General features: G+C 43.5%; 10 protein-coding genes and 1 non-coding gene across 19 annotated transcripts in view; 5 read left to right on the top strand and 6 right to left on the bottom strand.

Annotated features, from left to right (window-relative positions):
- Positions 1-41910, bottom strand: part of pola1 (polymerase (DNA directed), alpha 1) — a 48863-nt gene extending 6953 nt beyond the window's left edge. For all 3 annotated transcript variants that reach the window (XM_035619537.2, XM_035619538.2, XM_035619539.2), the window contains exons 1-36: positions 41766-41910; positions 41099-41226; positions 40748-40844; positions 40593-40670; positions 40401-40516; positions 39667-39729; positions 39282-39383; positions 39005-39158; positions 38732-38891; positions 38445-38617; positions 38203-38315; positions 37911-38030; positions 37735-37809; positions 37504-37642; positions 37228-37382; positions 36992-37076; positions 36663-36724; positions 36437-36526; positions 36196-36312; positions 35901-36076; positions 35668-35797; positions 34942-35061; positions 34728-34818; positions 34504-34625; positions 34274-34423; positions 33029-33151; positions 21767-21799; positions 21176-21268; positions 20851-21056; positions 20517-20649; positions 20246-20377; positions 19838-20012; positions 19051-19232; positions 15160-15291; positions 8733-8849; positions 2247-2343 (exon numbers count right to left, since the gene is read on the bottom strand). In XM_035619537.2, coding sequence (XP_035475430.1) covers positions 2247-2343; positions 8733-8849; positions 15160-15291; positions 19051-19232; positions 19838-20012; positions 20246-20377; positions 20517-20649; positions 20851-21056; positions 21176-21268; positions 21767-21799; positions 33029-33151; positions 34274-34423; positions 34504-34625; positions 34728-34818; positions 34942-35061; positions 35668-35797; positions 35901-36076; positions 36196-36312; positions 36437-36526; positions 36663-36724; positions 36992-37076; positions 37228-37382; positions 37504-37642; positions 37735-37809; positions 37911-38030; positions 38203-38315; positions 38445-38617; positions 38732-38891; positions 39005-39158; positions 39282-39383; positions 39667-39729; positions 40401-40516; positions 40593-40670; positions 40748-40844; positions 41099-41226; positions 41766-41814 — 4288 coding nt within the window. In that variant the 5' untranslated portion in view covers positions 41815-41910. The remainder of the gene's footprint in view (positions 1-2246; positions 2344-8732; positions 8850-15159; positions 15292-19050; positions 19233-19837; positions 20013-20245; positions 20378-20516; positions 20650-20850; positions 21057-21175; positions 21269-21766; positions 21800-33028; positions 33152-34273; positions 34424-34503; positions 34626-34727; positions 34819-34941; positions 35062-35667; positions 35798-35900; positions 36077-36195; positions 36313-36436; positions 36527-36662; positions 36725-36991; positions 37077-37227; positions 37383-37503; positions 37643-37734; positions 37810-37910; positions 38031-38202; positions 38316-38444; positions 38618-38731; positions 38892-39004; positions 39159-39281; positions 39384-39666; positions 39730-40400; positions 40517-40592; positions 40671-40747; positions 40845-41098; positions 41227-41765) is intronic.
- A 2190-nt stretch (positions 41911-44100) lies between these two features.
- On the top strand, positions 44101-51615 carry LOC118291129 (choline-phosphate cytidylyltransferase B-like). The gene is given in 9 exon segments (XM_035619088.2): positions 44101-44434; positions 46964-47063; positions 48422-48538; positions 48645-48796; positions 49249-49327; positions 49432-49574; positions 49723-49911; positions 50017-50131; positions 50134-51615. Coding segments are annotated over 9 exon segments (999 nt in total). The 5' UTR covers positions 44101-44395; the 3' UTR covers positions 50199-51615.
- A 41-nt stretch (positions 51616-51656) lies between these two features.
- Positions 51657-60069, bottom strand: pdk3a (pyruvate dehydrogenase kinase, isozyme 3a). Of its 2 annotated transcripts, XM_035619081.2 has the most exons (12): positions 59689-60068; positions 58160-58301; positions 58009-58080; positions 56823-57007; positions 56641-56730; positions 56058-56135; positions 55701-55777; positions 55465-55566; positions 55249-55356; positions 55018-55131; positions 54221-54341; positions 51657-52241 (listed from the first exon to the last, which is right to left on the bottom strand). In XM_035619081.2, exons 1-12 carry the CDS (start codon positions 59789-59791, stop codon positions 52210-52212), a joined length of 1224 nt encoding a protein of 407 aa, XP_035474974.1. In that variant the 5' UTR covers positions 59792-60068; the 3' UTR covers positions 51657-52209. The 2 variants fall into 2 exon arrangements, with proteins under 2 accessions (XP_035474974.1, XP_035474975.1); XM_035619082.2 differs by lacking the exon at positions 56058-56135 and having other exon boundaries at positions 59689-60069.
- A 3691-nt stretch (positions 60070-63760) lies between these two features.
- Positions 63761-71184, bottom strand: slc51a (solute carrier family 51 subunit alpha). The gene is made up of 8 exons (XM_035619089.2): positions 70930-71184; positions 66897-67048; positions 66719-66792; positions 66258-66416; positions 65069-65180; positions 64573-64719; positions 64188-64293; positions 63761-64107 (listed from the first exon to the last, which is right to left on the bottom strand). Exons 1-8 carry the CDS (start codon positions 71003-71005, stop codon positions 63947-63949), a joined length of 987 nt encoding a protein of 328 aa, XP_035474982.1. The 5' UTR covers positions 71006-71184; the 3' UTR covers positions 63761-63946.
- A 3140-nt stretch (positions 71185-74324) lies between these two features.
- On the bottom strand, positions 74325-82597 carry LOC118291128 (palmitoyltransferase ZDHHC20-B). Of its 3 annotated transcripts, none has more exons than XM_035619083.2 (14): positions 82403-82597; positions 81147-81173; positions 80713-80807; positions 80469-80589; positions 80097-80166; positions 79915-79947; positions 79566-79686; positions 78992-79027; positions 78693-78825; positions 78452-78578; positions 78120-78209; positions 77869-77981; positions 77714-77761; positions 74325-77581 (listed from the first exon to the last, which is right to left on the bottom strand). In XM_035619083.2, the coding sequence occupies exons 1-13, from the start codon at positions 82518-82520 to the stop codon at positions 77718-77720; spliced, it is 1128 nt and encodes a 375-aa protein (XP_035474976.1). In that variant the 5' UTR covers positions 82521-82597; the 3' UTR covers positions 74325-77581; positions 77714-77717. The 3 variants fall into 3 exon arrangements, with proteins under 3 accessions (XP_035474976.1, XP_035474978.1, XP_035474977.1); XM_035619085.2 differs by lacking the exon at positions 82403-82597 and adding an exon at positions 81582-81753; XM_035619084.2 differs by lacking the exon at positions 78992-79027 and having other exon boundaries at positions 82403-82593.
- LOC118291132 (arylamine N-acetyltransferase, pineal gland isozyme NAT-3-like) lies at positions 81997-85094 on the top strand. Of its 4 annotated transcripts, none has more exons than XM_035619092.2 (3): positions 81997-82148; positions 82988-83068; positions 83851-85094. In XM_035619092.2, exon 3 carries the CDS (start codon positions 83966-83968, stop codon positions 84818-84820), a length of 855 nt encoding a protein of 284 aa, XP_035474985.1. In that variant the 5' UTR covers positions 81997-82148; positions 82988-83068; positions 83851-83965; the 3' UTR covers positions 84821-85094. The 4 variants fall into 4 exon arrangements, with proteins under 4 accessions (XP_035474985.1, XP_035474986.1, XP_035474984.1 ...); XM_035619093.2 differs by having other exon boundaries at positions 82988-83092; XM_035619091.2 differs by having other exon boundaries at positions 82932-83068.
- On the bottom strand, positions 85054-99119 carry LOC118291124 (E3 ubiquitin-protein ligase MARCHF6). Its single transcript, XM_035619077.2, has 25 exons — positions 98244-99119; positions 97673-97772; positions 96281-96354; positions 96016-96159; positions 95335-95407; positions 94998-95166; positions 94459-94648; positions 93654-93715; positions 93484-93516; positions 93319-93370; positions 93134-93192; positions 92953-93033; positions 92746-92814; positions 92435-92509; positions 91544-91678; positions 91213-91433; positions 90681-90818; positions 90366-90585; positions 89076-89145; positions 88020-88201; positions 87525-87659; positions 87269-87358; positions 86368-86500; positions 85905-86040; positions 85054-85619 (listed from the first exon to the last, which is right to left on the bottom strand). The coding sequence occupies exons 1-25, from the start codon at positions 98260-98262 to the stop codon at positions 85529-85531; spliced, it is 2751 nt and encodes a 916-aa protein (XP_035474970.1). The 5' UTR covers positions 98263-99119; the 3' UTR covers positions 85054-85528.
- Positions 99120-100117: 998 nt separating this feature from the next.
- On the top strand, positions 100118-100191 carry trnat-agu. The gene has a single exon. It is a non-coding gene; the product is annotated as a tRNA-Thr (tRNA).
- Positions 100192-101361: 1170 nt separating this feature from the next.
- cmbl (carboxymethylenebutenolidase homolog (Pseudomonas)) lies at positions 101362-103919 on the top strand. Its single transcript, XM_035619095.2, has 6 exons — positions 101362-101435; positions 101633-101847; positions 102035-102142; positions 102329-102471; positions 102563-102654; positions 102863-103919. The coding sequence occupies exons 2-6, from the start codon at positions 101633-101635 to the stop codon at positions 103040-103042; spliced, it is 738 nt and encodes a 245-aa protein (XP_035474988.1). The 5' UTR covers positions 101362-101435; the 3' UTR covers positions 103043-103919.
- On the bottom strand, positions 103460-107575 carry cct5 (chaperonin containing TCP1, subunit 5 (epsilon)). Its single transcript, XM_035619079.2, has 11 exons — positions 107286-107575; positions 106804-106864; positions 106441-106605; positions 105852-106050; positions 105514-105706; positions 105040-105189; positions 104815-104934; positions 104457-104642; positions 104231-104368; positions 103938-104118; positions 103460-103777 (listed from the first exon to the last, which is right to left on the bottom strand). The coding sequence occupies exons 1-11, from the start codon at positions 107388-107390 to the stop codon at positions 103650-103652; spliced, it is 1626 nt and encodes a 541-aa protein (XP_035474972.1). The 5' UTR covers positions 107391-107575; the 3' UTR covers positions 103460-103649.
- A 35-nt stretch (positions 107576-107610) lies between these two features.
- On the top strand, positions 107611-133894 carry mtrr (5-methyltetrahydrofolate-homocysteine methyltransferase reductase). The gene is made up of 15 exons (XM_035619078.2): positions 107611-107846; positions 108985-109129; positions 109296-109449; positions 109599-109716; positions 109837-110344; positions 110425-110538; positions 110633-110789; positions 110924-111012; positions 113108-113288; positions 117821-117863; positions 121557-121737; positions 122340-122458; positions 127623-127715; positions 131772-131966; positions 132784-133894. The coding sequence occupies exons 2-15, from the start codon at positions 108986-108988 to the stop codon at positions 132926-132928; spliced, it is 2241 nt and encodes a 746-aa protein (XP_035474971.1). The 5' UTR covers positions 107611-107846; position 108985; the 3' UTR covers positions 132929-133894.
- Positions 133895-136704: the final 2810 nt, after the last annotated feature.

Genomic DNA, 136704 nt, shown 5'->3' with positions numbered 1-136704 from the left:
TAATATGGGGTATTACTGCCCCAGGACGGAGGGATAACACCGTAAACCTATATTTTTATAGCAGCATGAGTATGTGTGTATACATGCATTCCCCTCTATCCGATGATAAACAGTGGTTTGGTGTGTGTTGGATTAATCTTTTGGATGTAGAAACTAGGTTTTTTTCAGCGTAGCAAGACACATAAAACAATGAGTAAATCAGTGACCTTTACATGCTATGTTCAAGTCCTCACAGATTGTCTGTAAATATGTCCTCTCCACCGGGTGACAGCCTCCTCGTACTATAATGACTAGAACACGATGCATTAGTTGTTCAAGGCTAAAATGTCTCCCTCTTTGTTTTTGCAAATTGGGAAATCATTAGCCCATACCAGTGTCAGCCATATTTATCTAAACATAATCATCAAAGCAAGAGTTATGCAATGTTTCAGTTCTCTCTGATGAGTTTTTCCCCGATTTACAGAACTTCTAAAACCAAATTGAAATGTTTGATGAATAATTACAGTAATCTGAAAGGACTCAAGTCAGATAGTTGTTTTTACCAAGCTGGGGTTCAGGGAACATCAGGAAACTTTTGTCTGATCTTTACTTTTACAGTGTGAAATAATAGTTTCACCTCTTTAAGCCAATTTAACTCAATCACAAATCTGGGTAGCTAAAATCCCTCTGCACCACTCCAAGCTCCAAGATGCTTGGAAACTGTAACATGTACTTAGTAACCTGTACATGGACGTTGCTTCATTCTGAGGGTTCTCAAACTCAAAATGATGGGAACCTCCACTGTGAATATGACGCGTCTGATTTTGCAGAAGGAAGTGGACACACGGCACATGTGGGATGTCTTTTGTTTCAGCCTATCACTGTCTTATCGAATGATGACTGGTGACAGACCGATCTGGTGCGATCAGAAAATGTTGCAGCTGTCGCGAGACAAGGAGCTGAACTGCAGTCCAGATGAAAAAAAAAAATAACTGCAAAGCAAAGGAGCATTAAGAAAGGAGGAGAGTCGAGAATTGATTGGCGATGATTTCTCACATCTTGGCAAAGACAGAAATAAAAAGAAAGCAAAAAATGGAGGCTATAATCATGTTAGTACCCCTTCCCTTCCCTCCCTCCTCCACAAACGGTCCAATCCCTCTATTTCAGCTCCCTCCATCTTCTGAGTGGTCATCTGTTGATTACACGCTATATTTACCTCTGCTGTCTCACTCTTTTTCGCCGCCTCCCCTCAGGGCCGGCCCGGCGCACACACTTACGGCATTCGGGCATACATACATAAATAACATGCATACGTAAATATTTAATCAAATAAATAAATCACTCGGCCCGGCGGCCCTTTCTAATCAAGTGACATCAATCAGGGAGAACTATGGATAAAGAGGCCCTGTCGCGGACGCCTACTGAGCGCGACCAGCGCGCTGAAGTAGCGTCTATTTGAGTCCAAGGGGGGAAATATACGCTCCATGTCCCATTACAGCAGAAGGGCTATCCTTTCGTCAGCGCGCCCATTACTCCCCCTATCATTTCCCCAAATCTAAAACCTGTTTTCAATCAACACAGCCAAACGAGTGCCTGTCCAGGAGAGGGAGAGGGAGAGAGAGAGCTAAGGGGAGAAAGCGGCAGAGATGGACAGTGAGGGTTGGGGTAGAGGCAGAGCGATGGAGGGCTCTTTCCTTCTTTCTTCCAGTGATTGGAGCGTTTTGCATTCTGTATGTGTGTGTGATTGAATCCGTCTCCTGAATTAGGGCTGTCGACTTGAGGAGCTGAATGTCCTTAACCCCCCCTCCCCATATCCAATGCCCATACTCTGTTACGTGTGTGCGCGCGCGTCACATCATTGGTGAGTATTGTAAGTGCAGCCCCGATAAAGGGTTTTGCTTAGAGCCATTGATTGCTAATGCCATGTTGTACGTGTATTTGTGAGGAAGCATTGTTAGGAAATCAAAATTCGAACTTGGAAAGTGACTCCGGTAACTTGATTTCAATTCCAAACGCGGCGTTGCAGAATAATGGCCAAAAAAGAAAAAACTATGATATCATTTTAAAATGTAGACCTAGTTTTACACCTACTACAGTGCAAAATGTAGAAACAAAGCCTGTGAGAGGGAGTAAAAGACTGGGAAGTTGGGAACAAGACAAAACAGAACAGTACAGTTGACATGTACGATGTGTGTGTGTGTGTGTGTGTGTGTGTGTTTGTGTGTGCGTGTGTGTGTGTGTGTTTGTGTGTGCGTGTGCGGTCTTACTTTTCTCTTCACCCTGTAGTACTTTGGTGGCGGCGTAGTCCCAGTCAAAGATGAATCTGTAGAAGCAGAGCTGGTTGTAGAGGGCCTTCTCCGAGTACTGTGTACAGAACACACACGCAAACAGTGTCACTTCAACGGAAAACACGCCACAAACATTTCATTCATGCCATCATGAGTGTAATTCACCGACAGCAGAAAGACGTTAACAAAGAAACTGTATTTACTGTGGATTGGTCACGTCATGGGCCAGACCTGAATCTCCTTAATCAGTGGTGGCAAAATATCAAAGCCACCATGGCAGACAGTTACACCTCAATAAAATATGTTTATTGAGAGCCTTGTAGAAATAGCTAGACAGTGTTTGTCTGTTTCTGTTTTCTCAAGAAAAACACCCTTATTAATCACAAATTTCATTCATCTGATGCGACAACAAGGCAATTAGAGGTAATATAACAGAATAACAGAATAATAATCTAAAATTGCCAAATCTGTGATGGGGCCAGCTTCTCAAATCTTATAAATCTTATCCAATAGCAGCCTGAAAATCTTTGTGCTTAGGATGATCGATGGAAAACAACAGATTCTGCCGACATGGTGTAAAATGCAGCATTGGTATCGCCTAAGTTAACACATCAACATTGCGGCCATCCCTTGTTCCTCCTTTTTTATTAGGTCATTAGTTCCTATTATGTTAATCCGTTAAGAGCAGAGTCAAGAAGATCGTGGCAGGGAGTAGAGGCGTCCAAAACAGATTAATAAACCCGGTTTACCAATTTGAAGAAAAACATGCTGATTGAATGCTACTCCACGAGCGTGCGCCTCACTCGAGAGACTATACCTCCCTGAAAACATCTCCCTTCCCCTTGTGTGACACGGTAAAGCAAGAAAACAAATTTGCCTGCTTTGTTAATCTCCACTGCAATTAACTGGAGCCACACGACAGCCTGCCAGAGGGAGGGGGGGAGACGAAGAGGATGAGCGAGACAGAGGTGGCGGGGAAAAAAGAGAGCAAAAGAGAGAAAATGGTAAAGACGCAGAAAGAAGAAGTGAGAGATGGAGCGAGTCAGACAGCGAAGGAGGGAGAGCGAGAGAGAGAGAGAGAGAGAGAGAGAGAGAGAGAGAGAAAGAAAGAAAAGGGGGGATCGGGCCTGAAACACCCTCCCTCATAATAGTTTGTTGTGATAAGCCATTGTGAGAGAGGCATGCGAACAGCCGAGGCTGTCAATTTGATTAGCCATTATACTGCATGTTTAATTGCAGTTATTGGCTCGTCATTTCCCTGCTACGCTGGAGAGGGCACGCTAAGCCCCGACCCCACACTGCCATCAGGTGTGCGCCGAGTGCTTTATTATTACCGCCAGGAAGAATCCCCCCAATCCGTGTGTGTGTGAGTGAAGTGAGTTTGTGTGTGTGCCCATTATACCTGCCAATCGGCAATGTGCGTAATTTTAATTTCAGTTTTTACTGCTGTGGCATAATCAAGTGGCAAGAGCATCTAATGCAAGTAACATGGAAACTATGTGATGAGTGAATATCGGAGAGTGAGTTAATGCGCGTGTGCGTGTGTGTGTGTGTGTGTGTGTGTGTGTGTGTGAGCGCGCGCGCGCGCGTTTAATGGCCTGCTATGGCTGCCCACATGGCACGCACAGCTGTTGACCATTGAGGCACTGCCTAGACAATAACCAAACCATGCACATCCCATAATGGAGCCTCGGTTACGGTTGCCAAGGTTGAACAAGCTCGGTCGGCACAAACACAGCGCACCACTTCTTCCTCTTGGAAAATAAAATACACAGAGAGCGTGTGAACACGCGCGCATGTGAGTGCACACATGTGCGTTCAAACAATGTAATGCTGATTGTGGGCGGGCCAATGGCTGAATGCTGATTGACAGGTGTCAGAAAGGCGTGGCTAAAATTTTTACTGGGTTGTTATTGAATTTGGAGCCCCTCAACCCCACCTTGCTCTTGCTCTCTCTCACACACACACACACACACACACACACACACACACACACACACACACACACACACACACACACACACACACACACACACACACACACACACACACACACACACACACACACACACACACACACACACGCACACACACACACACACGCACACGCACACGCACACGCACGCCTACCTCGTCATTCAGCTCGGTGCTTTGTTCCTGCACTGACACCATTTCAATTTGCTCCACAAATCTGCAGCATTTTCAGCCTGACTGCCTGAGGAGCAAACCAGCTGTGAAATTGCCTCTCTCCCGGGAGCGTAGGACCCCCCACCCCCCACCTTGTACCCCCGTGCTCCTTTGCCACCCTGCTCCCCGACTGACTCCCCCTCTGGGCACACGCGCAGGAACACAGTTGAGGCAGATTTGTGCACAAGTGTTGATGGAAGAAAGACCTTGTTGGAGACGGGATGTATGGAATAAAAGAAAAGTAAGGTGTAAGAAAAGGAGGCTAAATCCGACAAATTGATCCAAATCACAGAGCAACAGGGTCTGAATCAGCTCACACAATAAGAGGAGCACTCAACTCGTCCTCGGAAGTCTTAAAAACACCTGTTTCTATCTTTTCATGGAACGTTTGCGGGCTATACTGCCACTCGGGTGTATCGCCGAAGCAGTTAAAGAAAAGGGAGTCATCCCGACAATGTGTCTCTTAGAACGTCATAGAAGCACAGGAGGCCAAACAAGAGTTTACAGTGGAAGGAAAGTGTGCGACTGCTGACAGACTGCAACGCCTCAACGCCTTGACATAGATACGACTTAGAGGGAAAATACGGCAGCACCGGGGACACAAACAAGGCATCGGGCGTCGCGCACTTTCCTCAACGCTGTTCTCCAGCTCGTGAGGCAAACGCGTTGTAAATGGCGACGCCACAATATCCTACGCACAACTGCAGCTGCAGAAAGAGAGGCTGTGAGGAAAGAGAGGGGGAGACGGAGAAACAAACATACATTTTCCCTCAGCTGTGAGCTTTACAACTCTTGAGCTTTTTTAGATGCGATGAGCATTTTCTTTTTTTTGTGCCGGTTGTGGTAGTCACGCCGATCAGCTTCACAAGACACCATAATGAGTCAATATATGTAAATCTTTACTAGGCAAACACGGCAGGAAACAAAGGCATTTAACTGGTGCTCTCGCCCGCGAACCTCCAGCGATTCAGCACCGGTAATTTCTCCCCATTGAAAGGCATAATTGCCTGCTATTTGAAGATATTCATGCTCAATTTTTGAAATTAATTTCAATTGGGGGGAAATGTAGAAATGTCAGCTCCAGTGAAAGGGATTTGATTTCAATTATCCTCACTCAAAGGACTGTGATTTCCAAATACACTTAAGCAAAATTATGACAAGAATTTTTGTTCGGCAAAATTCAGTGTTTAAAGAGCGATTAGGCGATAATGGGGCAGCTTTGAGCTGGCAGTGAATGCAGCCGTCTCCCTCTGAAAGGCACTCAATTATCTCTGATTGCTCCCGCTATAATGTATCAAATAGAGATACCTGCTATTGCCGTAATTTGTGTGAAAATTAACATGCTGCAATTTCCACTAGAGGGAAAAAGGGAGCTCTAATGGGCGCCTGAGCTTACATCAATAAAACGAGGAGAGAGAGAAAGAGGGAGACAGAGAGGGAGGGTGAGAGGAGGAGAGTGAGAGTGAGCCAGGAGAGGAGAGAATGAGTGTAGGGGAGAGAAAATGAACAGAAAGGAGCATTGAATAAAAGAGGAAAGAAAGGGAAAGTTAGGACAAAGATTTGAGACAGGGTGAGGGGGGAAAAAATAGCCCAATTGAGTTAAGTGCTGAGGAGGGAGGGAGGGAGGGAGAGAGGAAGATAAAGAAATTTAATTTACTGAAAATATTACAAATTGCACCTGTGCATAACTCCCCAAAATTACCAACCAATCAAGGCAGAGTGCCTATTACTCTCCCATTACATGGAGATCAGATCACGCTCTGAATCTGTGTCCAGAGAGAAAGGGAGGGAGGAAAAGAAAGAGGCAGCGCGAGAGAGAGACTGATGGAAGGGGGGAGAGGAGAGGAGAGTTAGAAGCCACGGCGATGGCAAATGTGCCATGATGCAAGAGAGGAAAGGGAGAGCGGAGTTTTAAACAAGAAGCGCCTTCGCAGAAGCTCTGGCACAAACAAGTGGATTTAGTATAGCATGCACACAGATACAAAACGCTGATTGCCTTGCTGGCCGGTGCCGATATTAGCTTGGTGATCTGACGATATAGGCAGATTAAAAAAAATAATCATAAAGGTAAAGTAGCCAGAGCGAACCAGCAGGCAGAGAGTCCGGCTGGATGCACAGAAATACGAATTTAATATATCTAGAAAAAAGAAAGAAAGAAAAAAAGACGAGCTCTCCGTGGAGACTGGTGGATGCCTCATCATCTTCTCCACTTGTTTGAGCGCAGTCTGTCTGCAACCGGCTCAAAAAGCCATGAATGGCCTCTTGAGTACTTTGCATAATTGGCAGCAATTTAATATGTAAGCTGCTGGGCTATTAATCTCTATTCAATAGCTTGATTCAGACAACAGTGTTACCTAACACTGAAAAAAAAGGAAAGTTATGTTAATGCAGAATTCATTAAATACTCAAAAGACATTTCAATTAACCCCCCCCCCTCCATTAGTGTGCTGCCATCTATTTCGCATTTTATTTGTTTACTGCTTTTATTAAAATGTATACTTTTATAATTAATCAGTTAATGTTGACCACATGTAGCTTCTGCACCAGGTTGTGGAAGCTTCAGTCTGTGACTGTACAGTACGACACAAGCAAAAATCAGGAGAAAGAATGTTCCGCATTCTTTCAAATTTTTGCCAAAATGATCAATTTCAAAAGCACGTTCTCTGTATAAAGTTGAATTCATGACACAAGCGTCACAGAAACGCCGGACGAACACAATGCTACCTTATTTTCGCTGACTAACCTTGACGCGTGATGTCGACAAAATCCTGCTGAAACGTGCCACTCTCCAGGCGTTTTAATTTAAAGCTGGGTATAATGTAGTCACGGGTTAAAATGAACACTGCACAAATTTCATGAATCGGCTTAAATTCGTGTCCATCCATCAATTAGCAGGAGACATAAAATGCTCCACAGCAAATATTACCTAGAATGTACATTCCCCCTTTTTTTTGTTAACCAGTTTAGCTTGTTCCCTGTCTCTCTGAACATTTTTAATCTACAGTATGAACGCTGAAGACAGGTCACTGCTCACTCTCTGTTGGTCAACTTTGACATTGATTTTTGATATTAACACCTCTCATATGAGGGAGGAAGTGCTTATATTTGTTTTGAATTTTGACAGTTTATATTTCCTTTTTTTCTCATTGAATCTAGCTTATTATATTTATGTTATTTTCTACCTAGAAATGTCTCACCCCCTATCCTCAATATGTGTACAATAAAAAGACAATTTAATGAGCATGCAGGGAATCGAAAAGTGTGGTGGTGACCAGGTGAAATAAGGACAGGCTACAGGTTTTCGGGTGGAGAGTAGAAGGGGCATGAGTGAGCAGCGCGAGTTAAATGTTTTATTCAGCCTGCGGTTGAAAAGTGCCACGGCACCTTCAGACACAGCAATGGCCGCGTAAGTGGCTACAGAGACAGCAGAAATTGGCCTTGTGGTTTACAACCTGTCGCCACAGAGGCAGACGCAGCAAAGCAGCAGCCAGTGGGGACAGACAGGAGCAGGAGCACATGAGATTAAAAAAAAGAAGAAAAGAATTGACTATAGAGAGTTAAGGGTTGAGACAGGAATGGTAAGAAAGGGACAGGGTAAGAGAGGACAATAAAAATAAAAATAAAAAAACAGATTGAACCGTCACGCCCAAACTGAAATGGAGAGTGTCTTTGTTTAAATCCAGTGGTCAAGCTAACAAAGTGTTCATCAGGCAGCCACAAGTGCTGGACAGACACATGCTTTTAATGGTTAAACTACCATCCAGCTCTTAGTGCCTTCACACGTGAGGGAAGCTGTGCGGTGTGTGTACACGGACGCACCATCGCGCATACACACAGAGGCGGGAAGACAAAGAAAAGATGGATTTGATCAGGTGTGCATTTGTGTAATCTGATCCTAATGAGCAGAGATGTACAGCACATATCAGAGGGGAGACTTCAGCTCCATAGCACCATCACCTGGACGAAACATACAGAATGCATGTTGCTCTGTGTATTGCGGAGACCCTCATTCTGGTGTGTGCTTCTTCAAGCCCACTACGAGAATGCGTAGCTCCGTGTGTGTGTGTGTGTGTGTGTGTGAGACAGAGAGAGAGAGAGAGAGAGAGAGTGAGTGAGTGAGTGAGTGAGTGAATGAGTGAGTGAGTGAGTGAGTGAGTGAGTGAGTGAGTGAGTGAGTGAGTGAGACAGAGAGAGAGAGAGAGAGAGAGTGAGTGAGTGAGTGAGTGAGAGTGTGAGTGTGTGTGTGTGTGTGTGTGTGTGTGTGTGTGTGTGTGTTACCTCAGGTCGGAGCGTCGCCCGGGTGCAGGCAGGGCAGATTGGTCCGTGGCGGGAGAAGGCGATGGGCAAACGTCTGGTCCTGTTCTGGCAGGCCGGGTCCTCACACACGAACCAGCCCTGTCAGAGACACATCGGACAGATTACTTCCATCAGCTGTGACACTTCCAACCTTTACGTTTCAGAATTTTCTCACATTCTATAGAGCAAACGATAAATAGGCAATGGGACTTTTTTTTAAGTTGAAACACAACCACAACAAGAAATGCTCCGTTCTGAGTCGTTAATCTGTGAGCATTCTGGTTTCTGTCAAGGTTTCGGCTGCTCTGAAGAAGTAGTAAACCACTGACGTAAAAAAAATATATATATTTTAAAATATTCTCTGACCCATTTGTTCATTTCCTCTATGATTTTCACAGCATTTATCGAACTCCAATAACTACAATACTCTAAATTCTTGCTTTTTCGTGTTCTGATGTAAATATATCACAACACACGTCATTGCATCAGGAAAAAGAAAAAAAAAACATTCACAGCAACTTTTAAAACCCTACGTGATTGCTTTATTTATGAAAGAAAAAAGTGCTCATGTGGGCATTTATTTTGTCGATAAAGGTGTTCTTAAAAATTGACCAAAAGAGAAAAAAACAAACAACTATTGTTGGCTCAGAGACACTATAAAAACTGTTTCTGGTAATGAGAAAATTCTGCTGAAAATTGTTGCTTCCATTTAGCTGCTATAATTCCACACAACACTGTGACAAGAAAAATACTTGTAGAAAGAAAAACAGGAGCTGCAAAATAAAAACAAGTGCAAGCGACAGTCGGAGAGAGAGGTAAGGGGAATTGAGAACAGAGGTTAACATCTGACTTCACATTGCAGCCTCTTCACTCACTCTTAACATTCAAATGCGTCTTCAGCTGCCGCGTGTCGCGCCGCTGATCTCCGAGCACTTGTCAGGCAGGCAGAGCAGCGGACAGCCAAAACGGCAGTAGTTAGGACCCCCTGGGGTGAGGCAGTGACCCTGGGCAGGTGCTGCGGGATAACCCTCTCAATCTCCCCATATTCTTCCAGACCCCACCCCCTCCCGCTTCTTATGCCCTGTCATTACTAAGGGGGGTGTAAAGGGGAGGGGGTTAATGCCCAACTAATGACAGAGGATAAGACCCACCACTATCAAAGCCGTTGCTTCTATCCTCCATCCATCCTTCCTCCTTTCCTTCCTTCCATCCTCTCAAAATAACCCCTTCAGAACCACTGCACCTGTCCGTCTATGCACGTCCCTAATGCACCGTTTCTCCGATTGATTTTTAGATTTGCCTTTGTCTAGTTTGCAGATTAGTTTTGAGCTGCATATATATGTTGGCCGATATGAGCTTTCACATACAAATCCGTATGTTGACCTGATGTGAAAACTTGTTTTAATACAGTATAAAATGTAAATGGTTTGCATTTATATTGCAATTTTTAGTCTTATTGGCCACTCAAAGCGCTGTACAGTACGTCAAATTCACTTATTTATAGACACATTCATACACTGCCGGTGCAGCAGTTAGAGGTGATTTTAGGGTTAAAGGGGCAGTAAACTACTAGTCCGAAACCGTGGTGGTTTGCAGCGTCAACTGCCAGCACGTCTCTTAGGGTGTTCACATGTGATGTTTACAAACTGCACTCGCAATGTTGTTGGTGCAGCATGCACCATTTGTTTATTTTTAATTTTTTACGGTGCGTTGCGATAAAGAAACAGGTCAAATTCTTCAAACCGAATTCTCTTCACCTCTTTTGAACTTTTGGATGAATGTTTTGTCTTTTCCTGGGTTTTTAACCAACTAAAACATGAGGTGTAGGAGTGGGCAGGAAGAGGACTGACACACACACAGACAGACAGACCAACACACAGACACACAGACACACACGGTCAATCTCCTCCAAATGAAAACCAAACACGCACACGTCGGCGCACATACACGCATAAATCCCAAATCAATTAGAAAGTCCAACAGCTCTAGTTCTAGTTTTACCCACAAATCCGAGTGCCGGGACTAATTATCTAAACACCTCCACCGAGCTTGTGCAAAGAGCCAAGGACCATGGGAAATGAGGCGGCTTTGCCGCCTCTGATAAAGACATTCGGGACAATGGTTCAGGGAGGTGCGAGATAAGGAGTGTGACAGTGGACCTGCTGCTGTTTGATCTCCAATCTTTTTTGTGTGTATTTCTTATGACACGAGCCTTGGCAGACACTGCTGTTCCCATGACACACACTCACACACACACACACACGCGAACACGCAGGCACACACACTTCACTCAGTGTGAGCACAAACATATTAATGGCTTCCTGTTCACATGCATTAAGCAGAATTAATAGAACACAAATCAAAGACTCAAGTGCCAAAGACACGCAGAACTGAGAGGGCTCAGAGGAGGAAAAACTACCCACAATGCCCTTCTGCTCTGCTACAGTAAACCAAAACCAACACAAACAAACCACACACACGCAAAAAAATAAAAGGTAAGTTACGATTACCGCACAGAAAGGATTAAAAACAAGGAGCATGAGAAGTCAGGCAGAGAGAACCCCCCCCTCCGAAAAAAAAGAAAAGAAACCTAATTGAGGCATTTTGCTGGAGCGAGGGTGGGGGTGGTGGTGTACAGTCGGATTGCGAGAGAATAAAGGCTCATAATTACATAATTACAGCAGTGGATATCTGACACATTGAATGAAGACGTCAAATGAGTTCCACATAATTTAACCAAACAGAGGCGAGACCAGGCCACGACAGGGCCGACCACGAAATACACCTCTCTCTCTCTCTCTCTCTCTCTCTCTCTCTCCGCTTTTCCTTCTTGGTCTGTTCTTCTTCTTTGTAAACACTCTTATTTCCCATCTTCTCTCTCTGCCGTGTTACATTCTAACAGTCTGGGCGCTGATATTTTCACATCCTCTTATTTCTGCATTTTTATATGGAAACATAGACTGTTAATTCTTCGGACTCGGTGCTGCTGTGTTTGACCATTGAATACCTTATTGTTATGGTTCATTAGAACTCAAACACTAGCTCGATGAGTGAATAAGTCCAAATTTGATCATCTTTAGATCATTTATGTCATTTGTCGAGCAGAGTTTGGATTATTGTTCAAATACAATAAGCAAAAGATATCACCTCGGATTGGGGGAATTTAGTATTCTTATGATATTTTAGAGACTTAACGATCAATAACCAACAAATTAATTGATCATGATAAAATCATATTGCAGCTCAAGTCAAAGGTTAGGTTTTGTTGACAAAGGGTGCAACTCGCCATTATTTTTATATTTTTGATTCATCGACAGGACATTTATTCAAAGAAGCGATTCATTATTTGGTCTTTAAGATGTCTAGAAAATCAGAAAACGCCCAAAGTGACATCATCAAATGACTTGTTTTGTGTGACAAATGATCCAAAAATTATAAATATTCATTTTACCTTCATTGACTAATCAAAAAAACTGGGGCTTATTTTTTTGCCTAAAAATGGCTCAAACACTTGGAATCAATAATTTGATTAATCAACTAATCATTTCAGATGGATTGTTAACACAGGGGAGAAGGTTCTCTGACATGACTCCTGTTCCAGACGAATCCACCTGCACCACACACACACACACAAGAAAGCTTTCTAACTGGTTTCAGCAGTCAACACCAGCTCTAATGTGAATGGATCTAAAATCGGTCTACATCACTAACACTAACACTCTAACACTCTAAAACACAGACACACACACACACACACACACACACACACACACACACACACACACACACACACACACACACACACACACACACACACACACACACACACACACACACACACACACACACACACACACACACACACACACACTTTTACAGAGTGAATAAAGCTCAAACGGTTCCACTTTGTACCTCCTCCGCTTAATCAAAGCTTCTCTATTCAACAATTTGACCTTTTGTTCAAAACAGGATTATCACCTTCTCTGGTCTTCATTCACCCTTTCTCTCTCTCCCTCCCCCTTTCTTCTCTTGCCCCTCAGACCGTTTCCAGGGACGACCCACATGACGAGGGTAATTGCAATAATTTGTTAAATGCCATGGCAACGGTGGTTAGGTGGGAGGGTTTTTTGGGGGGGAAAAAGGAATTGGGTGGTTCAGGAAACAAGCAAATCTCTCATTTTGCCAAAGACAGTGGGATGAGAGGATGAAAGGATGACACCAGTGTGTGTTCATGAGAGAGAGAGGGAGAAGTGAACAAGTGTTTGCCCATTCTCAGGGAGCTGGTTTATTGATAATGGTGGGGATGGGGGGGGACATTACTAATGATTAATGTCCCTGTGGTTCGAGCTTAGGACGCCAACACACATGTACATATATTCACGCACACGCACACACACACACACACACACACACACACACACACACACACACACACACACACACACAGAGGTGCAGAGCTTTCACTCTATCTGGCCAGACAAACAGCTCTATTTGAACTCTCCCTCGGCCTGAAAGGAATCCTTAATTACACAATATTACCCCTCTTCATTGCCCCGCTGTGTGTGCTATGTCCACTGCTGTTCGGCCTCCAGTGGTGTATGTGTGTATGTGTGTGTGTGTGTGTGCGTGTGTATGTGTTGCTGTGTGAGGTGTAAGTATTCAGTGGTAGCAGCTGTTTCACACATCGTGACAAAGGGGTTGAGGGGGACTCGCTCCCCATACATTCACCACACTAATTGATTTCTGTTCAGCACTGTGGGAGAGTAACACACACACACACACACACACACACACACACACACACACACACACACACACACACACACACACACACACACACACACACACACACACACACACACACACACACACACACACACACACACACACACACACACACACACACACACACACACACACACACACACACACACACACACACTTTTACAGACAGTGCATTCCACTCATAAGACCAAGGTGTTAGAAGCCGAGAGGGAGAGAGCGCTCTACAAAGACAACACAGGAATCCAGTTTAATTCAAGCTGCTCGTCAGGCGCAGGAGCGAAGTCACCTCTCGTCTTTAACATCACATCCTCCGTTTCTTTCTCTACTACATGTAACAAGTTCAGTCAGTAGATATCACACACTGCACCAACTTAAACTTATTTTTGAATATTAAAGACAGACTTTCAATCCAAACGTAACTGTTGATCTTTAAAGTCAAAAATGTTAAATTTGTGGTATTTCTAGTATTGGCTGATTCTCCACTAACCCAGTATTCCCAGATGGGTCATTTAATAATTTCAACTTATCAACAAAAAAATTAAAACTAACAGAGCACACGTGAAACCTGGTATTCAAAGTTAAAATGGCCATTTAAGTATTTTCATGGATCATGCCGCTAAAAATCTGTCTGGTGTTTTTTTTTAATAAGCAAAATGTGCTCTTTGGTTGAAAATGTCAGTGCAGTTTCCTGCTGAGGTTTCTTTTCCTGCTGAGGTTTCTTTTCTTTTCTTTTCTCCAACATCTTTCTGATAGCTCCTTTTACCACAACTGCATCTGTTGCATCCCCCGTTGTGTTAAATACAGCCTTACACTTTCATAAACACTTTGTGGAAGGTCAATTTTCACAAGTTGTAGCTATTTCATTATTTGCGACTCAGTTCCTCTGAAGAAAAAAAACAAACCTATTAATTTAATTTATTTAAGAATGTGTTCATAGACAGTGATGTGCAAACAAACCTGATGTGTAATGGTGCATTAAGCCAGCCTGGCATAGCCAGACTAATATTTAAAAGTGTTTTAGTCTGGAACTTCTTGGTTCATTTTAGATTTCGAAGAGGAAATGCCAGTGAGAGCAACGATTCAGGTGACAGTCAGTTGAGAGACGTGAAAATGTCAACATACTAGATAAGAGAGGAGATGCCTGTGATGATGATTCCACAATGTCTGTGAACGAGTGTGGCCGTTTTGTGGGAGAAATTTGAAAAATTTGTCAAATGCTCGTTCATCAGTGGCAGCGTTGGTTGTTTACAACAGTTGCTTCTCCGTGTTGTGGTATAAAACCGCCAATTATCAGATTGAGATTGGACCAGCAAGATTTCTGCCTGAGGGAAATCACTTTTGGGCCGAATATATTATCCTTCTTACAATACGTGCATGTTACTGATGTAATGAAAATGTTGGTGACTAAAATTTATCTTGAAGAAAAGGATATTAAAAAAGCGGAAAAATATAAAGAGAGCGGCTCGTCAGCTGGCCCCTTCTAGTGTAACAAGTTGCAGCAGTTGACACTGAATGGAAACTGAATGTCCACTTGTGGCTCTGCAGGTGGCGAAGAAGTCAATGTGTCAGGGCTTGAGTGGAACCCAACTCGCGCATGCAAACCGCCAAACACAGAAATACTCACAGTGTAGTATTTTTTGATGTGACGGCGGATGTCAAGTAGCAGTTTGTTGCTGATGTTGACAGTGTGGTCGATGGGGCGGCTCCCACAGGGGACGTGACAACAGCGCATTAAGCTGGGCTCCAACTTCAAACCCTGAAAAAAGAGAGAATACTGTATGTGTCAGATCTGGGAGAAAAACAACAAGTCAATCCACATAAACATACAATATATGATCAGAACCAGAAACAGGCAGCAATAATGTACACAGTCCATTTGGACAGATCATTTATTTTAATGGTATTCAGACTCCTTCACTTTATTCCAATTTTGTCATGTTGCAGCTTAATGCTAAAATTCTTTTAAGTAATCTTTCCCTTAGCAAGCTAAAACCAATGTCCCAAAATACTACAGTGAATTTTAGAAATGTTTGAAAATGTATTTTAAAAAAGGAAAATTTGGAATATCATTAGTATTCAGACACTTTGCTATGAGACTTCAAAATTTAGCTCAGGTGCCTCCCACATGTTTCTGTGAGGTTTTGTTACAGTGATGTCAACATGTTGTAAATTCAAATGACTGGACAGCTTTTGGAAAGGCACACACCTGTCTATATAAGGTCGCAACGCTCACAATGCATAAACCAAGTCATGAGGTCAAAGTAACTGTCTGCAGAGCTCAGAAACAGGATTGTGTCGAGACACTGATCTGGGGAGAGTTACGGAAGAAAATCTGCTACATGGAAGGTTCCCAAGAGTCACAGTGGCCTTCATAATTCTTAAAGGAAGAAGAGTGAAACAACCAGGACTCTTCCAAGAGCTGGCCACACTGAGCAGTCAGGGGAAAAAAAGGTCCTCATTACAGAGGTGATCAAAAACCTGATGGTCACTCCAGCGCCAGTGACCCTGTATGAAAATGGGAAAAACGCCACTGATCTGGGCTGTACAGCAGAGTGGCCAGACCTAAAGGACTCTCAGACAGTGAGGAAAAAAGATCCTCTGGTCTGATCAAACAGAATACAGAATCATACAGAAATATCCTTTTCCATAGGGCTCAGGACCTCAGTTTGGGCCAAAGGTTAAACTTCCTGAGCACACTGCGGAGACCACACAGGAGGGGCTTAGGGCCCTGCCTTGAATCTAACTGAACATCTCTGGAGAGACCTGAAAATGTCAGTCCACCTATGGCATCCTCAACCAACCTTGACAGAGTTTGAGAGGATCTGCAATTAAAAAGAATTGCAGAAAAACCTCAAAATCCAGGTGTACAAAATTCATCGCTTGATACCCAAGGAGACTTGAGTAAAGTGTCTCCTTGGGGGTCTGAAAGGGGGGGGGGTCTGAATACTGTCTGAATGCACTCTTTCAAAAAGCTTGCAAACAATACACTGATGTTTTTGAGCTTTTACAACAGTCCTCGTATCATGATTTAAATCTCTCTCCCACAGGACTTCATCATTGCTGCATCCTTTGCATTAATATTGCTGTATCCGCTTCACAGCTGCATTTTTAACCCCCGCGATGAGAAAAGGGCAGTTATGTAACATAGTATTGTGGCCGTTACCTTTAAAGCTCCACAAAGAACATGTCAAGTGGAAGGTGTAAAGGCTTCAAGCACCCCTGGGCCCAGTAAATTTTAACATCATTGTAGCCCGAAGAAAGCAGGTCAACGTGACCTCAATGCTCCTGAATTTTCCACTTGACAGCAAGGCTTATAGTTAATGCAACTTCAAAAATTTAGCCTCAGTTCATAACAATTACACTACATATAACAGCTTTAAACACTTGCTCCTTTCAACCCTAAACTCCATTTAACTGTCGCATTGATGGCGACAAAAATAAAATGGGGAAAAAAGCATGTGACACCCCCCCGCTCAGCCTCACAGATTTTTATAGTTTGCTTAAATCCTTCATTTTTGAAAGGAAAAAAAAGCCCCCACAGATTTTAAGTAAATCAACTGATTGAGTTGGTTCACAAATTAACCTTCTCCATCTCTTCCCCTCCTCTTCATGTTTTTTTTTCTTCCTTCCAGTCTGGGCAAAAGCAGCCTCCCTTCTTCTCTCTCCATGATACCCCCCCCCCACTCCTTTATCTCACTTGTTTCATTCCAAACTTGATATGTTAAATGAACTCTGCCTCCCCCAAACAACACTTACTTGCCAAGTTGTCATTATGTTATTTTAACTTATTTTGATGGAATGAAAAATTGAAACTGCCAAAGTATTTTTTGTCCTATGAAAATAGCTCAAATATAACAACCCACGGAAGGATCCTTTAAAACTCTTCACTTCTCTAACATGTCGTCCAAATCCCAACCAGCTGTCATCTTTAAATACCCTCCTGCAAAACTGTAAAAACAATTTGAAAAGGTTTACAGTGTCAGCTGTCTACCTGGACTGTTTTCATCCCCGTCTCAGTTTTGATAAAGTGCAGCTTTCATGTGGGATGCCCGACGCTCTATTAAAACTGGAAATCCCTGCCGTTCCATCCAGATTTTTTTTCTTCCTCCTCCACCTCCTCACTTAATCTTTTCGTCCCCCTCTCCCACTACACCCCCCATCAAACAACTTTCCTCCTCTGTCTGTCCTCCATCATCCATCACCACCTCCTCCTACCATCTCTGGCTCGGTTTCAGCGGTGGAGTCAAGGCCCATCTGTCCTCCCCTCTCATTGAGCTGTTAGACCATGTTCACCACCCTAATTAACTTAGTGTCTTATCAGTTTCTCTCTCTCTCTGTGTGTGTGTGTGTGTGTGTGTGTGTGTGTGTGTGTGTGTGTGTGTGTGTGTGTGTGTGTGTGTGTGTGTGTGTGTGTGTGTGTGTGTGTGTGTGTGTGTACACCAGTAATCAGACAAAACCTGGTAAGTTTAGTCTAAAATTTGAAAGTATGTACAAACGTCACTGACTTATCTTTTAAGTCAGTTGATTATTTGCCGACAAAGTTTTTCATTTGCACATGAACAAGAACTTGATTCACTTAAACTGAATTTAATACCGTTTATTTTTTTTCAGTGTGGTTCCTGTGTGATTATCTGCTGAAGTGCATACTGATATCATCCTTTTATGGTGCGTGTGTGTAATACTCCTTTTTTTAATTTAACGCAAGTTCTCGTGCCAGCGGAGGACAGCGGGTTGTCAGTTTTATTAGTGTCTTCCAGACAAGAAGAAGCTGCACAGCCCTGCTGCTCATTAGAAATGATAACACACACACGACCTTGGCCTGACAAATAGTAGGAGATCTGTGTGTGTGTGTGTGTGTGTGTGTGTGTGTGTGTGTGTGTGTGTGTGTGTGGGGGGGGGGGGGGGGGGGGGGGGGGGGTCCAGAGAGCAGCAGGCGCTAAAGGAAAGGCTTTTCAAGTTGTGGAGTCCAAACAATGCCAATGAAAACAGAGTCGGTATTGGAGCCAGGCAGCTGTCTAAAAATACAGACAGAGACACAATATAGATGATGACTACAGCATGAATCCTTCACGGGAAGTTTGACTGAAACGCCTTCGGAAAACATTATTCTCCCACTCTCCTACTCCGTCTGTCTCTCTCCCAATTAATCCATTGTACCAGTGAAGTACAGGATCAGTAATACTGAGCGCAATATATATATTTTTTATTTCAGTCTTTCTTAGTTTCATCTGGCTCCACAACACATTCCTCTGTTCTAACAGTTCTGTACATTTAGTGTCATTTGAATGTGGTCGCAACTTCGATACAGGATTTTATCAGCGTGAATCCACTGGAGTGTTTTTTCATTTGGGATTGTGTAAACTCTGGTAATAAATCACATTTTTCATTCCGCTTGGAGAAATTGAGTGTAGTAAAGACGAGTCTGGGCTTTTGTTCGTAAGAGACAAATGAATAACTTCATCTGCTTTCAGACTTGCACTGAAGTCCGGACATTTTCCTGAACTACCATACTCACAGCTCCTTCAAAGACGCTGTCGTAGATGTTGTTGGTGCCACACTGAGGGCAGCTGAACGTGAACCTCTCACAGTCTTTGTAGCGCTCCTCATCGGTCAGTTGGACCGGAGCTCCCAGCATGCCGTCGGCCTCCTCTTCTCTCTGGTGCTGCTGCTGAGCCCGGAACTGGCTGGGGTCCAGACCTGACATGGACAGGAGATCTCATTACAGACCGCTTTAACCTCTTACCAGTCTTTATTTTCACATTGATCTACAGCCATTTTAACGAAAGCTTATGCACAACCAGGGCTGATGAGGACAATACTGTGGGGAATTGGATCCAAACTACTCACTTTTATGACTGTTAAACAACAATGAAACATCTATTTTGTACTTTTATGAGACCGATGTGATATTTAGCGCGACAACGTCTGACTATGTTTGGCCGTCTCAGCTGTCAATGGACTATAAAACATGGGAATTAAAATTCTAATGCTAACATATAAAGAGATTAGTAGCGACACTCAAACGGTATCTGTACCCCACAAATACTTCAAGGTCAGAGTTTATTTATAAAATTGCATGAGAACTGTATTGCGCTTAAACTGCAAATGAGAATTCTGTCATTTAATCCCAAGCATTATGCAAGTTGAGGTCAACGGAAATTAAAACTTTTCTCTAATTTTGTACATTTGATTTAATGACCTGATTGACCTCAAGACATAATCTAACACCTGAATGATGTTGGCCTGCCCACTCAATAAAATAAAAGCCTTTTACAGTTTCCCATAACCCGTAATCAACCTACCCAGCCACGTGGCTATGAGCACGCTGTCGATCCCCTCAATGGGGTCACAGATACGAGACACCACGGGGTGGACCTGCTGGGCCAGGTAGTACTGAGTGTCCAGACTGAGACCCTCCTGCTTCTGGAGCTGCTCTAAAGCATAGGCTCTCTGACTGGCTGTGAGTGTAGAGCCATCCTGGGGGATAGAAAAAAAGAGAGAGATGTGCTGTGGTTTCAGTGGTGGATTGTAGCTCATACTGTAGGTCCCTACAATTAAAATCAGTAGTATCCATGGATATTCTTATATGGTGTTCTTCAGCAATTTGTGATGTTCCGTGCACGTCTGAATCTTTTCATGTGTGAAAAGGAACTTAAAAAAAAAAACTCTTTAACAAATACTGTACCAGTATTCATTTCATATGCTCACACCTTACAGATGATGTAAGAGACTGTATCTCCAGCTTTGACCCGGCGACCGCCCTGAGAGTTGATCCACAGAGCCACATGGACATGAGGGAGGCTCTTCTTGTCTGGATAGTCCTGGGGATCCTTGGTCAGCGCCTGGATGAGTAAGAGAAAAGACAAAAATGTCCATTGAGAGAGAGAGAGAGAGAGAGATAAGAAGTATTGCCTCAAGTGGGGTCACAGAGCTTTCTACAGAAAGTTTTTACGTTTGATGCAGACACAACAATGTCCTTACCTTGTTTATCTCATACTGGTTGAGCGGTATGTCTCCACTCGCTACCTTTTCTCCCACTTCCACCAGGTGTTTCTGGATGTTCTCAACGATGACATCACGACTCTGGTCCGACAGGATCTGACCAATCACATAGCTGGGAGAGAGGAGAAAAGACAAGAGGTGGACATTTTATCGAGCAAAGAAGGTACTGTTTTTCAAAGGACATTAAGGTATTTAACATTCCCTGGAAAAGAGACTGTCTGTGCTAATGTGCTAGCACAAGCAAAAAGGGGAGAAACATCCAAATATAGTTTTGAGCCACATTTCTGTTTAATATATATAGATCTACACGTACTTGCCACATTCCTTGGCGAGGTCACACCAATCTCTGCGGACGATGTCCAAGCCTTTGAGCTCCTGCTTGACGCTGTACTGTCCTTCGCCATGATGCTCCACAACCAAGGCTGCATATTTCTTCTTCTTCAGCAGCAAGAGTGACTTGAACACGCCATCAATATCAATCTCCAGCAGTTTGTACAGTTTGTTCACCTCTGCCTTTACCTGGGAGCAATGAAAACAACATATACGGGACATTTGGTGATGAAAAATCAAATTTTTTACATTTTGCCGGGTAAACATGTGACGGAAACACCCAGACGCAGCCAAAGAAATCCACGGACCTTATTGCCAAGTTTGAAGACCTCCTCCAGAGACCTGCTGTTGGTGTTGATCATAATTGAGTCTGTATCTCCGTAGATGACTTCAAGATTCATCTAAGTCATGAATGGAGGGAATAAGATGAAACAAAAGGATTCAAAGTTAGAAAAAGGAATGAAGGCATCCGTTTCAAATAAGGATTGGACAATAAACTAAATTTACTGACAATAAATCTATTCATCTAAATGTACTCATGTCACAATTTCTAAAAGATAAATTGCCTCCATATCATAGAATGTAATACAGAGAATAGCGACAACAACAACAACAGCAACCAATGAAATCCAACGTAAATTTAATCATTTGCCTACAGAGGCGTGCTAGTATCTAACAGGCAACGTTGAAATTAATCAGAAGAAAAAAAAAACTGTCAGGGAGCCAGTGAAAGAAAAATGTGCACAGATGAATCAGAGAAATGGTTATTGTGACATTTTTATTTCTAAGCTTGTGATTTTAGGTGCCATTGTTCAGCCCTACTCCAAATGTATTTGTCTCTATTTTTACATTTCCTGATCATGAGTGTACAGATGCAGAACAGCGTGTTGACGGCCCACCTTCTGAACCATGTCTTTAGTGTGCATCAGAATCTGCAGGAGAAAAGCAAACACGACAGCATGAATGGGCACAGACATCAAAGACGAAAAGCATCGCAGCACATACACGAGCACAGTAAAACAAACAAATAAACAACGATTAAGTATTAAGTTTCTGTCATTTGTTCGGTGAGTGTTTGTGTGTGTGTGTGTGTGTGTGTGTGTGTGTGTGTGCCAATGAATTTGTGTGGACATGAGAGCAGAGCAGGTGACTTGCTTTTAAATGGGGGATAATTGGCGAAGAGGGCAATTATGAGAGTGTGCTGTGACAGGAGTCTTTTCAACCCACACACCCACCCACAATCACACACACGCGCACATACACACACCTCTTAATGACCTGTAATGGCCTTTATCACCCGCAGAGAGAGTGACAGACAAATAAGAGAATTCTGTTAACGCAGGTTGTCCAGTGTGTGTGTGTGTGTGTGTGTGTGTGGGAGGGAGAGATCTGAGCAGAGGGATCCTAACAGGTGGGGGCCCATAGGAGCTGAGGGCCGGGTGGGGGCTCTGCATCTCTAATCTGGGGGGTCGGAGGGACAGAACGCAGTGTGACCTGTCACCAGCAATCGGCTCCTCAATCAACCACAGCCGCATATATACACACCCCGCATCACTCTCCACTCCGTGTGGGGACAAGGACGTGGCTATTTCAGAGTGTCAGGAAGGGGGCGGGGTTAGGCAGCAATGGAATTGTGGGGAGGGGGGCGTTCCACTCCCTGAAACCAGAGAGGGACTTAAGCATGCTTTATGGGCTGCTAGATACCAATGTACGGCAGGGGGAGTTTCACTCATTCACAGAACTGCCACCTCCGTTCGGAACTGCAGTCAAGGTCAAAGTCTTGCAACGCAAGGTCAAAGTCTCCCCCCCCACACAAACATTTGGGCCTAAGCACATACGTCCTGAATTGTGCTGCTAAGCTTTGATGCAGAGACAAATCGACCAAACTGTTTCCGAGCTGGGGAAGGGGAGGAAGTTTAGGAGAGGAAGAACGGGAGGCGAACAGGGAAATGAAATAAGTCACAGGACATCATCAGATTGTGTGTACATGTAGATTAATCTTCAAACCAAAACTAACTCTACCGCCATCAAATTTTGACTTGCAACATAAAACCTTTCTAGACATTTATTCATAAGCCTTCAACTGAAAATACTTTGTCCTTCCAAGTTAAAATGTAGCTCACGGCTGCTTTCAGTGAATGTAGAATAGGTCATTTAACCATACAAGAGAGGCTGATTGACAGCTGGTCCCGTCCAATGGGTGCAGGTCACAGGTGTATTGTGACGTGCATTGGACGTCTGGACGAATCTTCAGTCAGGCCCTCCTCCAAAAATAGTTACTTCTGGTTTCGAAAAACCAAGATAGCGCCGGCCAAAATGGCTTAAAGCCGGAACTTCACAAACACAGGATTGAAACTTAGCAGTACATTCATTTCAGCCCCTCCCTTTTGAAACAGACACAAACACATTGACGACGGACCTTACTGTCATAGTGGGGCTGGCAAAAAGACAAAAATAAACATCTGATCTTTGCAAACAGCAATGCCGTACTTTTTGATTTGCATATAGAGTGAGGAAGTGATATCAGATCGGTGTCACCGGAGGCGCATGGGAAACGCACTCTAATAACAAGCGTTAACTGATGTACTTAGAACCCGTCCACTTGCTATCAGATCACTGGAGACATCTGGATGTTAATGCCAGGTCTGACGGAGCCTTTAAGATGTTTCTACACCTTCACCGGCACATAGTGAATATCAGAGCAAAGTGGGCCACGACGGCGAAGGAACCCCAGCAGAGCTCAGAGACGGGATAGTGTCGAGCTGCAAAAGTTTCTTCTGCATCAAAAGGTGCAAAAGGTGCCACAGTGGCCTCCATAATTCTCCAAAATGGAAGAAGTTTGGAACAACCAGGAGTCTACCTCAAGCAGGCCACCCAGCCAAACATGGGCCTTTGGAACAGAGGTGACCAACAATCCAGTGGTCACTATGACTAAGATACAAAGAAACTTCCAGCCTGGAGCAGCCCCATTCGAATCAAACTGCAAGGGGCATCTAAGCAAAAAAAAAGTTAAACCTGACTTAACTTTTTTCACAATGCAACATCATTCAGAAAGGCTTTTTTTTGGCCAGGTAAATACATGCCAGCACACATCCCGGTTGTAATGTCTTGGCTGTATTCTTAAAATGTATCCCGAGATCCCGAAATCAAAATATAATTTTTTTTTTTATTACGTCTCAGAATTAGAAGTTGGAAAGCCTCAAATGTTCCTGTACAAGAGAAAAACAGTACAATGAAATGAAGAGGGGCTACTTCTGAAAAAAAGTGCCAGGCCAGACATCCCGGACTGAGACAATACAGACACACAAAATGTGCCCCTTGTATTGTTTTAAAGCAGGGTCATTTTCTAACTTTGTCCCAGTGATAAATGTACTACGTCATTGCAGATATTGAATTTCTATGTAGCCCTTCATCACTCTTCAGTAATATTTTCACCGTGATAAGCAGTTGAGTGTTTTAAGGGGAGCGAGACAGAGGAGGAGAATGTGAGGATCAGATCAGAGACAAACGGACAAAAGGAAAGGAAAGAGAAGTGATGGATAAAGAGAGATGTGTGATTAGACAAGAGCGAGAGCAAAGTGAGGTGAGGGGGGGCGAGCGAGGTGAGAAGGTGTTGATATAATTGATGTGTGGACTCATTTAGACAGGTTTTCCATATGCTGTCACTTCCAACAGGACAGACCGCATTAAGGAATGAACCATGTGAAAGACAAGTCATTTGACCATGACGCTGGAATGTGTGCAACTGGCGGTGTGTGCTCATCTTTAAACACATACCAACACACATATTATATGGACCAATGCAAACACAAATCCCCAGGGGGTAGAAAGAGAGTGTGTGTGTGTGTGTGTGTGTGTGTGTGTGTGTGTGTGTTCCCTCTGATGACTACACTAGTCGCCACGGTAAATGGTACTCATACAAAACAAAACTGACAGACGACTTGTGTTACTTAATGTCGTACACTAATTTGTGTTATTATCTTCAGTAAACAACAAACACATTTCACATTCACGACAATCCAATGATCAAAAAGTGTGAGCAATGTAGAGCTGCAACAATGAGTTGATTAGCTGATTAGCTGCCTGACAAAGAATTGATCTGCAACAGTTTTACTAGTTTTAGTCTAGTCTAGTTTTTTTTTACTATATGCTCACATTTGAAAGACAAACTAATGAACCAAATACCGATATGAATTACCTCATTCCCATGAGGTATGGTATGATTTCAGTCCAAACGTTGATTTTAACAGTTTCATACCAACAAAAAGTTTATTTCAATCCCTCCTTAAGATTTGCTCTATTTTTCATTCAGTAAAATTATAAAAATCTGTAAAAAAAAATCATGCATTTACCACTTCCCTCTTTTCCCTCAATTGTCTTGTGTTGCTGCCTTTCACTGCCTTGCCCATCCCTCATCATCCATCCTTTACGTGCCACACTACACACTCGGTTGGCAGTTCTTTAGGGTAAACATAGAACCGATGCAGTCTAATGCAACAGTCCTGCAAAAAAAAATCTGAACAATAAAGAGGAGTAAGGCAAGAAAGGAGAGCAGAGGATGTCTATTCCCTACCACACACAACTATACTAATGCAAAACCAGCCTGCCAACAACTCAGGCTGAGGTTTATTTAGGTCTGATTTGTTATCTGACTACATAAGAACTGACTGCATCATGATCGGTTTGATGGTAGTTTACATCATAAAATCTAGGTCAGTTTTGCTTTCACACCACAAAGAGCCATACATAAGGTACGTTCTGATGCTCTGTGGTCTGCACTGGTTTGTCTCACACCAGCCAGGATCAGAGCATCCGTAGATGCACAATGCAATTATTAAGCCTGGAACTGACCACAGATGAAAGCTTTAAGAAGCTACAGTTTGCAGACGCACTGTTTTTCCAGACACCCGAGTTCACTAAACACTTGAGTTCTAATTTACAAAAACAAAAATCTGCACTTTCCAACTGGTTCTGACTGGGCTTTTCCCAGTTTGCACATTTGTGCTTTTTAACAATGCCTCATGTCTTTGCATGTGCACATGTGCACCCTTTAGCCGGGAGTTGTTGCACCCTGTCATTCTAATTGATATGCTTTTTGTCGGCCTTGTTGCAATCGCCGCCTCTCCCCAGCTGTTGTTCAGCTTTTTGTTTGCCTTATCCATTAGACATCTACGTGTTTTGTTTCTTCACATAGCTCTCCTATATCCTTGATTTCAATCCGCTTCCCACGCCTCTTCAACAGAATCTCTTGTTGACATTTTAAATAATGAAATTAGTCTTAATTGACCCGTTTGGTTGAGTGACACAATTTTTTCTAGAATAGGAAAAGGAAGCAATTAAGATGAGAGTGAAAGTCAGTGAGAGAGAATGCGAAGCAGAGAAAAGGGCATCATGTCCAACCTCAATCTGATCTCCTTCACACACACACACACACACACACACACACACACACACACACACACACACACACACACACACACACACACACACACACACACACACACACACACACACACACACACACACACACACACACACACACACACACACACACACACACACACACACACACACGTCTGCTGATCAGCAGATCAGAGGCGGCATGTTAAACCTCAGCGTGGCAGAGGGCCCTTGTAAAAAGAGCCTGGGGCACCAGCGACGATTGTTTTGAAAAGCAATGCCGACTGAAATAGCACCTGTAGAGGAACACACCACTGCCAGAGCTGGGGAGGCGTTGTGCGCACAATTCGTGTACAAGAGGCACAAACTGCGCTTTCGCTAACACAATGTCACAAACACAGATGCGCAAGTTTTAAAGCTTTTTCTACGTTAGTGTGAGCTGTCATGTGCACACTCCTCCAAACACACACAGTGAATGGAAATCCTTCTTTCGCTAAAATGAATTATTTGCATGTAAAGACACACACTCACAAGCGCACACACACCTGTTCGCAGATGCCATAGCTGTGTCCTCATGGCTGCGGCTGCTGGGAGGGTCAATCTGTTTTAAAGCCGCGTCTGATTTAATACAACCGGCTCAGATCCCGAACGCCGGCGTTCATCGAAAATGCCACGACAATGACAACAATCCCATTGTTGTCTGGACAATTGAAAGCTTGAAACTTGCTGGATCTTACAGTTTTAAATGTCCATGAACGCTTTTATTTTTTTGGAGGGGCCACTGACTAAATATGCAAACTAATGCCACATGCCCAAAATCTTGTTTTGAAAACTAACTTATGACGTAAAGGGACTTCCTTCTCAAGCTCTTGTGTTTTTCCACATCATACATTCTTGTTTGTCCTGTCATTAAGTCATTTTCACCTGCTGTGTAACAATGTGATGTCGAGTATGATGAAAATGCAGACAAGGTTGACAAAAGAGTTAAGTTGATTTCAATGATTTGTTATTTTTGTTATTTTTGTCTTAGGTTTATAAATAATTTTAATACCAATACACATGTACAATTAAACCTGGGATTAAAAAGGCATGTTGCCCTTTAAAAGAAACAAACATGCCTTTATGTTTCTAGTCAAACAAGATATTAACCATCATTGTAATATTTAAGGTCCAATGATTCTTAATAATTATAGAAGATCTGATCAGTCAGGATTATAGACGTGGTTTGAATTTTAATTTACAGATAACGCTGTGCAATATGACAAGCACATTAATGTTGTGTCATATCATATTTCAGATTAAGATTCATATCTTTAATAGTGACGCCTGCCTTTTCCCGACCGTGTAAAATTGGGGCCATGTCTTTGCGGGTGTAAGTTGTAACAGCTGCCGTTATCTCCGTCCGCCTTTGAAATTCTTTATATATCAAGAGCGTTGAGACTCTTCGCACTGATTGTCGGTGGTGAAATGGGTCAGTGGTGTTCTGAGTCTATTGTGGGGACCAGTCAGAGGCTTAATTTGTCCATGAAAGACTTTTCATAATCAAATTACATCCATGCAGCTTCTTTTTTTTTAAGGTACAAGTTTCATCTTGACTGCTCGGAGTTCTTCTCCTGTTCAGAATGACCACAGTCTGTGTCACGTTCACTCTCCTACACAATATCCATCATCATATGACACAGCCCTGTTAACAGACTGTGTGGCCTAATTTTCCTCTGCAATCATTTTTAACATGTTTACAATCAGATGAGCAAACTTAATTAAAAAATCCAATAATTACCATCAGTGTATATGATGGAAAAGTGGCTTTAGATTATTGCATATTTGGGCCTTTAAGTCCAACAGTGTTGCATTTTCTGTCAACGGACAAACATTACAGCACCAAAGCAAAATGATTCAATAAACTGGAATCCATATGCTGCGTCATTCCCCTGATGCCTTTACCAACCATGTAATGCAGCGCAGAGGATTAGAGGATCAAGACTGTTAGGTCAGAAATCAAAGAAATTAGAGGGTTTCCATAGAACTGAACACATGTACCACCTCGCTGCCAGGTCAGTCAAAACCATTTCCTAATTATCCTCTTGTTTCCAACCCCACCAGTAGCCCTGATGAAGACAGCAGATGTCAGATCAATCCATTATCAATTGTAATCCCTGTCATTAGCCCAGTCTCACATGGCCTCATTAGTAGGTGTTAGTAAAGTCGCTGTTTGGATTCTGAAACCCTGTCCCGTCATCCGTCGGCCCTCACCGACGAGCTAATGCGGCCAAAATAGCAGCGCCGCTCCCATGTGACTATTTGTTAAGCCCACTCCTATCAAGAGTAAAGCCAGCTCTTTAAGAGAACTACAGGACCATGGAAACACACGGCCCTCATTTCCCCCAGGCACACGCTCGTGTATGTATTCTTACATCTAATTAAGGAAACTGTAAAAATAACCCCGATTGAGAACCTGCATGAGAGAAATGCAAGCACCGATATTTCCTCGCACACCATCGCAGTCTGTTGTCAAGCAGACGGACGCACAGACGGGACATTATAGGATGGTTTAGGTATTCCTGTGTCTGATGGGGGGGAAAATGATTTGTGATTCTTGGGACGAGGGGAATGGGACGGTTCCCAAACGCGCAACAATATTTACTCAGACCTCATTACGACCGCATGCACCCTTAGTACACATGGACAAATAGAGGTTTAACCTGAACCAAACTTTGACCTCTCCGCACCCTCGGCTCTGTCACCCAAGCCCACTTCTATTCTTCACTCCGCATGCCACCCAATAATGTCAACTACGAGCTCCTGTCAGGCTGTTTTTAAACACAAGGACAGAGACTCAATTACAGCAGAATGGCTTTCTGGAGTCACCATCCATCCTCAGACACGCACGCACGCACGCACGCACGCACGCGTACACACACCTGCTAATGGTTGTCAGATTTGCTGGCAAAAGGGTCAAAGGTCCAACCAATCTGCGTTCCGCAACAATCAGCGGCTTCCACCAGCCTGTTGTTAACATCACTCGTTTTAGAGGACATAAACACGAACACACACACACACTTTTTTTTCCGGTGACAAGCAAAGGTTCATGCTTTTTAAAATAAAATCAAGTGGTGTGGAACCTTGTTTGGTAACAGACACCTCTGTTTGCTATGACTGGCAATATTATCAACAGAAGAGGAAATTAAAACCAATAAGCAGTTAAATGCAGCAGAGTTTTTTCCTGCAACTGATTAATTATCCAGCAGCATATTTACAAAAAAATCCTAATTTTCCCCTTTAGTGTTTATATGTTAAAACTGTTTATATGTTAAAACTGTCAGATGATGTCAGGGATCCACCAGCCAGTCGTCAGTGGACACTAAACAGTCTCACCAGTGTGACAAATGCATTTATCAGCCTATTAAAACACGTGCATGCTTGCGTGTGTGTGTGTGTGTGTGTGTGTGTGTGTGTGTGTGTGTGTGTGTGTGTGCACGTGTACGTTGTCTGTGTTTCGTATGTCCGTTCCTCTGCACCCAGCCGTTCCCTGGCAAACATACAAAAGAACCCAAAATAACGCCACGGGGTTGAGGGGGACATCAATCTGTGGTGAACCCTCGCCTGTGTAACCCTAAACCTTCACCTTCCTCTTAATACCCATCATCCCCCCCTTAATACCCACACATACCAGGACAGAGGAGGGCCACAACAAATGGTCCCCCGACAAAGGGCAGAGTTCGGCCAGTGGCACTTGTGCACATTCACGGATGGGCATTAACAAGCGCACACATGCACACGCACACAGATATGAGACTCGTACTCAAGAAACACACATAGAAGTTGGTGGGGAAGGTGGGGAAGTTCTCTGTTCAACTTGGCAAATCTGATCAGAAGAGCCACAGCCAAGGGTCTGTCCTCCCCCGTCTAAACCCTCCCCAGGCCAAGAAGCGACTGTGGCCCCCGGGCCTGACCTGTCCTGCCACAGGGGGGGGGTTAGGGCCTTAATTTAAAATGAGAGTGAGAGAAAGGTGAGAACTAAGCCAAGAACACACACTAATTTAACTGCACACTCCCGAACAGATGAAGGGGCCGCGTCGGGGGGAGCAGCTTTGCACTGCCGACGAGTAGTGGTAAGTGCACGTGTCACAATTACAAAAATAAAAAAGCCTCTTAAATCACGATATGAAAGTTGAGTGCAAATGTGACGGTTAAAATGGGGGCGGGGGTGCAAATGGCAATACCCACAAATACACTTAGAAACCCCACCATAAATGCCAGCTGGCCCCTCTGGCTCGCTGCAGTCGGAAACTACCAAGAACCACTTGGCTCGGGTTCGTTTCACTTCAGGGGCCGAAACGGAGTCAATAAAACTTCTTGGTTCAGTTCAAACTGTGGCCTGGAGCCCACCGCTCATCACTGCTCTGCCCGAGCAAGCCCCCTGTACGTACGGTCAGCACGGGGCCCTTTTTTTAAACAAAGACAATTATCCAAACATAGATTTTTAAGAGTGCTAAATATCCTCAACAACATGTGTTATTAGGAGAGGGACTCCCTGGTTGTGTCGAGGCTCTGCACACCAGCAGTAAAAATATATGCATCTTTGGTCATAGATACAAAGTAAACAAAACACAAAGTGGGATCTCCATCTGCCTCAGCACGTTGAGGGTCTTTGCTGCGTTCTCACCACATGGAGGCTTCAGAACGGACTTAAGATATACGTCACCCGCCACTGTACTGCAATGTACTGACGCATTGAAGTCCTAATAAAATCCAGTTTGTTTACCGAGCCTTCGGCACACTGGGTGACTAAAGGGCAGGGCAGCTTTAAATTATCTAACAAAACCTTTATGGGTAAAGACCTTCGATGTTTTACATCACACAAAACAATGCCAAGCAGTTTTAGGAAAATTATTCATTTTTTCTAAAATTCAAGTTTAGAGAATTACAGTGAGACGACAGTGCTCTCAGACTGTCAAGATTTCTGTAGAAGAAAAAAACACGAGCTAAGTGTGGAGAGCCAAAGGCAAGCTGCACGGACACCGTTAGTTTTGTTCTTCTCATGGGATTTGTTGACGATGATAAAAAAATCAAAAATATAGCAAACTTTATCGTTCAACATGTAACATTTCATTTTAGTATTTACACACTTTTTCATATAAATTATAGAATTTGTTTCTATTTCAGTTTTAATGATTTGCCTTATTTCATTTAGTGTATTTTGTTTTACAAAGTTTAATTCAGCAAGTCATTGTTTTGGCGGGAAGCGGAAAAACTTGCTATATATTTGTTGAGTCCTTAGTATTTACTCACACAAGAATAAGTGAGAATTTAATTACATTTTATTTTGCGTTGTTTAAAAAGAAGCAATGCAGAACACAAAAATTACAATCACAAAATTTACAAAAATGTCATCACTTTGGACAATGAAAGTGAAGCCTACTCCTCGTCTGAGGCTGCTGATGCTTCATGGATAAAATAAAGCAATGAGGAAGTAAGAATGTTATTAATCCATCAACCTCTGGCTGTTGACAATGAAACAAGCAGCAAGTCTGGAGGGAGAGAAACTCCCACCTGTACCATGTAGCTCCGTCAGCCGTACAACGAGCATGAGTGGAGGACCAAACCGACTGACAAAACAACAACAACACACACACACACACACACACACACACACACACACACACACACACACACACACACACACACACACACACACACACACACACACACACACACACACACACACACACACACACACACACACACACACACACACACACACACACACACACACACACACACACACACACACACTTGCTGCCCTGCCCTTTATTAGGGAACACAATGAGTGTGTAAGGGGATCTTAATGAAGGAGTCCCCTGAGGCAAAGCCTGACGCCTCTGCTGAGGATGTGTACTGTTAGACCTCATTAAATGAACATGAGTGCAACCACTGACGAGGTGTGAGAGAGAGGAGAGAGAGACAGAGAGAGAGAGAGAGAGAGAGAGAGAGAGAGTGTTTGTGTGTGTGTGTGTGTGTGAGAATGTGTGTATGTGTTTGAGTGAGCGTGGTGTTCAGTTACAATACCAGATTTAGCCATTTGTGTCAGGCAGTACACATGCTGCTTTGCACCAATTTATTGAGCGTGCACGCGCATGTTGTTCCATTCGTGTGTGTTGATCGGAGTCATTATACAATCAGACTTTACATGGGGGAAGAGTTGTGTGTGCATGTGTGTGTGTGTGCGTGCGCATGCGAAGCATTATGTTACTGGAAAATACTCACACAGGACTATTGATATCACAGACACCACAGCAGGTCTCTTATTCTGACAAAATTAACTTGAAGGAATAATGATATTTAGAACAGGGTGAGAGACAGAGAAATAAATTATTTTTTGTGGAGAGAACAGATGACAAATTGAAGATGGGAGAAAAAAGAAAAGAGAAATAAGATGAGTCTGGAACAAAATGTTATAGAGGAAGAAGAGATCCACGTGTGGATTCTGATGTTGCAGTGCCCTCTTGTGGCGGAAATTGGAACCATTTTAATTTATCCATCACTCTCCTGTTTAACTTTGAAGACCAGAAGTGAAATGACGGAAAGTCAGCTGGACGTCCTCAGTATTCAGTGAGTCAGTGTGTCCCTACCCCGTTTAATGTGTAGGATTGTTTGGCCTTGGCAGAGGGTATATAATCCATTTATTCCCTAGTATAAATTGTTTAAGCTAGTCACCAATGTGTATTAAGTATATGTATATATACAAGTGCTGGACTCACCTCTCTTCCCTTGTGTGTGACCAGGGCAGCAAGTGGCTTGGCATAGAACCGGCTGAAGCTGAATCCCAGGCAGCCATACATACTGTTGGCAGTCAGCTTCAGAGCCTTCTGACGGATGTCGTACTGAGGAACAGCCAAACAAGCATTGGCACATCTCAGAGTCATGATCAAAATAATAGGTGATGACAGTTTTATAGGGTTCGAAGTTGCTTTTACAGTAAATGAAAATGTTTGACCTTCTTAACACTTAGTTAACAGTTCACTGTGGGCAGGAAGTATAATTGACAACCTATTTCAGCATTTTTTATCATCTTTTAGTCCATCTAAAAAGAATGTTGCCATCCACGCTCAGTTAACTAGTAAACATTTTACCCTCGCTCTGCACTAGGGCTGAACGATTAATTGCATTTGCGATAATATCGCGATATGCTAAAACACGATTTTCTAACGGCAAGGGACGCGATTACACGGGTTACATGATACGCGAGCGAGTTGAGCACTCGGTTCCAAAACAAGCATTAGTCACGCTGCCCTAACCTGCTGCGCAATGTCCTCAAGCTCGACAGAACAGTCGGAAACTGATACAGCGGAGACTTTAGTCTCGAAGAGGAACAGCACGTCGGTTTGAAAAAGGAAGATGCTGCGCAGCTTCAGGTGTTGTGCAGAACATGCCGTACTACCGTTGCTACTTCACGGGGCACCACCGCCAACCTGTATCAGCGCTTGGCAGAGCGCCACAGCAGCTACATGACAAGTGTACGGCCAACTATCAGTGAAAGAAGTGACGAACACAGATGCACATGAGAGTTGTTTGAGGCTGTTACTCCGTATGAAAATGTCTTACGTGGCACCGTAGGTGACGAACACCACGACTATTCCCTGGTTAAAGAGACAGACTGCAAACAGAGAGAGAGCTCTCTCCCCTTCTCCTCTTAAACACATCTCGCTCTCTGTCAGTGTGCGTGTGCGCACACGTGCGCGCTAATTATAATTGCAAATCAAATCGCAATATCTGTTAAAAAAATCACGATTCGATATTTTCCCTAAATCGTTCAGCCCTACTCTGCACCTCACATTTGTTTTGCTATCGTAGAAATTGCACATGCTCTGAAGAGACATGAGAGAGTCACGTTCTCTGTTAACATGGATGTGCCGTTAATGTGTTGCCATTAAAAAAAAAATCACCGTACAACGTCACACACGAGTGTGTTTGTAGTTAAACTTTATGAATGAGTGCGTGTGTACCTGCATGTAAAGGTCCGGGTTGATGTCTTGCTGCTTCATCAGCTGTTTGACCTGTCGACGCCGCTCAACTAGCTTCCTGATTTCCTTCGGCAGGATTCCCATTTCCAGGTTGGAATCCGGAATCTCGGGAATATCCTCTGGCTCGTCCTCCTGTCACAAAGAAACCAAGAATTAAAAGAGAGGAGGAACTTTTTCTTTATGGAAAACTAAAAGAAGCATGTCACACAAACCTCCTTCTTCTTGGTGTTGTGAGCCTCCCTCTGTACAGTGGTGAAGCAGATGTTGAACTCCTGGATGATCGATGGATACAGGCTGTTGAAGTCGAGAAGCAGCACAAACTTATCATAGAAACCTATGGAAAAGAAACAGAGGTCAGTTATAGAAATATTAAAAACATTCCAGAGTCAGAAAAAGAAGATGCAAAAAAAAAAAAAGACTTCAAACACATTCTTACCAACTTTAGGATCCAGCACCAGACCTCCAGCGTAGGCGGCCTTCTTCTTCCGCTTGCCTTTCCCTGCATCCACGTCTTCTTCTCCGTCAGCCTGGGACGCAGGAGCAATAAGGGGGGAAAAAATCAGGAAACATTACTCACATGACGGTACATTAGAAAAAAAGAGGAATCCCTGTCTATACGTGTGTTTGCATTTGTTCGTGTGCGTCTTTACCGTCTCCAGCTGGGCCTTTCTGAAGGAGGGTTTGTCCGGCACAATGTAATTTTTGTCATGGAAGGCATGAAGCAGCAGGAACTCGTTTCTCTCAGCGCGACCGCCCATCAGAGTGCGAGACTGCAGAGAAGAAGCAGATAGAAACCAGGCGATTGGAAAAGGAAGGAAAAACAGTAACAAACCAGAGATGCATAAGTCTTTGCAGCCTGAAATAAGTTATCCTTTTGTCCCATCCAAAACCAACATCAAAAATGTCATCTTACTCCACTGAATTGTGTTTTTTTTGTAGTTCTCTTTGAAACAAACTATTTGATCAAAACAAACGGGCACTAAACCACGATGAAGACTTTAAACACCATCTTTTCTCTTCAATCGTGAGAACAAATATTCACATTTCTTTTCTGTGCAAACTTTTCTTCTTCTGACTTTAATTTTCAGTGAGCTGCTGCCTGAAATCTAAATCCCTCTACAATTATCCATCCTTGTTTCTTTTGTCATTAGTGTTTGAATTTTGTTTCTTCAAATAATGATGATGGCACAGACATTTTTCACATTTTGGGCCCGATATTCAGGTAGATGTATTTTAAGCATGTCTGATGTATGGATGTTAATATCATGATCGTGTGACTGCAATGTTGACTGTCTTCTGATCGAGCTGATCATTTAGTTGATAATAGTGTGGTTTGATGAACACAGAAAAAGAAAACAAGTGTTGTTGCACATTACCATGACGTTGCCGGCAATGTTGGTGATCTGCAGGGCCAGCGGCAGCACATTGAGCTCACACATGATCTGTAGGATCAGCTTGGCGTCTGTCCACGTCAACTCCAACAGGTAGAGCAGGTGAGGAGAGTCGCTGACCAGCAAAAAAAAAAGGTAATATTTTAGGATACACACCAAAACCAAATATTTAAACATTTTGGGAACATTTATGTAAGGCCCTTTAAACTTGTTTTCACCTATAGAGATTTTTGATTTCTTCCTGAGGGACAGTGACTCTCTCCATCTTCAGCACCTGTGCGGTCAGCTCCGTCAGGTGATAACTTTTACAGCGAATCAGCTCCTTGGCTGAGATCTCCACGTCGCACACCAGGCGGCCACAGGTCGCACTCTTCTCTGCAAAGGAACCACGACCCTGCGAGGAGCCACAAGCACACACAAAACACAGGCGCATATGAAGTATGATATCTTTGGTGAAGTATGGTGAAGAAACAGCAGAAGCCTCTATTACAAGTGATTTTGTTCTTCTCTTACCCCTAATTTGGGCATATTGGCCCTCCTGAGGCGTCCGATCTTGGACCAATGTGGAACCTTGCACACGTTGATCCTCTGCAGAAGCACTTCCAGGTCGAAGCCAAAGATGTCGTGGCCCTACAGGAAATACACATAAAAAGGTCACCACACAGTTTTTTTATCTGATGAAATATTTCACCTGTATCTGTGCGTTCTTTGTCAAATCGCATAGGATCACTCAATCCCAGCGTCTTCGACGTACCACCAGCACATCTGGGTCAATTTTGTGCATCTTGGCCAAGAAGAATCCGAGCAGAGTCCGCTCCGTGGCAGCGATCTCCACCTTCCCATTCTGACAGAGGGAGGGAGACACATCATCAACGCTTTGCATTCACATAGACCGCAAAGAGGCATGAGATATTCTCTACATCGAGTCAAATGAAATCTGGAAACAATAATATCTGACGAAAACAACCTGAGCAACTCACCTTCTTCCTGACAGCGTCTTTGAAGTCGTACGGGAAAATACAGTCGGCAGGTTTACTGACCACTGAAAGAAATCAAGAAGAATACAGTTATCAACCCTGCACCTTTCGGACTTTACCAATTTTCTGACTTTCACTTGTCAACCGGGCTTCTGACTTCATACGAAGTCTGACCATATTGAATTTTGACTGGAGGTTAGTGTAAAACTGAGGTCTATCACATATGTGACTGATATGACAATAATATCATACATTTCCATTTCAATCATGTTTCTATGCAATTCTATAACATTTCATTTCAAATTTTAAAAAAGCAAATCTAAACATCTCACCACAGAAGTGGGTCTGGTACGGAGGTTGAGGTGGAGCTTTGTCCATATGGAACTGATAGTGGACAAGTGCAGCCAGAGACACAATCTGCAGAAGAACAGTTACATTGTCAGGTCCTTGCTCACTTTATATACGAAGTCTGTTTAAACCCAACGGAAACTAACACAGCTAAATCATAATCCACAATAAATATAATAATACATTTCCGGCTACAAGTGAAAAAAGACAACTCCCTGACCTCGTTGTGGTGCGTCTTGGGGTTCTGGATGGTCTTGAGGCTGATGCTCATGACAGTGAGGGGTGGAGGTGACAGGTCTTTAACCACAGTGACCAGGTCACTCCTCAGGGCCAGAGCCTCCACCTTACACCAGCTCACAGGCTGGTTCATCAGCTCTAAAACACACACACGCAGGAGACGATACGTCAACAATTCTTCAGGTCCAGAGTTTCAAAAAAAAAAATCTTTTGTTTCATCCAGAGAGAGATGGGCCAAATTTCAAGTCGTCGTTCTTACGCGGTGTCTTGATGTCGAGCCAGCAAGGCCCTCTGATCTTCCTGCTGAGGAGGAAGTTCTCCAGACTGGAAGTGTTGGTACCGAAAATGTGGGAAAAGGTTTTGCCCTTAAGGTCAGAGGGCAGCGCAGGATACTCAGCCTAAAAAAAAAACACATGGATAAATGTGTTATGAGCAAACTTGAGCTTGGACAATTTAAGAACGGTAAATGTGCGTCTTTGCGTCTACTCACAGAATATCGGACTTCCAGATACTCGCACTGACTGGGCACATCGGGAATTTCAAAAGAGTAGTTCTTCTCCACTTTCTGCAGAGAGAAAAACACAGAAGCCATTGTCAGATGTGCAACATAGCAGAAAAATACAATTATGCTATACTGTACAGGACATAACCAGGGCTGGCACCGACCTTGGACTTGAACTTCATGATCTTGAACTTCTCAGAGAGCTCGTTGATCTCTTGGTAAACCTCCATCATCTCCACCGGAGTATCTGACACCTCCCCAGTCTTGGGATTAGCTTTCTGTGACTAAAATTACAAATAAACATAAGATTCATTGAAAAAACAGTGTCAAAGTCATCTATTGTAGATAAAACATGAAGAAATGCATAATAAATACATTTTATACGGCATCTTGTAACAGACAAATTGTCCAATGAGAGCGAGATTAGCCGTCATGTGACAGAACAAGGAGACCTACATATTCACGAGGTAGTAGGTACATGGTCCGCTCGATGTTCTTGACGGAGACACAGCAACTGACGTGAGACTTTGCAGATTCAATCCACACTTTTCCAAACAGGTACACCACACCTGGACCAAAGTGGAATCAAAATAAAAGGATGTGCTTTGCAAATCGGAACGGGATCACAGGATTGTGGCGTCACAGGGATAGTTTCATCATTGTCTTCATTTTCACTCCCAAGTTTAAGTATGACTCACCTGGCTGGCTGTACTGGTCTTCAAAGGCATCCAACCAGTAGAAGCGGAAAACCTGCTCCCCGTCGGACCCCTCCACTAGCGGGAGTTTGCTGGAGTCAACCTGTACCTCTGCTGGAGCCTCGCTGACTCCGCCCTCCTCCTCTTGTCCCCAGGAGCCTCCAACCCTGCTGGACCTGGAGGGGACAAAGTAACAAAGATGACAAAACTCAAGCTCATTTGTGAAGCAAAGAAAGACTGAGGCATAAAATTCTGGTATTATAAATCCTAAGAAAATAGTAAAAACTCACAGGAGGACGGGATCCTGAGGCTCTTCTTTGGGCTCCACTTTAACTGCTGCCATTTTAGATTCAGGCTCTGCCTCCTCTGTAACCGCCGGCTTCTCCTCCTCGCCACCGACCTCCATCGGCTCGTCAAAGTCCACACCATCAAATGCCAGAGCGTCATTCACTAAGAAAGACACAGAGGTAAAAGATAAGTGTGCGTTCTATTTTGTAGAACAGACTAATATGGAGTGAACCCTTCTTTACTTTATCGCACAATTGAGGATCTCTCTTCCTCACCTTCCTCTTCATCCTGCTCCTCCACTTTTGGCCTCTGCTTCTCCAAAGGACGAGCAGCTGTGGAGGGAGCAGGACGAGCTGGTGGCCTTGGGGTTAGGTCAGAAGATGGTGGGCGGATCACTTTGGCCTTTAGGCCCGTAGCCGAGGTTGACTCCTGGTTACACAAAATTATTTAACAATTTTTTTAAGAGGCTTATAAAAAGAGAGGCTTACCATCAAACGTTTAAATTTACATTTCTATTATTACGACAGAAAATATTGACAGGTTAAAGAATACCTTTGGCATTTGAGGTTTGATGGAAAACGGATTCATGGGGGATCCAAGAGTCTTCTTTTTCTTCAGCGTGACCACAGGCGGAGCAGCCAGGTGAGCTGGTTTCTAGATATCACAAGCAAGAAATAAGGTAAAACTATATTAATTGATATTTATAGCGGAACATTGTCTGCTTCAATTGTTCATTTACACAGCATGGCCTGCTTATTATAAATCAGTCAAATGTAAATGTCAATTTACAGCAACCCCTTGGCAAATTGTGGGAAACAGTCAAGTCAATACTGCTATCACACGTCTCTAAATAAAAAGAGACATTATTTATTTGATGATGTATTGTTTTCATTATTATTTTTTTGGGGGGGGTGGTTCTAGATGTTATGATACTAACCTCAGAGTGCAGGTCCTGTAAGATGTCTCCTAACAAGTCATCTTTGGACAGGTCCACATCTTTCTGCAAGAGGCAAAATTATAATTCCGATCAGTGCAAGGGGCAAAAAAGGAGCAAGGACTGGTGTGCAGTGTCTTCTCTCATTCCATGTTCATGCTTTCCCTCCCCTGAAATATAAAACTAGAAATTATCGCCTTGCGGCATGGACCGACCAAGAGAAGTTGCAGGAAATATACTCAAAATGTCCCCTTCTGTTCCTGAGTTAATGTGTTGGGGAAAAAATGTGGGAAAAGAACACAGATTGAGTAAAAAACATTTTTGATGGCTGCTGGAAGAACAAATGATCAGAGAAAGTTTGAAAAGAGATGATCCGCGAGACAAGAGCCTTGTACCTTGTTCTCTTTTAAAACTCTGTTACATAATGGCCAGAAAGGTTTTTGCTGAACATTATGATGTGACGGTGACGTTGACTTTAAACCTTTTGGATGTAAAATGTCAATACCTCACAATTTTATACAATAAGACATTTGTCTGAAAATTTGTTAACATCAATTCTGGAATTGTGGCCCAAAAATGTTGTTGTTGAGGGGTCAGACTGACCTTTGACAAATGAAACCTAATCAGCTCAGCTTTGAGTCAAATGAATGTTTGTGTCAAATTGAAATGCTTCAGAATATCAACATGTAGACTTGCACAGGACAAACTTGGGGAATGCTAACAAAAAAAACACACACCTCAGCAGGCCTCTTGACATTACTGTTCATGAAAAGGCTCTTGATGGTGTTGGGCTTGGTTACGGCAGATTTCTTCGCAGTTTTCTTAGAGTCTGCTCCTTTAGCCCCGGCTTTTCCTGCAAACAGAATGCATTCACACACACCTTCCAAACTCTATATAAAACTATTGTGTAATGGATTCGCAGTGTTTACCTCTATTGTTTTCGACCACATCGTCATCCAAATCATCATCAAAGATTTCTCGCCCATCCTCCACATAGCCGGTCCCATCTGAGCGAAGAAGAGAACAATCATTACACCTCTCTCCGCACATGTTCCTGCAGTGGACACAGGAGGCCGCGACTCACCGTCGTCAATGATCCAGTCATCCTCTTGTCGGTCTCGTACCATCTTTGAGTACTGCTCCTCGTCCACCTCTTCGTACACACTGCTGAACTCCTCCACCTGGAAGACACGATCACTGGTTGAATATCATCTACGAAACTAGTAAAGCTGAAAGAATTTATGCCCTGGTGTCACCTTAGCTCCAGCTCCCCACGACCCATAAAGAATAAGTGCTAAAGTAGATAATGGATGGATGGTGAAGTCTGGTGATGATGCTCTGAGAGATACGATGAGGTATTGTGAAGTACGGCGACACACACGCAATAACACACAGATTGTTGGATTAGCTGTCATGCACAACACAGGGTCCTTACTTCATATTTGACCTTCTCCCCCATCTTTGCTTTCTTGAGCTGCTCCAGTGCAGACTTCCTCCCCACCTTCTCCCTCTTCTCCCGTCTGGAGCGAGACTTGGCCAGACCGCAGGCCTCCCCTCCGTCCTCTGAGGACAGGTGCACAACATCACCATGACGACACAGCAGGTACAGTAGTCTGTTAGATTTCTCCACTAATGTCACATTGGCAGTGAGATTTCTTCTGAGGAGCACGGGCTACTACACTACATGGTTTCTCGTCAACTTTCTGCTGCCTTGACAAGAAACACCCGTGGGTAGTTTTGTGGTATTTCATGGTGGTTTTTTGAGTGTTTGGTAAAGGGTATGAGAACTGGCTCATTAATATATTTATCACTGGGCCGAGGATGTTGGAGGAGTCAAACCAGGAGATTGATAACGATAGAATTGCACTGGTGTTAGCAAACATGTATTATATTGTTTTTGTTCTCCTCTACTGAGCCTAATGAACACCTAACTTCTATGGTTTGTTGTGGGCAAGTTGACAGCGTCATGAACACAAACAGTGCTAACAGCCGGAGCCTGCTCCCTGTTATAGTATGACGGTGGAAGCTAGCTAGTGTTAGCTAACTTCCTCGCTAAAGCTAGCTCAAAAATTAAAGCGAAACAACCTATAAAAATAACTCACCGGCACTCGGAGCTTCCATGTCTTTGTCTGGGTTTGACACCGGAGCCATGGGTTTGATTTTTGTTGTCTGACAGCGGCTGTACGCGGCGGCGGAGGCAGGTCAACACAACAACGGCACAGTCCGCGCCAAATTGTCTTCCCGGGGAAAGTCATATGCAGGAAATGACATCAGGGCGCCGCCAGCCAATCAGAACGAATCCGTGTCTCCTTCTCTGTCCGCGCGGGGGCAGTGTTGCAAAGTGTAACAATTCTTGTTTATCCCACAGGCTCCAGAATTCAGCATGTTTACAGTATGTTTTACAGTATGTTGTTACTGGAAGGGACAGTTTATTTATCTGATAGGTATGGATGTGGTAACACTATATGACAAAAAAAAACATTTTAGTCATAGGTTGTAACTTAAATAGTGTATAGAATTTCTCCTAATGTAATAGTCCTGTGGAGAAGTATCCCAAATAGTCAATGTGCTATCATGGTATGTGAATCTCCATCTTTTCAGTGTGTGTGTGTGTGTGTGTGTGTGTGTGTGTGTCGGTGTGTGTGTGTATCCCCATGAAGCTCGTTTCCATAGTGACCAGGCGGGACTATGGATGGCACAATAGATTCCGTGTCCCAGATTGGGGCCATAGACACACCACAGTGTGTCCAACAAAGAAAACACAAAGGTTGTTTTGTCCTTCGTCCCCACAACCTATTTTGGCTTTTTATACAATTATACCACAGTCATTTATATTTGAAAAACCTGTAGCAGCCAATACTGGGGTTATTGATCACATTTGTGGGTTTAATAGCAAATATTGTGAGCATGTCAGCTGGAAAACGGTATATGTGTATCCTGCAGTATGAATATTTTTGGTTTATGTTTACACGTTGGCTTTGAATGGTTGGTAACGTTGTTTTCATGACTTTTAATATATTTTTGTTTTTTTGCAGAAGCGGTGTTCCACTTTGCAGAATCAGGCCACAAGTTGGGGATTACATGAGTCGGGTCCTCCCCCTGTGGTACAATAGGTTGGAGGGGACGTGAATGTGCAGCCTAATGACCGTGTGGTCCGCTCCTCCGTCAGTGTTGGCGAGCAGCTGACTGGACAGGCGGACCCGCAGTCGCCCCGCTGCACTTGCCCGCTGTGCAGGGTCAAACCCAGAGAGGCTCCAGCCTCGGACACCAGACAGAGAAGCAAACGGGACGAACAGGTCGACATTTGTATTGTATACATTGTTCGGTGTTTTCGACACCATGGTGAAACAGCAGCGGCGCGTCAGAGCGCATTCCTGCGCAGCTGTTGCGCCTATTTGTTGCAGAAGAGGAGCAAGAAAGGTAAGAACACCTCCTCCGCAAAGCATTCTAAACAGTTTTTAGTAAACTCTATCCAGCTCTGTGTGTCTGAATGTCCCTCCTGTGAAACGTTTGCCAGGAAGCGTGTGGTATGCTAGAGGGAAATTTAGTTTGAAGCCATGCTCATACTTTTTTTTTTAATTGCTGTGCCAAATCGCCAACACATTTTCTGAAGATGGATCTGTGTAATAATCGGAGTCTCCTCACAACTTGGTCTGTGGTCTTAAATAACAGTTATAACTCGATACAGAACGATATATTGAACATGTCAATATCAACAGTTTAACACTGACATTTTAGGTTGAGATCTGTCTCCTTTAGAGAACACACCCAGTCGTAAATCAAATACATCCACCAACATTCACTTTAATACTCGTTTCACGTTGTATTAAAAACGAACAACAACAACAAAACAAACAGTTGCTTTGTCAGTGGACACTTGGTAATACTGAGTAAAGTCTTTCTCTGATGGTGCCATGGACCACTCCCCCGGTCCTCGCCGCCTGAACTGCTGGTCTGCTCGAGCTCTCCCCGGATTGGTCCGTTCTCGCAGCTCTCTCCTCTTTTCCGTCGCCATGGCGAGATGCTCATCAGCTCTGCCGAGAGGCTGAGAGCGAGCAGAGATCGTCTATTGACACAGCGACTCGCTCGCTAAACTGGGTTTTACAGTGCACACGTAAGCAAACCACAATGCTGTTGTTTATCTCAGGTGGCTCATTTTATGGACTGCTACTGACATGATCTATTTGTGACGGATAGATCTGATCGACCACTCCAAAATCAACCTAACGGCCCTATGATCACTTCCTCTCATATCGCATGAGTCATAACATATATAGCACAATACACAACACGAGCCATAATCTGTTATTGGTGTTTTTGGGGTTTTTTTACACAAACATTTATCCAGTAAACATCTGTTACTTTGATGGCAGATGTGGAAATTTGTGACATAATTGGACAAGATCCTAGGGTCGAAAGTGTCCCAACGAACCAGACTTTTCTGGCTCAAATGAACCTTAGATGTTTTTTTGTAAATGAATGCACCTGCAACATTAACAACATCAAATCGGAGGCTGGCTTCAGGCTACAGAGTGAGACCTCCTCGCTGCATCCTCTTCTTTGCAGCAGGGGGATCAGAGGGGAGCAGGAGGAGGAGGACAGAGCAAAGAGTGGGCGGGGGGAACGGATGAAGGAGAAAGAGACGGAGTGGTGAGGAGGGAGGCATCGTCTCACTGATGCTGAGTCACATTTCTGGGGGACCGCAGCCGCATCCCATGAGTCTTTGGCAATAATGGAGGAGCTCGAACACACCTGCCCCCATCCTCGGACGGTAGGGGCGTTTGGGTGTCGTGTGTGGACGTCTGGGGGGTCTTTGGCAAGGGCTGAGGGAGCGGGGAGACAAAGAAATGGGTGCTGCCTCCTCCCCTGTTATGAAACAGATCCCCTGTAGCATGTGGCTGAGGGAGATGCTCAGAATGCTGTGTTTGTTTGAGTGTGTGTGTGTGTGTGTGTGTGTGTGTGTGCTGTCATAGGATGAGGGGGTTTACAGTGGTCAACAAATCATAGATATCCTTCAGATAGCTGATGGGACTGCAGCGATAAGGGCAGAAAGCCTCCTATGATTGGATCCTCTCTTCTCTGTTGTTCTTTGCCGTGATTCCTCATGTTTGTCTCCATCTTTGCTTTTTCCTCCTTTCTGTCTTCACTCCATCCTCCCCCTCTTTCTCTCTCTCTATCTGTGCTTGTGCTGCTGTCTTCCTTTCACATGCCCTGTGCTCCCACGTCTCTCATTATTTGTAATTTTTTTTTTGTTGCTTTAATCCTTAATCTTATGCCAGATGTTCTTTGCTTGTGCCAGAGTTGGTTTAACTGAGCATGCTCTGGCCAGCCGTCCTAATAGGCCCGTGTCGCTCCTGGTCAGATAGTTTAAGCTCCACCATCTGCTCTTTGCTAAATGTTTGTAAGCCAGCCTTATTGTGTTTCTCACCTTGTCCGAGGAATCAGGGGATGATGAGGACGCTCCCTTTGTGGCTGCACCTCTGGTGGCTCCAGCTTAATTTTGATACTTCTCTCATGTAAACGGACCGGGAGTGGTTTGTGGGAAGTCAAATTGTTAGAGAACAAAATGTCTGGTTGAAAGGATAAGGGAAGGAGTGTGCAAGTCAATAGGAGGCAGGCACCATAAAAGGAGCCTCACATCTGTGGCAGTGTTTAAAATGAATGCCTCCTCTCTATTCCTCTATAGAAGCTGTAAGTCTTTACTTGCCCACCGTAATATATGCGGTTGCTTGTGACAGATATCTACATGCATATTCATCAAAATCCACTGGTTGTGACATACAGTAAAGCATCTTTATACCTGGCTGTGCTTTGTGTGGTTTCATTGCGGATAAGTACAAATGCCGACTACAAAGCTGTAAAAATCTAACTAAGATCTAATGAATCTATAGCTTGACAAAAATATCAAACAACCTTTGACAGTACAAAAAAGTATTTTGTTCCATAATAAGTGATAAGTTCCAGCGATAGGGCTTATTTTCCCCCTAACCCTATTTATCATTTTGTCCGACTTTATCAAAAGCCAGCGAAGACGAGGAAGGTGTGGAAATGATTGTAAAGCATAGTTAGTATACCGAATGAAAAATATACTATACTCCCATTCAGAGAAATGCACAGTGCTGTGTTATCCCACATAGTGCAGGTTTCTTTCTCCATCAAAAGGTTTGAGGACGATTAAGTGTCGGAGCAAAAAGTTCTGTAAAACCTGTGCAGTGTATGAATAATGTGTAGTAGAAACAGAGCTATATACAGAAGCACTGTATGAATGTGTGTGTGAATTGTAATGTCAAGCGCTTTGGGTGGCTGACCAGACCAGACAAGCGCTATGTACAGTAAAAACAGTCTATTTACCCTAAGCGCAGGGACGCAGCCTCATTTTCCTGAACAAACTCTAAAAGCCTCACTCGCCAAACCTACACTTAAACCTCTGATTTGATATTTGCCAGAGGTTTAACTGCATTTCTGTGTCCGTCACCTTGGCGTCCGTCCCCGTCTGTGTTCAAACTCGGCTTTTGTTGTTGCTCCAAGAGGACAGCGTGACGCCATTCGCCCCCGTCTTGTCCACAGAGGCCGAATCTCTTTCCATCCTCCTCTCGCACCCCCGCAGCCTTTCTGCTCTGCACCGACTCCCGAGTCCGTTCCGTTGGGCTCGTGTTCCCTGCAGTCAACAGATGGCACACAATGACAAATGTTCTGTCTGGCTCACGCTGCAGCACTTTAACCTTGAGGTTGTTCCGAGCGTCGTCCTTCATCTCACTTGTCCTTTCTCGCTCCCGTCTGTCTTTTCCGCGTCTTATATTGTCTTTTGTTTTTCCTTTATCTGCTCTGTTTACATTTAATTATCTGAGATTGATGGCCGTTTCCTCCCCCTGTTCAATTTCACCGCGAGCTCGCCTACATATTGGCCACATGCATCGCATTCTTCTCTTCGTATTTTAGTTTGTTCCTGAGAGGATTTGACAACAAATCAATAGCTCTGTCCTTACTTTCTGTCACATGTTAATACACACATAGACTATACACACACACACATACAGAGGGGGATCAATAACACTGAGTGCTGCTCTGTCTGTCTCTCAATCCATTGGCCCAATATGGAGCAGGCATCAGCCGAGATCAATAATTTAATGGAGGTTACTGTAACTGAAATGAGGCCAGAAAAGGGCGACGTGCTACAGTACTGTGTATGGGATGGACGGCCATCTTTTTCTTTATAGTTGTGACTAAGATGTTGTAAAAGCCTCTGCTGTACTCTGTCTGTCTATCTAACTCAGCCTCTTTCTCCTCTCCTTTGTGGCAGACTCTGACAGAGCCGGCCATCTTTGCCAGGGAGACCAGTTGCGATTGTCGCGCCCCCCACGAGAAGCTCACCATTGCGCAGGCCAGCAGAGGCACCCCAGGTTGACCTTTGCTCCTTCCTTCCTTCCTTCCTTCCTTCTCCCGAGCTGTCGTGTTTGTCCTCAGTGCATCGCTCACACGAATCCTTCCCTTTCTGAAACGACGTTACTGCGTCTGCTACTCACACTGCCACTCACACTGCCACTGTCCCCACTACAAAACTATATACTGATATAATATTGTTGCAAGTGTTATATTACTCTCCACTTCATATAAATCTATGAATAATAAACCCTGATTACATTGGTAAACCTCCTCTCTGTAATAGTATCAGTATACCGAAGAAAGAAATAGGCCGGGAACAGGTACGATCACAGGAACAGACTGGAACAACGAACTGACAACGGGAAGCACAGACACTAATTAGACACAAGGGGGCACAGGTAACGAGACACAGGTGAGACACATGAGGAACAGGTGTGGACAATCACCGGGGCAGGAGACACAGGAAAAGTAAAGACTCCCAAAAACACACAGGGGAACAGGAAGTGGCTACACAGGAGGGAGGAGACTACAAAGTAAAACAGGATATCACAAACACAGGAAATATCAAAGTTTAAATCGATGCATGAAACAATCCATAAACAAAACCTCTTTAAAATGTTCTTTAAGTTCACAAAGAGTCCATGACCCGCTACAACTAGTTCAGACTCCACTACTACTGTTACTTTTACATAACTATATAAATATACATACAGTATATTAAAAAAAAAAAATATATATAAATAGCTATATATATATATTTTTGCCAGAATATTTGGCCCATCCCTCTCTGCAATTACAAGACACCCCTAATTTACAAATCGTGCATCTTCTTTCAGTTTTACATACGCAAAACTTGTGGAATGAGGATTAATGTTGACTGTAATGCAAAAGTAATTCATGAGAGAGGCTGCTTAAACCAGTGAAAAAAAGTGGGAACTGCCCCAGCTCTAGGCTTTGTGTGTGTGTCAACAGATTTTTCGCTCATGTAACAGAAAATGTGAATGGTCGTATTCCCCACCGATGCTACAGTAGGTGCGTCGCGGCCGTCTTGACAGGGACACAACCTTTGCTGTTTCTGTTTCTGTTTTCTGTTTTTTTTTATGATACGAGTTGCTGAATGAATGAGCCGACTACCACACAGTATATACAGTATACAACACAGGGTCAGGTTGTGTCCTTGCATTCTAGCAAGAGAGTGGCAGGAATTGGGTTTAACAGGGGCCAAATAGATAATATCTACAAGTTACAAGTTAATCCAGAAGGGGGACTTCACAGATTTTACACATCAAAGTCTGGTTAGAGGTCTTGGGTTAATGAATCTGTACAAAGCCATTCCTTTTTGTTCATGTGTTGTTGTATTCATTTGTGTTTTCAGTGGACCGGCCAGTCAGAGTCTACGCAGATGGCATCTTTGACCTGTTCCATTCGGGACACGCTCGCGCCCTCATGCAGGCCAAGAACCTCTTCCCCAACACCTACCTCATAGTAGGAGGTGAGTCAGACCCGGCTGAGACAGACGACTAACGCAAAAATCCGTGCAGATTTTTTCTAACTGATATGATTTACATGTGTTTTCCCCTCCTGTGTGTTTGGAATAGTGTGCAGCGATGAGCTGACCCACAAGTACAAGGGTTTCACCGTCATGACGGAGCACGAGCGCTACGAGGCGCTGAGGCACTGTCGCTACGTCGACGAGGTCTTGAGAGACGCCCCCTGGACCCTCACGCCCGAGTTCCTCGAGAAACACAGGGTGAAACATATGTGTGGTTTCTTAATGTGTCTGTGTTTAACTGTGTGTGAAGCATCCGAAGGCCATACTCTGATTTCTAATTTGATGTAATTGAATTGAAATCAATTGAATTTTAATCAAATTCATGAACTTCTAATTTCAATCTAATTTTGTTTCATTTAACTGAACTTAATTAAATCTGATTTAGTTCCTTTTAACACTCCTATGTATTGATGAATATTTGATATCATATTCACTAACACATACTGGTCACCCGTCTCTGCTCTGAGGAGGAACTTTTTGTGTGTGTGAACCCCTGTGTGTTTACGACCAAACCCATATCATGTATTATTTATTACTGTTGTGTATTACTTTAAGTATCTGTATGTTGCCTTGAGAGATCTACTGTGTGTTCCTCGACCTCATGTCAGTGTTTTCTGCCGTACAGTACGTGTCCTTTGATTGCTTCTCAGATCGATTTTGTGGCTCATGACGATATCCCGTACTCCTCGGCAGGAAGTGAGGATGTCTATAAACACATCAAGGAGGCAGGTCAGTGCGTGTCGCTCCACGAGGATGAGGCCATAATGACTTTTGTGGATTTCTTCTTTAATTTTTCATATTGTGCTATTTTTGCGTGTGTGTGTGTGAACCAGGGATGTTTGTGCCTACACAACGGACAGAGGGAATCTCCACATCGGACATCATTACCAGGATTGTCAAAGACTACGATGTGTACGCCCGACGGAACCTCCAACGTGGCTATACGGCCAAGGAGCTCAACGTCAGCTACATCAACGTATGATCATTTCCTTGTGACCGCCGCAGTTACACTTTCAGTTTGGTCAAATGTACACAACTGAGTCAGGATGCAATGGCAACATTTCTGTGTTCAGCTGTTACATTTTTTTTGTTAACGACTGTTCCTCATCATTTGATCCGCTCAGGAGAAGAAGTACCGACTGCAGAACCAAGTGGATCGCATGAAGGAGAAAGTTCGCACGGTCGAGGAGAAGAGCAAACATTTTGTCTACCGCGTGGAGGAGAAGAGCCACGACCTCATTCAGAAGTGGGAGGAGAAGTCGAGGGAATTCATCGGCAACTTCTTGGAACTTTTTGGACCAGATGGAACTTGGGTAGGTCACGAAAGTGATGTTTTCATCGTCTCGATATTTATCTAATGTCCACCATCCTCAAGTGCTCACACCCTCTTGTCTCCCTCCCCGTCCGTTTGTGTGTAGAAACAGGTGTTCCAGGAACGCAGTGGTCGAATGCTGTCCTACGCTCTGTCGCCCAGAGGGTCGCCGTGCAACAGCCCTCCGCGCGAACTGTCCCCCCTTCGCTCTCCCTCGCCGCCGTCTCCCCGAAAGGAGCCTCGGCATCTATAAGCAGCATGAGTGAAGGCGATGAAGATGAGAAGTAGATGTAGACTGCTGAACACACCCTGCCATGCAGATGCGCACACACACACACACACGCACGCGCACACACGCACACACACACACGCACACACTGGCTGCAGGTGGTCGTCATGGGAGATACAGTAGTTCTGCGCTACAGAGCTAAGAAGCCATCACACTGTCTCTGTAACCCAGGAGACGGGAGGAAGGTGAAGAAAGAAGGGGTTAGAGGATTTATGTACACAGTGTCACATATCATAAGGCCCAGAATCCTTTGCATCTTTCAAGAGGATTTGCTCTGGATTGTCCAGCACTGACAGAGACTGTCCAACGGCCTGCTCATAACATCACCTCACTGTATTTTGTCCTGTTCTGTTTCATTTAGTATTTTCTTAGGGATGATGCCAAGACCTTTTTTCTTCTTCTTTTTCGTAACTGCCATGACCACTAGATGTGACTGCCATGGCACAAAGTTACGCAAAACACTGTGTCTGACATTCAGTCCAGCAGGTCACGAGAACCGACGGGAACTGACTCATATATTCATCACTGTGTAACTTTGTGCTTGTCAAACAGATAGTAAGGGATTAAACAAAAGAACAGCAGAGGTGTAGCGGTGGGAAACCCAAACACATAGTCAGTGCTAGTTTGAAGCAATTAACTATAAATATTGGTGAAGAAAAACACAAAAAATGATGTCAGGGCCCCCACACTACAATACGGACCACTGGATTACACCTAATCTGGAAAAAGTCTGTTAGGTAGTCTCAGACTAAGTAGCAGACCGCATTTAGTAGCTCCTTGAATGTAAACATCACACCCAGAGAATAAAAGTAATCACTCTAATTTTTTGCCAACATGCTGCACAAACACACACGCATTCTTCAGAGGTAGATCTCACAATTGTCAGGAATTGCAGTAACGCATTCATTGTCACCATTAAAAAAAAGGCATGTATTATTTTTTAAAACATGTTTTACCAGTCATTAGTTAGCAGGCATTATGTCGACTCTTTGGAATATGTCAGCTGTGAAAACAAAACAAACCGGCAAACGTGGAGATGCAGCCTTTCTCCAATCTAACTCTGATGATACTTGAAACACACAATAGTTGAATCCCTCCAGGTGAACCGTCAGGTCCTCAGAAGCCGGAGCATAGCCCGATTGTTTTCATTGCTTTTACTGGAAATGTATGGATCAACCCCCTTTTGCTGAGGTCTGTGTCGGAGCAGACTTCTCTTTCACCCAAACAATACAATACAATACCTTAATGCAATGTGGAGAACTTTAATGTCCTGTACGCACTTACATGTTAATCTGCACTATATGTACAAACTTTAAGAATGTGTCTTTTTTTATCTTTTAAATTTTAATGTTCAAACGGCTTGGGATGTAAATAAAACAAAAAGGGGAAGGAGTAACTAAATGTGAATTAAGTCAGTATTTGCTCTTTTTTTTAAAGATGCAAAGACACATTGCACACAACAGCGATTTTCTTTATTGTCAAGCTTGACAACAGGCTTCGTAAGAGGGTTTTCATGCTGAATCACACGGTCAGACTGCTCCGTCACCCGTTTGGTGCGAGTTGGTGTTTACAATATTTGCATATCTTTGCATGACTGCCTCCACATTGAGGAGCTCATGCATATACGTGTACATTGTTTGAAGCTGGAGGTACAGCAGGAGGATGGAAAAACAGAGCGATCACTCCAAACCGGACACATATTCAGTGTACGCATTATTTGCAGTTATAAATACAATATTTTCTAAAATAAAATAGGTACAGACACAGTCTTTTTTTTTTTTTTAAGGTTGACAACGTCTGAAGGTGGTATGCATTATGGATTGAGTGGGGGCCATCGTCTCTAGCCTATCCCGCAACACTCCCTTTATAGCAGAAGTGTCACTGAGCATCACTCAGTGAGACTGGCAGGTCACAAAGGCTTTGGCAGTGATGAAATCTTACAGTGTTGCATAAAAGAGGCAACGGAATGAGGAAAAATCTCCATAGTGAATCGTCTTTCACAAGTCTTCATTAAAACTCCTTTCTTTTCACACCAGACGGAGCTAAAGGAGATGAGAAAAGGAAGTCAGTTGAGATAATTGAACCCCCCTCCCCCCGATCATCTGGTTTTAACAAATGTTTCAAGGTTCGGGCCATGTTGGATTTAAGTCAGGTATTCATTGAAAATTTAAAACAAAACTATGCTTAGTGCAAACCTGGCATCTGAAATTTATTGCATCAAAGTTGTATATTTGACATATTAAAGTGCACTAATAGAGTTCCTGAACATGATTCTTGTGACAAAATTTGGATTGGTATATTTCAGAGCCCACAGATGCTTTAGCGGTAGAGAGCTCAGCTCCTTTAACCACATTTTCCCAAACACTCAAAGTTCAGTGCTGATTTACTCTCTGGCATTTGAATAAAAACATTTAAATAAAGAAAATTGCTCATAATAATCAAAATAAATCAGATGAAAGCAGATCAATTATTACAAAAAGTAATCCTGTTTCGATATCAAATAATTAAAGTAAAAGAAAATAGTGCATAAATAAATTAAAACCTGTCACTAATTAATTCCTTCTGCGTTAGCTGTATCTCCTGAATCCTTTTCACTCACGATTATGAAACAAAAAGTACATTTTCAAAATACGCACGCTTTGTTCAAACTCATTCATAAAAAAAACACAAGGATTAGTGACACCAAATGTGAAAAACACAAGGCTGGCGGCAGGAAGCAGCGAAACGACGACAGGTCCGAGCTGTGGGCATGTTGTGTATCCATCACGAGGAAATGTGGGTGATTAAATAATGTTATCCCACTTTTATAGTCCTTGTGAGATGTGTCAGGTCCATTCCTCTCTGTGAGGATTCATACAATATATCATGCTGGTGCAGTTGAAGCTACTTGACAGTCAAAGCTGGCATGGCGGCGTTTCATGGAACATCCTACTGTACAAACGTGCCGTTTGTCCATTAGCAGGCGTTAGATCAGGGTACAGAGCTCGCTGGCAAGAACAAATATCTGCCGAGGGTCAGCGTTGCTGATTAACACTGTAGGTGGGCGGTTGGTTAATATCTGAGAGTGGAGTAGTAAAAGATGAGCAAAAATATCTTCATTTCTAACATTCTCCCTTTAAGTTACTTTAAGTTAAGAAATTAACTTAAAGTTCCTGTAAAGCCTTCAATGGCAAATTCTTTGAAAACATCATATTTGTTTTTATGTATCTAGAAGTAAGGCTTTCTCTCACTGACATAAAACCAAAACCCTGACTTCTGGATCTTTAACAATAAGGTGTTCTTGATGCAATGCTCCCTGTATTTTTTCCAGAAGATCTATCACCGTTTCTACCATCTATAGACCTAAATAAGAGTGCAATCAAAACAAGTCTTTACTGTGTTAATGACATACTGGCCTGAAAAGTTTCTCTAGAAGGAGGTAAAATGAAACCCCCCTCCTTTTCCCATGTGCAGTGTAACTCTAACCCCTGACTCCGCTTGTGTTTGAGAGGGAGAAACTGAACACAAGCCTCCACTGATGGTGAGAAAGACACTAAATCAGCAGTGCGTTGCTCATTCAGCCACAGGGAACAGTGGCCCAGTCAGCAAAGTCGACAATGCGGGAGAGATAACATTGACGCAGGGAATTTAGGTTGAAGTAATGGTCAGACAGTCTAACCCCATTTATAAAGAAAAACCCTGTTATAAATGATTTATAAATGGGATTAAACAAAGGGAATCCATAATTTGGAGGAGGTTGGTTTTTAACTCCGTCATGGGAGGACCAGAGATACTGCCACAACAATAAAAAGCTCTTCGGATGAAGGTCATTGCCATTGGGTGTAGATTTAAGTGGAGGTCATCCATCTTTTACAAAGATTTAAACATTGGAATGTAAAAGTCAGCTTGATCCTAAACCAATCTTTTAACCAAGGGCAACATTTCATCATACAAGCAGAGTGCAGGCATATTCGACTGCCAGCAGAGGACTGGGAAAAGCAGGCGCGGCAGAGTTATCTTTTGGCTTTGTATTTGGACTTGCTGGCATCGCGTGGCTCTCTGCTGGGGTTACTCCAGTCGTCTGCCTCGGGGCTGGTCTTGTAATGCCGCCATGCGGACTTGTTGAAGACGGGCAGGCGCTCAAAGGACTCACTGGACAGGGCCTTCAAATGGAGGAACACAACAAAAGCAAAAAGAGCCAATGAGATCGCTGTGAATCATTTATCTCAAAAATGTTCAGAAAAGAAAGAAAACTGTTGCTTATCCATTGTCCCATGCTGGAGAGGCAATTTATAAAAGGGTGAAGTGCATAAATAGGAGTGTCATCAGCACAACAATGATAATTCACACCAAGATCACAAATAATTTCACCAAGTGGTAGCATATATAAACTAAATAAAAGGGGACCAAGAATTGAACCCTGCGGAATAACAAAAAATGCTATCATGTTTTCCAGAGACTGACAAAATATCCCCTGCCAGTTTGGTTAAATCAATAAAGAACTGAACATTTTTACCAATCCAATTTTCACGACTGTCTAGAAGAATCTCTGGATCTACTGTGTCAAATGCAGCACTTATGTATGCCCATACGCAGTCGAGCCATACACAGGTCTTGATCACTAGGTGTTGTTTCAACAGACCAACTGAGGAAATTGTCTAGCTGATGCAGTATACGTAACAAACAGTTCTGAAAATGGTATTGATCTTTTAATCTTCCTCTTGGCAAAAACTGAATAAGTGTTATATCCCAAAATATCCAACGCCTACTTTAAACTCTATCATGTCTCTCGGATTCGAGAAAAGTCATTACAACGTGCACTTTGTGACTTGATTTTACCTTGAGATAGATGACAGCATCCGTGCCAACGCCCTCCATGGAGTAGAGTTTCAGGTCCCCCTGGAAGTATCGGGCGTAGAGCCTAGAAATTGGTAAACCGTAGCCAAAACCAGCCTGGACAGGGGGAGGAAAAGAAGTAGACTCCAATTTCCCAGATTGTATGAGCTGAAAAAAAGCGTTTTGGAATGGTCACTGGCATCAATATTGGTTTGATTTTATGTGAGTGTGTACCAGGGGGACAGCTCCTGGCTCCATGCTTGGAGTAGGGGCAGTGGAGTACATGTAGTTGAACAGACGGTCTATCTTCCTCAGAGGAACTCCTCCTCCACTGTCACTGATCTGGCGGAAAGAAGTAGGAAGAGAAAAAACAGGCAGATACGAGGTATAAACATCACAGCGGGGTTTTTTTCACAAGGATGTCATGCGTGAATTTGTATCTTTACTTACCTTTACGGAGAGATCCTCTTTACCCAGAGTGACTTTGGCCTTGACTGGTGGTAATCCCTCTTTGGTGTGCTCGTGGAGCTCCACGGTGGCTCTCATCGAGTTCTGCAAACGCCCACGGATTCAATTAACTCGGCTCAGCACCGGTCCTCACAGAATTATAGTCACATTACTGTATAATTACATTTAAAGAGCGCTGGACTCGTTAGGTTCACTGCAATAAATGTTGCTCTGCTCACCTTGAAGAGTTCAAACAGCATGTGGAACAGATGAGAGGGAACATACACCACCTGGATGGGCTTTTTAGGGGCCTTCACTGTAGGAAAAAATGCAAGGGGTGTGTGAGGTGAGGAAACACACACACACACACACACACACTAATGCGAAAAGCTAGTTCTTTTGAAGTTAATGCAGTAGACATTGTTATCATTATCGGACTAAATTTTGGACTCCCAAGTTGCACCCACAAGCTCTGAAGAGACTCGATAACAGAGCACATGGTGTTACAGCCGTGTGACGGATTACAAGGAGGAATGGTTACATTCGTAGACGGTTGGATTATAGCATAAACATATTGCAAAAAATGTTTTTCCTACTGTTGAACTCTTCGATCTTGAGTTCGGGAGCAGCCAAGTAGTACTTCTCGCACAGCATTTTGGCCGTGTCGTAGGCATCTGGTGGTAGCAGAGGCAAAACAACACGAGTCACACCGAAACAAGCCGAAAATGTTCAGTTTACATTCAAAATTCCTTGAAGAGCAAACTTCCCGGGTCATTGTGAGTGCAGCTTTGGATCTACCGTGCAGGAATTCCTTAAAACAAAAACTATCACTGTGTGTAAGCATGCCATTCAGCAGTAGGGATTTAAATCGCAATATTTTTTCTGGGTTCAAGATTCATTGTGTTTATTGCCATACTGATTATACTAGTATGATTGTGTGGGAAAACCTTTGCAGGAAAAATAATAAAGTACTCAATTACAGTACAGTAATTATAGAGGAAGATAAATATACAGAATAGAATAAAAAGTGTATTTGCAAGATAAATATACCGAAATAAAATAAGAATACCCATTACGCAGACATAATAAGAACAAGTAAATATGTCATTACAGGCTGAACTTGCCAATATTTCACAGTAGACATAGATATAGATATAATATAGATTTTCGAGTACTCACCCCTGACAACTTCAGCCACGCTGCAGTTAGGATCGATGCTGCCTATGTGTTTTGGATGTGCAGGGTTGGTGTCATTACCAAAGAGCAGAGCTTGGCATAAAACAAGGGAAAATAAAAGTTAGCAGCAGATACAAGGGCATTTCTAAAAAACAGCCAACCAGCTACTGTTTTCGAGGACTCACTGTGCTGGTTGATGAGCATGCGGAACGAGATGCGGTTGGTGTAAAAGCGGTCGAGGAAATACTGGATGTTGCTGCTGATGAAGGGGTCGAAGCCGAACCGCTCCTTGTACTCGATAACTCCCTGGGCCATGGTGGGCACCACATCATTGTGACGGTTGCGGATCTCGATCAAGAGCTCCAGGAAACTGAAAACAGAGAATTGAAGGGGAAATCAAAATCGATCAACGCATCAACAGATTCTTAGATTGACTGTGAGATCATTCTTATCATTCACAAATACTAGTGCCAAATTTTAATTTAAGAAAAGAAAACTTCATTCAAGGAAGACATGCATTACAAGCAATAAGAAAATATGTTATATCCTGTCAAGGGATCAGTTCTGAAATTCTTTGTCAACTTTTCTGAAAAATAAGTGAGCAGATAAACAGAGCTCATAATGTACTTCTCCCCCCTCCCTCATTCCCATACCCACATTGCTTTGTGTCCTATTGTCTGACTGTAAGTAAGTACAAAATATTACTTATATATATTTTGTAAAGTTGTTGTCACGTCAAGCTTTGTGCTCACATCCATCAGACTCATTGATGGTTGACCATGTTTTAACACATTCAACACTGTTCTTTTTATGAACAATAATTATTTAACACTATTTATTGTTGACTCATTACTTTTTTACATTTAGAAGCTGTGTTCACCACTGTTTACTGCTCTGGATGTTGTATTTTGTTGGGATGTATGTGTACGATACGCACTGATGCTTTTTACACAAATACAGTTCCAAACAGTTCCGAAGTTGTCTCTGTAATTCCTTGTTTGGCTTAAATGTTTGTCTTACTTAATTAAAAAGCCCAGCAAAAGGTTCAGTGAGGGCGAGATGAGGATCAGGTTTAAGACCACTAGTGTCCTCACACTGCAGTGAACTGAAACGTGTCTGTTTTCTAAACAGACTTGTTTTAAAATCCCGCCTGTGTACCTCACCCATGTGTGGCCGTTTAGCACATGGGCTTTGTTATAGTATAAGCATACGCAGCGTTTACCTGTACAGTCAGCGGAGATGTGTGTGTGTGCTAAGGGGATTAGCTGCAGTGGAGGAGGGACGTGTAGACGTAAAGCCGCTGTACAACCGATGGCTACGTGAACGGTGCTTTCTCAAAATGAATCATTAAACAAGAAAATATCCGCTCACTCGTTCAGAGCCTCGGGATCCTCTGGCTTCCGGTTCTCGTAATCCAGCAGCTCCACAAAACTCTGCATGTACCTGACGAAGCAAGCGAATGGGGTCAAAGGGCTTCTTCACACCGACGCTGCTATAAATGATATTGTCTTGGCAGCCTTACCACTTCTGAACCAGCCGGACGGAGGGCTGGCCGAGCAGGTTGTCAGGCAGCAGGTTGACCTCTCTCATGGTGTTGGCAAGCCGCACGGGCAGCTCCTTACGCAGGAACATGTAGGACGTTTTCTCACACGCATTGTTCGTGCCTGAGAGAGAGAGAGAGAGAGAGAGAGACGATTTTTTTTGACCCGATGACATTTATTCGTCTCCTAACTCTGTAGAGGTAGTAAAGACACCTGGAAGCTGTCGTGGCGTGTTTCAATTTCCGACCTTTAACGTGACACCTTCAATGTTGCAATATGCCTATGAATATGTTTACTGTGCACACCAACATTAACGTCTGAGCCATACAAGGAAATCATGAATCATGTACCGCAGCACAGAGGGGGGAGGTCACGGAGAGGTTAGCGGGATTTATGCTTTTCAGTATATAAACAGGAAAAACTCCCAATGGCTGCTGCGCAATCTTGAACATTGACAATAACTTTTGTGTGAGTTTGCATTTTCTTAACATCCTTCTGATCAAATTGTGATTTACTGCACGTGCGGGTCTCATGCTTCCCTCTCACATGAGAAGCACGTGAACCCTATTAACCCTCAGCAAAGAGCCACTGGACACAGCAGGGGAACATCTGTTGGGGAAAACGCTCAGGTTCTTTTAGTTATTTAAATAAAAAGAAAAAAGAGGGAACAGTTGGTAGAGTCTCAGACAACACAAGGCACTTCAACTCTGATGATCTGGCAGAACAACGGGAAGCGGTCCTTTCGCCTCAGCTCGGATGAGAGGCGTCCCCCTGATTTAGGAGGAAAAGTACATATGTAAAAAAAGAGAAAAGGGGAAGTGAAAACGACAAATACTGACTCAGCCCCGGAATGACACAATCTTTTGCCCCGCTAGCTCTCTCGGGCGTTAACTATTACCACCAATGACTGTTTCTTAATAAGAGTGTATCAGCATGGGCTTCCTGTTACTTTCCACAGCTGTGAGAGCCAATGACGTCAGGGAGATGAGACGACACTGTGTTGAATCAGAGATGGATTAAGAGGGAAAGCCTGGAGAGCAGCCCCTGTGAGTCACACTGACTCAAGCATCCAGTCAAATGTGTGCACATAGAAAAACCACGACGTGCAATCTGATTATGCATCACTCAACTTCTTGTTGAGCAATAAAAAATACAAAAATAAAAACATGCAACAGGCTACTTGCTGTTGCCCCACAGAGTCTGAAAGGAAAGACCTGCATCATGCATCATGCATCCAGCAGCAACAGACCGCCGTCAGGCGAATCAAGTCATCGCAGTGTGTGTGTGTGTGTGTGTGTGTGTGTGTGTGTGTGTTGTTGTCTTGGAGTCAACAACACATTCAGGAGGCCACATCCGTGTAAGGTTTCACGTGCAGCACAAGACTCCTCTCTCTATTAATAACGCGGTGACACATCAACTCCACTGACACATCGGCCCAAGAGACGCGCCGAGGCCGCTCTCCCGTTGTACTTTGAGGATGTGACAGCCCCCGCGCGGCCCCGCGACTTACCGAAATCCAGGAACTGCTTGATGGAGAGCGGGGACGGGGAGAACCGGGAGTAGTACTCGATCTTGGGGTTGGCGTTCTTCAGGAGGCACACGAAGATCCTCATCGTGAAAGTTTGAACGGTGATGCGCGGGCGTGTAGCTGCGAGAATTAAGACTCAAGAAGAATAAAAACACGAGCGTTTCATGCCCGGTGCCGTCGGCGGGCAGACACGTCGGCGTCCGCGCTTGTCCCCGGCCCGCGAGCCTCCAGTGCACACGAGACGACGCGGTGGACAAATGTCCATGAGGTTTACATGATACGACACAGGCAGTTCGCTCTCAGGAGGCACTCGCTCTGCACAGACCGACTTTCCGTTCTGCAGTCGAGCCTGTCGGAATACAACAGCGACTTCCGTGTACGCTTTTCAAAATAAGACACAGCCCGTCAAACGTAGGCGATATATGCAAGGCATTGAGGTCATAAAATTCAGTCTCTAAAGAGAACAAAAACGTGTTACCCAGAATGCAGTCTTTATGAAAGGTCAATTCAAATAAATTATTTTTTTAATATTCATTCATAATTATAAGCTTTAAAAATAACCCACTCCCTGTTATGATTTCTTTTTCGGCATGGATGGATGGGTACTAAAGTTCAAGGGGCCTGTCTGGGATTCTCCTGCAAAATGTCACCGAAAGAGACACGGACCAACAACAAAGAGACACATATTGGTTACAAAGACCGGAAAACAACTATAGAGAGATAAATAATAAACTACAACGAGGTACAAAACTGCGAAGACGGACACGATTGACACAAACAGATAAAAGAGAAAACTCTTTTCAGGATGTAAACGTAAAAGGACATTTATCAGATACTAAATGGACATCCAAAAGGAAAGTTCATCTCCTTTTTTTGTGAAGAAATTAATATGAAATATAAAATATATCATTGAAACAGGAGTAGTATAAGGTGAACCAACCAATAGCAAAATCAGTCTAAAACAACTAGTGTAAAGACGATAAAAGATTCTATCTGTGGTTTCAATATCACACAACCAAGTCCATTTACTAAACAACTTAAGATTTACAACCACAACCCTCATGGTTTCTTATGGAACACCTAATTAATGTGAATACTTATTTTTGCCAATGACTTATTGACAACCCTGTGAGCCTTTAATAATAAAATAACATCTATAAATGCCGCCTTAATAGTTTCACACGTAACACAGTTACAACAACAACTTACTAACATTTACAACTGCAGATAAGATGGCCGAAGAAACTCGTAAAACATTTTTATCGAAGACATTATCAGTGACATGCCTTTTATTATCCATATGACTAAACAGCAAGGCGGGGCTGGTTTGACAAATAAAGAATACAAATAAAGAATTAATGAATAATAATTGTAAATAACAACTTATGAAACAAAAAACAATAAGAGCAACCAATATTGCTCTTACGCACAGGGGGAAAAAACAACATTTTATTCTGAAAGATGTTCTCGGACTTCCGACCTGTTTGAGCTACTTTGATGTTTTTGGACAGCACGTACGTTCGAAAGTCTCCTCTCAACCGCACTTGGCAAGGGCTTGTTGATGCACTGCGGCGATTGGTCCAAAACGCGGAAATGAGCAACAGCAGCGAACCCAGCTGGACGGGGGCGTGTCAATCAACATCGTTCCCGTTACCTTGTTTATGAGCAGGTGCTTTATGATAAACGCATGTAAAATGTAAAGATTCACGCATTTATTAGCTATTTGCTTCAAAATGTCTCATTGTAATTCCTAATAACTGTCATTTGTAATTTGTAATCTATAAATTGTAATTTGTAACTACCATCTGTAATTAGTAATTAGAATAACTGAGTGTGTTTGAGGACTGTGTGTTGGTTTTTGTGTCTGCTATCTGCTACAATAATAATAATAACAACAACAACAGGCAGTTGATGATAATAAGACTCTAATCCCACATTGTTTGACCGAAGCTGTTAGGTGTCAACTACAATTTGGTTTCTAACGCCATCTAGCGGCAGAAGATTAGATGGGATACAGAATATCCATCTGTGTAGATATAGAAGGATATAAATGAGTGGTGAATTTTAGTTTTTTGGTTGCCCATTGATTCATAAAGACATTCCTGGAAATCCCAGGATATTTATTTGACCTAAATTAAGACAGTATGTTTAATAAATTCTAATTTATTACCTTTGCAATTTTAATCTTTCAGTCAGGGGACAAGGCAAGTGTTTAATGTCAATTAAAATACATAATTAGTTGGGTTTAAAATGAATTTTTGAAATCAAAAAATTATAAGATGTAACCCAATACATGATAAATAGCTACTGAAATATATTTTTCACTGTAATGCATTGTATGATCAATAAGCTTGTTTTGCCTGTGTCCAATTCATTCTTATGGAACATCAAGTTTCTTTTAAATTTAGTTTTGAATTGAAGCAAATATACCACAGATTCATGAAGGAGGTGATACCAGCGAACCAAATAACTACCGTCCAATCTCTTGGTCGTCATTCTTAGAAAAGCTCATCATTATAAAATGCATCTAACTGCGTGCACTGCATTTTAAAACCTCCTCAGTCGGACAAACAGCAGCATCTATGGTGCATTATGCAGTTTGTTCACTCAATAGGAGGAAGTCTTTTATTGACCTGTTGATTTCAATCATTTGACACAGTAGATCACATGATTAATTTTGATAGTCAGAGCAGCTGGTTTTGAAACTTGCATGTTACTGGTTCCCCGATTATCGTACTGACAGAACTCAAGCAATAGATGAAAATACGTACTGTACATCTGTCTGGTTCCTTGAAGTAAAAAAAAAAAATGGGGGGGGGGGGGGGGGTGCCACAGGGATCAATACTAGGTCATATCCTGTTTGCATTGTAATGGCACAGGCTCATCAATTAGTTACCGCTTCATTCATTACTATTCTGATGACCCAGTCATTTCACATCAGCACCTACTAAAGATATTTTTCAAAATGCCCTGATTAAACAAATCTTTTTTTTTTTTTACTAAATCCAGATAAGACTGATTCGATGATTTTCGACCACAATGGAGATTAAAAATCTACTTTTAGCACAATATCAGAGGCTGAATAATAAAGGGTCAGATGTTACATGTACCTGGGTATCTGGTTAGATGAAAGTTAGATTTTAAAACTCAAGCAGTGCCTCTCTTTCAACAGCAGGAGGCAGATTGTTCAGGTCGGCTTTTTTGTCAGTGCTTGACTTTTCAGATTCACATGCACACTTCTGCTCAAAGCCTCAAGCGTCTCGTTGCTTTGTCACACAGGTCTTTTGAGATCGATCTTTTTTCTAACCGATCACTGTATCTTCCATGAAGAAAGTTGGGCGGACATAACTTACCAATTGAAGGGAACAACACTGTCTCCTTTTAATTCCTAAAGCCAAATAAGATACAATTTTATTGTTATCATCCCAGACTCAAAAATATGGGATACCATACTGCCTCACAAGAATGTAATGCCACAGTTTTCCCATTTATGAATTCAAATTTGGGGGGAAACTACATTCATAAAATTTATTATCCCTGGCAGCCTCTCTTTAACTTCATGCGATACATGTTCCTGTTTTTCTTATTGTGTCTACTCTATCACTGTGTTTTGGGCTATATTACGGTACTTTTTTGTGTTATATTTTTGTATTTTTCTCATGTCTGTGCTATATTTATATATAGGATTGTAAATCTTCATATTTTCTTTTTTGTTTCAGCTTGGTCCCGTTTTGGTTTTATTTTCCATTTGCAGGGCACCACTAAACATCAGGGATTTGTGGTAAATTTGTATTCTTACTAAATAGAAATTTAAAAAATGACCAGGATATGTCCTCGGAAATTATAAGGAAATTACAGATCCGCATAGTAAAGCATAACCATCCTGCACCTTTTACTGAAAGTGAATGGTTTCTTTTTTGGAGAGAAAAAAATGGAGATGCAAGGAGGACACAATTCAAGAAGTAAGGAATTATTGAGTTGAATATTGATCCCTGATCAATGTTTCTGTCTGTCACACTGTTTCCTCTGTGATCCTTAATGAACATCCACAACATTAGATAATTTATATTTATTAAAATGCGCTTATATAATCTCTTAATCAAACAAATGTAGGACAATCACACACACACACACACACACACACACACACACACACACACACACACACACACACACACACACACACACACACACACACACACACACACACACACACACACACACACACTCACTCAGTCAGTCAGTTCTCCACACAGATAGACCCCGGCACTGAAACCATCTTTGTGTTTTCATTGTCGTCGACCTCCTCTTCAGGTAAAGGGTCGTACAGTCGACGATACAGCAGCCGCGTTACCAGCGTGATGATGAACATCTCCAGGATCAACAGCTGCTGACTCATCACTGTGGGACAGAGAGCAAAGTAAAAGTCAAATGGGGCAGAGAGGGAATGAAATAGAGTTAGGGTTAGGATGTGGACTCACTGTATCCTCTGGCTGGGGAAGAGAAAGGTGGCACACAGGCAATGGTTCCATTCATAGCCAAGATGTTGATGATAGCGGACTGCAGCTGGCTCAGGACCAGCACCAGCTACACACACACACACACAAACACACATACACACGCACACCGTTAACCCTGACAAAAACAAGGCTATTGGAAAATCCTGTAATAAACTTATGAAAGCCCTATAACCTGACATGTGATTAGTTAACTTACAGGCAAGAACATACATTGAGCTGTGTTTGCTACTGTCCGTCGCCAAATGTGTGTATACAGCTGTGTGTGTGTGTGTGTGTGTGTGTGTGTGTGTGTGTGTGTGTGTGTGTGTGTGTGTGTGTGTGCATACAGGCTTCCCCTGTGCTTTACCTGGTACATGGCATACTTGGGGATGATCTTCAGCGTCCGTAGGGCAGTTCTCAGGTGCATGAACATGATCGCTACTGGCCACAAGGCCGTGATTGTCAAGATGCCCACAAACGGGTTGATCCATATGGCAGCTCCGGTAATCTCCAACTGAAATGGAGACACACACACACACACACACACACACACACACACACACACACACACACACACACACACACACACACACACACACACACACACACACACACACACACACACACACACACACACACACACACACACACACACACACACACACACACACACACACACACACTATTTTATTTCATTTGCATACACTGTATTGAAGTGAAATCATGACCATGACAACAGTGGGAGTCTGGGCTGTATACTGTATCCTTATGACTCCCTTGTCGACCGCAAAAAGCAAGGATAATAGTTAGTCATAACAATTTAGGGATATGACAGCATGTGAATTTCCATGTTATCAACTCACGTCAGCCAGGTCAAAGGTCCCGTTGGTCCAGAGGACAATGGAGAGGATGGTGAAGACCACCTTCAGCAGGGCAAACTGGAAAGAGCCGAGCTTGAGCAGGAAGAGCGAGCGCCTGGAGTTGGAACAGAGGAAACTACTTTCACGGTGGCAGATTCAACAGTAGGGCTGTGTGATGGCTATTACCATTGCATTCAAATGTCTGTTTTTGTCCCAAACTCAACACAGTCCTCAACAGAGTCTCTAAGTGCATTTGAAAAAACATGTGGTTGCAAGCTGCACAGGATCTGTGCTCAATTCGCCGTGCAGGAGGGCGACTCGGTAACCCAGGGAGCGCTCGGTATCAAAGCAACGCTTTATCGGATGTGTGCAAAATGTGCCCCCCGTGCCGACAACAGACGGGAGCACCACTGTCTACCGTCACAACTCTGTTTGTTGCAGCCTTTAAGTACGAACAGTTAAAGGAATAGTCTGGACATTTTGTCTGCTTTCTTGCCCAAGTGTTCTGGGAAGAGGTTTATGCAGGAAATATGTTGGTTGTCTTAGGTAAGCTAAAAGGATGGAAGAGGGAAACAGCTGACCTTTCCTGGTACGTTCTAGCTAATGACTCCCAGCAAAGAAATAGTCAAGCTTATACCAATACTCCTGTAAAACCCATTTTTTTATGGATTAAACAATGTGAACATATTTAATTTATTATTGAGCTTTCAAGTCAGTAACTGCAAGGCAAGTTATTGTTATCTTTGGACAGAACCAGTCCGGCTGAGTCTCTTTCCAGCGCTAAACTGATCTAAGATGGCTTTTGCCATCATACACTGAATCATTTTAAATGCATGCTCCACTGGAGTGGAAGACTCGTGGCGGCCGATTCTATAATGTAGATCGATTTCTCCTTTTTTGTTTAAATCAAAACAGAAAAGCATAAGATGAAATTTGAGGTCAATTATGTGCAGTATATTTTCTATATTAATATTTACTGACTGAATAGTTGATACCAGTATCAGAACTCCTGAGGCCTTTTTTAATTTATTTCTTTAAATGAACTCTTCTGCCAAAGAGGAACATGAATTCAGAATTCCCGATTCACTCTCGTCATGTGAAGAGCCGTCATTTCTGCCGCCATCAAACCCCACACAGGCTCTTGTCGATTCACAGCTATTGATTACGAAGACCCCGGACTGCACATGTTTACCGTGTGATGGCCACATGCGGCAGGCAGAGGCAGCAGCAGCAGCACGGCCCCGTGCTGATCTTCAGTTTGTGTTTCCCTGCTCGCCTCAGGAAGGCCTCGTCACCGCCCACCTCCTCCAGCATCAGGATCAGGAACTTGAACACCACGATGGCAAAGTAGCTACGAGGTGGGGCAGGGAAATAGAAAATAAGGGACGACGGACGGACAGAGGGAGAATGACGGATGAAGGGAAGAGAAGAAAAAAACACACGAAGACAGAGGATCTGTAGAAAAAGCCTAGACAATGAAAGACATAGCTTCCAAAAACATTACACAACGGTGTCACTGTTTCCAATAGTATTCTTGGAAGGGTTACGACATTTAAGCTTCTTTCCCCGCGGGGCTCTGGGAGTGAAATAATACACAGCTCAGTAGAGAGGCGGAGGGCGAGTATAGAGCGAAGCAAAGACAAACAGACCCACCATGCGGAGGTCATGTCAGTAAACATGGTGGCTCTGGGGATCCACATCCCCACACAAGACATGGTGCCAATAACCTTAAAAAGAGAGGAGGAGGAGGTAAAAACCACGTGAAGACATAGAATATATCTGACCGACACACGTGTGCATTGTGCACTGGAATCTGTGAAACTGGTCTCACCGGCGCTGCCCCATTCACCCAGATGATGACGCTCTTCTTATTCGACGGCACTTTCCGGTAGATGTAGACACACTCCTCGATGAAGACCAGCACGGACACCGCCGCCATGAAGGTGAGGATGGAGTAGAGGATGACGCCAAAGATGTCCAAGTCTGGAGGCAGAGAAAGGGAAATGACGTCAGATTATCTTCTCTCCAAATTTCAGCTGGGACTCTTGATCCTAAAGTTGATGGTGAGGATTAAGGTTGGGCTGTCGGGGCCTTTATTCAGGCCTTGACATGTATATTTACAGCCAAAAGCAGCCAACAGCCTCAGAGTATCTCAAATGTATGACGCTAAACTTGTAAGCAAGTATAAAATTTATATCATAATAATAATTAAAAAAAGATTTTCTTTTTAATTCAGATCCAAAGTTCAATCTCCAGAAATTGAATCTTGATATGACATGTTATTGCTCTTTTGTGGGGGTACTGGTTTTAACTAACAAGACTTAACTAAAAAATAAAGGTAGCATCGTTTGACCGTAAAACAACAATGCTGAAGCGATCGGCACACTGATCAGCAGGGACCTAGGCGTACGACCTGAATTGAGTTTCTTACAGGTAAACAGAGTCAACAATAACTTGAGGTCGATTGTGAAGCAATGCGCAGTGCAAGTGAAAACAGGAACGCATTTCTTCAAATACAATAAATCACTGCCAAAGGGCACGTGCATGTTGATCCTAACTTTAGCGGACCGCGGAGGGTTCGCTTCATGCCGTGTGATATCGGAGAGCTTTGCTGTTTTAATTTCCAAGACAGAAGTGACAGTTTCAGATGGTAAATAGGTGACGATATTGGTTGTACATCAGCATTAGTTGTGTTTTCTTAAAACATTTTTCAAAAAGTTTGACCGTTCTGAAAGAAGCCATGAGTTATCTTTTTGTTTTGAGTGCTTCTTTGTATCGCTTATATTGTTTTATATTGTGTGACTGACACCTGCTGGAATTCCCCAGAGAGTACAGTACTATCTATCTCTCCTTGCATGTGGGTGGCATTAGGCACGCTGCAAGAAAGCAGCTGGCACAGAGCAACCTTCAGATCCAGACTTGAGGCACCCGGAGACACATGTGCTGAAACAGATGTCTCAGACAAAGGGTGATGACAAAGCTGCAGTTTCACAGGAAAGGGTTGAGTCAGTGGTTGAAGCATGTCAGCCGCCCGTCTCCCGGCAGTCTGCGTTATTTATTCCCTGGAATCCACCGACATTAGCGGGTAATGGCTGGATCTTAACACGCCAACAAACATCCTCAGCTTTGATGATGCTATCTTCACCTTCATTTGTACAGTCACTTTTTTCTATTGTCTGTCTGACAAAAGCTGGACATTGAAATTGGAAGTGAGTGAGTGAGTGACTGAGAACATTGGTTGGCCGGGTTTCCCTTTCAAAATGAATTGGCTCGAGCTGTTTCTATTCTTGGATCCTTTTGGTGACTAATAACAAATCCAGCAACTTTTGAAATAAACTCATTTACTTTCCAGGGAAGAGAGTTGCCAGGACTGCTCCATGAGCGAGAGGCACATCTGTTCCTCCACCCTCAGTGAGCGGCATAGCGGTTTGTTACCCACGACCACATGGAAGCTGTTCTACGCCGGTCAAAACTAGTGTTCGACCGATATATCGGCCGGCCGATAATATCGGCCGATGTATGCGTTTTTTACGCGTATCGGCATCGGCCGATGCGCGGCTGCTACGTTCACCGATAGTTTTTTTTGGGAGGGCAGATCCGGTGGCCTATCGGGCCCGGCCCCGCTCTCTCCGGAACCATTTACCCAGCGCCGTCGCGGTGCCTCTGCCCGCCGGGTACCCAACTCTCCCTTCTCCTCCGGAGAGCGGGAGGGGGGTTCAATGTCTCCCACCCCGCTTGCTGGCTCTGGCCGGCTTAGTCGTGGGTCGCTGTGGACGGGGCGCACGGTGGGTTTGTGTCTTTCCCCTTTTTCTCCAAACCCTTTGCCTTGTGGAAATTGACTTTTTTAATCTCGCGGGGCCGCCGCCGCCGACGGCCGGGCGCGAGGCTCGTGGTTGCTGTTTTACGCATCCTCCACGTCCTCGCGTTCTCTCTGCTCGTCGGCTGGCTCTTCTCCCCCCGCACCCTCCTTCTCTTCCCCGCCTTTCCCCTCTCCCGTCGGGCCCCGCACAGAGTCGGGCGCGGCTGCCGGTGGACTTTTTTAGCCGCAGGCTTTGCGCAGGGGATCCCGTTCGCGGGCGGACGAGTCCCGGTGCGTTGGAAACTCCCGAGATGCTCCAGAGCGACGTGAGCCTCGTCTCCCTCGACCCAGGGAGGCGAGCCACGGCCTTGGCCATAACCCCACTTTGACTAGGACCTCAGATCAGACGTGACAACCCGCTGAATTTAATTCTATTTAACTATTAAATTGAGGGAGCAAAAGTAGTATCGGCTCCAAATATCGGCTCAAGAAAATCGGCAGTCCATATCGGTCATCAGCTAAGGCTGATGAAAAAAGAATCGGTATCGGCATCGGCCCCTAAAAAATCTGTATCGGTCGATCCCTGGTCAAAACACAAGGAGTTTTGACCAGAATGACAGCTAACGATTTCGATCTCCTCCTCAAAGTCTGTGCAAATGTTCGATTTGGGCAAATGTGCAAAGTTGAAAAGGCCCGAGACCAGCTGACTCTCGACAGAACGCAAAATAGGATACAATGATGTCATGGATATCTTGGTCAGTTTTCAACGAGATCATTAAATTTGGTACATTGACCACGCGTGGTCCCGATAAGATTACCAAGGTTTGACCTGGTCTTGTTCGCAAGGAAACCGGAATTTTGTAAAAAACAAGTGTGACCAAAATTTGTACTGAGCAGGACATAGACAGCAGTGACACTATTTGTAAAATTAGTCATTGATAAATAGAAATTTAGTTGATTGATTATCAACTAATATGTATTGATAACATAGGCTACTTCAGTATATATTCAGCAATCTCCAAATTGGAGACAAACTTGAATTTTTTTTTTTTTAAATGAAGCGCTTTGTGGATTATTACACACGATTCAGGGATGTCGCACAAAAAAGGGGGTGATTTTTAACCTTCATTTAGTCTTAATCATACGGCAGCAAAAATGTTTTTGAACAAAAGGCCAAAAAAAGGTGAAAATAAATAAATATTAAAGGGCAATAATTAAAAACATACAACGCCACCTAAGAAGTGTCTCTACATTCTATGAAGGAGCACACAGTGGCAAGGCCGACCTCCCCAAGAATCACCAAATATTAACGTGGAATTACCTTCTTTTTTTTCATAATACTCGTGACATGTACAGAAGGATTTCAGGCATTAAAATAAGTGTTGCTTGGCTCCATTTAAGTGGATTTCCCCGTAAATGTCAGACTGCAAAAACCCTCCGAGGGGTGAAAAGCAAAAACGAAGTGGATAATCCAACATTAGCTGGAGTGTGTGGATCCACAGTAGGGGAGCACCATCAGCACCCGAGGGAAATGGATTAATGGATTAGTTGGGAATTAGTTGGGAAAAGTCACTACCAGCGACATGAGAACAGAGATCTGTCAGGACAAATTACTTCCATTGGATTGTCTTATGTATGATACTAATCTTCCCTAATATTTCATGCACACAGTAAATCAGTGCTTTAAAAAAAAAAAGTGGACCCAGAGCAGAGCTGTTGGAACTAAGGGGCCCCTGGGGGAGTCCATCATTTATGTATGTATTTATGTATGTGTGTACTGTGGGGGGTCGCCCGGCTGCTTCTGAAAACAACGTGAACGACCCTCACCACAGTGTCCCGGCGCCAAAACAAGACTGAGGGTCAATTACAGAGGGACCAGCTAACGACTACAACCATCCCACCACTTCGCAGGAGTTCCCAAAAGTGCGCGGCCCACGTCCTTCTGGGAATGACCCCCCGACAGTGATCAGGACCAGCCGCCGCCCGGGGGAGACGGCAGCCACCGGACGGAGACCGTTCCGACGAGATTCCTGCGGATCGGATCCGCCCGTGCGTCGCTACTCACCGAGGATGATGTCGATGGCGAGGGGAGGCTTCTCCCTGCAGCTCGGGTCAATAGTTCTGTTGGACCCATTATCCATTGCTGGCTCGCTGTCGGTGCAGTTGACGCACGACAAGAGAAAAGGGGGCAACTTGTGTCCAGCGACGGGCGCACGGTGCGTATCTGAGGTCCGGGGAGCCCTGCGCGCTGACTCTCCTCTCCAAAACGTCCACAAGGAGCGTCCTCAAACTTTCTCAGAGGGATATCTGCGTCCCGGGTAACCCCCCCCCCAAAAAAAAACACTTGCTGTGATCGGTAAGACCCGCCTCCTCACCAGTCGTCAGCAGCACCGCCTGCATCCCTGACGTGAAAAAAACGTGGCTTGCGAAAGGAGAACGGAGTTTTGGCCCCCGTCAATAATTCCTGGAACATTCTTTATTGTATTATTGTTTTATCTCGGGGATTTTAAAGGAGAGCAAAATGAGGGAAGATTCCAAAAAAAGCACCAATGAAAACCTCGCCACTCACAAATGCGATAGTTTCGCCTGAGCTTGTCAAAGAATATTTGAGGTTCAAGGTGATTGGTTACAGTAGAAAATTGGTACATATGTTTCACAGGAGAAAAAAACATGGGTGATCAGAGTTCAGGACAGAAGGACCGGTGTTGTCAAACAAGCTTTAGGCGTCTGTGCATTTTTCTCAGGACCGGACTGGAGCGTGTGGACAAAGCATGCACTCACATCACATGCTCCCTTGTTCCCATGGCAACATGTGCAGGCGCATCGTCATGTGAGGCATTCGCTTGCAAATCTTTTTCGCGCCCCTGGGTCCCTTAAAGATATTGTTAGCGTGTTATATTGTCATCTTTAAGATGACAATATAACACGCACGCACGCACGCACGCACACACGCACACACACACACACACACACACACACAAACACACAAGACTGTGTCCAAAAATGGAGGCAGTCACCAGGTGCCTGTACCTGTATTCTTGACCAGCAGAGGGCGACTCCACTGGTCGCAAAAAGAAATCAGTTTCTATAGAAGTTTATGAGCAAACGACCTTAACTACTTGTCATTTGACTTATAACGTCAGTTAACATTTTCCTGATGATGCATGAGGTTCATTTTGAAACTTTGGTCTAATTCACAGAAAAATTTGATGATAAAGCGTGGCATGTGTTGGGGGCATAGTTTGCAGCGCGATTGACTGCTAATACCGTCCGATGCGGGCCGATCGCAGGTGTAGGTGGACGCGCAGCGGGAAAGCTCTCAGACAGCTCCTCCAAATATGGTTACTTCTGGTTTAAATATTTTTTTAAAACGAGATGGCCCTCCGGCCGAAATGCTAAGACACGAGGCTTATAAACGTCAGCTCATAAACCGATGGGTGACGTCACGTTGGGTCACTTGGTGAAAAACTGCTCTAAGATCAAGAGGTTGAATCTCCCTCTCCTCCAGACAGGTAAAATGAATTGGAGATGGCGAAACGCATTAAAAACACGAACAAGGTCACGCAGAATAAGCTCTTACAAAACCCTCCGGCCAAATATTGGCAAACAGGAAGGACGAGGGCGATGGGGGAGTCTTTAAAAGCCATACCGTGTGTTCAGTGCTACATAATGCGCTGCATGAGCCACTTCCGTCCGACCTCATATGACCACTGAATCATGGTGATCAAGTCTGAGCAACTGATTGTGCTTACAGCACAGTAAGTCAGGCCACTCCTTGATGATTCTGTTCCAGCAGGCTCGTGTACCGACGGGCCTGATGGAAACGTTCCATTCACTCTCAGTCACAACACACCTTGATCAAGATGTCAATGGAAAAACTCTTTATCTTGTTTCTATTTTGGTTCAAACTCTTTAATTTTTCCGACCAAGTCTCTTAAAAAAAAGCAGACGGGCTGTGCAGATGAGGTCATAAGAATCAAACTCAGCACACCATGACAGCAGCCGTGTTGATGTAGTGAAACGTGATTGCTCTGTATATCGTATATCGGATTCCCAGCTGTACGCCAGACGCTCAGCTAAAAGTTTATCTGGATGCGGCCGCAGTCGATTGATCAAGTCCCATGACATCATCCACTGGGGTTTCGATTCCATTGCTCCCGACACCATCGGGCTGTGTGAGCTGAGACGAGTTGGTGTTACTGTGCGAAAATCACTTTTTAAATGGTGGGTACGTGCCTTTAATGCATAAACCATCTGAGCCTGCAGGCTTCAGCCTTGGTTGGCCGGGCAATGTTTGGTTTTGTAACATGTCACTATTTGCTCTCCTCCAAAAACTGACACCGAGGTCATTAACATGGGAGTTTGAGGATGTGTTCACACACACACACACACACACACACACACACACACACACACACACACACACACACACACACACACACACACACACACACACACACACACACACACACACACACACACACACACACACACACACACACACACACACACACACACACACACACACACACACACACACACACACTCAAAATAATTATGTAGATATGCCTATGGCCAGCTTGCTGCACAGATCTGCAGAGCAGATGTGAAACACTCAGGGGACTTAACTTCGGATTCTCCTTAATTTTGTCATGAAATGTTAAGTGAAGCATCAGGGATTCGTGAGGAGGAGTCAACAACGGTCGCACTTGCAGAAGTCAAGGGCCTTGGTGTCAGATAGATAGCGGAGGTTCATGTGGGGTCCCTAATCACAAAAGGTTGTTGACTTTTCTCAGATACTGTGTGCACGATGCGGCACGCCCGTGTTACTTTTGTATCCGAGCTTATCAGAAATCCCTTTTCAGACCGTGCATAGGAACCGAAAGCTGTGTTTACTGTTCCTATCACTTGTCTCTTCCTGACAGCCCAAGGCTAAACACTGCTCCTCATTTCATCCGCCTGCTGTAATTGCATCAATTTAGGTTTCATTCCTGCCATTTAGACAGTGCAAAAGCCAATGACTATATTCTACTCACAAACCGTCCCCCCCCCCATCCAACGGAATACACAGTGTGTTGCCTACAGCACAGACGGTGTTGTAAGATTGAGCCAGTTTCAGAATTTATGATTAAAGCCAGACTGACCAAAAGCCCATAAAACCCAACTCATCTACACAACTCACAAATGCGCAGATGTGAATTATAAAAGTTCTATAAGGAAGCAACACGTAATCTGATGAGTCATCTCAAGTGGTGGGTTGTTGCTGAAAATGAAAAAAACATAGGTGTGTGGAGTTACAGCGAATTCGAGGGCATTGCATATCTATCACATCCATCCTCAATTGAATTCAGGATGTAAAATGCTGAATGGTGAAAAAAAAGATCCCCCCAAAATCCCCTTGGTCAACTTTGATTGTTTTGATTTGACTTAATTCTAAAACTGATGAGAGCTGAATTAGACTGGAGGTTTAAAAAAAACATTTATTGTTATTTTCACGTTACTTGTGTAGAGGCATGTACTTCATTCACAAAATAGGAACAGTAAAATTAATCAGACAAGAAAAATATATGTAGTCTTTTTCTTACATTATCAATATATATACACAAATTGTAAAATAAGAAATTGTAACCAAAAGGAAACAATAACTGTAGTAATAAGCAAGTTATGAGAGGCAACATCTCTCATATACAGATGTGAAATGTTTTTGAAATTAGACTGAAATCTTCTGATCCTTCCTCCAGTATCACAGGAGTTTTGTATGGCTTCATTTAGAAAGTTTTAACAGACCAGGGGTAAATCTAAATCGAAACATGACAAACTTGGCTACAGTTGAAAAAAAAAAATGAAAAAGAAAAACGCCCCAGTCTGTTTTATCACCATAATCCCTGTTATGTTCAAACAAGTTTTACAGAAGTTAGGCGCCATGCTTTTAATCGGACAGTTATGTACGGACACAGAAATGTAAAAAAAAAATCTCATGGCTGCACAGAAGCATTTCAACCAAGACGACAGTATTACAAAAGAAGCATTACAAAAAGACACACACACACACACACTTTAGTCTCAAGGCCAAACCACCCAGAGGCAGAATTTAGGCAATTTATAAAACAAGATGACAGGTCCGATGTTTTAGAATCAGCGGTCATAACTGATGAGCGGAATGAGCCCTGGCTCCTACGTGACGCAGAATTGAATTGAAAGTTTAGGAAAGATCTACACAAATCTACACAAAATGCAACCCTGGTTTGGGTAACCTCAAAAAATTCCAAATGCTAATTTGGGATGAAACTACATTGTGTACTTAGTCACTGTGACAGCATAATCCATACAGCAACAAATATCCTCCAATCACCTGTTTGTAAAGAGTAATTATAAATACACTTTGCTCAAAAGGGTCAAACGTGACCAGAAGGATAAGATGTAAACATAAATGTCCAGAGAGTGGGCTGTTCTAAGCGCTCTGTCCCGCGGCCAGATACCCTCACCATCCCCTGTGGTACTTGCAGCATGACTATGACAATTACCAGGACACACACTGTACAACACCACTAGTTCACTCTACGTGATAGAAACAGCTGTAAACTTGCACACCACCACACCAGTCTGATGATTGGATCTAGTTAGTAGGCGGCTCCTCCAGCAAAAGTCGGGGATGTGACCGAACAGATATGAGCAAGACCTCGCAAATCCTCAGTCTCCCTCCGATGAGAAGTGTAACGTTGCATATAAATGACATTGAAATTCATTGGAAAAGGATTTCTAGCTCATTCCTGAAAAAAAATAAATCAGTATTTGGTTGTCCTGACAAAATGGTCCATTCTTTCACAGATCATGTGAAATACACGGGTGATTTTCAGGTGCATTAAAGATTCTGTCTTTACGGATTTGGAGTCCCATCCCAGATGTTCTGACACGGACATGAAAACAATTCACTGTCAAGTTTCACACAAGCTAAATCTCCTTTTAAACAGTTCAAGGTCACAGCAGTGAAGCCGATTCACACACAGAGAAGACGAGGGGAGCAGAAGCTTTTTTTTTTTTTTTTACAGTGGATCAACAGGGTTCAATTCACTTTTGTTTTCAAATTAAATCCGGAAGAATTACAGGACTTAAGTGAATCACATGTTATGGAAACAATTCACTCTGAAGAAGGCTGGACGTGCAAACCAGACTGACAGTGAATTGATCCCTGAGCCAGATGTTAATAAAGTACAGATGACGCTTGATCTGAATGAGGGCCGATCAAATGGCCTCGTCGCCACCTGCCAGCCAGTGCTGGTATTGCAAGGACACCATGATCCATCACAGGCAGACGGGGCAGATATTCCTTGTATAAAACATTGTGCCAGAACAAGAATTTGGTTAGGATGACATTGGCCAATGAGGAGAAGATAAAGCTAGGGTGTTGTAAACACTTCAGGTTCAAAGTTCAGAGCTCCTGACAGGTTAAGCCCTTATTTTGGCAATGAGTGTTGGTGTCTTTGTAAAAGGTCGAAGTGCTGTGTGAGGTGTGAAGAGAGAGAGACAGGCAGCGGACATTTTTGGGCTGACAATCACTGATCATCACATGACACGTAATTTACTGACTCGTGACAAGAGGCAGGTAGGGAAGGAGGCGGTACGTTGCATCTCCCAGGTCGCACTGTCCGTAGTTAAGCAGCACGTTGTCGTACGAGTTGGCCACAAAAGCACATAAAGCTGATTCTTTTAGTTTCTGTTAGTTGATAAAAAAATAAAGGAAGAAAAAAAAACTGCCACTTCAACTGTTATACACGCACACGTACACACACGCGCACACGTACACACACGCGCACACGTACACAAACACGCACACGTACACACACAATACGCCATAAATCACATTATCATTCAACATCTGTTTCACCTGGGATGCTTTTTGGACATGAAAAGAGAAAAAAAGCAGCACATTGTTTGATGGATATTGATAATCTACAAAGTGCAAAAAATGCGCCAGCTTGCGCTCAGATATCCAAAACACCGGCCAAGACCCCAGGTACAGTGTTCCCCACTGTGCACTGGTTCGGTCCACTGAAACCGAAGCGCTCTGTAACGTCGTCCGGGTTTTGGAGGGGAAACATCTGTCTCAAAAAGGTGCGGACCATATACTGTACATACGCCCCGACATTTGAGTTACAAAAAAACAAACATGTCACATGGGTGGGCAAAACAATCCAACTGCCTTTAAAAAAAACCCCCACTGCTCCAGCATCTCCACCACACTTCACTGCAGCTTTGCGCCTATAAATGAGGCCTGGTGCACCCAGGAGGCTTTTGGCACAAACAAGTTCTCTCAAAAACAACAAATGTAGAACCGTTTCCCTGCAGGATTCTTTCATTTACGAAATAAATCCTCCAGTTGTGAGAAAAATATGAAAAAATAAACAACACAAGGAGTGAGCTGAATGTGTGACAGTTATCATGTGTGCATGTGTGTTGATGTTAGAGGGAACAACCTTGTACCTTATTGGGTGGGGGGGGGGGGGGGGTGGGGGGGGTAGGTGTAAGATTAGCTTACGATACTGCATGCGAGAAATGCCGATGCAATACTGTTGTGTGAAGGGTTTAATGACTGCAGTTCCACGGCTACTCCGAATGTGTCTGTGGGGATGCGGCTGCACTGGGAGACTGTTGCCATGGTGATGGGCTAAACTGCTGCGCTGCTTAAGGCATCGTTTCAGACGACTGAGGGTATTCTCCTGCGGTAGGAGAAAGAGAGAGAAGAAACGGAAAAAAACGGTATTTAAGGTGAAGAATTACTTTTGATTATATTAATATTATTATAATTAGTGTTCATGGATTATTTTTGAGGTGGTTCACTCAAGTTTTACCTGGTTAGGACTCGCTCTCCATGGAGATTGTGATGGTTTCATTTTCATCTGTGGAGGCAAACGGAATGTGATAAGGTGACAGATTCACAAAACAAGTATATATTCTTTAATGTTGATTCCGTCTATGAAATGTTTCCACCCCGGTTGAGGCTCACCTGATTTGAGGGTGTTGTTAGCCAAATGCTCTGTGATGTTGTTGGCATGCTGGTCGTTGCTCAGGAGGCGATTCTGTGAGTCGTTGAGTGGGCTCGCAGGGACTTCGGCAGCACTGGAAATGTGCCCAACAAATCTTTTTTTTTAAATCCAACATTTTGTGTATCGAACACACACAACCCCTTCCAAAACACAAATCCTTTTAACAACCCTATATCAAAGAAAGATCATTTATTCTAGCAAGACTAATCACCTCTTATTGGGCTCTGGATGCAGGGTCACCGTTGCCTGCTCTGCATCAGCAGAGACCAGCCGTGCAGGGAACGTCAGACCATCTCCTTGGCTGAAGGAAACAAGGAGGAAAATCAAGATTAGGTGGAGTCGACCTGCAGGGCAACCAACAGCACCAGGTTCGATTTCCACACGTAATACAAAAAGGTAAGCTGATATTTAAAAAGCAGAAATCCGCTGTAATGTCATGTACTGTGGGCGCTTTTTAAATGTATTACTCTGTGAAGAGTTGATATTTAGCAAGAATACAGTATTGCCGTCACCATGTTCAATCCTGAAATCTGTATCCTTTACCTGGTGAAGACGGGAAGCAGCCAGTACTTCTTCTGGTCTCCAAAGACCTGAGCGATATTCTTCCGGAAGCCCAGAGAAAAGCCGTTCTTATCAGAGCCCGTCCTGAAGACTGGCGCCCTGAAAGCCTCTGGAGATGCGGAGCAACAAGAATTGACAGAGAATACAAACGCAAAGATTACTGATGAACCTTAAAGTAGAGGACTTGTGTGACACTGTGTGTATACGTGTGGGTGCGTGTTACCTATAGTGGACCTGTTCTTCCCTACAAGCCACAGGTGGTAGCTGAAGAGCGACAGGATACTGATGCAAAACATGGCCGCCACAAAAAAAAGAAACAGGACATGGAATTTGGCGTGAGTGTCTGGCAGCTCGTTCTAGGGGCGAGAGAGAGAAGAGGAGGAGAGTCATCAATAACTAATTTACAGTGAGGATTTTTAAAGAGAGAAATTAGAGTAGGTAAAAAAAAGAAAAGGGCAGAGGAACGGAGGAATAAGAGGAATGCCACGCAACGCTAAAGGCTTTGGAAGAAGGCTGGGTTACCTTTGGGCAGTTCTCTACTGATTTCCTCCGGCAAAGCTTTAGTACAAACAGAAACAAGACTGGTTAGCAACACCAGGAGAGAAAAGGCGGGAGGGGAAAGGGTGGGGGTCACTTAGAAATCAGGAGGCAAATACAAGTCAAGGCCAAGTTAGGTGATGTACAAAGTGTGGAGGAATCAAAGGGGATGAAAGAGGTAGAGATGAAGGGGAACAGCTACAGAAGTGAAAGAAAAAGAAAAAAGGACAGGAGGCTTCTTTTTTTTTTTTGGCGGCTGCATGAGTGGTGTGACTGATGGTTGGCTGAGGTCAGAGAACAATGACCCAGTGTCCGAGAACTGGGGATAACAGAGCGAGGGGAAACAGAGAGGGGTCAGGGCGCAGCTTGGCACAGGAGAACTCAGCACCATGCACAGCCGACTCAAGAGGACGCTGAACATGGCTCTTCGCGCGCGGCCACATCCACGTCCTCCGCAACATCCATTGCACGCTCGCTCGCTCGCTCGCACGCACGCACGCACGCACACACACACACACACACACACACGAGAGATCTGCGTGTGTGCTTTATGACTTACCGTCCAGAACTTTATGAAATACTGAAGCACGGTGGCTGCGATGAACAAACAGTAGACCAACGAGTAGGCCAGGAAGAGGATGAAGAACTTGTAGTTGGAGAATCCCACACAGTTGTTCACCCTGGAGAGACATACAAACACAGTTCACGTCCTCCCCAAGTACAAAACTGTTCAATCTGGACCGTAAAAAAGCAAGGTTGCAGGCGACGTTAAACAGTTGGAATATGTGTCAGCACTGGGCTTTTACAGGAAGAGAAACATCAGAATTGCCTGCATCAAGCAAATGAAAAACATGAAAGAAGGAGGAGAAAAAAAAGGTGAGACTGTAGTAAGAACAGGTCTTACATACCAGGGACAATGGTGGTCCATCTTTAGCACGCACCTGCCACAAATAGCACGAGAGAATGAAAAAGGTTAAGATTATTATTTGAAAGGATGACAGGCGAGGGGGAAGAGAAAAAAAAATATATTTTTGGTTGAATGGAGTAACAGTGTGTAACAGTGTGTATTCAATGAGCCTGGAATTCTTACATGTCGCATGCAGAGCAGTGATGACATCGGTCGGGCTTGATGACTTGACAGCGGTCACAGTAGCGGATTGCTGTTCCATGTCAACACAACAGCACGTGTCACTAATCCAGGACGGTGAGCTCGGACAAAGAGGTGCAAACAGACAAGCTCTCTCTCTCTCACACACACACTCACACAATCTCACACTCTCTCTCTCTCACACACACACACACACACACACACACACACACACACACACACACACACACACACACACACACACACACACACACACACACACACACACACACACACACACACACACACACACACACACACACACACACACACACACACACACACACACACACACACACACACACACGGACGTACCTCCGGCTCCAGTGCGGGTGTACAGAGGCAGACTGGTGGCGGCTCGCCAAAGGATATCTTGCTGGGACTCGGGCCTCTCCTCCTTCTCATAGCGCTCCTTCTCAACCTTGGGCAGGCAGAACTGAAGTGACGAGAGGAGAGCACCATATTATTATTATTTTTGAATGCATCTATCATGATGACTTTATGGCCACAGGGGGTCATAGATATAGAGACACGTGGGCACTTTTTTGGGTCATTCTACCTCTTTGGAAGGGTTGGCTGGCTTGGTGAAGATAGTCTTCCAGTAAGACCATACGAACATGACAAAGAAGAGGTGGAAGCAGATCATGTAGACAACTGGGGGGAGAGAGACTAAGTGTCAGGACCAACAACATACAGAGTCAAATATGTGAACACACATTAAATACATGCAAACTACCACGAAGAGTTGACAAGGAAACACTGCTGTTGCTTAGGGCATGGACTGAAAGAGGACACACTGTGTATCATCATATTTTAATAAGTGAGGGAGGAAAGCTGACACTGAATGAGGGGAAGCAGCGGAGAACATTTCCTTTGCTTTGTTTTTAACTAAATCTACACAGCATATTTCTCCAGACCAAACAACAGATTATCTCTATGAGCAGCAAACTGGCTTGGTTGAGTAATTCAGTTTTCCCCCCCGGGGACACTTACTCTGCTCTCCTATACTGGGGATGGTGACTGGAAGAGAATAAACAAAAAAAATATAGAAATGTTAGACTGTGGACTCAATAGTGTTACGTTGACATTAAAACCAGTTACAGATCTGACAGTGAGAACAGAAACCTCCGCACACAAAGTTTTAAAAGCTGTGATTTTTGGTGTTTTGAAAGAAACTTAAATTACAGTTTCAGAAAACAAAAACCCAACCACATATGAAGAACTTTAAGCATGACTTCTATAGAAGTTCTATTAAACCTAAAACGCACATCTCTTCAGCGTCGTTTAGTCTGTAAAATAAACATTTTCATATCGACCAATACGTCCGTGAAAGGCTCGTATCGTCTGATATTACCAGACAACAAAAATATGATGGCCGGGCTCTAGTTTTTAGTCATCACAGGTGTGTTTATGTGTGTGTGCGCGTACTGATGTCTTTCCCATAGATCTAAAGGCAGATGTCAGTCCAGTCGCTGTTCCCATTGAGACACCCAGTTGAGCCCTTTGTGACTAAAAGCTCCTGTGGAACCGGGGCCTCAACAATGAAGCCTCCTCTTTCAAAGTCACTCAGACCTCTTCCCTTTCCTCTCGCCATCTAGATACATTTAAATTGGAGAAAGAAATCTCTTCTTCTCCTTCTTTTTTTTGGCCCCAGAGCATGATGGGATGTTAAGTGAGCGGCAGTGCATCTGCATTCAATACATTTTCTCCACCCACTTATTCTGGGATCTGTCCTTTGATCTATCAGCCACCTGTCGATCAAAAAGAATCGTTTTATTACCACATCTGTGAGGGGTCTTTTATTTTTTTTTATAAATGAAACGACTAAAAGAAATAGCACAACTCTCCGAGACAGATCGGCCCCAACACATGACCTGTGTCAGGCTCAGTGACGGAAGTCTAGTTAGAGGAAATGTGTCGGACGGTCTGTGGCAGCTCGAGGTTTATATAAGGGAAAAAAAAAACATCACATCACAAGAGACGAGACCGGCTGAGGTATGAAAGTTTCTCTCTGCCGCAAAACCGCGATTCGTCGACGAAAAGAGACTGATAATGATCTGTGTCTAGATCCGGACGGGGGCTCGCCAGTTGCCAACCAGGCACCGTTGTCGCGCTGCGGTCCGTTTACTTCCTGCTGCTGGCCAGCGGCGGCTGCATGTTCGTACCGAGGAGGGAGAGGCAGAGAGGGGGGGGGGGGGGGGGCACAATGAAAACACCCGGCGGCTTCGCAAGAAACAGAGGCTACTCACAGATACACAGCTCCACCACGTACGCGTAGTACGACCAGCAGACGACCAGGGCGATGAAAATCACGGGTATCCATGCCAAGCCCCGCTGACAGCATCTCAGTACGTGCGTGGGCGCCATCTTTCTCCCTCTGCCGGGGGAAAGGGAGTGTCGCCGCGTGACGTCACCCGGGCCAAGCGAGACCGGCGCTGTGTAGGGGGGCGGGGCGGCGGGGAGGGGGAGGAGTCGGGGAGCGACGATTGGGATCCAAAGATTGACGTATGATCGGATCCTCCGCAAATGTTTGTTGTTACATGTCACTCATCTCTCTTGTGTCATTTTACAGCATTAAACAAAAAAACAACAACCTTAGACTATCCTTTATAAACGCAATCTAGGCCTTGAAAACTCTTATTTTTCAAACGGGCCTTTGTGTAGTCGTCTACTGTCTGGTTTTCCCAAATATGTGTCCATGTTTTATTGTCTTATTTTTTCTTGTTTGATTTTTTAACAATTGTACTTTTGTGAAGCGCTCTGTGACTTTGCTTCTAGTTCATGCTGCCCCTCCTGATCCCCACAATACGTAGTGGTTCCATCTTTCTCTCCAGGGATCAAGAAGCCAGCACTCAGAATTCCAAGATGGCGACATGCAGGCATGGACCCAGCGGCCTCTCTGACTACTGCTAGCGGTGCCAGTTTTTGTCCATATTGACGTTTGTATTATCTGTTGTTTTTTGTGAACTGAGTATATTTTGCGTATCATGTGTATTGGTGTGAGCACCGTGGGCCATGTTTAACCCCAATTTTTTTAATCATATGTCATATAAACAAACTTGAACTTGAAAGACAAAATTATGCTTTGATTACCCATAATTGAGTGTACTGATGCCCAATTATCTGTCAATCAACTTTGATTACTGTTAACTGTTCAAGACTTCCAAAAATGGTTTTTATTGCGCTCAACAGTTAACATCTGTAAATTGGGTTATCTCTTTAAAACTTGGGTCACAAGATTGTTGATTGAAGGAGAACCCTTCATGATTGTTTATATCATTTCTAAAAAATTTAAGATTGACTTAATTATTTGAGTTACCTTGGGGCTTTTGGGAAGTCGCCCGCTGTGCCCAGTTTATAATTCAGCCTCCAAAATTATTTGGATGAAACAAACGGAACATACTGGTAGACTTTTTTTCCAATTCAAGATTTGATAATATTCTCTTTGTTATAAAAGTTATGCAACGTATTCTGATCAATAAAGTTTTGACAAAAAAAGAAAACGTCAGAGGTTAAGTGTTTTAAAAAAAAAGAGTCTATTTCAGAACTTAAATAAAGTATCCTCAAAATAAACCATAACACCTATCTACATTCAACCCTATACCTGTCAATATTAAGTACGTTATGTGTTTTAATCCAAATATATTTACTAGCGTTTTACGTGATACGAGTGGGTTTTTTTTTTTTCGTGAAGCAGGAGCGAACATGTGGGCAGTGCCTGGAGAGAACACAGCCCCGCGAAGATAAGCAGCAGAGGGGAGACGACCCACTCATCCATAAAAAGGCAGCAAGCACAACTTCCGCATGGAAGAATGGACATGCAGAAATACTTGGCGCGTATTGGGCTCGAGGCCCGCGCTCCCGCTGCGCCCAGCCTGGACGCGCTGCGGTCGGTCCACGCCCGTCACCTGCTGTCGGTGCCGTTCGAGGACCTCACCGCGCACAGCGGCGGACGCGTGCGGCTCGCCCTCCCGCTCCTGTACGACAAGCTCGTGGTCCGGCGCAGAGGAGGCTTCTGCTGCGAGAACAACGGCCTCTTCTCGTGGCTGCTGTCCGCGCTGGGCTTCCGGGTGACCGTGCTCTCCGCGCAGGTGAGGAGCGCGATCACCGGCTGCTACGGGCCACCCTTCGACCACTTGACCCTCGCGGTGACCCTGCAGGGTCGCCGCTGGCTCTGCGACGTCGGCTTCGGCGCGCCGGGCTTCACCACGCCCCTCTCGCTGGAGACCACCGAGCCCCAGGCGCAGGGCCACAGGGTGTACCGCGTCAGGAGGGAGCTGGACGCGCGCCTCCTGGAATGGCAAGGGGAGGAGAACCGGGGTGTGGACGGAGAGTGGACGGAGCTCTACAAGTTCACCCTCGCGCCCAGGCGTCTGGAGGACTTTGCCGAGATGTGCCTGTACCACCAGACCTCCCCCTGCTCGCTCTTCTACTGCAAATCCCTCTGCACTGTTGTGACACCGACCGGGAGGCTCACCTACATCGGCCGCAGGCTGGTCACCGTGACGTTTCCCTGCGAGGCGACGGGGGGCCTGTTGGAAACCACAACCGAGGAACTTCAAGATGAGGAGATTCCCGTTATCTTGGCGGAGAAATTTGGAATTGTGCTTGATTCTCAGCTCGTACCGAAGGATGAGGCGATAACACCACCCCCGGTCATGTATTGATCACGCTTTCCTTACGGGACATCTTTTCTATCTTTGTAGAGAAAAACATCAACTTGAGAACAATGCATATATTCTTTGATTCACACATCAATCTTAAAGGATTTGAATGCTGAGTAACGCTGGACACGTGGCTCCCGTCTGAACCCTTTCACCTTTGCACTGTGCCACACACCCAGCTCTTCCCGTCATACAAGTCACATCCGCAGGGTCTCGACAACAAATGTAACCAAAGAAATTGTCAGTTTGATTTAATAAATTATACATACACTTTTAAGATGTACAATGGTCATTGCATTAATCCACATCTGGCTTCTTTTTTTTTTTTTGGTAAGACAGTCTGCGTTCAAAGTATTTACACATGTACAATTATCAGGCAGCACTTTACAAAGCAAGGCATGAACAACAACAAGAGATGTCGGGATTTGGATCAAACCCTCACACCCCCACCCCTTTCTGCCTACTCTGTTCATCAGAGGGGATTTACTCAGCTGTCCCATGATTATAACACAATTTTCCCAGCCCCGCCTTTGATGGGGCATGAAGGGGAATTCAACAAATTGAACGACGTCCATCAAATCCACCAATATCCATGGGAGATTCAAAGGGATTATGGTCGTTGAAAATCAAACAAAGGGACGGGGGGGCTAGGTGTACACAACTTAACAGGTGCAAAAAAAAGGAAGAAAAAATGTTGTGTGACACAAAATTCTACTCTGCGACGACAGGGTTGGGGGGTGGGCTGGAGCTCGCTCTTCCAGCTTTCCGCTCGTAGTTGACAAGCCTCTGGCCAACCAGGTACCTGGAGAGATGGAGATTATCACAATATCAACAATATGATTCTTACCGACTCTTCTTCTTTAAGACTATAACAATTTCCTCATTAATTCACAGCCTTGAATCCTAAATTAACATTTTGAAATCATAAGCAACTAACGTTTCGGATGGTTCAACGTTTTTTGGAACCAAAATTCCAACTACCACAGTACAAGTTTGCACTGGATGTTTCTCGGGTACAAAACTTAAACTGGATTTACAATTAGCATCCTGTCATTGCGGAACACGACACACAAAATAAAATCCTTACTTGTCGTTCTTGATGTGTTCATAAAGGCGTTTAAACTGTCGGATCTGAAAGGACAGGATTCCGATAAGCGAGACCACCATCAAGAGGAACGGATAGATTCTCCTCTGCATTAGAATCTCCATCTCTGGGGTCACTCCTGCAAAAGAAATTATTGTTGTTTCATTGAACCTCCCATTAGATGCAGCAACAGTCACCTGAGATAAGAAGAAATGCAGTATTGTGGACATAAAAACTAACCTGAGTAAAAAAAAAAAGAGGCAGAAACTCTCAGTGATTGACTGTTTTAAGATTTGGCCAATGCTTTGTTTTACATCCTTTGCAGCAGAGACAGCATATACAGTTTTTTCTTTGCTTAGAACCGTGCATTAACTGGTATATTTAAGTGTGCTGCTCCTGTCTTGTTCAACTTAATAGTTGCAATTAACAAAACCAAACCAAAAGATACACATGTTCGGGCGCTCACCAACAGCTGGCACCACCCCAGCAGCGATGACATACGGCACGCACAAGGACAACAGCAGGACCGAGATGACTGGAGCCGCCAGTTTGCGGATAATGAAGTGGAGATCAATGTTGCGGATGCCATTTGCATAAACCTAGGGAGAAATTTTGGACTCGTTATACAGCAAAATTCAAATTTAATGGCTCCACACTGAGGAATTACTGTCTTTTAGCTAAAGTACGAGAGAATACAAAGTGAGTGACACAACAGAACAAATTAATATGGTGGGATCTACTGTCGGGCTTAAGGATAATTGATCTGAGCATCAAAACATGTTCGAACTGAAAGACAGAGCAACCACGTTTCTATGCTGCTGCTGCTCTTCTTATACTCTATAAAAACATAAATTATGTTATAGAACCACTTCAGAGGGGCTGCTAGGTGGTGTAGTGGTTAGCGCTGTCACCTCACAAGAAGGTTCTGGGTTCGAGTCCCGGTTCAAACCAACCAGGGCCTTTCTGTGTGGAGTTTGCATGTTCTCCCCGTGTATGCGTGGGTTCTCCGGATTCCTCCCACAGTCCAAAGACATGCAGAATGGGGTTAGGTAAATTGAAGACTCAAAATTGACCGTAGGTGTGAATGTGAGAGTGAATGGTTGTTTGTCTCTGTATGTGGCCCTGCGATAGGCTGGCGACCTGTCCAGGTTGTACCCCGCCTCTTGCCCAATGTCAGCTGGGATTGGCTCCAGCCCCCCGCGACCATTAAGTGGATTAAGCGGTAGACGATGGATGGATGAACCACTTCCGAGTCAAGATTTTATTCAAGTATTTGTTTTCTTATCTAGCCAAGAGAAATCTTGACAGTAATGGCTATGTAATGAATATTTGTTGGTTATAAGAAGAACAATCGATCTAAAGCCCACCTGCTCGATGACCGTCTTCAGCCACCACTGAGGGCCCATGAGAGTAATGGCAGCAATGATTTTGGCATGGAGCACTCCGAGAGCCCAGTCCTGAAGAGAATACAAGTCAATGGATGATAGAGATAAAGACTGGAAAGTATGTGACACAGGGTGAGGGAACAATTACAACACAATATTTATATGGGTAGACAGCAGTAAAACAGAGTCTCTAATACAGAGGACGCACGCATCCATCGACACAAAGACACAATCATACCTGCCAGGGGTAGAAGAGCGGCGTCTGGTCCAGGGGTACTCGGAGGGGAGCCACAATGACTAGTTCAAACAGCAGACCCAGAAGCAGCGGGATGACTCCGGCGACCAGCAGAGCTACAACCAGGGTCTTCAGGATCTGCACAAGCAAAGGTGGATGTCATGTTACCGCAGACAATCGTGAATCCTGAACAGTTAATTAGAACAAGTATGGTAGTTTAAGTTTGAATCCCCCCTTTCGATGATAACTTATTCCTTCACGGGACATAATGGCTGCAGCAGTGCTGACAGAGTAAAAGACCTGAGTATAAGCTACAAAGGTCAGTTATTACTTACTATATAGGCAGATGCTGGCAGACTGGACATTGACGTACAAGCTTAATAAGTAACCAACCACTTAAACGAAAACACTTTGGCTCCGAACAATTTAATGGCTACAAAGAGAACAGCCAATTGCAGCAACACTCTGTTGCCCAGAAAGCTGCTCACTGATACTTGCCATAAAGGTCCACTCCTGGACTTTGCGCATGATGACGGTGCGTCCCTGGGGCATCCAGGCCAGCAGCACGGTGACTCCACGGATGGATAGCCAGCAGACGTACAGGCCGCACGCCGCCGTGTACAGCTCGTGGATTTTGGAGCTACCTGTCCAGAAGGACATCAGCCAGCGCCCGGTGAACACTGAAACACACGTGACAAAGTACATACTGTGCATGACCACACTATTTGCACGATTCGCTAGTCTAATTAAAGGAGAAGTTAGGTACTATTTGAGCTTTAAAAAACTGCTTTGACAGCAGAGACATGCATTTCCACAAGCCCCTTTTACAAAGGCTGGAATTTTCGTCTTTCTCCTACGCTGTTTTGTGTAAAAGGTATGAAAACAGAATGTGGGTGGGGGGCACTGATGTTCTTCCTGTAGCCTACAGTGGACTTAGACACAGAGATGAAACAACATCTGTGGCGACATCCACATCACTACATTTTCGCGTTTAAACACATCCGTGCTGCTATGTTTTCACCTGGCTTTTTAGTTTGAAAGCTCATGGGCTGCGTTGAAGTCTACTTTTCACCATTGTTGTTTCTCATTCATATTTTTTTCTGTAACTAAGTAACCAACTAATCTGCTTCCTGTTCACCGGTACGCACATGCTCAGTGTACAGTATGTGAATGGTCACGTGATGTACTTTTAACGTGTGTTAGTATGGACTGGGATTAATACTGATACAGAGCAAAAACGCTTGTCTGAAAGAGATCGTTTCAGTTTGATAACGATAGCTGTAGTGTAAAAGAGAGAGCTGGAATGACGGGACAGATGACAATGCTGTTGTGATTCACGCTGCGGCTCTGATTCTGGAATAACTGCATGTTATCAATGTTAAAACGGGGGCGGCAATATGCCGGTTCCTTGGGTTTAGTGTAAACAAGCAAAGACGGCATAACATTGGGTCTTCTCAATGACAATAGAAGCAGGATCTGTGTATAAAAGGAGCTATTGAAACACTCTTCAATTACAGTTTGGGTGTTGGTCCACAGAGTGCAAACACATCTCACCTGGAAGGGTTAAACACACCAGACTGGCCACCAGCAGAGTGATGCACATGAATGCTATCAGCAACACAATCTAGAAAAAAGAAGAAAAGAGTTTGCATGTTTAAGAATAAAAGTCAATATAGAGCAGTAGTCAGACTTGGGACATATGTGATTATGCTTCCCTATTTGCTACCAACACGTAGAACTATGTGTATTCTGTATTTTCTAAGCTACAGCTGTAATATGTTAGACAGAAAAAGTGCACATGGAGATCAAGGCTGTTAACATTAGAAGGAGAGGTGGAATAACAGAGTGGAGTTGTAAAGCCGAGGGCGTTGGCACATTTCTAAATTTAAATGGGAAACCACAAACACCAGATAAGTCCTACTAGGTTTAGATAAAGAAACAAAAAACAGATTATAAAAGAAAAATCTGAACTTTGTCTTACTCTCAGTTATGATTGATAATAAGGAACTCAAACTAATGTCAGTCTAGTGCATTACTACATCAAGAGTATGATGTAAACCACCATCCCTGCCTTCTGCAACGATACCCTTCAGTAAGAGGGTAACTATAAATTAAGCGGGTGTGGCCTATTCCCAGCAGTCGTGGTAAAACATGAAACTGAATCTGAATTTGCATGGAAAGCTTTAGGAGCCCGTTATAGATTTTTCGTTGACTTACTCAAAACTGACTTGGTGAAATACATTTTGTGACTGTATGGTTTTGCAGCCTACACTAACCATGCTAATTCAGATTTTAGAAAACAACTGCATAAGGTTCACATGTTAACTCCATGCATCAAAGACAGTGTTTAATTTATCACCTCGACTGTAACGACCCACCACAGTCTCATTTGCCACACCGTGGTTTCATAATGAACTGGAAATATTTTTAAACTTCTCAGACACTGATTTATTTGTGTCGGCCGGCAGGTATTGCCAGCAGATGTTGATTTTTTTCAAATGGGTATGATCTCAGCCCCTGTCTGCCCTTCTCACTCTCTCTCTCTCTCTAAAACACACAGACAACAGACCTGTCTGTCTGAGTCATACTGGCCATCCGGATCCCCTGGAGAAATCCTGCTGCGTTGGTGGACGGTCAAAAAAAATCCATGTTTCCATGGTTTTTACTGTCTATCTCTGTGTGCCTGACATTTGGGGTGCACATGAGAGCATGCTACGTGCCTGTGCTAGGACTATGCTCATGGCCAAACACAAACTTGGGTCAGGTTGTCATGTTTAATAAAATTACTAAAATGTTAAAGCCTACTGCAGTGGTAAAAGAGCCAAACCACAAGACTTGTCTCACCCTGAGTGGGAAGCGAAGTGGTCGGTGGTAGGGCTGGAAACCCACTGGCCCCCCTTGTTGCAGGATGGCCTGATGTGCTGCGTGTAAGCCCTCGCCAACAGCTGGGGCGGGGTTGTTGTTGTTGTTATGATGACCAGCGGGAGGGTTATTGTTGTTGTTGTTCACAGGCTGGTTGGCATCGTTGTCCTCCTGCTCCCCGAGGAGGTAGGAGTGAAGGTCTCTGAGGAGGCATGGAGAAGTGATAGGTCGGTTGGAGACAGCCAGTGTGAAACATTTTAAAATAAATAAATTACAGAGTATTTAGTTTTGACTCACAATAAAAATCCGGCACTGACTGTCCAGGCTCTGACCAGGCCTTTGAGCCACTGGCGAGTGTGGCCCTGCTCCAGTAGAGCCGGCAGCACAACCTGAAGCAGTAAGAGCTCCAATGAGAGCTCGCTGACTGGGGCGTCACTGCGGGGACACAGGTGGACAGGGTTCATCAGTGAGTATGCAAGGCCACGTGGCCCATTGGGACATGAAACTGTTCTTGTGCGTTGGATTTCTGTTTTCAATTGACTTGGAAAAAAATCTGTCTTCGGAGTAACTGTTTCCTCTTCATGTTAAGTTTCATACAGCAGACGCTCAAATGGGTAAGTCACTACAACTTAAGATTTCAATATCAATTCATATCAATCATTCATGATATGGCCAATATTTCCTCTTTAGCTCGAGATGTACTGCAGCAACACGTAGCGGCGTTACCTCCCGAAGCAAAAGTGGTTTAAAACACAGAGAGAAGAAGCAGCAGCTTTCTCACACAGATTATTGCTGAGTGACCTATAACTCCATTATGTCCGTGGTTTACCTGTAGAGCATGACATTGTACGGCAGGAAGGTGGGTAGCAGTAATTTAATCAGCCGGATGGGCAGCCACAGCATGAGCAGCACGATAGAGCCAAACACCACCACGGACAGGATGAACCGCCGCAGGTGTCTGTAGATGGGCAGATGAATCATCTCCTGCACCGGGTTAAAATCTGGGTCATTGAGGTTTCTCAGAAACCACAGCACTCCGGGTCTCAGCACCTGGTGGACAAACAACGAGCAACATCATCAAAATGATCCCCAGGTTTAATCACTTAGGGATGTAAATCACATAGGAAACCAGAATGTTAAGAAACATTTTGTCATCTTACCTCTCTCAGTAGGAGGATGAAAGAAGCAAAGTAGAAGACATAGACCATTCCCACAAGCCAGTGCAGGAACATTGTGGTACCGGGGGCTGATTTGAAACTCAACTCTCTGTCTTTCAGTGAGGCGTCAAACATCTCCTGCACGATACAGAAAAATCAAATGTTAAAATGATATATAATATGGTAAAAAAAAATTGCTTACTCCACACAGTTAATTTTCAGGTCGATTCGATTCTTTTCACAAGGTAAAGGCTACAGAGCAGGAGGGATTTCTTTTTCCGTTCTGCTGTGAAAGCTGCTCCATCTGTACGGAGGCAGGTTGAATGGCTTGGGACAAGTTACGGAAAACATAACTGATTTGCATTGAGCAGCACGGGTGGCAAAGCTAAGGTTGCAGCTGAGGCAGGAGAGGGACTTGATCTTCTGACATTGTGCCAGTTAAGTTTCAAAAAGTGCAAACCCATAGAGACTTGGAGACCAGGAGTGAGAGCAACAAGGCAACCTTGTCAAAAGCTGCTTCAATGGACATGCTACAGATGCCCTGTACAGGGTGAACAACACTACTTGCAATTTAGCAACTCAACATGGACAAAGCATCTGCTGAATTAACATATGGACACATCTAGAAAATAAACCTTTTCAGGCTATTAGTAACTATAGGGACTATTTCAAGAAAATATTTATTCTTACAGGAGTATATCAAATACAGGAGTATACCTGTAACTTCAATAGCCAACTTTAAAAAAAATGACCTTTCTCCTACCACGATACAAATAACAGTTTGGTTAGAAATCCAAACACTGCACCAATTTAATTAAAAATGCAGATGACTGAGAGGAGCTGTGCCTTTTGACGTGGTGAAAGTCAGAATGAGGAGTAGACCAAGCATCTTACCAAAGAGCAGATGTCAAGCCACCAGCCGCAGATTAGTGGAAACACACCAATCTCCACAACAACCAGCAGAGAGACCTGTAACGGAAAGAGAAGCAGGTCTCAAGGCCATCCTACGCACATTTAGACATTTATCTTACGATGGGTACAGTAGACTGTAATAAGAGTATATTTATCCCTCGGCCTATGAGTGTGATTGCAAATAATATCTGATTCACCGTTATGCTCGGGTAGTAAATCTCAGAGAGTGAATACTTCTGTGTGTATTTCGACCGAGTTACACAAAGCAAAAATGCGGCTGAAGGCATAGTTACCTTGACGACAATGTAGCAGACTCCCAGGAGACGGCGGGAGCGCTGGAACCTGACCAGAGCAGCCAGTCCCTGAAACAGCCATTAAGGATCGACAATGGCCCCACAGAGAAAACAGACACACAGCTGAACATATAAGTAAATTCAAATATGGCCTCATAATATTTTGTACAACAATAAACCATGGAATTGTCTTTGGCGGAAGGATACGTGACAGAGGATGAGCGTCATGGCCAGCAGTACGTAGCCCACAATTGTTGTGATTAAACCCTCAAAGTGGGAGGCTTGGACCTAAAGAGAACAATACAAAGTAGCCAAATAATTCAAAGCATAATTCACAATATATTATTGCATTGCATAATAAGGCTAATCGATGAAAGCAGTTTCTTACATATTCCTCAAAGCCAAGACCGACGACAGTGAAGTGCCCGATGTGGTAGGGACAAAATGCTGAAATGAAAGAAGAAGAAGAAGAAAATGTTCATATTGTAGCATAAAAAGGACCAGGATCATATAGCTGTGAAGCATACATTTATTCTTAATATACATGAAACTACATTGTTTCAGTCTACTCACCGAAGACCAGAATAAAGAGTGTGTTGAGAGACACGACCCAAAACACATGCTCCTACAAGACAAAGACATCAAGAGATGGGTGAGATTTGACCTTGCACACATTCCTCATATGAAATATCCTTAGTGTAGAAAGCAGAGGTTACGATCACAGATATAAAGTCTTACCAAAAATACCAGTGAACCATCCAGGCCAAGCATCTAAAAAGGTGAAATTGAAGGATTTGAAGTGTTGCATGTGCAAGGACGTAAAACACAGATAGCAAAAATACATAATTTTTAGTCTGTAAAAGGGCAGATGAGGGCGTTTTGATATCAGTCACTATATGCAGCATTACCCTTTCCCAGGTGAGCTCCTCCGCTGCTCTGTCCCACTCCAAAGCATTCCAATTCATGTCGTCTGCAGAGACACGTATCAAACATTTATATAAACAGCATCACTGTTAAAAGAATTTATAAAATAATCCCTAGCTGTATTTTCCTGCTTGTCAGATAAATATTGAGAGAGGAAAACAATCTTTATTGTGTTTGTCTGGTCGAATGTTTTTGAGCTGGCTTTTTAACACAAAGATAGAAAAGTGCTGCTTGACAAATGCTATAATAAACTGTCATAAATGTCATTCTGGGAAAATTAGTTAGCTATGAAGTTGAAGGCAGCCTATTGTTAGACTTTTCCATTGTGTTGATTTAAAGGCAGTGACAAAGTCCATCAACCATGGTAAAACAAAACAAACGATGAAATGAGTTCATTTGTGATGGCAAATTGTTACCGGATAAGACCATTGTGGAAAATATTTGTATGCTGTGATGCCAGATGCACCGTTTGTATGGCTGTTTCTCAAAATTATGACGGTATATTTTTTGCTCTAACAGTGTTGTCGTTTGTCAGCTTCGCTGGAGACAAAATATTTTCATCACTATTTATCACTTTACTCGTGATGTTCTGCTCCATTTAATTTGTGTGTGAATTGCACAATTTTATCAGTGTCTTGTGTTGTTAAGCAATGTAAAGCATTCGAGTACATCTCCATTAAATCTGGCCAGGCAGACTGCGAAAAGTGATGGACAGACGAGCAAGAGTGTGGCCTTAACTGCAAACGATAATTTACTTCTACTCTCGATTCAATATCAACAAATTCTAACCTTGTGCTCCATTGTTGGGATCTGCATCTTCGGCAGCTGCTCCCTCCTCTACCTCGAGCTCGGGGTCATCACCTTGGTCTGGGGGAACATCAGGGGGCTCAGGCTCTGCTTCATTCTGGGCTGGGGGATCGGCCGGGGCCGGTTGGGCTGCAGGGGGCTCGTCTGCTGCTCCCTGACCTGCAGCTTGTGCCTGAGGGGGAGAGAGCACGATGCATGGCGTTGTACAGAAAGGTTGATTTTTGTGTGCATGTGTATCCGTGTGATTAACAGTGTCACAGCAGGATACTACAGTTGAGTTGATGTATGGGATATGGTTGATGTGGTGTTAAATTATGCACACAAGACATACAAAGCACATCCAATGCCAACCATTAATATCTTTATGCCACACTTGGTTTGTTTATTATCTCGCTAAAAGAACTGAATATGTAAATACCCTAAAAAATGAATGTCATTGAACAATTCTTCCTATTAATACTCTCCGTTTCAGTTTTTCATTAAATCAATTACTTTGGCAATCACTTAGTCAAGCGACGCACCTCATTGGCTTGTGCAGCAGCATTAGGTGGTGGCGGCTGGTGCTGCTCCAACCACTGGGGAGCGCCGCCGTGGACTATCTGCTCTCTGAGCCACACCAGACTGATGAATGCACACAGGGTGCAGGTGACGACGAAGCAGCCCTGAAGACAATCCGCAAGCAGGTTCTCTCTGCAAGACAGACACAATAAATGCCCACACAAAAACACTGAAATGGTCCTGGATGACTATGCTATCAAGAAATAAAGAGACTAACCACGTAGAACACAGTTGCTTAATATCAAATTAAACATAATGCTTCGGTGTGTAGTGCTGGAGAATATTGGTATCGTCACTCACGTAGAAAGCATGTCCAACGGCAGTGTCAATAGTGAGCTCACAGAGCCGGTAAACAGACACTTGTAGATGCGACCTGAGGCAAAGAGCCAAGATACTTAATTAGCATCATTCTCAATAAGGAAAAATGCATTTTAAAATGTTTAAAACATTCTGTATTGAAAAAAAATTACATCATGTATGACAATCAAATAGCCTTTTTGTTCTACAATGAGTACTGAGGGGGATTTATATCGCTTGGAACGCGCAAACACATGTACAAACACAGCTTAGCTTGTAATGTAACGGTACAAAGCTTGAATTCTTTTGAGCATGTAAACCGTAAGCGTGAGCTAATATGTCAGACGTAAGTTTTTCGATGCACATTTCCTCTTTATGGAGCACATACTCTAGTTAGTGATGACGTGACCACGGCATGAACTTGAGCCCAAAAGGTGAGTCATTCTTTTCACCCATATTGGAACATAACATTTCATTATGGTATCAATAAAAAAGGTATTACATGTATGTTGTCATAATTGGAGTATAAATGCTTGAGTTTCAAATTTTGTGAGGTCACAGGGACCTTGACCTTTGACCACCAAAATCAAATGTTCATCCCTCAAGACATTCCAGAAATATCGCATTTATGAGGAAAAAATTGTCTTCAGTAACAATCTATTTATCTGTGTGTATACTTCTTACATGCAGTGAGAGGAACCACACCGAGCCATGCAAAGGCCACTAGTGTGTAATGGAACCAGTAGCGGATAGCGGTCCCCACGCTGGTCAGCAGGCCAGCACAGATGTCCTGTATGGGCAGACGTGAGGGCATGTCTGGGGAGTAAACTGAAGAGAGACAGAGGCACAGAGTGAACCAGAGACATTGAAATAATCTTTTCTGTAAACTGTAAAGCTTGAAGTGTTTTTTAAAATTAAAGTGGACAATACATTAATGCCACAAACTTACTTGGTGTGAAAGCAAATCTGTGCTTGCACAATTCGCAGTACTCCTTCCTGCTGTGCTTCAGCCACTGGACCAAACTGTAAAGCAACATTTATAATTTGAATAAAAACTGAATTCAACAACATCATACATTTGCTGACTTTCTGATACATATTGGGTAGTTTGACCCCCTGCTATTTTGAGTGATGCAATTGTGTGCAGAGCGAGTCCCGTCCACATTTAGCTGGATACTTCGCTGACCATGGCATGTGGATAATAACATTTCAGCGTGCCGGAAGTTGTGTGAGAATTTTATATTTTCGTTAGTTAAAATTTTTTTTTTTTTAAATAAGTTGAGCATTGCTCAATTCAAAACTGGGCACCACAATCCAGACACAAAAGGCTGTTATTCTACATTTTGTTTGAGTAAACTAAAATGGATACAGATTGTGGTCCAACAGTTGCCGCAGAACAATCTAGACCCGGCCTCTGCCTCTGCCTAGGGATTTAAATCCACCTGACCCTCTCGTCACCACTGACGCTCACACACAGGACAGATGAGAACAAAGCACACTCTCCAAAGTATGTGCAGGAGCTGGTATTGTTTTCACCAGTAGTTTGGGACCCTATGTAACCGGAATGTGACTGAGGAAACCCTGTTCGGCATCCTGCATTCTTTTCAAGATTCTTATATTACATTACATTTCATATCAAGCAGCTGCTTTAGGAATAATCATAGTAGACAGCCTGTCCTACAATTTATACAATTTCTTAATAATAATAATAATTATAATAATAAATTTCATTTATAGACAACTACCTTGAAACAACAAAAACATAGTCTCTTACAAAAGGGAAATCCTCATTTCCAGATGAACTTGGATTTTCAAAACAAGCGCCGGCATTTACGCTATACTGTTGTAATCCGATTATAACCCTCTTTAAACGGCAATCTAATTAGAGAAACATCCATGTAAACACAGATCCTGGTTTCTTTTTTTAGACTACAGGAATAAAAGCAACAAAGATTTCTTTTGTAGGAACCAAACATTCTCTTGGCTGGGTTTTCTTGAAAGACATTGGGTCCGTGTGCATTGAGCCAGTATTGAAGTAACCATGAAACAGTGGAGGCATCATCCTGTGTTCATTTTGCAACAATCAATTGCAACATGCACGTAACACAAAACTAACTTCTGTAAAACTTTCATAATCAGTTCTGTGCAGCTGATCTTTGTTACAACCAGAAGGTACGAGCGAGATTACTGTAAAACAAGGATTTTGGACTAACTAGAGCAACAAGTTAACAGTGTCCCACCTCAGGCTAGTTGCTCACATCGGTGTCAACAGTGAGCAGGACTCTGAAAAGGGGGATCCTGCAAAGTCACAATCATGACAGCTGTCACTCCCCACACTTACCATTCCTGGTGGATGAACTTGATGCTGCCGGTGCAGACGCAGGGGTGGTACAGGGGCTTGTCCGAGGTCCCCTCGGAGCGGCACACGCGACAAATGTCCGCTTCACACAACAAACACACGCAAACATAATGTGAGTGAATGATCACATCAGAGATGATCAGACACAGGGTGATGGTACTGGGTTGTGTTCGCGCACAGGTTTCATTTGGAGTGTCCTAACATAAAAGCATGCGATTGCTAAATGTGTGCACCCTGCACGTAGAGTAAGCAGGGTGCACAAGTGCAGGTGAGTTACTAATATGGCTTCCCATCAGGAGACTGATGACATCACCAATAGCCCTCTGGGTCTTTCTACACTCGCTACTACATTACTGCGGCTTCGCAACATGCTCAGCTGCATTCAAACAAAGGTTTCGCAGTCTCCCAGAATCAACAGCACACTACATCGACATGCTGCGAAGGGTATTCTGCTAACTTGGCCACTAGCAGGCCCAGCGCGGCGATTGGATTGGTTCTCTGTGATGCACGAAGCTAATGCTAAGTCACCCGCCAGACTCCCCGTGTTACCTACCTTCTTCGGCGGTGTCCATGTTGTCCGCTAAGCGCCGGTCACCGTTTCTTCCAAGAGCGCCTCGTTCAGTGAACCCATCCACGACACGTGCAGTATCGTTCGGCTAGCTGAGTCAAGCTAGCGAGACGAGCGTACCCTTACGTGTCGGATGCATTGACAATCATAAAATGGTTTCCCCACAGACTGACCACTGTAGCGTTCGCTTTCGTCGTGTCGTCTTACATCCGGTCTGTGTTCGCCGCAGGACAAAAGGGTTTTATTTTCACGCCGTTCTTTTTTGAACGATGTCAAACAAATCAACCTGAACGCCGGCACATCCTCTGTGTCGCTGGAATGCCAGTTACAACCTGGGAGACAAATGGCTAGCTTGCTAACGTCACCGCTAACCGCTGTCACAACAATTTCGCTTCTTCTTCACCACATCGGTTCACGTTTTACGGCAGGGGAAGCTTCCACAACAACCGTCACGTGGTTAGCGGAAGGCAAAGCAGGCAATTCTTCTAATACTGCGAATATCAACTCAACAAAGGCTTGTTTCTGAGTACACTTAACACGTTGATCTGTATCTAAGCTGGAGAAAGATGTTCTCCATTACTTCGCTTTTCCTCACTGTTAACTCTAGAAACCGGGTGTATGTTGAGTAACGAATGTCCGTGGGTGTTCAACAGCGACATCTGCAGGAGGTTACCTGAACCAACAACTCCTTTATGTAACAGCAGACTTGAGACCGTTAGACCAGAGTTAACATGGATTAAAAGTTTGAATAGCTGGGCCCATCTCCATCTTGTAAGAAATGTTTATGGTTTAGTTATTTTTTGTTAATAGAAGCAATCATGGCTAAGAAGATAATTTGGATCAATATTCATATTTTGTATTCAAACTACAGTTTCCATTTTGTGCTTGTTGATTCGTGAGTAACTGTCATACGTTGCACAGTTTGAATGTTCATTCCAATTCTTGATAATCGTTAATTTAAAATCCTATCACACAATCCCCATTGATGGAATGAATCAAAGGATCAAGGGGCACACACACGCACATAACTCCTGTGATCTGTGATCTCATCGAATACGACAGGTAGTGGATCCTCTCAGAATGAACCCATCTTTTGAATTATATCCCTCACAGGGGCGAGACATGTATAGAAGCTGTGATGGACTTTGCATTTGGCATGCCGACCTGCATCTAGATAAACAGTCTAAACTATAGACCTGGACTCCAGTGTCCTGACCCGACACCCCTGAAGTGATTGTTGCCACACCTATTGATCCACAATACACACTACTACACAGATTCTTTTGAAAATAAATTGTTTAGCGAGGTGCGTTTTAAAAATAAATACATGTATTTTTACTGACTTGACTCATACAGAAGAGATACTATTTTATGTAACGAATAATATGTGCAAAGGAGAGCTGCAAAAAACCCTCAAAGGGGCTTGACCTATGACCTAGGCACTATTCTTTGCAAAGGCTAGTTAGACCATTATACTAAAGAAAGAAAAAAACTACTTTAATTCACTATAAATTAATTACTCTTCCATAACCATCCTCTCCATAGCCCTGTTTATTATCTATTTAAACATAAGTAAATCCACATTTTTTTGTTTTTGGTCAAAGTGGTGAGCCTTTGTTAACATCACTGTGTTAACCCAAGCACCTGCGGCATCTGCTACACGTTATTTAAAACGCAATCAAAGTGAAGGTAGTGAGCCACAGGGACATTGACAGAGACGACTGAGGGCGACTGGCAGCGCCAGAAACACTGTAAAGAGCTTCGATGAGAAAAAATAAAGTAATTAAATCGTATGAAACACCAACAATAACATGATTTGATCTGACATCTAATTCTTCCGACATTTGAGCAGCAACACCGGCGCCGTGGCTTAGATGGTTAAAGCGCCTGTCTAGTAAACAGGAGATCCTGGGTTCGAATCCCAGCGGGGCCTTTTGAGATTAATGGCTGACGTAATGTTCGAATCCCAGCGGGGCCTTTTGAGATTAATGTCTGACGTAATCGTAATAAACTGAGGTCGTTATGTCTGAGTTGCTTGTAAGTGTCTTTGTTGGCAGCCATATAGCAGCTACTTCAATTGTTCTATAAAATGATGTATTCTAGAAATGCCATTTTTTTCGGCAAAATACTTGATTTTTGATATAAAGGTTCTTTTATTAGTTTATTTGTCAGGGACAATAATGCAAGAAACAGTGCAACAGGTTACAATGTATAGTTTGTGAATTTCAAACCAAGGTTAATTTGTGACCCACATGACCTGAGGAATGTAGATTTGATTTTGAATTCTTATTATGATAAAGATAATGATGATGATTATGATTATGATTATTATTTAAAACCACGTCAATGTTTAAGCCTCACGGGGACCTCTGCTGGTGACTTCTTAGATTTTAAATTCGCAAATGCCCTCTTTCCCCCCGAGTTCTCTCACACTCTTCGCTTTTATTTTGACGGTTCCATTTCACTTCCGGTTCAATCAGTCGAGTCCTCAATTGATAATGGGAAATTGAAAACTGCATATTACGCCACACTGAAGAGTTTTTTCCACTTGTAAATCCACTTTCTCGTGTACGACTAATCATTAGTGATTGATATTTGACATTGATACTTAGGAGTCCAAAAGGCACTGAATACAGAGAAAGAAATGAGCTTTCAACAGCGCTGATGTTATCATCCATCACTTTTCTTTTTTGTAACTGTAATATTTTGCTGTTTGGTACCGTTGCATTTGTGCATCTTTGCCTTCGATTGAGCCGTGAATGGATTTTTGTTAACATGTGAATGGATTTTGTTAACATGTGACAGACAATAATAAAGTTTCTTGAATGTTGAATCTATCCCAATCTAGGGAGCAGTTACAGGAATTTGTTTTTGTACTTGGCAGTAAAAGTACAAAGACCAGTCTCAAACGGAGGAAAGTCAATCAATCAATCAATCAAGCAATAGCTTTTCCTGGGGTGGTTGACAAAAAAAACCCGTTGTTTTCAGGCCAGGGTGAGTAATGTATGAGTCCACCACCCAAGTGGTCGGACAATTTTGAAAGTAAAAAACTTATTTTGAAGGTCATGTCTGGAATTCCATGTTCGGTCTTACTACTTGACAGGAGCTTTACAACCTCCGACCTGGAGTCTGGCCACAACTTTTTGTTGCGTCATTGTAAAAAGAACACCCAATACGGTAGGAAAAGTCTGTATGCAAACTTTTAAATACACATCCAATGTTTAAAAATGAATCTGTTTGAGGCTAAAGGGAGAGGCTTGGAAGGGGTCAGAGAGGCCATTTGTGTGAAAGGCTTTGTCGTTGTGTTGCGCAAATGATTTTTCTAATCACAGACAAGTGCCTTTCACTTGCGCGCGCATGCTTCTCGTCCGCAGATGGCAAACGAAGCCAGGCCGTGCCCCTGTGACCTCGGCGATCGGATCGACTACGGGGGCCTCGGCCGGGAGGTTCAGATTGAGCACATTAAAGCCTATGTGGTCGAGCCGGCCACTGCGTCTGACAAGGCTGTGATCGTCATACAGGACATCTTCGGATGGCAGCTTCCCAACACCAGATACATGAGTGACATGCTGGCTGAAAATGGATACATGTGCGTAAAAGTCTGTAAAAGAAAAAAGGCTGATTAGTGATAAGTCATATGCATTCTGCTAAAAGGAAGCTGAGGTCATGTGTAGACTATATGAGCAGTTGAATTGTAGGGGTTTTGGTGATTGAGTATCTGTTTGAATCCATACGTCTGTAGCCGCAGTGGTGATTTCTTTATTCTGCCATTGCAGTGCTGTCTGTCCCGACTTCTATGTCGGAAAGGAGCCGTGGAGTCCATCACATGACTGGTCCACATTTCAGGAGTGGCTTGAGGACAAAAAGCCGACCAACATAAACAAGTGAATATAAAGCTTTGTTTTCCAGTTCATCGAGCAGCTGATGATGTCCCAGTTTTAAAGCCGGAACCATTTTCTTCAGGGCATTAAGTGGAGCTGTTGTTGATGTGATGGGGGATTTCTGAAGGACTTGCTGATCACATGATTGAGTTCTGACAATAATCACATTTATATATCTATTCTTTTCAGAGAGGTCGATGCAGTGCTGAGGTTCCTGAAGGAGCAGTACGGGGCCAAACACATCGGAGTGGTGGGCTTCTGCTGGGGAGGGATTGCCACACATTATCTCGCCCTGCAGTATCCAGAGCTCAAAGCTGGAGTGTCAGTCTATGGTGCGTCATTGCTACATGATCTTGTGTGTGTGTGTGTGGGCAGGGGAGCATGTGGTTTGGTTTTACGATGGGCCTATGTGGTGCTGTGCAGGGATCATCCGTGAGAGGGAGGACAGGTACGAGCTGAGGAGTCCCACGCTGTTCATTTTTGGAGAGAAAGATCCGATTATCCCACTGGACCAGGTGAGTGTGTGCATGTAGATCTTATACATTTTCTACAATTTGATGTGATGGTATTGTTCCTCTAATGCCTTGCCCTGGTGCTTGAGCACCATGGGGTATTGCAGCAGCAACACACAAACACACATTTTAACGTTAATATAAAAATGCCATAATATCTGCCATGTAACCACCAACAACAACCTGTGCCTGCATCTTATCTGCCGCTCAGGTGAGCACCCTGGAAGCAATCCTGAAGGAGAAATGCACAGTGGATTACCAAGTTAAGATCTTCCCTGGGCAGACTCATGGGTTTGTCCACCGCAAGAGGGAGGATGTCAACCCCACAGACAAGCCCAGCATCCAGACGGCCAGAACGGACATGCTCAACTGGCTCGACAAGTACATGTAAGTGAGACGATCAAGACGATCCAGCCACGTTGGGAGTCCAGTTACCTGCAGTACTGTGGAACCAACTGGTGCCTTTAAGATTATTTGTAAAATATGTAAGTGTCATTTAGAACCAGCTAGTGATTGTTGCTCCTTTGTTTTTGTTTGGTTGTTGACATTCCAATAATCTCAATGAAAAATTCAGCTAATTGTTGAGCCAGACATGTCTCGTACTTTTCCTGGAATCTGTATGATGCAGTATACTGTCCTCATGTAAGGTTGCTAACGTCAATAATTTGTAGAATGTAGTGGGATTCCCCTTTATACACCCAACTGCCAAAGTTTTGTTTAAATTTCAAGTTATATAAGACATGACGTGTGAACCTGACCTTGAATAAAAGTTTCAACATTAGAGACTTGAAATCAGAACAACAGAGTCTTGAGATTTCAACAGACCAACATTTTAATGGTGACTTATAACAGCTTGAACATTTTGTATCAGATGATAAATAGCAATATGCAGTGCGGTTAGGACATGGTGCTCGGGGAAGTGCCTAAAACCTCTAGACAGGCACACAACATTAAGCGCTTCCAGAGCATGGCTGAGCCTTACGGTGGTCAGGGGGACTCTAGTCCTCGCTCTCTCCCTGGCTTCGGATGTCATCGATCTTGAGGATCATCTTCACTACCTGAGTAGCCAGCAAGATCTGCTGCTTCTTGCCAATCAGGGTCTCGATCACATGTTGATGCTTCATGTCTGTGTAGAGGCAAACAAAAAAAGTGATTCAGCGTCATCCTGCTTTAAGATAGAAATGCAGTGTCCCCAGTGTCTGACTGAAAGTGTGCTAATCCACCAGACTGTGCAGTGTTCAGTTTGAATAATAAAGTAAATCATTTGAGATGGTTGCATTCCTTACCATTGGTGCCGTTGTTCAGACAATCGATGCCGAGGAAAGCGTTATTGTCTTTGACCTGTTTGGCTCTGACCTCCGCCATGGTCTGGATCGGGTTCAGCCCGCTGTTCTCAGCCAATGCCATCGGGATTACCTCGAGAGCATCTGCAAACGACCTCATGGCATACTGCTCCAAAGATGGACACTAAAAAGGAATAGGGCAGGGGTTAAAAGAAGATTCAAGTAGCGACATGAGAATCATCATATTCTATTCTAGCAAATATGCAGAAGTTGTGCAATGACTTTGTTCTTCTTACTTTATCTGCAGCCAGGTTGACAGCCAGGGCACATGCAATCTCTGAAGCTCCGCCTCCGTACACCACGCGGTTATCTCTGACCAGGTTGCGAATGACACAAAGAGCGTCATGGAGAGCACGCTTGGCCTCTTCAATGATCTATTAATGAGAAAAATAACATATAAAGGTAAATCAACAGGGACAGTTCGACAAATACAGTTTACACAAAGTTGATAAGCGTGCTCACCATTTTGTTCCCCCCGCGGACGAAAATGGTTACCGCCCTGGTGTTTTTGCACTCCTGGATAACCAGCATGTGGTCCTTTGTAGTGCCAAAGGAGATCTCCTTCACCAAACCAGCAGTGCCAAGTTTCTCTGGTGTCAGCTCACAGAACCTGGGCACGATGCGCCCTCCTGTGGCTATGGCGATCAGCTGCAGGGAAACACAAGAGACACTTGATGTAAGCTTGAACACCAACAGTCAAGTTATTTTCTACCATATACTTCCTGCTCATCAGCACCATATTGTCATACAACACAACTGAGTCAAACGATCGAGCAAGTGAAAACATCTAATTGAGAGTAATGTGACAAATGTTTCTCACCTCGATCTCAGGCCCTCCAACCCAGCGCACGGCCGGCAGCTCATTCTGCAGCAGGAGGTGGTTGGCTTCATCATCAAAGCCCCACTGGCAGATGGCCAAGTTGGCCCCGTTGCTTTTGACCTAAAAGAGAAAAACAAAGTGTACATTTTAATGTTGACCATATGTATGTGCCGGTGTAGATGTTAAGATGTACTCTCATAGTAGCTTAGATGCTGTGGTACTAACCTGTTTGATCATCTCCTCAAACTTCTCCTTTTCATATTTCTGGAGTGCTTTGTATTCCTCCACAGAGGTCACATCCAACTTATGCTTGGTCTTGGGCTTGGGGGGCTCGAACGGGCAGGTGAGGATGGCGATTTTAACATCTTTCAGAACCTGAATGTTGACAAAGAATAAGTGGTGTCGGCATTATGAGTGGTCACACTAAGGAAAATCCAATAAAGCACACATTTAGCTGCAGTGTTAAAAGGCAAGTAACAGTGTATTTAGTAGTTGTAGCTCACACTTATCTATGACTGGTTGTTTGGCCCTGAGTCACTTTGCAACACATGCCTAGTATTTCAATTCACATCACAAAATTGCTACAATCAAATATACAACTCAGAACATAGCCATTTAATTTGTCCTTATCTACTACCAATTTTCTTGAGTACAACGCAAATAACTTCCTCTCAGATTGAAATTTAATTTCACTCATACCTTGGGCATCTGAGGGTGGCTGAACTCCTTGTCAACTATGACTCCCTTGACGAGCTGCGTGTCTTCCAGCTTGCCTCCAACCTTGCCCTCCATCTTGATGAGCTCAAAGTCAACATCCTTCCTGTCCATATCGGCCACAGTGAGGATGGCATTCACTGCGATCTCAGCCATCTGTCTGTGGCACCGGTTGATACTGAAAGACAGCAGAAGAGCTTTAAAATTGAGTGTCAGAGCAGAACTTACCCCAGGCCACTTGAAAAAAGCTATCCAAGACAGTTTATGCTAGTTTTATCGCAGCTACATAAAAACAACCCAACACTTGTGTCCGCGAAACTCACACTTTGGACCCCAGCGTTGTCATGGCTGTCTGAATGAGCGGTTCTGTGTTGGTGGGATCGAAGGGGAAGGTTTCGGCAATTCTGTCCAGCTCTGCGATGGCAATGCGCGCAGCCTGGTCGTAACCATCGGAGACCCTGATTGGGTGGATTCCACGGTCCAGCAGCTGCTCAGCCTGCTCAAGGAGAGCGCCAGCCAGCACTGAGGAGGAAACACAAGACAGTGACTATGGGTAAAATATGATAAAAAAAAGAGCACTTGTCATGCTACCAAAATTTGATTCAGCGTATGCCTTAATCCACATTGTTATGTCATGGATGCAGGTGCCAAAAGTTTTTTATGCATTTAAGTTAAAGAGATCCAACTGGTCTTTAGGAAATTTTATTACATCCAACTCACAATTGTTGTTTCCATCCACTGCTGAATGAAACTATGATAATCAATGGGTTTAAAGCATATGCAGAACTATAAATCCATTTTATATGCCGGAGGCATCAGCACAGGGACAACAAGAACACATTTATAAAGCCTGGTTTACTAAAAAATAAAAGGATAAAAACAAACACTCTTCTAGTCCCCCACATCTCTTACCGACAACTCCAGTGGTTCCATCGCCGATCTCATCATCCTGGGACTTGGACAGCTCCACCATGAGCTTGGCAATCTGGTGGTCCACATCCATCATGCTGAGAATCGTGGCTCCATCGTTGGTGACGGTCACTTCGCCATCCCTGTCCACCATCATCTTGTCAAGACCTGTATGCGAACATAAAATAATGGTTCAGGAAAAGTGACAGGTGTGCTATTTAACAAAGAATTGTCTCTACTGTCATGACTATGTGGGAGAGTAGTGGTTGTGGTATGATTCAGTACACTACACAGAAGCTCAGCATCAAAGCACTCATCTGAGACTTGACAGTCCGATCAGAGGAGTGCAGATGTGTTCATACTCACCATTGGGTCCCAAGGATGTTCTGAGCGTTGACGCAACTGCCTTGGCTGCCATGATGTGAGACTGCAAAACACAAACATTACATTTTAACTCGCAATAAAAAAAATTGATTATTACATCGAAAGCCAAAGGAAGATGCAACATGCGAGACTGTTTCGGCAGAGTACAATGGGAAGGATGCGCACCAATGGTGACCACTTAGGGGCACAGCCCAATTCTACATAGCAACACCCCTCAACCGAACGCCTTGCAGGAAGCACATGGGCCGCATGTTAGCATGACTAGCTAATCCTTAAAGCGAACGCTGTTCCAACTTCACCGACATTTTTTAGCTTGACATTAAAGTACATGCTAACGAATCAAAGTATTGCATAACACCATATATCACGTCGACTCAACTGTCTACGCGCCCCACGCCACGAGACTGCTGGTTCGAGTAGCAGCGTGCTAAGCCGACATGCCACCGCTAGCTAGCCCATTGTACCTTCAGTGCGTCAATGCCCGATAGCCGGGTCTTCTTGTCCTGGTCTTTGATGATGATGAACGGCCTCCCATACTCGTCGAACGCGAGTGTCCCCATGGAGGACATGTTGGCCGTGGGGTCGGGACACTTGGCGAGTGCTCAGCGGATGAAACGACGGGATTTGATGGCGAAAGTCTGCGGTGTGGCTGAGCTGAGAGCCGCGCGGGTCTGCCGGCGACTTCTGGAAGGCTCCACGGGCGGGGAGGGCGGAACCAAGTAGCGCTCGGCGTGTTTTTTCTTCTTCTTCTGTTACACATATAAACGCCCCTTTATCCGGGATGGCAAAACACGCGATGGATTTGACGACGTTGACACGACACCGAATTAATTACTACCAAGATTTTCACGAATGATATTTAAAAGTTGGAGCTTAAAAAAATCAATTAAAAAAAGGCGTCTTCTGTAACGTGGTCTCGTCCGATCACGTTCCCCGGCGCCGCGCCGTGATCTCGCGTGAATTCAAGCATTGCTAAAATACCATGGGACAGAGTGGACAGAAAAGCTGAAAACCTATAACAGAAGGTATATAGAATATATGTCATGAAAAAAAAACTATTTTGCGTGGATATCTGTGTTCTTTGGAACTGTAATGTGTTATTACGTATGTTTGTGCCTCGCTTTGGAGCCTTTCGCTAAAACAGGAGTTGCACGTGTGCTCCGTGCTACGAGTCTCTCGCTTGGTTAACAAATTGTCCACATCCCTTCTCTTTAAATACACTTAATTCAACTTTGTGACTGGCTTTGTGAAAACCAACACGCTCGAGTCCACGTGCATTCGGATGAATGCTGACCACGTAAAAAACTGGGGTTTTTTTTACGCAACGTCCGGATACTAAATGGTGGCGTTCAGGGCTGCTGCTGCGCGTCGTCCTGTCGGTAGTAAAGGCGTTGTGTGGCAGTCTGTGTGTAACCTTGTCGAATCTCTCAGTGTGTGGGCGAGATGGGATGTCGTGACAACACAGCAAGACCGATGTCTGCCTCGTTCGGAACGTCTGTCACCGGATACGTTGAATGTGTACAGATTTATATTGTTTACATTCGTCTTTCAAATTGTCATTTAAGGATTTTGAACGTCTCGTGAGCTTTGTGAATGGTGTCAGCGACTTTGGAGTGATTACGAATACACATGGTCGCACATTAATGTGATAGGACTACATGAATACATGAGTTGAATAGCCCCCTCCTTTATAGGATCTGTGGAAAATATGCTGCACAATGTCTGTCAACACAGGTGACTTCACTTCTTTTAGGACTAAAGGACTTAAGCAGTAAGGATTCAATAAGGCTATGACAATGTTTTTTTTGTCAACATATCAAGGCCCACATGAGCCCACTCCTTAGCCTCTCACACTAGTTTGCCTTGACGCATCGATAGGTCTTTTTCTTTTTCTTCCTGAAAGGCATCTTCACATGAAAAGTACAGGTATAAAGTCACAAAAGTGACAATGGCTGAATTCCAGTGAGCTGCTTCAGATTCAGGGTTCTGGTATTGTGTACGATGTTAATGTCATTATACAATTTTGACTCGTCTTAAAAAAACAAACAGGCGCTAGACTTTTCGTGTTGAGACGAGTCAATATGTCTGTCGTAACTAAGAAACGTCATTCAGGAATATGTAAAACTACAAATCTGCTTTTTTTCTTCTTCCTGGACGCTCCAGCATGCCCTGCGAAGTGCAGCCTCGGTTCGTGGTTCTGTACGGTTCTCAGAAGGGCCAAGCCCAGTCCATAGCAGAGGGGATAGCTGAGGAGGCCCAGGAACGAGGACTGGTCGCGGAACTCAGCTGCTTGAACCAGAATGAGAAGGTAGCCATTGGACATGGGGACACTCTTCCTCGAATCCAAGCTTTTTAGAGACACAGCAAAACGTCAATAACATCTTAATAAATGATTCGTGAGGATATTGATCTAATATTTTTTCATATGGACTGTGGACACACCAGTCAATGATTAATTGTATAACTGGTTCCAGTACAATTTGGAGAAGGAGAAAGCCCCAGTGGTCTTTATTGTGTCTACTACTGGAGACGGGGAACCGCCTGACAATGCCCTCCAGTTTGTAAAGCGCATCAAGCAGAAGACCCTCTCCACTGACCACTATGAACACCTTTGCTATGCACTCTTAGGTAAATTCTCCCACGGACTATGAGGCTCTGCGCTCGCTCTTTTTGCAGTTCATCTGTAAAAAAACAAATTAGATCACTGTACATTGTTTACTTCCTTTGTAGTTACTGTCTTGAGAAATCTTCCGTCCGTTGGCTCTTCTCTTCTGCAGCTTTAGGAGACACAAATTATGCAAATTTCTGCAACTGCGGGAAGACAGTTGAGCGTCGTCTACAGGAGCTTGGAGCCAAACAGTTCTATGCGACGGGATATGCAGATGATGGTGTAGGGTAAGTTCAGCAGAGAAATGTGTAGACACCCATCTTTCTTGCTTTCAGCTACTCATAAAGTTATCAGGCTCATCTTTTTACTACCATGCTGTCACTTTATCATCTTTGCTCTCTCTCCAGGCTGGAGCTGGTCATTGACCCCTGGCTCGAAGGACTGTGGAAAGCCATCAAAGGAGCCTTATCAAAAATGGCTTCCGATAGGATTGCTCCCTCGAGAGGGGATTCACCGAAGGAAACGCCCGATTTGAGTGCGCCAGATGTTGAATTTAACCTCCTAAGCCTTAATGGCCAGCAGAGCTGCAAGTCAGGCAGAGCATCCGTTGACACAGACTCCAAATGTGCGTCTGTTGCGTCGTCTTTTGCTTCTGCTACGCAGATGTCCATTTCAGATCTCAGGCCACCTTCTTCTGCCGGGAGCCCTGAGTCGGAATCCAAGTCTCTTGGGACTGCCAGTGTTTCTACATCAGCCCCGGAGACAAAGACCACAGATGCTGGAGTTACCCATGTTGCATTGGCTGCTTCTTTGACTTGCTCCCTGCCACCGCTTTCAGAGTCTCCCCTTAATGTTCCTGCTCTGCCTCCTCCCTACCTGGATGTCTCTCTTCAGGATGTGGGCACTGTGGAGCAGGTGAGGAATGATGCTGCTGATAAAACCACTATTTATGTTAACCCATTGTCTGATAATTCTTTTTTTTTTTCTCTTTTCAGATTGTTGGACAGTTGAACAAAGAAAGTGTTCATGAGGTTCCCATATACAGGGCAGTTCAGCTGACCAGAGGTGATTCAGTCAAGACGGCCCTTCTCTTAGAGTTGGACATCTCTGTAAGTGGCCAGTGGCATTTTTTCCTGAACATGCAATGTGGACTTAAGATAGTCAGGTTACAACTATGCAACTAACTTTACTCTTTACTCCCAGGCTCACCCAACTATGGCATATGAGCCCGGGGATTCGTTTGATGTGTTCTGCCCAAACAGAGCCACAGAGGTTGAGGAGATGCTCCACAGACTGGGCCTCCACGACCAGAGGAACCATCAGGTCCACATTTCTCTAAAAAAGGACCATAAGAAAAAAGGTCAGAGTGGCCCTGTCACGTCATTTTATCATGCACAACTAATGTACACTAACTATGCAAAATTACACAGTTCTGACAATATTCTTTATGTGTGGATGGCACATAGCTTATTAAGGTTTGCTCCTTGGCTGTAGGTGCCCAGGTGCCATCCTACATGTCCCCGAACATCTCTTTGCTGCACTTGCTGACATGGTGTCTGGAGATCAGAAGCGTTCCCAAGAAGGTACTGTAGTGTACACTTATGTCCAAACATTGCTCTGCAGCTACTGACTGTGTATATTGCATCTGCCAGGCCAGCCAGCCTGTTTTTTTAGTGTCAGCATAATAAGAAGGGGAAAGTGTCACGTTTTCTCCCAACTAGAGAACACTGCTTTTATTTGTATAGTCCAAAAGCTTGGCGAGCAGTTTATTACTTTTCATGCAGAAGTGCAATTACATTTTGACTATTTCCCCTGGTGCTTGTTCCTTTCCTGAAACAAGCCTGTTGGTACTGAATCTGTCTGTCAGGACAGGACCCAACATAGCCATAGTTTGGTTTAATGAGCTCAGGCAAAACTGAAGTTATTAAGTTCCCAAGGCTGGAATAGTGATTAAACTTGCCTGGTTGTCTTTGGGCAATGTAGATAAACACATGTGGTGTATGCAAGTGTCACATGAGCACCTTGACATTTCGCAGTGCCTAACTTTTGGCTGGGGATGTGGTCTGCAGGACTCAGTAACTGACTTGTGAACCACCGAGACACTTCTCACACCTCCTTGTCCTGTTTTCTAATTTCCACCTCTGAATTTATTTTCTGCTGAACATTGCGTTCTCAACCAGATTTTTATCATGCAAGTTAAAGTCATAATTTAATAAAAAAACAAAACTATTGTCAAAATGAAATTGAAAACTATTAATTTCCCTCCGGCATGAGCTGCATCAGTAGGTCACTAGCTTTTGTAAACAGTGCACCAAATGGGGAAAATGTAGACGATTTGTAAAAATGTCAAAAGTATGGCAGCGATCCAATAGCTTCTCAACAAAAAAACAGCTTTTGAAATATTGTCCAGTTGGCAGCACTGTTTAGAAAATTATTTTGGAACTTACCATAATAGTTAAGTGTCATGTGATAGGATTGAAAGACATTATGAAATCTTTGTGCAAATATCTGTATTGATTTGATAACAGATCAGCTTCAGTCTAAATTGTAGCAGCTACTAACAATCCAGCTCGCGCACTCTCCTTTTCGCCTGTGTTATTAAACTCCTGCACAGAAATGGATTGCTTCAGCCTCAAGTGTTGTCTACAGACTTACAAGGCAGTAAGGGTTTTATTTGACAACTCCTGTGTTTGTAATCCAAGCAGTTTATCTGTTTTTTTACAAAAACATTTACAGCACCTATCATTTTTTAAAAGCCATGATTTTTTAGGTTGGTGAAATATAATAACCCAAGCAGCCTTTTAGTAAGAACAATTCCCAATAATATGTGTAATAGCATTATATACAGGTAGATCTACTCGCACATCCCGACTCGCCATTTCTACCGAGACAAATGTTCCAATATGTCACTCATTCCTTCCAGAGTCTCTGACATTTACAGTTGCCACAGTTTGACATGAGTCAAATATTGGCGAAGTGCTGGCTGTACTTGATGGATTTGAAGATGAGGGTAATAATTCTTCCTGTATAAGCTGCAAGAATGTGCTGGAAATTTTTTCAATATGTGCACTCGTAAACTATGATGAATCGCTGAAGTCCTCCGGAACACTTGGCATGACAAATATTAAGAGGTTCTTATTGCCGTATCGGATTGATTAATGGTTTCCAGAATGATGTCAGATAACTTTTAAAATGTTTAGCAGCGCTTGTATTCTAATCTCTCTTGAATACTCCTAATCTTGCAATTTAAATAACTGCCTATAAAAAGAATAATAAACAATCATTGATGAAATGTCACTTCAACTGCAGCCTGTCTCCTGCAGATTCAACACATTAATTGAATTTTGATAAATTTGCAAGGAGATTAAAAGAATGCCTCTTTGCATTGACACATTTCTCCACAGCTTGAGAAGCATTTAAAAAGCTAAATGAGACTTTTATGGGGTAGTAAGTACATTGTGCATATTAAATCGTCTGTATTCCATAACCAAGTTGGTTTCAAGGTCTTCTTTTCATTTACCTAGTAGCTTACAAAGATTTACACTTTCTAAGGCCTGTGCACAGTGTGGCACTGAAGTTCATCCTGCAGAAAATGTATTAACTGGCTTTACTATTTTTTCCCAGTGGCGAATGGGAACCTGAGTAAGCGACTTCACGTGCAATTTCTCTCTCTGTCAGGCCTTTCTACGAGCGCTGGTGGAGCATACTGGGGACGGTGTGCAGCGGAGGAGACTGCAGGAGCTCTGCAGTAAACAAGGCGCTGCCGATTACAACCTGTACGTGAGAGACCCGAGCCTCAGCGCTTTGGAGTTCCTGACAGCCTTCCCGTCCTGCTCGCCTCCCCTCAGCCTCCTCATAGGTCAGAATCCCAGCTGTTGTCTTCACTTGGCCTGTCAGTCGTGATGTCCAAATGTCTGTGAGCCTATAACAATCACCAGTATTATGTAAAAACTGCCCCTCACACATGAATTATTAAAGATTCTGCATGAAAACAGCTCTGAGGTAGAAAAAATCCGATCAAAAATCACATTTATTTATCATAAGAAAGTCAGAAAGACTAATATTCACAATAATAATAACCATATTATTTATATCCACAATATCCATATATTTAGGATGTTTTTAAAATAATAGATTCATATTTAATTAAAAGTCGTCTTTCATGTTGCCTCAAGCGAATGGGGAATTACAGTGATTGACATGTGAGTGGGATTTTTTTTTTACATCCCCTGTACAAAGTTTCACTGGAATAATTTACCTCATAATGAGCTTTTACATTTTTAAAAAGACCTCAGGTTATGTCATGTGTGCCTTCTGTATTTGTCATTCAGGTCTGTTTGATTCATTTTCAACCAGCAGGAGCCACTGTAGCCCCAGTAAACAGAGCTCCGTGTGACCACTCAACATTAACTACACTGTGGTTTAATGCTCCCACAAAATCAATCAGATTCTGTACATGGGTGGGTGCCTCGAAGGATCAGTTCTTCGTCTCAAGTCCACATCGCTCCTGTACTTTTTTTTTCTTTTTGTGCTGGAACTATAACGGCATTATCTTAGCTTCAGGTTAACAGACGTCTCCCTGCTGATAATGCCGATCATTTCATTTCGCTGCCGTGTGCGATCAATCCCTTCTTTGACCCTTCGAGCCAGCTGTTGGTGTAAAACTAATATTTTTCTCTCCGCTCATTAAGATGGCTGGCTGGTCATTCACTACAGATCTAATAAGCTTTGACTGAAACTTAGCAGACAGTGAAATGAGTTGGCTGCAGCCACACACACAACTCGGAGTTGTCCTCTAAAACATCTGTATCACAGCTCTTGGCCTTCCCCAATGTCAGTTATTTTTGAACCTGCGTGTACTTGCCAACCGCAGCACCTTTTCCAGCGGTGAGCCGATGCAGAAATTGGCGATAGGGTCAACTATGCCCTCGTGAGAAAAAATGTGCCGTTGGAGGGCCCTCAGGGCGACAGCTGTTATTTTGGGGGGGACATGGGGCTGTTTACTGGTGAGCCATTGAGCTTTGCAAGGACACAAGAGCAAACAGGGTCAGCTTGGGTCACAGGTCAATGGTCAACTCTGACTCAGTGTGTCACTGTTTAAAGTACAGCGCAGCATTTTTTTGCATGTTCTCGGTTCACTTCCCCGACCGCAGGGAAGGTGTTTGCTGATCAGAGTTTATGCTGTACCGCACTAACGATAAATAATGAGGAGAGACATGTCTGGGCGCAGATGTCTTTGGCAAAGTGCAGACAAGGGACTTGGGACAAGGGAAGAAAGACAGTCAGCTCTCTCTCTCTGTTGTGTGGTCACTTGTTTCATATTGTGTGTCAGATGAAAAGTTTGAGGTCATAGCCCTGGGGAACAGAATGCTGTCTTTTTTTTCAATTTACTTTACCGTAGGGCTCAATCAAAATTGTACCAGAGTGCAGTTTCATTCTGTCTTTTTTCTTTTTTTTTTACCATGATTGTGACCTGTGGAAGAAGGTCAACTCAACTATAGCACTTTGAGATTGCTTTTAGCAAGGAAAAGTGCTCTATAAATGCAATTTATTATTATTATTATTATTATAATCAAGTAAAGAGAAGATGTCTGTATCTCAAGAGGCCAGAGCTCCCTGTCTCTCCAGGGAAGTACGACATTTAAAATAAGTTATAGAAATGTTTCCTGGTCATAGAGAATGTACCACATATCACATATATTCCTCTTTTTCTATTAATTTAAGATATAATAAAATACCTTGGAAGACATTGAAATGGTTTTGGAAAACCATGAGCTTGCAGGTTCTCTGAAGTCACTTGAAATTTGCAGTTGTAGGCAATGGAAAAAGAAAAGAAAAAACCTTCCCACAGAGAACTCCTCTTAATGCTTTAATGCTAACAACCTCCTTAATTTCATCTGCAGCCAAAGAAACTATCCATATATCATAAGATGTATAACTTCTATGCTCAAACACATTGCTATCTCATTTTTTCCCACTAAAACGGTATCTCTGCATATAAATTCCGACACAGAGACTTTTTTTGAGATGGAATAGATTATTTCTCTGTGCAGCATGATCGATGATACCCCTGAAAATGATCATTTCTGAAAAACACCCTGGGACTGTATTTTTTGGGGGGGGGAACGGAGACCTTTTTCTCTTTTGAATACACATTTTCAGATGTAACCTCAAGCCGCGAACTGACAGAAAAAACGGTTTGCGCTCAAAAGGATTTTAAAAAGTGATCTATCCTTTGTGGCTACCAGCAGTATCATGATGGTGCAGTGATGTGAGATGATGGATTGATTGTCCTCTGCTCAAGACACGTACTGTCTCCCCCTGATGGAACTCGGGCGGCACTCGGCCGCTGAGGATTGCGTTAAAGCGCGTGATACACCCTCTCATTGAGAGGTGTTTTCACCGAAGGATTGCAGAATATAAATGATGATTGTCCAAAAAGATTTGCCCCGACAGTCTGGCTACCTTACTGCCCCTTTTAGAAACTTTATAGATACAAAGGATTTTTTTTGTTATCCCCTCTCCGGCAGCTTAGTCCTATTTAAGTATTTATTTACAAATGACTCACTGTGGTTTGCATCTACTGTACAAGAACATTGATTAAATCAAAGCAAGGCCACCCTGTAATCTTAGCTCTCCTAGTTAAACTTTGCCCTGCAGGTCAATATCTTTTGAGTTGCCATGTCTAAACATTATAGTTCCCCTCACTGACGTTAGATAGTTTTTTTTTTCTGTGTTGAGCAAGAAAAGATTCACTATGAAGTGTATTTGTAATATTTAAAGCAGAAAGCTTCTCAAATGTGAGAACCTTTGGGTGCTTTTCTTTGAAGGCGAACTGAAAAAGCAATCTTGGGAAATTCTAAAATAATTTTTTCAAATGTTGTATAGACCAAATAATTCAGAAATGGCAGATGAATCTATGATGAAAACTAATGAGGTAATGAGGATCTACAACGCAAGTCTGTGCCATCGTGTAAGGTTTTCTGCAAAGAACACCCGACAGAATGGTTGGAATTACAGTGTCTACTTGTATTTCTTCTCATCTCTCCTCTGCTTAAGACATCTGGGTCTCCTGAACCCTTCCTCCAGCAGCTCACTAGATTTTCCATCACATCCCCAATCAAACATATCATCATAGAAAAACAGAAAACGTATACAAAACCAAAAGATAAACACACTCAATATAAACTTCTGTATCCCTTCGAGACACCATATGTTAATTTGCAAAACTTCAAACAAGCTGTACACCAAATAGCAGAAGAATCAAAATAAATGCCAAAAGCCTGAAGTGTATCTTGAAGAGGGTTTCGCCAATTGATAGGGCTTTAAAAGAAATATGTTTTAATACTCATTAGACCACTGTACGTTACTCTCCAAAAATGGGGTGTCAGTCCATTATCTTGTATTTTTCCCCCTTTTATTTGTCTTTTAGTATCTGAAGGAATGTGGACCAGTTAAAGGGGCAGTGGGGGGTTCTAAAGTGATACACATTTTGTAAAAATATTTCACTGAACAAAGAAATGGTGCATACCGCACCTTACAACGATACGAGTGAAGTTTGTAAAGTCAACAGGAAAGTGGCTGTTTGGGCAGGGCCCGTGTTTTTGTTCAAAAGCCTTCTTTCTGAATTACTTTTAAGTGTTTAATGCATCGCCTTTAAAAAAAGAAGAAATAATCCTCAGCTCAAAGTGATGAAATGGACGTCAAAGCGCGGAGCTGCCTCGCTAACACCCTGAGCTGTTAAGATGTCAGAGAAATCCAGAAATGGAGGAGAGAGCATATTTAGTCCAGCTGTAGGTCTTCACAAGCAATTAAGCAGAAAAATGTGTTATTGTAAGGCCTCAGCTGGTGCATATGGTGCACCGCTACTTTCCCAGGTTCATCCGTCACTGAAATACAAATGAAATGTTAGGGTGGTGCATAGCAAAGCATATCATGCAGCTCTCAGTCATTCTCTTTGCCCATAGCTAATAGTTTGTGGCGGTCACAGCTCAGCAAATGGTGTATCCCGTTGGTACAGCGTCCAAAGTTAGTCATCTCTGACTGTTTTTCTGATTCTTCTGACACCTCCCAGATGCAATGCACACTACACATAACCCAAAAGAGGGCACCTTCATGGCTGGCATTGAAATAAGGTCTGCATAAGCAATCTGTTTCCTAGTGGCTCCACATCTGGACACTTGGGATTCCATAACCCTGAGTTTGTAATTTCGTAAATATAGAAGTGTGTCCCAGAAACAAGAGCGCTACCTGGGTGGGGGGTTGCCGTGGATAGATAGGTAGGACGTCTCGATGGGCCGAGATGACTTTCACTTGTTTTGTCATAGGTGTCTGTGTAACAAAAATCTTAGCGAGGCGACAGGATAACTGACAGTTGTGCTTGCCTTTCAGAGCATTTGCCGAAACTGCAGCCCAGGCCTTATTCAGCAGCAAGGTAAGTGACATTTTGTACTGCAGACACAACTGTGCTCCTATAGCGTCATGTATTCCGAATAACACGTCTCCATGAATATGTGTGTCTTATTCTTAGCAAATGATCATGGAGGCTTAGATCTTAAAACATCTTGAATTATCCATGAACCTGACCATTAATCCAATGGTTATAAATGTGGTTCGGCTATGTAAAGTGTTTGATATTATACTGGAAAAACTCTGTACTCTGAAAAAAAATACACGGTTTGCCATTTATAATGGTGATGTATCTAAATCGTGGCATTGTAAGAGAAAAATTATCATCTCAATAATTTAAAGACAGTAAACATTGTATTTTAGTATCTGAAGGAATGTGGACCAGTTAAAGGGGCAGTGGGGGGTTCTAAAGCAATACACATTTTGTAAATATATTTCACTGAACAAAGAAATGGTGCATACAAATCATTTTTTTCCGGTTGCAACAGAAATACGACCTCCCTTTTTTTCTCATTTGTTTGGATATTTCAGACAAAATACCTTACTAATTCTACTCAGGGATCTCTTAAACTGTTCTCGCCTTCTAAATTATATGGTAGTGAAGATTATTTCTGAATTACTAATAAATCTTAAATCCAGATGTCAGGCTTAAACAGCAAATGATTGATTAAAATGGCAGCATATGTTATTGTGCAATAGTTCAAATATTTTTGGACTTTTTACTAAGATGAACTGTGAAATGACAACCTTATTTTGGAATTGTACAAAGAAAATATATATTTCTCGTGATGTTCTAACCTTGTTTTTTAAATGTGTTTATATTTTCTCCCTTTGCATTCATCATGACATTAAGCTCCTCCAGTTTGTATGTAAAGGCACTACGACACAAGAGAGTAGGAGTATGCTTGATAGAATTTGTATTGATCGTGCTCTATTGGCAGCTCGTAAATGCGTTGCTATCCACTGTAGATCTGGTATTTTGCCAACACTTCAGCAGCGGTGGTTTGGGCTTTCAAATTATCTGACATTTGAGAGATCAAAAAGGGATCCAGTAATAGTTTGAAAATGTTTTGTATTTCCACCGTTTACATTTTGAGACACATTCAGAATTTCACGTTGTGGTAAAGGACCCAAGTGCAGGGAGTAGATTGAATATTTAATAATAAATGAAAATGAAAACAGACTCACTACGTCCAAATAAATCAAAAGCAAAATACAACTTAAGGTGTCCACGGGTGTAGCAACGGGAACAGGTAAATCTCAGGCATAAGAACAGGTAGCAAACACAGGAACAAACAAGAATCCAGGTTAGTGTGAAAATCACAGGTTGTGGGGGGAAATCAACAGATGAACCGACAAAGACAAAGGGACGCACAGAGACTAAATAGACGCAAGGTGGGCGGGGCAAATTGAACACAGGTGCAGCCAATCACAGGGGCAGAAGACGCAGGCAAAGTAAAGTGAACATACAAAATAAAACAGGAGCCAACAACAAGGGATCAAGAAACTAATAAATAATAATATACAGATACACAAGGAAAAGTACAACAAGGGAATAATAAAATAAACAAAGTCCACTATTCATAGTCTACTATAACTTAAGAGTTAATGATCCTTGCGGATCATGACTCAGAAACTCCTTTAAAAAGGACCCCAACCAACTGTATATATACTGTAGTTATGTGTGTATCCATCTAAAGTTTGTTATGGATTCAAATGCTACCAGAACAATTGCGTCCCTCTTTAACTTTAAGAAACTCTTGAAGACTCAACCTCCTCTCCTAACGCGTCTAAAACCCTAACATACCTAACTGTTTACTGTGCACTGTTGGTGCACTTCTTCATCCGATCTTCAACACAGACTGAATAGATGCAGCACTTTGTACTTACTTCAAGGTGTCCTACTGTACTGAAGCTTTAGTGGTGCCCCTCAGGTGCTTTGGATAAAAGCGTGTAAATGTAATGTAAATGGATTCCCTAGCTACACCTTGAACAGTCCGTGTCACACGTGCCTTTGTTTTGATGGGTAGATATGGATGTTATTCCCGTACAAGCTCAGCGATGAGAGCGGATGAATGAATGGACCGTAAATGTTGTATTGCCTTTAGCTAGTCCCGCTTAGTTTAAATAGGCCCAAGTGTTCCTTCCTTTTGCCTCACTTAGCCAGTCATTGATTTGCGCTTCCTGTTAAGCTAGTGCCCATTAAGTTTGCTTTAAAGCTCATGTAAAACAGTATCATCTACCGAAATGTCAAAACTTCTCCGCTCTCTCTCATTAGTCCTTCACTTAGCTGCTTGTGTGTGTGTGTGTGTGTGTGTATGTGTGTGTGTGTGTTCGTGTGTTTGTGCGGAGAAACGGGGAATGGACAGGAGAGATGGTGGCTGTAGTTTATCAGATGGTGCAGAGACATTAGAGGCCTGCATTATTGATGCTGTGGTCAATAGAGGTCTCCAGTGGCCCACAGGAACTGCAGAGTGAAGGATGAGAGAACGAGAGAAAGCTTCATTCAACAGTGAAGACTGGACGGGGAAGAAGGGAGAGGCAGTTATATCGAAGCAGGAGAGACCGAAAGTTAATTTCTTCTCACTCCCAGAAGTATATTTTTAGTCTAGAATGAAGCTGGAGCAGATGTCAATGTGTAGATGAGTTATTCCCAACCAGGGGGATTTTATCCTTAGGTTGCTGGGGGGTATGTGGAAAGATGGCGGAGAAGCTCAACTAATTAATTCTTTTTTTTCTATTATCATTTGATTAACATAAATATCCACATATTTGTGGTAAGGAGGAACATAAACACTCGAAAAAGTATATGGACCCATTGTTAGAGATAAAAAGTTGAAATAGTCAGTGAGAGAGGAGTTCCCTTTACCGTAGGCTTTTTAACTTTGCTGCCTTTTACATACACAAAAAAACCATAACACTCACTGAAAAACCTTAATGCGTCTCCTTTAAGTAGTTAGCTTCCAATAAATGGATGAGATGGATACAGTTGAAATCGTTAGCTTCTAAAATAGCCAAGCTGTTGATGTTGTTAGCTTACAATAATTGACAAACTACTGTGATAGATAAAACTAAATGAAATAATTCGCTACAAGTAACAGGAAAACAGATGAAATAACAAGTTGGCTAAAGAAAAGTAGTTGAAATAGTTTGCTAAAAGTAACAGATAAAAGGTTGAAATAGATATTTAGCTGAATAAATGTATAAAACTCATTCATGACACAACAGGTTGTGTTGATGAAGGGGTTCACCTGAGCTGTGGGGGTACGTCAGACAGAAAAAAAACAGTTGGCAACCACTGGTGTAGATCATAATTTAGCACACATCAAGGCCATGTCTATATTTGCTAATGAATCTCATCCGTGTAGCCTTGTTACTTTGTTCGGTTGCTGATATCTGTCATTTTTTGTGACGTGATCTTTGTGCGAATCATTTGTAGCAGTGTTGTCTTGACTTGAAAATGTATCCTCCCTCGTATAATACCTGTGTCTCTCTGCACCCATCTGTTCTCCCTCTGCTTCTCTGTATTTCACTTCCCATTTTACACTTCACCTCTGTGTATCTCTCTGCTTGTCACTTTGTCTGTTTGTATGTCTGGCTCACCCATACACGCACACACACACACACACACACACACACACACACTCGCCCACTGCTGTTGTTTCCCCCTTTCAGAGTCTCCCTCCATCTCAAACTCTCTGTGGTCCCATCTCCATAGCTCCACTCTCAAGCACCCAGGAAAGCTGCATTTCGTCTTCAACGTGGTGGATATCCCAGCATGCAATGGGCGGCCTGCTGGGAGGCGAGGCTTGTGCACCGGTTGGCTGTTTGACCTCATCAATCGTGGCCTGGTTTTCCCTGGGAAGGTTGAACGCTCTGGCAGCCTGGCTCTGCCTAAGGTAATGAGAACACTGGAAACTACATTGTGCAAATTCGCGAGCTCTTGTTTGGCTTATGTATTTCTAAGTGTTCAATTCTTTGCGTACAAGAGTTCATAGGTACTATCATGGTTATATCCCCCTGCTCATTAGGGGGGAAAATACATTTACGTCTGTACAATTTACCTACTTAAATTTTTTTTATTTTCTCTAATAAAAAACACCAAGAGAGGTGGACTGCTGATCCCCCTTCAATTATTTAAGTTCAAGAGGTTTCTGAGTAAAGGGGAAGGCAGAATATTAGAAAACTGCAGTTTCTGGAATCAGAGATTCATCCTGTTTGTACAACGTGTCTTAGGCTCCTCCTGAAACTCAATGTTTGAGACACTAAAACAGCATTGGTCCAGCTGATATTTGATTAAATTTTTTTTTTTTAAATTGGAGTAAATCCTCTTTACCACAGTCTCTATGGATTCCAGTTGGAGCTCACAAGGTTTTCTCATTAGTATGTCTTAGAATATTAAGTAGATCAATTAATAGATTGGTAGGCCCACCATGGCTTCTCAGCATTTTTATAATTACTCTCATTATTTTTAATGCTCTTTAATGGCCCTTGACCCTAGATCCATGTGAGTTTGAGACCCAACTGCTCCTTCCGGCCTCCTTCTGATTCGTCGGTGCCCTTCATAATGGTCGGACCAGGCACGGGAGTCGCCCCCTTCATTGGCTTCCTCCAGCAAAGGTATTGCAAATTTCACAGTACATAATGTTGTTAACTCGCAGCATAATAAGTGACATTTTTGTCAAATGAGAGACCCAGCATTTGCAGTGAATCCCCCGTTATGCAAATGTCTCCGTCAAGAGGAATCAAGTGCATGTTGTAATGCTCTTGATCCTGTGGCACTGTTATTTATACTAGAAGGGCCGCTGAAGTAGGCCAGTCAAATGTTCACGTCAAGAAACATGCGGGTTATGTCCCGCTTGGATTATTCCAGCTAAAATCTCTCGCCCCGCGACGTATATTCATGATTTCCAAGTGATGTGCGTGAAGTGCACGTCGTCTGTGTGTATTTCCAAGTAATCTACAGAGGCAATTAAATGAGCCTATAAAAGTCCATGTCATGTTCATCTCATAAGGCATACATGAAGCTTTGTGTTAGTTCATGCAGGACACGGTAGTCATACGCCCCAGCCATAATCGGCGGACAGCCCGCTGATTGAACAATTGCAATAAGTCACACACCAATCACAGCCATACTCACTCAAACCGGCTCATTTAAATAAGACTCCCTCCGCACTGTTATCTGCACACCAATGCTGTCACACACCGCTGCCACTGACAAAGCTTGCCGCCTCCACCCCAGCCTCCACCTTTCTACTTTAGTCCTAACATGTCTCAAATATTAAAAATAGCAATCAATGTGTTGCTTGGGCCCACTCTTGTATACCAATGGGGGGATTTCTGCATTGCGCTCCCTGTCTTGGCCTAGCATGCAGGGAGCATTATTGAGAATGGAGCCATCAGCGCCAAGTCTTACTGTATTTCCATTTGTTGCAGTAAATGGTTAAATCTATGACCTGTGTTCCTGACTGAATTAATCTCGTGGTAAGGTCTGTGATCACATCAGGGATTATTTCAGATGCTTCACTCGTCTCAACAGGGGAAAAAAAATGTGGCCCTTACCATTACACACATTTATAACTTGATATGTAATGAACAGCGAGGAGTCGATGCAACTAACACATGGAGTGTTATTGATTTGAAAGCATGAAGTCGAGTAGGTGGTGGCCACCTTGTTGTCACTGCTTGTAATTGCTTATAAACCGCTGCTGGCATATTGATTGTTATCTGAGTGCTCTGCAGTTTGTTTAACCACAGCGGCAAGTCTAAATACTTGTGGAGTGGAATCTGAAAACGTGACATTTAAGTTTAATTTGCGGAGGTTCTGAATTGAAGGACGAAATTGCGAGAGAAAATGACCTGCCACAAGATTAATGTGACTCGAGCCTCTCTATCCATGCCGATGCCCGTTTGTTGAACCAGGCCCGTAGCCACCGTGGCTTGTCAGGTGGCGGGCTGAACATTTTTAGTCAGACTGACATGTCTGACTCTTGGGTGGCTTTGTATAAATGAGGTTGTGCCCCAGTCAACTCCAATTGTCTGTAAATACCCCGAACGTCTCCTCTGTTGTGACGGGCGGGCATCGGCGGGTGATTGCTCTGAGAGGTGACACGGCATCTGCCGAAGTGATGGCCTTGGTGGATTGTCTGGGAGGATGAGTGGTCCTCTGGGGGTGGGAGGTTTGTTGGTGCCTCCGGGATGAAGAAGCACTGAAGATGGAACAGGTTTTTTTTTTGGACTGACCTGGTCACACGGCTCACGGACAGACGCCTTTTCTTAATGATCAAGGTTGAGCCAGAGGGACACTGGTCTGGTGTGAGGCAGTGATATGAACACATCAAGTCTTACTTTGATCCGTCCAGCGGTGCCCAAATATTGCTCCAGAAGATTTGAGGATTTGAAGAATTCACATTTGGATGTTTCTGTCCTTGCATACCTGCCTGTCAGTGCAAACAAAACTCAGGCCGCGACAGATTTTTCTCAAGGGATTCATTTCAGAATATAAGAATACAACCCCCTCATAAAATGTCTCCTTGAAAGTTCAATGTTTGGGATTGTTACGTTTTAAAATGTCATTTGTCGAATTTCAGAATATTTTTCTGTCAAATGGCTCTCCGCTTCCAAGAGTATATAAAACCTGTGTGAACGGATATGTCAGCTCGTCTGTCTCCTCAGCCTCCTGTCCCTCTCCGGGTCTCTCATCCTCTCTCCCCTGCCAAGCTGAATGTTGTGCCGGAGGACTGTAAAAACCTGTCGTGGCGTGCGCCATTGTTCAGAATCTGACTTGTGATTCTGAACAAAGCCTCGGCGGCTGACGCTGCACTCTGAGAGGAGATAACAATCACCAGTTTTGCCAACGGGACGCCGCATCTGCCTCGAGGCCTTCGCGAAAGGTCCTATTAGCCAACGAAAAGACACGGGGAAGCTTTGATCTTCCTACCTCTCCGATCTTCCACCCCCAACTGTTAATCGATGGCTGTTTTCAGAAGGACTTTGAATTAGTTTGTAGTTCTGGTAACAAGTAGAAGAAGGTCGGTGGCTCACTCGGTGGTACTGGGGGGTTTTAATAAGGCCCCTCAGTAGTCTAGTATCGATCGCTGTAGTTTGCGTGGAAGTGTTTATGGGGAATGTAATTTTCTGTGTTTTTCTGCCTTGCTTGGAGCAGTGACAGTTAAACAAATATTGTATTTTAACTGAGTTGTTATCCTTAATCTCCTTTGCAGCTCTAACAAGCTTTTCTTGTGGAAAAAGAAATGAAATCATTCTGCTCAGTTTAATACTTGGGTGTGCCATTAGGCATACTTGGCACATTCAATATGACAACTTTGTGTGAAGAAGTATTGAGATTCCATTAATCAGTACAACCACACATCTGATTACAATTACACATGTTGCTGCTCAACATTGTCCCGTTTTATGAAATCACTTTGGATTCAGCTGTTGTCGTATGTCAGCTTCTTTTTTCTCCCTGTTCTTGTTGTATTTCTGCGACTGAAAAGCAACTCAACACCACGCCGCTTGCGCTGCGCTGCAAAGAAAATACATGAAACAAATGAGATAATTGTGATGTTTACCAAGTCACCTCAGCTTCCCTCGCAGTTTCCCCATCCCGCTGTTCATGTGAATGGCACTGAAAGGCAGCCGCCTCTGATTTCGACCCCAAATGGAGTGCTCTGTGGATGCCGGCTTCCCCCTGGGATTGTATTGCAGGCGCTTATAGTGTGGGTATGTGATGTGATGTGATTTGTATTCAGGGAAAGGCGCCGGTGTGGTCTACTCAGAATGGAATCCAGGTTTTTCATATTGGTATTGATTCCTTCAGGGCAGGCGGCAAGAGGAGAGAGACGAGCACACTAAAATGAGTTTACTCGAGGCTGTCTGCAGATCAGAGGGATCTCGTCCAGGATGCTAATGGATGGGATCTGAGTGTTTGGATCAAGCCAGCCAGACAGCTCTGTTACCAGGCCTCAGTCACAGATATAAAGTTCAAACCAACTTCTTCTCCGAAGCGTTTTTTTATTAACTGGTCACTTCTCATTTAATTAATGGAGAGCAAAGCTTTGTTTTAGACTTTTGCATTGATTTTTTCCCCCTTTCACTAAGGCTAATTAGTCTGGACTTGCATCAGAACAATTGATGAATCTGTTAATTATTTAGAAATATAATAGATCTAATACTCCATTAGTCTATAAAAATAGAGAAGAACAAATATTTCCATTACAATTTTCCAGAACCAAAGATGACACATTGCTTCACACTGCTCTCAGTGCAAAAGAATCCAATTTACAATGAAATGAAAAAAAAACCCAGAACGTTTGAGAAGCGTAAAACCAGCAAATCTTTGGGATATTTGCTTGACTAATCACATACAGCGGTCTTTTTTCAAATGTTTTCTGCTTTTTGAGTGTGGAAAAAAACACAACGCCTTCCCCCCCTTCTAAACCTATAGAATTTTAATTTTAAATTAACCATTAGCAATGCTGGGGGAATCAGCATAAAAGACAAAATTATCTCCTGTCATGTTGTCCTTGTACACTTCATCAGGGTTTCTGAGTTTAGTATTTTGCCAACATTAACTTTTATAGTCTCAGCTAGTTTGAACGCTTCTGTTTTTTTATTTTTTTTTATTGTTGCCACATGAAACTTGAGTGCCACTTCACAATTCTGGAAGGTATTAGCGCATATGATTTTGAGAACCACCGACAAGGCACCGTCTGTTCTCCAATAATATGTTTTGCTTATTGTTAAACCATTTGGGTGTTTGACCTTTTCATCTGCTGAAGAAAAGTTTCCTTGTGCTCAACTTAAATCTGAGTTAAGGCGTGTTGTTTGTTTGGAAACCAGTGTGCTGCATACAAATATATTGGACTTTGAGTAAACCACATCAGACATTCAAAGCAGGGAGCAATTTGTTGAATCATTTTCATTTGCTTGAACTAATCGATTAATCGTCTTATCGTTTCGGCACCAAAATAGTTTGGAAACACCTACTTTTCGAGCACCATACACTTCCACTGGCCGTAAGAGTTGACCACCATTTAATTTTTTTTTGCCGCTGGATAACACAAAGCAGGGTTCAGTCAGTTCATGAATAGCAAAGGATGGGATCCAGGGGAAGCAGCACCTTATCCTCAGAGTGCAGCAGTGCAGCACAAAGAGCCTGGTCTCAATGCCTCGCCGCGGCGTCCCTCATCCTCTCGTCGAGGTTGGTCACCTCCCCTCCAGACAGGGCTCACAGATAATGCCGGGGCGCTTTAGAGAGTCACCTGACTGATGGCATCATGAAAGGTTGGGGGTCAACTGTCGTTATCTGGGAGAGCGCCGTCTCCTTTTTCCAGCAGGTGTGCAGCACAGATACCGGCATCCTCAGAGCAGCTTTGTGCCACTGCGTTGCCATCGCCTGCTCAGGATTCTGGGAGCCTTGCCAGACTTTTCTGAGCCACGAGAAATCACTTTTGCATGAACAGTCTTTCGTAACACACACAAAAAATAAAGAACAAGCGACACACAAAGCACGGGGCTTAGTTTAATTTTCAGTTACTGTTTATAGTGAAGGCATCTATCCGTCTGCTTGGGTGAAATTTAATTATACATATAATGTCGTTTCCCTGCATTAGAGACAATTGTGGCACTCGGTGCACTGTCATTGCAGAAAGTGCTTAATGGTGTCACTACTCTTCTTTAACCTCTGCTGCTGCTGCAAAAAGGACTTCCTCTCCCCCCCATCTGGTCCGGACGTCTGTTAGTATTGATCGACCGCTAACGTCCATTGTTTGACTTTCAGAGAGGAGGCGAGGCAGGAGAACCCTGAGGCTGTGTTTGGAGAGACCTGGCTGTTCTTCGGCTGTCGCCATAGAGACGGAGACTACCTGTTCAGGTAAGCTGTGTTTTTCTCTTTTGAATTTGGTGGTCTTATATATATACTTTCCTGAACCTTTTGTGAGTCAGACATACTGCATACATCTCCACCTTGCCACAGCATATTCCATGTATTGAAATGTGTGACCTGCAAAATGTACATTTCACCATCGGTATGCATGACGTGGGCGTCTTTTCTTCAATGGCATGTATGAGTGTTGTGGACACCGTGCTCAGGTCCCAGCTCAAGGGTGTACTGTAAGATGTAAGGAAGGAAATCAGACATGGCCAAATGTTTTTCTCCTATGAGTGAAAAAGAAGACAAGAACACCAGAGTCTTGCTGCATCGGTCGGTATCTGTGAACCAAAGCAGGATATTGCATGGAGGTTATGTGACTGTTTATCATTGCTGGTATTTCTGTAATGAATCCTATTCAAAGTTGCTATAATATCCTTATTTACTAAGCTCAGAAGCAAATGCATCTAATTATTCTCTGACTTCCTCCTCTTTTCATTCAATTCTCTTCATTTCAGGCAACCTTTTAGCTAATTAGTAATATTAAGACTGCGTTTGTGAATGTTGCTATACTAAGAGTGGATCAAATGACTACATGCAGTGTGATGGGGGGTCACTCACAGTGACAAACCCACAGAGAATTACCACACAGCTCTCAAGGTCAACTCAGTTTTTCACAGCAGCAGAAGCACCAAATATTTTCCTCGGAAGTTGGTGGAGACAAAATCGGAGCTAAAAGAAGAGTGGACTGTGTGACGTACATTTGTCAGGTTGCCAGAAACATAAGTCCAAAGGAATGATAATGTTGCCTTGTTTGGGCAGATGAGTGAATCTTTACTAAAACATTTGACTCAAGAGTCTTGATTCTTGTCGAATGTAGGTTGTGTGTAAATATTAAGCGTTCAAATAGCAATTGTTGAGGTGTATTTCTTAAACTTAAAGTTACTTTTAACATTTGTCTCACTCATATTCACAAACCCACACAGGATTATCACACAGCTCTCAAGTTCAACTCACTGCTATGGGTCATTATTCAAAGCTTTTCGCTTGTCGTTTTGGTTTTAAAACTCCCTGTATGATTCGCTCTCAGCGCTCACTGGTGCAGTTTCTAGCAGCATCAGGCTGCCGCTTTCTGAAACCGGCTCTCCACTACCTGCCCGGCACCGGACAGCCGACTAATAAAGTTAGCGGCTAGCTGATGAACACAGTGTCGAATTTAGACGCTGAAGCACTACATATTTCCCTCAGCGGTGGGTGGAGACAAAATCTGAACCAGTTTTAAAACCAAAACAATTGGAGCGAATTGTTTGACGTACATTTCGTCAGGTGGCCAGAAACATGGGTCCAATTGAATGGTAGCAAATGTTGCTCTCCGTGGTTGGACGTGTAAGTTAAAATTTTATCACGTACAACATTTGTCGCTCAATTGTGATGAAAACTAAACCGGCTCAGATTTCCCTCCGCTTGTGATGTCACAGACGGACTCTTTTGGGGGGTAACCCCACCTGCAATCTGAGAATCTCCACTTCTCTGGTGAAGGGCCGTGACATTTCCCACACGTTTTGGGTGAAAAGAGGAGCTGCAGAAATTGGGCAGTATGAGAACACTGATGCCTTTTCTGAACATTAGAGCATGTAAGCCTTTTCAAGTAGTAACCCAAATTAAAAGTATGAAGCTGAATATGAGCATAATAGGTCACCTTTAATAATCCTATTGCTTCTCATATCAAATTATATTAATATAAATATAGGAACTAAATTTTTACAGAATATCATAGTTGGATTGATCTCCTCTGTTTTTTGGGCCATGTGAACTGACATCACCCTGCGAGTAGATCATCTATCTGCTCTGGCTCCCCTCTCTTTCGCGACTACATAATTGATCGGCTTTTCCTAGTATCAGTAGCGGCCGTGTACTTAATGCTGGGGCGCCGATCGACTTCTTCTGCCGGATTAAATAGTGCGAATGGATTAGCATCCTTAATCACACAAGAATAGATCACAGAGGATGTTGTTTGCTCCCCTTTGTGTCCTCTATCCCTTCGTTAAACACCGACTCACAGCCAGGTAGTAGGCGTGTGTGTGTGTGTGAGTGTGTGTGTGTGTGTGTTCACAGTGTGGGCTTCGCTGATGAACATCCCCCCACCGTGTTGACCAAAGCAATTAGTCTGTGTTTTATGAGCCACCCGTGAAGAGTTGTACTTAATTTAAATAGGTTAGCAGAATTAGAACAACATACCTGCCCGCATTCGTCTCTGTTGGATTTCTCTGAAAGTAAGAGCAATTCGACGTCACACTGCCAGTAATTTAGAAACCCGCTTAGCATAGATGTTAGCACTTCTCAGTGTCCCAGATTTTTATGGGAAAGTTCGGCTGCAGTCGTATAAGTAGGAGGTGAAACTTGAAGTTGCAATAAATGGCTTTTTATGAATATTATAAAAAGCCACGATTGCGATCGTGTTAGGATTTTTTTTCCACCAGTCAAAAAAACAAACAAACCTCGCGAGCCGCCTCAATCACCCGCAGCACTCAAACATCCCTGTGAGAGGTTGATGCCAATCTGGCTGCATGTCACATCAAAACCTGTCCTCCCCTTTCCCCTGCGCTGCACTTATCCCTCTCCCCTCCCTCTCCGGTTTCCCAGCCTCTTTATGGCATGTGATTTCATGCTGTAGGGGAAATGTGACTGGAGCGCCTGCTGGGTTCACGTTGGGTTCCGGGATATTGCCACAGGCTGTTATGAATGAGTCTGTGTGTGTGTGTCTGTGTGTGTGTGTGCAAACACACTGAGGGAGTGTGGCATGTTTTGCCTCTCAGAAATCCTTGTGCTTTTTCTTTCTAAGTCAACTGTCCTTTGTCGTTTGCCCGGTGTCTGCTCGCAGCGTTATTAATCGATGACGATTCCCATTCAGACGTCAAACAGCAGGAGTCCACCGTCGTTCTCCCCGTTTTTCATGTTGTTTCTCTCTCTGCTCAAACAGAATCTCACAATCGCGCATCTCGGTCAAAAGAACGAGATTCTTTTAATAGCCCTGTCTTCAATCAGAGGTTAGACGGCGAACGTTTGCTGAAGGAGCAGCAATTCTGCACATTTTCGCTCAGAAAAGAAAACAACAATAACTCTTCTCTCTCGCTTTTAGTATTCACACAGCAGGGTCTGCTTGTTATTGAAAAATGCCTCATTTTAGTCGAGGGGTTACTGCAAGACACAGACCCCCAAAGCGATGACCTTCACCCATGATCTTGAAGCTGCGACTTGGTGTGTGTGTGTGTGTGTGTGTGTGTGGTTTTGTCTGTCTGTGTGTTTTTACTCATTCTGACTGCTTAACTTTAAACAAGATGCTCTGAGCCACAGTAAGCCTGAGTCCATCACCACCTTCCTCCTCCTCCACTTGCAATAGCACCCCAGGCTCTGTAAAAAGTACAGGGTAGTAGTTGGCAAGCAAACCACTGATAGGGAACAAGGTTGCACACAACTGCGAGGGCTGAGACGATTGATTTTAAAAGAACAGTGATTTGACCTTGCTTATGAAATCCATTTTTTTATTTTGCACTTTTCTCGTTAGGCAAGAAAAATTGGTTGTCTGACACAGTTTTGCTCAGACCTTTTGCCCATCAGAGTTCTGTTTTATCGAGCTTGACAGGGTTTTTTTTTTCTGCTCATAGGAAATTTCCGTGGGCGTTCTATGTCTTGCGAGGCGCTTGAAGCAAAAGCTGAACATCCGAGGAGATTGTTCGATGTGAAAGGATAAAAAGTCAAAAATCAAGTTGAATTCTTTGTAGTATTGGGCCAGGGTTTTCCACATTTATTTTTCATTATAATAAACATTTACATGTATATTTGTTCCCAATAAAACCATGGACTGGTCCCTACACACAAAGTTGGACTCCCATTCACTGTTGCATGATCTTTTCTCCACTCCAGCAACTGAATCTCTCCTCTCCTTACAATTTGTTTTTGCAAAAGACTGCATTTCACCAATCAGCAGCAACCCGTCCCAGGATTGCACAAAACCTCTGGTTGTGTGACTCTGCATATACTGTCTCTCTTTTTCCCCAGAGAGGAGCTGGAGGGCTTTGTGTCCAGAGGCGTCCTGAACCACCTTGAGGTGTGTTTTTCCAGAGATGACCCGGCACAGGAGGAGGTCGGCGCCTCAGTGTCTCGACCCAGATACGTCCAACACAACCTGCTGCTCAACAGCCAAAACGTTGCCGAAATCCTGCTCCGCCAGAGCGGACACCTCTATGTCTGCGGGTGAGACTGATGTTCACAACAGTTGCACACCGATGGCCACCTGGCAGAGTCATGTTCTGGGTCTGTTTTTGTCAAAACACAATAGCTGTTGAAGTGCTTCGCTTGAGGGCGAGCTATTGAGGGAGAGAAGAGAAAACCCCCTCACATTTTTCAAGGTATAATCAGTAGCAACTTTCATTTTGCTACCGCTGCCATCACGCTGACACAATGTGTTGTACAGCTTGTAGCCTTTGTAGCATACACATAACCCTCCTCTCCCCCTCTCCATAACACAATACACTCCTCTCTGCCCATTCAAAGACAACCAGACGGAGTAAGGCACAAACCAGGTGTGTACCAAGTCAAGTCTTGTCAACATTTACCACATCCCCCAACATCACATTCTTTGTTTCCTCTCTCTCGTCACTGCCGGGCCGCTTACACTCACCTTTGAGCAAATGACTTTTGAAAACATCCGAACTGTGTGGAATTCGTCAGAGTCCAAAAATAAATAAATATCACTGTTCGATGATGAATCACCTCCAATATGCTGCAGCGGCAAGATAGAGATTTCAGCAATTTCCTCCCAGGATGCACTCCCTCTCTTGCTGTTTTTTCTTTACAAACGATAAGCTTTTGCCACAGCGCGCGCACACACACACACACACACACACACACACACACACACACACACACACACACACACACACACACACACACACACACACACACACACACACACACACACACACACACACACACACAGCAGTGTCTCAAAAGACAATTAATTGCATTTCCCCTTCTCCTAATATATTCCTACTATTTCCACCTTCTCCAGGGATGCTAAGAACATGGCTAAGGATGTGAACAACACTCTGGTGGCGATGGTCAGCACAGAGCTACAGGTGGACCAACTGGAGGCCATGAAGACACTGGCAAAGCTGAGAGAGGAGAAACGCTACTTACAGGACATCTGGGGATGAATGTGGATGACCAGATAAGGGCATTTTGCAGCGTCCGCTGAGCTTCTTTTTTTCTTTTTTTTTACAACTTCAAAGAAAGAAAGAGAAAAAAAAATCAGCATGCTCAGCTGTAACCTCTAGAACCATAAAATCGTGGATGCTGAAGCCTCGAGGTAGTTTACACCACCTAGTGCTACCGAGATGGAATGTACAAAGCTAGCCCGGGGGTAACGGTTCACTACATCATCTCGGGCTCTGCTGTTTGAACAGAAATGACCTTGGTCGGGGCGATAGTGCTGGAGATTGGTCCTGCAGAGTGAAAGTGTGTGTCTTTAGTGCAGAAAGGCCTCCTCCGTTCGGCCTGTCTGGTGGGATAGAGGTATTTACTCGCGTCGTCCGTGATGGAGCGATGACGACGAGACTGAGAAGCGGGATATTGCTCCGACCTAGATGGAAAGAAACGCGGCAAACACAATGGTCTTACACGAGATGCACTCAGGAAATACTTCATTGTCATACAGGGACAAAGGTAACACGTTTTAATGCAATATTTTTAGTTTTTTGAATATGCCAAACTATCTCACTGCCGCCTAAATGCAACATGGTTAAGCTCAAATTTGTTGGTCTCAATTACAAATACTTTATATTGGTTTTGATTGATTTTCTTCACTATTATGTTATATCCTTATATTTCCATCCAAAACACTGGATTTTGTTGACTTTTTAATCATATCTTGGACATCATGAAAACAGATCCATGGATCTTAGGACATAATCAGTCATTTATAACCATACCGTGTTAAGTGCTGAGTACACAATGCCGTCAATTTTCAGTGCTGATGCTCAGCTCTGACCAAAGCAGTTTATTTCACTAACTCTCTTTGTGTCACTTCCTGTTAGTCCTGCAAAACTGACTAAACCCTGCGGTTGAAACAAACGCTGCTCCTCCTTCGTGTGATCGGGAATTAAAAGTCTTTCCAGGGTGAAGCGTTGTTGTCTTCAGTTTTTCTTTTGTCTGCACGTGCAAAGGTGTGTGTTTTTTGGATGACCTTACACTCACACATGCATATGTAAGTGTGTGGGTGTGTGGATGAGCACGTTCGGGAGGAAAGCTGGAAGTTTTTTCGGCATGACGGAGGGGCAATGGGAATTATTTTGGAGCTAATGAACCCTGATTGATTGGGAGTGATTGTTTTTTTTAGTTTTTTTTTTTAAAGTTGGGAGATAATTTGATTGTTCAGGGTGACTTTGGTCAGAAGATGAAAGCCTACTTTGCTAATTGAAGGCTTTTCGCAAATAGGCTTCTTAGTGCAGCGCGGGGGCCCCAGAGAGAGGCTTCTCAGAATTAAATCTTCTAACAGCAGTCTTTTTATTTATCCTCTCTCGTAGGGGAGGGGAGAGAAAAACATGTTTACAATCTCGGCTGCCCGAGCCGTCGATGACACGCTCTTTGCTACATTTTTTTTTTTTTGGAGCCGAGTAAACAAAACATTCACTGTCGCAGAAAACAATCCCTGATTGTGAATAATTGGTCTAATGCAGCGTTGTCAGAGGTAGAGCTGTCCTCGTGTTTGTCCAGGCGCAGCTGGCTGCACCCGCTCACCTTCATCTCTCAAGTGTCCCGCTGCCTCACCGAGTCAGAGGAGCGGAGGACGAAATCAAAATAATGATGCACCGTGTGCTCAACAACACCACAGTCTCATCTCACACACAATACACGCTGTAGCTTCTATTCAATACAAGATTACAATACGCTGTTGGAGAAATTACAGAAAATCTTCATGCGTGAAGAAAAGTTTCATCAAAGTTTCATCAAGGGTGACACTTGCGTGATTATCATGAGTGAGAACCATGAAGTTCATTTAAGCTGAACCGCTATTATTTACCTGTCCTATTAACATGCCCTTGTCTCCATTTAAAGAAATAAAATAATGACCCAAACTGTTAGACGGAGAGCCTGCCGGCTGCTTCTGTCACCCCCGTCCAGCAGCCACCCAGGACTGATGAAGTTTTCAAATTATACCTTCATAATTAAAAAAGGCTCACAGCGGCAATTTTTGTCCCGCAGCGAGAGCGAAAGCGGAGGAAATGGTCGCCTGGGAATAAATCAGAGCGCTGGAGGTCAGTGCAGCCGCGGAATAGTCGCACCTCCGTGATAAATTCGACTCAAATGAGGCAGAGAGATGTGTGCGGAGGATAATCACCGTTATTATGGAAGTGTTGAGTGAGCCAAATGGGGAGATGCAGTTTTATGTCAATGAGCTCGGAGAAGGCTTAAAAAAGACCCGTCTTAACATTTGGCTCCTTTTGTGAAGAAAGCATATGTAGTGATGATGATGATTATGATGATGAGGAGGAGAGTAAGTGGAACCTCCGACACTCACCCTCCATGAATTGTGCAAGGAACGCACCTTAATTAGGCAACTTACAATATGTCCAATTCATTTGGCTCAGGTCTGTGAATGTGACTGCAGTTCAAACAATGTGCTGGTAGATGAAGTAAATTCATTCTTTAAAGGGGCAGTAAGCAATTTTGGAGGGAGCTTGTTTCCCTCATTGTTGATGTTTGTGATTTCTTTGCACGGGCCTGGGACGCGAACCGCTCAATCCCGGGTGTGGGAGTCCGATGCACTAACCTCTAGGCCAAAACCGCAGAGTTGCAGCGCCATCCGCTAGCACGTCTCGTGAGGTGTCGCCGAGGGATGTGTACAAACTGCACTCAGCGTTGTGTGGTGCGTTCCGCACCATTTTTTGGTTTTCCATTTGCAGAGCCTGGGCTGAGACGAAAAACCCCAGATTTTTTTTTCCGGCGCACACAAAAAAGCGACAGCTAACGGACGGTGAGGAAATATTTGCAGATTTTTTACAAAACGTGCATTGCTTTGGAATCGCCTACTGCCCCTTTAAGTAAGAAAATGGCTGTATGTGTATGTTATTCTTTATTCTGCCTTGGGTCCACACACAACAAAACCAGAACATTTAAAAGGAGACATACCACCAAAATCTCCAATAAAAGATTTTCAAACAAATACAAGTCAAGTAAAAACCAAACGGGACAACACTTCAATTACATTCCTTCATGGTATGCTGCTGCTGCTGAGGCAGGTACGGTAATGCCCACCTTGTCCAAGATTCCTGTTTCAGTTGCTGGAAGAATGACAAAATGATCCATCCGCTGATTGCACAGTGATTCATTCAGAAGAAACCCGTGTCACTAAGGAAAGAACTCGTCTTCTTCATCTGTACAGTCAGCAGGTTCTCCGGGTTCTTCCAGCTTCGCCCTCACCTGATGTTTTATCATTAAAGAGGACAGTTTCCACTCTGTCTCTGTCGCTGCAGTTACTGACCCAGGAATGTCAACTCAGCTCTATGATGTGGCATCGATGACAGCTCTGCTCACTCACTCTCACACACTCTCACTCACACACACACACACACACACACACACACACACACACACACACACACACACACACACACACACACACACACACACACACACACACACACACACACACACACACACACACACACACACACACACACACACACACACACACACACACACACACACACACACACACACACACACACACACACACACACACACACACACACACACAGAAAAAGAGCCATAGTCCACCTGCTCTCCAGAGTCCCAGCTGTGCGCAAACACTTTAACTCCAGCGTCTGTCAGGAGGGCTGGAGGAAAATCTATGTTTTCCTAAAAAGGCTGCAGCCCTTCAATTGAGTTTCCTGTTTTCACTGCGAGGTAACCGTGTTGTTCTGGTCTCTGT

Source organism: Scophthalmus maximus, chromosome 21 (genome assembly GCF_022379125.1).
Source record: "Scophthalmus maximus strain ysfricsl-2021 chromosome 21, ASM2237912v1, whole genome shotgun sequence".
In the NCBI taxonomy this organism is placed as follows: domain Eukaryota; kingdom Metazoa; phylum Chordata; class Actinopteri; order Pleuronectiformes; family Scophthalmidae; genus Scophthalmus; species Scophthalmus maximus.
This window is presented reverse-complemented; position numbering and strand designations above follow the sequence as displayed.

Coding starts and splice junctions, on each gene's coding strand:
- LOC118291124 (XM_035619077.2), bottom strand. Junction 94,649..94,997: donor CTGCTGCACAAGCCAATGAG/GTGCGTCGCTTG, acceptor TCTCCCCCTCAG/GCACAAGCTGCAGGTCAGGG. Junction 92,815..92,952: donor TGACGCTCATCCTCTGTCAC/GTATCCTTCCGC, acceptor TGGCTGTTTCAG/GGACTGGCTGCTCTGGTCAG.
- mtrr (XM_035619078.2), top strand. CDS start 108,986: ATGCCCTGCGAAGTGCAGCCTCGGTTCGTGGTTCTGTACGGTTCTCAG. Junction 109,717..109,836: donor TATGCAGATGATGGTGTAGG/GTAAGTTCAGCA, acceptor CTCTCTCTCCAG/GCTGGAGCTGGTCATTGACC. Junction 110,790..110,923: donor AAAGGACCATAAGAAAAAAG/GTCAGAGTGGCC, acceptor CCTTGGCTGTAG/GTGCCCAGGTGCCATCCTAC.
- cmbl (XM_035619095.2), top strand. CDS start 101,633: ATGGCAAACGAAGCCAGGCCGTGCCCCTGTGACCTCGGCGATCGGATC. Junction 101,848..102,034: donor CTGGCTGAAAATGGATACAT/GTGCGTAAAAGT, acceptor CTGCCATTGCAG/TGCTGTCTGTCCCGACTTCT. Junction 102,143..102,328: donor AAGCCGACCAACATAAACAA/GTGAATATAAAG, acceptor TATTCTTTTCAG/AGAGGTCGATGCAGTGCTGA.
- slc51a (XM_035619089.2), bottom strand. CDS start 71,005: ATGGATAATGGGTCCAACAGAACTATTGACCCGAGCTGCAGGGAGAAG. Junction 67,049..70,929: donor CGCCATCGACATCATCCTCG/GTGAGTAGCGAC, acceptor CTCTGCCTCCAG/ACTTGGACATCTTTGGCGTC. Junction 64,720..65,068: donor GGACCTTTGACCTGGCTGAC/GTGAGTTGATAA, acceptor TCTCCATTTCAG/TTGGAGATTACCGGAGCTGC.
- LOC118291132 (XM_035619092.2), top strand. CDS start 83,966: ATGGACATGCAGAAATACTTGGCGCGTATTGGGCTCGAGGCCCGCGCT.
- LOC118291128 (XM_035619083.2), bottom strand. CDS start 82,520: ATGGCGCCCACGCACGTACTGAGATGCTGTCAGCGGGGCTTGGCATGG. Junction 78,579..78,692: donor GAAGAACAGGTCCACTATAG/GTAACACGCACC, acceptor CCGCATCTCCAG/AGGCTTTCAGGGCGCCAGTC. Junction 77,982..78,119: donor CATCCAGAGCCCAATAAGAG/GTGATTAGTCTT, acceptor GCACATTTCCAG/TGCTGCCGAAGTCCCTGCGA.
- cct5 (XM_035619079.2), bottom strand. CDS start 107,390: ATGTCCTCCATGGGGACACTCGCGTTCGACGAGTATGGGAGGCCGTTC. Junction 106,606..106,803: donor AACATCCTTGGGACCCAATG/GTGAGTATGAAC, acceptor GTTCGCATACAG/GTCTTGACAAGATGATGGTG. Junction 106,051..106,440: donor TGGAACCACTGGAGTTGTCG/GTAAGAGATGTG, acceptor TTTCCTCCTCAG/TGCTGGCTGGCGCTCTCCTT.
- pdk3a (XM_035619081.2), bottom strand. CDS start 59,791: ATGAGGATCTTCGTGTGCCTCCTGAAGAACGCCAACCCCAAGATCGAG. Junction 56,136..56,640: donor CGTGGCTGAAGTTGTCAGGG/GTGAGTACTCGA, acceptor TGCTACCACCAG/ATGCCTACGACACGGCCAAA. Junction 55,778..56,057: donor CAAGATCGAAGAGTTCAACA/GTAGGAAAAACA, acceptor TTTTTCCTACAG/TGAAGGCCCCTAAAAAGCCC.